At 38.6% G+C, this 121,896-nt stretch overlaps 9 protein-coding genes across 9 annotated transcripts in view; 1 reads left to right on the forward strand and 8 right to left on the reverse strand.

Annotated features, from left to right (window-relative positions):
• Positions 1 to 7,035, reverse strand: part of ufd1l (ubiquitin recognition factor in ER associated degradation 1) — an 8,791-nt gene extending 1,756 nt beyond the window's left edge. Inside the window, exons 1-10 of the mRNA XM_079251258.1 lie at positions 6,897 to 7,035; positions 6,547 to 6,679; positions 5,896 to 5,928; positions 5,687 to 5,808; positions 5,340 to 5,470; positions 5,178 to 5,250; positions 5,033 to 5,101; positions 4,877 to 4,945; positions 4,752 to 4,802; positions 4,558 to 4,646 (exon numbers count right to left, since the gene is read on the reverse strand). Coding sequence (XP_079107384.1) covers positions 4,558 to 4,646; positions 4,752 to 4,802; positions 4,877 to 4,945; positions 5,033 to 5,101; positions 5,178 to 5,250; positions 5,340 to 5,470; positions 5,687 to 5,808; positions 5,896 to 5,928; positions 6,547 to 6,679; positions 6,897 to 6,899 — 773 coding nt within the window. The 5' untranslated portion in view covers positions 6,900 to 7,035. The remainder of the gene's footprint in view (positions 1 to 4,557; positions 4,647 to 4,751; positions 4,803 to 4,876; positions 4,946 to 5,032; positions 5,102 to 5,177; positions 5,251 to 5,339; positions 5,471 to 5,686; positions 5,809 to 5,895; positions 5,929 to 6,546; positions 6,680 to 6,896) is intronic.
• A 717-nt stretch (positions 7,036 to 7,752) lies between these two features.
• On the reverse strand, positions 7,753 to 16,882 carry dhx37 (DEAH (Asp-Glu-Ala-His) box polypeptide 37). The gene is given in 27 exon segments (XM_079251535.1): positions 7,753 to 8,065; positions 8,187 to 8,284; positions 8,724 to 8,797; positions 8,987 to 9,081; positions 9,164 to 9,301; positions 9,507 to 9,621; positions 9,710 to 9,882; positions 9,982 to 10,098; positions 10,270 to 10,394; positions 10,612 to 10,800; positions 10,909 to 11,015; positions 11,094 to 11,205; positions 11,291 to 11,523; positions 11,721 to 11,795; positions 11,870 to 12,019; positions 12,533 to 12,603; positions 12,685 to 12,783; positions 12,971 to 13,187; positions 13,300 to 13,413; positions 13,626 to 13,722; positions 13,835 to 13,927; positions 14,031 to 14,179; positions 14,266 to 14,626; positions 15,161 to 15,273; positions 16,229 to 16,401; positions 16,488 to 16,603; positions 16,852 to 16,882. Coding segments are annotated over 26 exon segments (3,468 nt in total). The 5' UTR covers positions 16,591 to 16,603; positions 16,852 to 16,882; the 3' UTR covers positions 7,753 to 7,988.
• Positions 16,883 to 17,671: 789 nt separating this feature from the next.
• gp1bb (glycoprotein Ib platelet subunit beta) lies at positions 17,672 to 21,265 on the reverse strand. The gene is made up of 2 exons (XM_079250906.1): positions 21,222 to 21,265; positions 17,672 to 18,699 (listed from the first exon to the last, which is right to left on the reverse strand). The coding sequence occupies exon 2, from the start codon at positions 18,684 to 18,686 to the stop codon at positions 18,066 to 18,068; it is 621 nt and encodes a 206-aa protein (XP_079107032.1). The 5' UTR covers positions 18,687 to 18,699; positions 21,222 to 21,265; the 3' UTR covers positions 17,672 to 18,065.
• Positions 21,266 to 23,149: 1,884 nt separating this feature from the next.
• septin5a (septin 5a) lies at positions 23,150 to 30,249 on the reverse strand (the record flags this gene model as incomplete). The annotated part of the gene is made up of 11 exons (XM_079250700.1): positions 23,150 to 23,212; positions 24,255 to 24,357; positions 24,499 to 24,634; positions 24,720 to 24,816; positions 26,349 to 26,450; positions 26,544 to 26,661; positions 26,799 to 26,933; positions 27,051 to 27,174; positions 27,463 to 27,549; positions 27,727 to 27,817; positions 30,175 to 30,249. 11 exons carry the CDS (start codon positions 30,247 to 30,249, stop codon positions 23,150 to 23,152), a joined length of 1,131 nt encoding a protein of 376 aa, XP_079106826.1.
• A 15,417-nt stretch (positions 30,250 to 45,666) lies between these two features.
• LOC306764861 (septin-2) lies at positions 45,667 to 68,751 on the reverse strand. Its single transcript, XM_079252149.1, has 12 exons — positions 68,647 to 68,751; positions 63,509 to 63,564; positions 63,159 to 63,258; positions 62,994 to 63,080; positions 62,475 to 62,598; positions 61,448 to 61,582; positions 60,939 to 61,056; positions 50,576 to 50,677; positions 50,246 to 50,391; positions 49,992 to 50,075; positions 49,851 to 49,908; positions 45,667 to 46,870 (listed from the first exon to the last, which is right to left on the reverse strand). Exons 2-12 carry the CDS (start codon positions 63,533 to 63,535, stop codon positions 46,805 to 46,807), a joined length of 1,047 nt encoding a protein of 348 aa, XP_079108275.1. The 5' UTR covers positions 63,536 to 63,564; positions 68,647 to 68,751; the 3' UTR covers positions 45,667 to 46,804.
• Positions 68,752 to 70,810: 2,059 nt separating this feature from the next.
• Positions 70,811 to 71,458, forward strand: cldn5a (claudin 5a; the record flags this gene model as incomplete). The annotated part of the gene is made up of 1 exon (XM_079251361.1): positions 70,811 to 71,458. One exon carries the CDS (start codon positions 70,811 to 70,813, stop codon positions 71,456 to 71,458), a length of 648 nt encoding a protein of 215 aa, XP_079107487.1.
• Positions 71,459 to 85,901: 14,443 nt separating this feature from the next.
• On the reverse strand, positions 85,902 to 90,884 carry cdc45 (CDC45 cell division cycle 45 homolog; the record flags this gene model as incomplete). Its single annotated transcript, XM_079250949.1, has 18 exons — positions 85,902 to 85,966; positions 86,327 to 86,403; positions 86,660 to 86,778; positions 86,879 to 86,962; positions 87,051 to 87,189; positions 87,329 to 87,490; positions 87,571 to 87,669; positions 87,788 to 87,919; positions 88,031 to 88,150; positions 88,234 to 88,284; positions 88,395 to 88,456; positions 88,597 to 88,645; positions 88,737 to 88,795; positions 88,974 to 89,114; positions 89,318 to 89,455; positions 89,575 to 89,667; positions 90,626 to 90,685; positions 90,834 to 90,884. 18 exons carry the CDS (start codon positions 90,882 to 90,884, stop codon positions 85,902 to 85,904), a joined length of 1,701 nt encoding a protein of 566 aa, XP_079107075.1.
• A 2,909-nt stretch (positions 90,885 to 93,793) lies between these two features.
• plpp5 (phospholipid phosphatase 5) lies at positions 93,794 to 98,225 on the reverse strand. The gene is made up of 8 exons (XM_079251513.1): positions 98,159 to 98,225; positions 96,314 to 96,448; positions 96,099 to 96,207; positions 95,690 to 95,780; positions 95,498 to 95,561; positions 95,274 to 95,398; positions 94,868 to 95,038; positions 93,794 to 94,465 (listed from the first exon to the last, which is right to left on the reverse strand). The coding sequence occupies exons 2-8, from the start codon at positions 96,382 to 96,384 to the stop codon at positions 94,296 to 94,298; spliced, it is 801 nt and encodes a 266-aa protein (XP_079107639.1). The 5' UTR covers positions 96,385 to 96,448; positions 98,159 to 98,225; the 3' UTR covers positions 93,794 to 94,295.
• Positions 98,226 to 103,631: 5,406 nt separating this feature from the next.
• Positions 103,632 to 121,336, reverse strand: nsd3 (nuclear receptor binding SET domain protein 3; the record flags this gene model as incomplete). The annotated part of the gene is made up of 24 exons (XM_079251933.1): positions 103,632 to 103,897; positions 105,528 to 105,732; positions 105,828 to 105,934; positions 106,031 to 106,172; positions 106,316 to 106,432; positions 107,762 to 107,884; positions 107,969 to 108,115; positions 108,198 to 108,310; positions 108,420 to 108,622; positions 110,109 to 110,265; positions 112,954 to 113,100; positions 113,696 to 113,875; positions 115,655 to 115,855; positions 115,942 to 116,068; positions 116,165 to 116,290; positions 116,512 to 116,642; positions 116,738 to 116,783; positions 117,184 to 117,284; positions 117,386 to 117,551; positions 117,630 to 118,259; positions 118,472 to 118,626; positions 118,737 to 118,899; positions 118,980 to 119,228; positions 120,530 to 121,336. The coding sequence occupies 24 exons, from the start codon at positions 121,334 to 121,336 to the stop codon at positions 103,632 to 103,634; spliced, it is 4,809 nt and encodes a 1,602-aa protein (XP_079108059.1).
• Positions 121,337 to 121,896: the final 560 nt, after the last annotated feature.

A 121,896-nucleotide genomic window follows, 5' to 3' on the forward strand; every position in this document is an offset into this window, starting at 1 on the left:
ATGAAAGAATATTAAACAGCTGCCTCTATAAGCTGCTCATTTGGTATATATGTATTTTTGTTTTCAAATTGACTTAAACCAAGATAACGTGTGTCAAAAGAACAAGGTCTCAACACCAGCAATTGCTACGTGGTGGACAACTTGCTTTGGGATTTTCTGTCATGTTATATTAACCAGTAGTAAATCAAAGGAGAGGAGAAAGTAGTATATGCTTCAAAAATTGATTTATCACAATCACAAATGATTAAATGTCAAATGATTCTTTTACAACACTGTAAACAACCTCTCTGGGAATGCAACTCAGCTTTTCCAACAAATTGTGTCTTTTTTTTTTTCTTTTTTTTTTTTAAGTTTAGGTGACTCCATGGTGATGTTGCAGTGTTTAATATAGAAACTAAACATAATTAAAAAATATTATAAAACTCAGTCAAATTTTACAAGTAAAACTCATCAAGATAAATATTTGGTGACATACAAATATGAAAAAAAACAAGGCACAAATGGCAAAATATTGTGATGAAAATACAATTTTTGACAGTTTCAAGCAAATGTTTTATGCAATGTGACAAGAAATCATCTTTCCTTTTGTGCAAAATGACACCAAATGACTGCTATATAAAATTCTTATACTTGTGATTACCATCCATCCATCCATCTTCTATATATATATATATATATATATATATATATATATATATATATATATATATATATATATATATATATATAGATATATATATATATAGATAGATAGATAGATAGATATATATATATCCATCCATCCATCCATCCATCCATCTTCTGCCGCTTATCCGGGGTCGGGTCGCGGGGGCAGCAGCCTAAGCAGGGAAGCCCAGACTTCCCTCTCCCCAGCCACATTTGCCAACTCTGCGGGGGGGATCCCGAGGATATCCCAGGCCAGCTGAGAGATATAATCCCTCCAGCGTGTCCTGGGTCTTCCCCGGGGTCTCCTCCCAGAGGGACGTGCCTGGAACACCTCACCAGGGAGGCGTCCAGGAGGCATCCTGACCAGATGCCCGAGCCACCTCAACTGGTTCCTCTCGATGCGGAGGAGCAGCGGCTCTACTCTGAGCCCCTCCCGGATGACCGAGCTCCTCACCCTATCTCTAAGGGTGAGCCCGGCCACCCTGCGGAGGAAACCCATTTCAGCCGCCTGTATACGAGATCTCATTCTTTCGGTCACGACCCACAGCTCATGACCATAGGTGAGGGTACGAACGTAGATCGACTGGTAAATCGAGAGCTTCGCCTTCTGGCTCAGCTCCTTCTTCACCACGACAGACCGGCGCAGAGCCCGCATTACTGCAGACGCCGCACCGATCCGTCTGTCGATCTCGCGCTCCATCCTTCCCTCACTCGTGAACAAGACCCCGAGATATTTAAACTCCTCCACTTGAGGCAGGACCTCACTCCCGGACCGGAGAGGGCAATCCACCCTATTCCGGCTGAGGACCATGGTCTCAGATTTGGAGGTGGTGATTCTCATCCCAGCCGCTTCACACTCGGCCGCGAATCGCTCAAGCGAGAGCTGGAGATCACGACCAGATGAAGCCAACAGGACCACGTCATCCGCAAAAAGCAGGGACCCAATCCTGAGGCCACCAAGTCGGATCCCCTCAACCCCTCGGCTGCGCCCAGAAATTCTGTCCATATAAGTTATGAACAGAATCGGTGATAAAGGGCAGCCTTGGCGGAGTCCAACCCTCACCGGAAACGAATCCGACTTACTACCGGCAATGCGGACCAAGCTCTGACACCTGTCGTACAGGGACCGGACAGCCCTTACAAGGGGGTCCGGTATCCCATACTCCCAGAGTACCCCCCACAGGAGCCCCCGGGGGACACGGCCGAATGCCTTCTCCAGGTCCACAAAACACATGTAGACTGGTTGGGCAAACTCCCATGCCCCCTCCAGGACCCCAAAGAGGGTATAGAGCTGGTCCACTGTTCCGCGACCAGGACAAAAACCACACTGCTCCTCTTCAATCCGGGATTCAACTATCCGGCGGACCCTCCTCTCCAGGACCCCTGAATAGACCTTACCAGGGAGGCTGAGGAGTGTGATTCCCCTGTTATTGGAACACACCCTCCGGTCCCCCTTCTTAAAAAGGGGGACCACCACCCCAGTCTGCCAATCCAGCGGTACTGCCCCTGATGTCCACGCGATGCTGCAGAGGCGTGTCAGCCAAGACAGCCCCACAGCATCCAGAGCCTTAAGGAACTCCAGGCGGATCTCATCCACCCCCGGGGCCTTGCCGCCAAGGAGCTTTTTGACCACCTCAGCGACTTCAGCCCCAGAGATAGGAGAGTCCACCCCTGAGTCCGCCAGCTCTGCTTCCTCATCGGAAGACGTGTTGGTAGGATTGAGGAGGTCTTCGAAGTATTCCTTCCACCGACCCACTACATCCCGAGTTGAGGTCAGCAGCTCCCCATCTCCACTGTACACAGTATTGATGGAGCACTGCTTCCCCCTCCTGAGCCGCCGGATGGTGGACCAGAATCTCCTCGAAGCCGTCCGGAAGTCTTTCTCCATGGCCTCGCCGAACTCCTCCCATGCCCGAGTTTTTGCCTCGGCAACAGTCGAAGCCGCATGCCGCTTAGCCCGCCGGTACCCATCAGCGGCCTCCAGAGTCCCACAGGCCAAGAAGGCCCGTTAGGACTCCTTCTTCAGCTTGACGGCATCCCTCACTGCTGGTGTCCACCAACGAGTCCTGGGATTACCACCACGACAGGCACCAACGACCTTACAGCCACAGCTCCGGCCGGCCGCCTCAGCAATAGAGGCACGGAACACAGCCCATTCGGACTCAATGTCCCCCACCTCACTCGGGACATGGTTGAAGCTCTGCTGAAGGTGGGAGTTGAAGCTTGCTCTGACGGGGGACTCAGCCAGACGTTCCCAGCAGACCCTCACAACACGTTTGGGTCTGCCAGCTCTGACCGGCTTCCTCCCCCACCATCTGAGCCAACTCACCACCAGGTGGTGATCAGTTGACAGCTCCGCCCCCCTCTTCACCCGAGTGTCCAAGGCATGTGGCCGCAGGTCCGACGATACGACTACAAAATCGATCATCGAACTGCGGCCCAGGGAATCCTGATGCCAGGTGCACATATGGACACTCTTATGTTGGAACATGGTGTTCGTTATGGACAATACATGACGAGCACAGAAGTCCAATAACAAAACACCATTTGGGTTCAGAGGGGGGGACCATGCCTCCCAATCACTCCCCTCCAGGTCTCACTGTCATTGCCCACGTGAGCATTCAAGTCCCCCAGCAGAACAATGGAGTCCCCAGAAGGAGCACCCTCCAGCACTCCCTCCAAGGACTCCAGAAAGGGTGGGTACTCTGAACTGCTGTTCGGTGCATAAGCACAGACAACAGTCAGGACCTGTCCCCCCACCCGGAGGCGGAGGGAAACTACCCTTTCATCCACCGGGGTAAACCCCAATGTGCAGGCACCAAGCTGGGGGCTGATGAGAATGCCCACACCTGCTCGGCGCCTCCCACCATGAGCAACTCCAGAGTGGAAGAAAGTCCAGCCCCTTTCGAGGGTACTGGTTCCAGAGCCCAAGCCATGCGTCGAGGTGAGTCCAACTATATCTAGCTGGAACCGCTCAACCTCGCGCACAAGCTCAGGCTCCTTCCCCACCAGAGAGGTGACGTTCCACATCCCTAGAGCCAGCTTCCGGGGATCGGACCGCCAGGGTCCCCGCCCCTTGCTGCCGCCCAGCTCACACTGCACCCGACCCCTACGGCTCCTCCCGCAGATGGTGAGCCCACGGGAGGTGGGGCCCATGTAACCCTTTCGGGCTGAGCCCGACCGGGCCCCATGGGCGAAGGCCCAGCCACCAGACGCTCGCGCTCGTACCCCACCTCCAGGCCTGGCTCCAGAGGGGGGTCCCGGTAACCCGCGTCCGGGCAAGGGAACATTCATGCCCAGGTTGGTCGTCATCGTAGAGGTCGATGAGCCGTGCTTGGTCTGGTCCCTCCCCTAGACACCTGTTTGCCATGGGTGACCCTACCAGAGGCATAAAGCCCCCGACAACATAGCTGCTAGGATCTTCGGGACGCACAAACCCCTCCACCACGATAAGGTGACGGCTCAGGGAGGGGTACTTGTGACTACATCTTGATAATATTTTTGACATGCTAACCAATCCTCAACAAAGTGAGAGAAACCTGTCCAGAACAATTATTCACTGTCACATTACATGTCTCAAGTCAGCTCCCCTCCACCCAGAGTACTGAACTATGACAGATTTAGTTCTTGTTGAGGAATCCTGTCTATGTTGGAGTAAACTATAAATGGTATCATTTGTAAATTGCATGAGCCACAACATCTCCAGTGTGGCTCCAGACATAAATCTGGGTTTCATGCCTTCCTTCCTGCCATGTATCTTATCTCACCATTTCCTGTTGATTAAAAGGCACAAAATTCCTCTTAAAAAAGATCTTTTTAAAAAGTAGGCTTCAGCTGATGCAGGGTTGTCATGTTTTAAAAGATAAGACAGTTAATGTCTGCATGTGTCACCTTTTAATGTCACTTGGGTCAAGCGGAGCAGGGCTTGGCTCAATCCCTTTAGTTTTACCGTCCAATCGATTGCCAGAGCCAGTAAAAGCCTGCAGATATGTAACACATTTTTAAAGGCACATTATTTCTTATTACAAGTGTGACCAGGAATCAAAGACACTGACTGTTTGAATTTGATAGCAGTAAATACTCACTCTGAATCCTGTGTCCATGTCAGCATAACTGGCTGGGTCTCCCTCTTCCTCCTGCCAAGAAATGAGTTTAATCACATTTTTCTTAGACAGAAAATATGCACATACATTGAAGGTTTGGTCCTTACTGTTGGTTCTTCCTGGTGCTGAGGTCGTCGCTCAGGCTCTTTGTAACCCAGAGGAGCATCAAAATCCACCTGAGCCACAGATTCACAGCATATAAATAAATGAATAAATGCAAGAGAACGATATACCTTTGTATTAAATAATAATGAAGGTCTTACATTCATATCGCACTCAATGATGGACACTGCTTTATCTGGCTTTGTCTCCATTACTCGCAGCTCATAAATCTAAAGCAAACATGGATTTCATGAACAACAGTCAATAGTAATGAAAAACAAATGCTTTTTAAATTAACTTACTTACCTTTTCATTATAGTTGATAGCAATGACATCCCCAGTTGTAAGACAAGCAAAGTTTCTCAGTGCATTCTCCAATCTGTAATTGGGAATAGCTCGGTTAATCACAACCACTAAACACCAAATGACCAAAATTTATCAGAAAGTTTCTCAGACAATATTTCTTACACTGCCTTGGGATTCGTAATGTCCAAGAAGTCAGGACTCTGAGGCTGGAACTTTGAGTAGGTGGCCACCATTAGGTTGACACTTTCCACCTGGACTAGACCACCTTCCTCAAGCAGGAGATTTTGCATCATCTGCAGCAAACGCAATTAACCAGATATTAGTTCTTACCTGACCATTTAGTTAATAGCTGTAAATATCACTTAATCAGCAGAGAATAATTCACACAATAATTCATACAATGAAAAAAAATGGTAATGTATGTGGTTCGATCACAGGTACATTTTAAAAAGCTTTTCTATAAACTATTTTTTTCTTCTATCATGTTTCTTTAAACTACTGTTTCTTACCCAGTGTGGCAGATAACAGATTCCTTCATCAGCTACAAACTCAAGAACACCACAGTGTGTCATTCTGTCAGAGTTCTTGTTGGTCAGCTTGAACAGCATTGGGTAGGTAATATTAAGTCTGCCTGCACAGATGAAATGATCAAACGGTCACAAAAGCAGAAAATGGAACCTCTACAAGGAAGAAAAACCTCATTTTTTCATGCACTTACTGAGCTGGTCGAGAGCTGACGGTGGCATTATTACTGGGGGAAAAAAAAGGAAAAAAAAGTTAAGCCAAACACAAGCTATTATTCCTGACACTCTGTTATTATAAATGTAATTTGAAACCAATGTGATAGAGATAAAAGTGTCATAAACAAAGGAAGGTGTTTTGTAAAAGGGACAATTAAATATGAATGAACGTGTTATGCTTGGTGATTTTGTGTGTGTGTGTGTGTGTTTGTTAATTTGTGCTCCTTTGATTTTACTGAATAAAACATTCATTTCACAGCCCAGGATAACCAATTTCGTCTCTTTTGCCTGACCAACATTTCCAAATCCACCATAATAATGTTAGTTTACAACCATGTGTGGCAAGGAAATGGTCAATATTATTATTTGAGATGACAGAACACAATAATAACCAAATACTTATTAAATCATTACTGCCCTTTACGGGCTCAAACTAGATAAGAGAAAGGAGAAAAAATGCCAATTAAGTTTAGTTCAACTGATAATTTCATTTTACTTCAAATATTAAAACACATAGAAAAATACACTTTAATAATGACGGAACAGATCATGAAATATTTGTTACTAAACTTTTCGTATATTATGACTGTATAAAAGTGTAAGATGTGATTTCTTCCATCGGTTCTTACTTTTTCCTCCTTTTTCCACATCAGAGCGGTCGTTGGGTCCCGCCAGCATGGACACCGAGTAGCAGCGGTACTGAGTGGAGAAGCGGTTCTGAAAGCCCCGGGCTATCGGGTGATCAAATACATGAAAGGAAAACTGTAAAGGAAAAAAAAAAATTAATAATAAAATCTGAAAGCTGGTTTGGTGGTTTCTGTGGATTAGAAAAACCCACGTCGGACTTTAACTCCATCATGACAGAGCAGCTTTCTGATCGGTGTTGTTATTAGCCGATGGTTAGCTTAGCAGGTAAAACCACGATTAATATATAAACACATTAGTCGTCAGCGGTAAAGAAGAGCAGAGAGTCACTTACCATACTGCCAGCTAAAGTTCTGGCTGTACAAAAAGAGCAGAGTTAAAGTGTACGGGTCTGTTTTCTTCTATTTGTTCTTTGCGCATCCACTGTTGTCTTCCTTCTTCTCCCGGAAGTGTACAAGCTGACGGGCGGAAATGACATCATAACCGACTCTAGCCAATCACAGCACACTTTCATAGTAACGCTTCGGCTTCATCAGGGTACCCTTTTTTTTTTTACACGACACTGGTCATTTTGTTGAAGCACTCTGTGCTTCACTATAGCCTTTTATTGATCTGTGTTAATTAATTTCAAACATGTTATGAATTTAGCTTTGAAGGAAAACACCTAGAGCTGCTCTTCATGATGTTAGTAACAATAAAAATAGAAAATAGCCTACATCAGAGTATCCTTAGGTTACTGACATTTTTTTAGTTCAACATTTTTGTAATCATGTAATAAAGTTATTTAGAAAGGTATTAGCTAAAGCACACTTATTTTGCCAACTCTAGTTACATAAATTGAACGTCAGAACAGTAACAATGCACATATTGTCAGAAGGACAATTTGTTTTTCTTGTTTGTTTTTTTTAAACAGATAAAAAAAGATATTATCACAAAATCTTGAACCAACAATTAAAGAAGCATTGAAAGTTTTTCACCCATTTAGAAAATCATCTGCATCTCCATCTGAAAGCTGACATTACTCTGCTGGGATCAAATTCTGTACATTCATGTTTAAAATGGTTTTTCTGCCTTTTAACCTTTGACAATCAGCTGTCAGAAAGCATAATTTACTCTTACAACAGCCTCACTCAGAGCATCACTTTTTATAAGTCTTATGAAGACCACATCAGATACACATTGACAGCAGTAAACAGATAAAAAGTCATTACAGAGTACTAGTTGAAATATTTTTTCTTGAAAAAAAGTCATAGATACAATGTATATGATACAAAATTGAAGAAAGCCTGTGTGGTTGTTTTGTAGTTTAAAAAACACACACAACAAACTCGGTGGGAGCCCTTTGTAGGATGATGTGGGGTCTGCTGATGTCAGTGTCTCAATTCAGAAGTTTGCCTTGTTGCTTCTGTTGTTCTGATCCAGGCCTCTATGTAGGAGGCCAGATTTTGGCAACTTCCTGGTGCATGGCCTCAGGTAACCACTGGCAGTATGCAGACAGCAAAACTGTTTTGTTTTTTTTTTTTAAAAAAAAAAAAAAAAAACAACACCACAAAATTGCAAATTTTAGACAAGATGAAAACTTTGAAATTTGACAAGAGACAAAGTGATGAAATCAAAACCTCACATTTATCTTCTGCCTTCCAGACAGAGAGGAGCGCCTCCCTGCTGTCAACTTTCTTTGACACAAGTGGTCCCAGTAAAGCCTCCGTCCTTGGCTGCAACCTAAAAGAGCAAAGATAAAAGGATAAGAAAAAAAAGCCCTCTTTAACCAGCTAAAACTAGGCGACGGTTTTACTTTAGAAGCTTATAAAAGTAACCAGCAGGCTTTTTCACAACCTGAGAGTCATTTATAAATGCGGGTACAAACGGATTTGTGAACAGTCTTGAGCAGAATCGACAAATGTTGGCTTGTTACATTAAAAATGCACAACATTAATAAAACATAGTTGCAAACACAACTTTTCGATTAAATTAAAGATTAAAACTGTGCCTCAGTAATCAGTATCGGGTAACAAGAACAGCGCATAGCAAAACATGAAAATACAGGAAAATAAAAACAATTGTGCTCATGTGCTTACACTACTGCTTCTGCATTGATGAAACTAATTTGGTGGAAAATTGTACAGAAGGGAAAACAGTTTGTATGAGAGCATCGACTTACTTTGCCCATGTTTTCATCATGACGGAGGCGTTTGAGAGAAGATGGCCGCTGTGTTTCTTTAGTTTGGGACAAACCTGTTAACCACACAGAAAATTTTATTCACAAGAGTATTTTTTACCAAATTTGATTAACTGTTATGAAAATATAATAAATGAATGTGCAAAATATTATTTTATATGAACCACTACAAATAAACAAAGGCTCAATATTTACAGAAACTAACAATTGCAGATATATGAGGTTTTCAAATCTTGCTGGAGTACCTGTCCCTCGAGAAAAAACTTGGCAAACAGCTTGTAACGCTCCAAGCCTTCAGGATAGTCCATCTCCACTGCAGGCAGCTGCCACCCAACACGGACTTAAGGAGGAGAGATGCAGCTTTTACTTAAACGCACACAGAGATGTCCGACAGCTCCAGTGCTCCACTGTTGAGTACTTACAGAAGGTGCTTGAGCATTTACATCTGATGGTACCAGTGGAGGAGCAGAACCAAGGGGATGGCGACTCCAGTGGAGGACCAAAGTGACAGTACTGAGGCAGCAGCTGCGGGATCCACTCTACTTCTACTGCTGAAATGCCTGGCAGGAAGGAACAGGAAGACACATTTAACCAGATGAAACTACCAGCCTGCAAATCTGTTTCCATGATGGCAGAAACAGCTGCCTGAAATCTGGTATAGTAAAAAAACTACTAACAGAATTATCCTTAATAATAAATTCATGTCTACAGTGGAAAAAAGCTGAGAGAGTTCTTGTTGGCTCTTCTTTAACCAGGCTAATTTACCTCTCATGTACATCTTGGATGTCTCCATGATCTCCTGGTAGATGACAAAATTTGGCAGCGTTTTGAACAGTGCAGAGTTAGGATGAATAAATACGGGCTCATCCATGAGAGGGGTCTGTGAACGGACAGATAACAGTAAGTTAAGGGACATAATAGAGAAGTTTTTCTCTGATAACATATTCAAAACCCTTTCGGTAATTTACCTTGTATCCATTCTTCCATTTCGGGTCCAATAAATCTTCTGCCTGGACACGCCTCGCGAGATGATCTCCCAGTCCGGCCAGAACAATCTGCCGCAAGCAAACCACCTGGTGTTCTGTGGGTGGAGTCATCTTGGGATCCACAAATATTCCCACCTCTGGACACACTGCATTTACTGGGAAGAATGGACACTGGGATTTTCTGTTCAGTTTCTGACAAATGCTTATGACATATTTGTGTTTGGGTGTGTGTGTGTGTGTGTGTCTGTATATACCTGCATTGGTAAGCTGACCCCTGAGTTTTCTGATTTCCACCATGGCTTTATACCTCAGCCCATTGTCTTCGCAAAACTTGGAAGTGCAGCCAGCAAATTCACAAGCACCAACAGCACCTTCAGTCACACAAACACACAACTGGTAAACCTCTATATATTTACTACGGACCATGTTTAAATTTTTTGCCTTGGGATTTAGCTTTAAATTAAAATCATGGAGAAGGTCTGGAAAAGGTCACAGTACAACCAGACAGACTTTTAACCAATATGCTGCTACAATGAGCTTACCCAGCATGACCATGAGGTCTCCCAGTTGGAGTGAGGCTCCTTGCCCGGCCCACAACCTCCTCATCTGTGTCAGCCGAGCCCGGCGCTGGGTCAGCTTAGAGTTTTCATCTTCACTACATGCAGGTCTGAGGAAAATTGATAATATGTAACAGCTACTATATCATCATATGAGTGCAAAGTATCAGTTACTATAAAATTATATATATTATATATTCATCTCTCTATCTCTATAGATAGCTAGATATAAATATAAAAAATACACTTTGAGCCACACCTGGAAGTTCCAGTCTTTCTTCTATAGCGAACAAATTAAACATGAACAACTGAGGAAAATAAGCCCACCTGTCAAAGTCCTCAAAAATCTCCCGTACTGTCATGGCCGCTACCACAGCGATGACATATGGCAGGCAGTCTTGCTGCTTTCCAAGTGCTAACATTTTTGCGTATCGTGGCGCCACAGGAAACGATGCCATCGCTCTGCCCAGGGGAGTGATGGGACAGCTCAACCTTGCTTGCTGCAACTCTTTTACTCTTATGAAGGAAAAGGAAAAAGTTGTACTAATGGACATGAAATAATTTGAACACCCCAAGTCGATCAAAGACCTTAGTAAAACCTGAAGAAAATCAAGAAACAGCTACCCTCCAGAGCGAGGTGGCTCTTCCAGAGCTCCCAATGAGATCAGTAACTCCTCTGCTGCAACAAGAGCCTCAGCAGAAGGAGGTGTGGGAAAAGGAAAATTGACCACCTGCAACAAAACAAATGACAAGAATGTTTTCAGGATTTTAATTTAATATAACATTTTCAGACATAAATGTATGCTGACCTTGTCTATATTGAGATCTTTCATCTGTAAAACCAAGTCCTCAACAGGTCTGCGGGTGATTTCTGCCTCTGAGAACTGACTGAAGTCTCCAAACACAGCAGAGGAGTATAACCTGCAGAAATACCACAGAGACAAGTAAGAACAACTTCAGAAACAGGAGAAAACCACCATGTTGGTAGTGTAGTAATAGCTCTGACCTGTAGCAGTGTCCCGCCTCTGTTCGTCCTGCTCTACCTGCCCTCTGATTGGCTGAGGCCTGTGACGTCCATGTGACTTTGAAGGACGATACTCCTGTCACTCGGTCGTAGAAACGTTTCTTAACTCGACCGCAGTCAACCACATATTTGATGCCCGGAATCGTCAAAGATGTCTCTGCTACATTGGTTGCTACAACACAAAGACGAGTACCAGGTGGAGGAGGCCTGAACACCTGCAGCCATAAAACAAAATCAGTCTTTCATCTGCCACTTCTGTAACCTTTTTACCAGTTATTAGTGCAGTGGAAGTGAAGATGTGTGAAGTGCAGCACGGCATACATCTTTAATCTTTCATACTATCTATCCTACTTTTCTTGTAATGGATTAATTTCTTAAAATCAGCTTGATGAACACAGGACAATAATCGTACCTTAGCCTGCTGTTCAGGGGCCAACAGAGAGTAAAGTGGGAGAACGTAGAGAGGAATTGACGGATCTGCTTTCTCCTCTATAGAAACACAACATGAAGCAGAATTTACTGAAGCGCTCATCTGAAATGAGTCTATCTCGATATAAAACAATAATTTAACTTTCCTGTCTCAGCGGGATCATCTCCAAGGTCGAGATCTGAGTCGCCATCCTCTTCATCACCAATCCCTGCCTCCCTGTCCTCATCCCCCTCATCCACTGGGAGGGCAGAATAGTTATCCAAGTCGATTCGGGGAAGAGACTAGAGTCAGAGGTGAAACAGTTCAAATATAAGCACAAGACATATCTCTAAAGGACAACAGATTATGTCCAAAGACACCGTGAAAGACCCTCTTTGCCCCTATGATCTGATCATACAGAAACCTAGACAGGAATGTCATTACAGTGTGTAGGAACCTGTGTGATGTGGGACACACATGCCAAGATTGAGAGTACAGCGGGGATTTTGGCAAGCTAGCCTGCCGCATCTTTAAGTGTGCATGGATACCAAGGATAAAGGAAACCTTTTTTAAAGAAAAAAGAAGACTTAAATGGCTGAAATCTAAGCATAAGCTGAAATATATAAACAGATTAAACCGTTTGGTGACTGTAATAAATGTATCATATTATTGCTAAGAGTAAATGCGTTGTTAAACCTGACTTCAGTTCTTCTCTAAAGCAAGTTCCACTGAATGCATTTCAACATGAAATGGTGTTTTGATAAGGAAGTTCTCAGCTGCATCCGACAGGCCAGTGTAGCAGCATATGCACTTACTACAGTCTTCTTCCGTTTGGCCTTCTTAAATTTTCTCAGAGCTTCGGAAGTGTCTGCATCCTCCTCTTCACCTGTGCGTGAAAACAAGTCAAAATATAATAACATGTTTTCCTGCGCAGAAATGCCACAGTGCAAAGGGTCTGATCACGTACCAGTGGCTGTGTTACTCTTCCTGAAAGGAAACGCTTTTCTAAGTCTTCTACAGAGACTGTGGACTTCAGCTTGGCCAGTCAAAAACACCAGGATACCACCTGAAGGACAGAATCGTGGTCTCAGGGTGTCCTGCTGATTTACTGCAAAGTTCTCTGAATCCATGCTCAGTTCACATTTAAGAGAAAAAAAACTACTAATTAATTTCTGTACTTTTTAATATCCAAATTATTTCAAACATTTTAGATATAAAAAGTTCAACAATCTACAGACTAAACTATGAAGTACCAGGAGGCAGCATCCGATGGATTTTGCATGTCTTGTGAAAGGCCTCTCCGGTGTAATCCTCCAGTGGGGTGCGTTTGTTAAAGTGGATGGTGACTGGGAACTGACGAGCATCCACCCTGATGACAGGCGGAGGCGCCCGAAAGAGCTTCTTGTTGTCAGTGAAGTCCTCGACTCGCAAAGTAGCTGACATGATCAGCAGCTTCATGGGCATGTCTTTCTGCGGAGCGATGAGGGGAAAACAAATGTAAAACAGCTGGTTAGTGAAAGAGAAAAATGACTGAACATAAAACATTGTAAGTAACGAATATCAAACATGCCAGTTCACCCACCTTGTTTCTGAGCGGGACGATGCGGGACAATAATCCAATGAGGATGTCTGTGTAGACGCTCCTTTCATGTGCTTCATCTATAATTATCACGCTGTATTTCCGAAGCAGAAAATCCTGTGACAAAGAAGAGAAACAGTGAAAAACTGGAAAATATTTAAGAAACAGCTAAACCAGTATGGTAGGACCAATAGGAGTCTTAGAAATTGGGGTCTCAGACAAACAGTTAATCTGTTTTTCAGGACTCATTGAAGAGAACAGATCATTTTTCCAGTATCTACATTCAGAAATATCAGCGCTTTTTGTTGTCATTGCAAGTAGGAGCAAACCTTCTGAATTTCCTTCAGCAGAACACCATCTGTCATGAACTTGATCTTTGTGTCACTCGTTACGTTTCCTTCAAAACGAATTTGGTACGACACCACCCTGAGCACAGGAACACAGACGTGTACTGGTCAGAAAGCCCATTAACCCTTCATAACTGGCATGGCTGAATGTTGGATATTTTGGCTTTGAACAGGAGGAAAGTTTTTCATACTGTTTAGGCAGATTCATCTCTTTGGCCACTCTGTGAGACATGCTGACAGCAGCTACTCTCCTCGGCTCTGTGATACCAATAATCCCACTGCCACTGGAAGACAAGGAAATAAGCCAGAGAAGATAATATATAACATATCTCTGGAAAAATGTCCAGTATAACATGTAAGAACAGCATATTAAAGTGGAGAAGCTACCTGGCGTAGCCAGCTTCATAGAGAAACTGCGGCACTTGTGTGGTCTTCCCGCTCCCCGTCTCTCCACAGATGACAACACAGGGATTTTCTCTCACTGCTTCCATGATGACCTGCTCCTCTGCCAGCACAGGCAGCTTCAGACGAGCCTCCTAAGGCAACAAAATGAAACATATTTAAAGTTTACTCACAAAATACACCTCTCTCACTCAAACATGTTTAGGGTCCAGACGTGCACCTGAACTTCTGGAGACCGGTCAACAGGAATGAATACAGCCGGCTCTGAAGGCTTCTTGTTCTGGATTTTTGCCTGATCAGAAATGTTTTCAGTTTGCCGAGCATCTTCCTGCTCCGGCTTTACTTCCTGTTCAGGTTTTGTATCTTGAAATGTAGCTTCCTTAGATTCACACATCTCTGTGACGTTATTCACTTCATCTTCCTCCTCTTCCTCCGCAGATGATGTGTCCAAGTCACTGCTGTCCTCTGCTTTTTGTTCTTCTTCCTCTTCCTCCTCATCCTTCCATTTTCTCTTCCTGTTTGCACCACTGACACTGCTGATTTTTGGACCAGACTCTCCATCTTTTACTTGATCCGGTAACCTGGATAAACAAAACAACAGTTTTAACACTTAAAAATTGACCATTTCTATCACATTCGGTTTGACTGAAATGTCAATTCACCCAAACTGGTTTTAAATTTAAGCTGCTTTTCCATCATAAAGCTAAAAATCAGACGACGGGTTGTCTGTATTTATACAACAGCATTCAAAGAAAGATTATTTTGTTGTTTTAAAGCATTATTTCTCCTTGATTCAAACTGCAAAAATGCTGAATTTCAAAGAACACAAGCGAAGTTAACCTGTTATTTGGGATGCTGAATGCAAGATGAGCGAGACGGATAAAAATATAATACTGCAAAAAACTTAGAAATGTTCCATTCTACAGACTCAGATCCAGCATTAAAAAAACAATCAAGTACTAACACTGAAGACAGACTTCTTGTTGGATTCAATTATTTTTCTGTATTTTAATTCATACCGCTGCAGTAAATGGAAATGCATCTAGTTCCACCAAAAGTTTCTAGTTGTTGGGCAAAGTGCTGACATGCCTTAATGTAATGAGTTTTGCACTTACCGTTTATTCTGGTAAAGCTTATCTCCTATTCCCAGTTTTGATGTTGTGTACAGGAGCTTCAGTTCTGATTCTGGAAGCTGCACCTGAGCCAGTTTTGTTAGGATGTCTGCTCTCTGGATAAAAAAAACACGGAAACATGTAAGCCAAAGCAGAAATTAAATCACATTTCAAATTATGTTAAATCAAATGGTAGAGCAAAGATGAAAGTACTACTATGTGAAAATATTAAGCCTTTTAATACTGATATCAAAACTGTTATTATTTATGTTTATAAATATATATAGTGAGTCACTATAGTAATTATATATATAAATTATGATTAGTATAACTAGTAATTAGTACCAGCATTAGTAATATAATTATTACTGCTGTCAGTTATTGTCATCACTCTAATGTCTGCAACAACATTCTGAAAATGCTATAAAAACGTTAAAAAATGTCATTTTTACCACCCTTTATTCATTTGTAAATGTAAGCAAAGTTAAACACAGGCAGCCAGACTGATGTGTTTAAATAGATCTAAACTAGACAAAAAGTTTTATTTACATCAACAGGCTGTTTAATGAACATGTAATAAAAATAGACTAACCACACTGTCACAGACATCTCTTTTGATTTGACTGTAATTTGCACAAAAAATTATATGCAAGCCAACATTCAGCTTTAACACAGCTAGAAAGCAAGATGCTTATTTCATTAGTGTTTAACTATTAAGTCCAGATTTGTTAAAGGGAAATCATCTGACTCCATCTCTGCTTTATAAATCTCACTATTACATTTTTATCATGACAAACACTCAATTAAAGTATATTCTGATTTGTTTTTTACTATTTTGTACTACTCTTATGTATCTCATTTTGACAAATGATGAATATGAAAAGCATGTTTTTAGTTCACGAATTAGCACAGGAATAATTTTAAACTACCAGATAATAACAAACCAATCAAAAGAGTTCTACATACATACTGAACTCGGATTAATAACCTAATTCCAATGATGTTGACGAAACACCTTCCTTCTCATAGCTGCACTCATTTGTCTAAATCTTTTCCCTGAAATGGTCTCACCTGAGCTTTCTTCTCCTTACGCTCCAGAACCTTCTGCAGCTCCTTCCTCTGTTTCTTTGTAAGGGGCTTTTTGGTGGAAATAGGCTTTTGTGATGAGTTATTCTTCTTTTTGGCTTTACTGGCTGGGAGAACCAAGGCGTTGCTGTCGTCTACACCTTTCAATCTGACCCCATCTGATGCCAATTACGACAGAGAAGTCAATAAACTGTTCAGAAGCTAACAATAAATAAAGTGTAAATAAGCAACACTTCAGTCCCACCTTGCAATTCCACAACAACTTGTGTTTTCTCTTCATCTGCTGGTTGTTGGGGATCACTTTGCTGTCTTCCTTTCCAGTTGTGCTTCTTCCTTAGTTTTCCCATTTTATATTAAAACCTGAATAAACAACAGTGATATGCACACAAACCTTGTAATGATCAATGATTTATCAGTCAGACCACGAGAAAGCTGTCAGCAGCTCAACAACGAGAAGCTAACTGGCTAACTTGATTATAGTGCGACAAAAATGTAATTTAAACTATTAATATAATGTTTACAGCACAACACACTAACATTTTATCAGAATGTTTTAAACAATAATTAGATATGTTAGGACTTCATTAAAAATCTAATTCTGTACAAACCTCACGTGTAAACATATATGTGCCCATTAGTTGAAACAGTCGTAGTGGAAACATTGAATCCGTAGAAATGTTCCGCTGCAGGACGGAAAGAAAGAAAGAAAGAATGAAAGAAAGAAAGAAACCTGACGAATATCTTCGTTATTTAGCATTTTCAAAATAGTTTACTTTTTATTTATCATTATTTGAAAAAATAAAGATTATATTCATTCATCATTGGTATTACAGAGTATTCTGTTATTAGTACATTTGGTGTACTAATAACAGTTTTTTTTTTTTGTTTTTTTTTTTATCTATTTCATTTGACTTTTAAGAAATGGCAAATAAATCCTTTTTTATATTTTAATTTCAACGAATGTATTAATTAAGTTTATTATGAAAGTATTTATATTCATATATAAAGAAAAAAAAATTACACAGTGCAAATAGATTAAACATGACATTTCGTATTTATTGTGTGTTGAAATAAATATGTGTGACTGAACCAGATTAAAATGTATATATAATAAGTAGAAATAAAATTAATAATTAAAAAAAAAAAAAAAAGCACAAGTCATGGGGGATTATTGAGCAAATGTGTTCAACAAATAGAGGTTCATCATTTCAAAAACACATAAATCTGCTTCTGATTTTCAACCACGGAACATTTCAAAACATTTATTTATTCATGTTCACCATACATCATGACAGAAAACTGGAATTTCTTCTAGGTATTATTGCACAAATTGTGTCATACAAATACAAAAATTTGTTGTTGTGAAGTACAAAGATTTTATTGTTCACAAAGGTAAATTAGTTATGTACTAAATAAATGAGATACAGTAAAAATAAATCTTAACAAATTGCTTAGTAGATTTTTTGGTCACACTGTTTATTAGTCAAACTTATAGAGTCTTTTTAAATAAACAAAAGCAATAACATTATTCAGGCTATTTTTCAGACCATATTGATTATATTTCATATCTATATAGCTGTTTGTTGTTATACAGAAGTTTGTGTGCTGCAAATAAATTAAAAAAACATATAAGTTGTAAAGTTGAACCTGTCAGAGCAGCTTCACTGTCCAAAATGTCCCATATAGAATTGGATTTTAATCTAATCATGAATATCATTCATTTAATTTAAATTTAGTTTCTCCATCCAATAATTCGAGTTATATCCACGGTGGGTGACATTTTCTCTCCAGTGTGCAGCTCTTTAAACACAGCAGCTCCATCTCAGATGCTGCTGTCCTTTAAGCGCTCATATTCGTTCTCCCTGTGAACTTCTCCAACTGCGAAGCTTTCCTCTGTGGTTCGTCTTGCTTCCTTGGACATCTTCTCAAACCTCTTCAGAAAAATGATGAGAGCCACCAGCAGTGCTGCCTGCACCACCACAAACACAAACAGACTCACCAGCGAGGCCAAGGCCAAGTTACAGTACCAGTACTGGCAGGACTCCAGCACCTCCTCTTCGGTTAAATACACGACCAACCGCCCCCTCAGGCTGGGAGGGGAACTGCAGTTGACCCCTATATGAGATGTAAGACTGGCTGGCTGACGCCTCAGCCAAGCACGCAGGTAAAGGACGCCGCAGTCACACACCCAGGGGTTACCATGAAGCGAGACAGAGCGGAGGGAGGTCAGGTCATCCAGAAGCCCATTAGGGAGGGTGGTCAGCAGGTTGTTGTGGAGACGAAGCTCAGTTGTTCCCAAAGGGAAACTGGTAGGCAAAAATTGGGGGGTGAGTGACCGGCCACTGCAATCCACTTGACTGCCATGACAGTAGCAGAGGTGAGGGCATGCTGATGAACTTTGACCTTCAAATATCAGCAGCAGACAAAGGAGCAAACGCCCCATCGTGGCTGTCAAACTGCAGAGAGGAGAGAAGACAGTAGAGCTGTGAACACATCTCTCTCCGGATTGTGTTTACAATTTATTTAAAGGCCAAAATAATTCAGCTGCAAATGACAGGAATGCAAAATCTTATCCACATAAATATCCAAATTAAGAGTCCATTTCGGGCTCACCTTCACATCAGCACATTTTGCATTTGGGTAAGACTAGACCAGGTTCACATATTCCATTGTTCAATAAATTATCCTTTCACTGCTTCAGCATCACCTTCTACCTGAGACACTTGATGAACTCCTTTTTCTTTAAAGGTTGTAGTGTATAAATAAAGTAAATCAATGAAAATAAATATATGTTTTCTATTGATAACTGATCACTTTACAAAACTACTTGTTTTTATTGTCTTAGAAGGAGCCATTTATTTAGTGTGGGTTCACATATCTGGAAGTTTTCATATTTGTGCCGCTATTTTTACTAAGGTGCCTCTGTATGGACAAACAACTCTGTGTGAAGTGAGAATCCTCTGAGCTTTAACAGAACTTGCTTTGTTTTATGGGTGCCAGAGCCTGTTTGGGATAGGTAACATCTTAATATGCACATAGAAAACAACGGTACATATGTACATCATTATGAAGTGTAGTTCGGTCAATGCTGCACCAATGTTTTTGTCTGGAGGAATTTTGGCCACTGACAGCCACCGTCCCCTTACAGCTATGTCCATGTTTCACTTTAGATGCAAGCAGTTCTTACACACAGAACCTTTAAAAACATTTCACACCTAAACTGAATGCATTGTCGCAGTTAGAAATTTTTTATTAATTTTTTATTCTTCTATTTGTTCTGAGCACAGTAACACAAATATTTCCATGTATGACAGCAACTGACAATGCAGTTTTGTACAATGTATAAAAAAAGCTTAATGCTTTGAAAAAAAGGAGTAGGGAGAAGGAAACATGTTAAACCCCACCCCTTGTCTCCCAGTAACTCAAAATGATGAAGGGTATTTAGTTATCACTCATGTTTCCTCAAACCAGGACAAAGAGGTCTGGGACAGATCAGACTAAAGTCATTCAACAGTTTTGACATTATTTATTTACCCATTTATTTACTTTATTAAGCACATACCAACAAGATAAGAAACGACAATACCACAAACCACGATGGACTCCATGGTTATTGTGACCATACCACATGTTTAAAGAGCAGTTTAAATCTGTAAATATTTGGGGACTGTCTGCTCCTAAGTTTCTCTCCACATACAGAAACACTAAAAACGCTTGTGAGTGGTTTAAAATTTAGGTAATATAAAATATCAAAACCCTCTCAAATTATGAGAATTCCTCTGAATTATAAACATTTTATCTAGAGTACAATTTATCAATGCTTTGAACAAAATTACTGATGGATAATACGTCATAAGATCATTGATCATTTAAAATTTTGATTGAATAAACAGTATGGTGGGTTCTAAAAAGCCAACTTTCTGATTAACCCTAAAACGTAGGCTGCGTAACCATTCAAAATCAGTGTAGTATGGCTGAAAATTCCCCAACCTTAGTGTTTTAGGGAAGTGTTATTCAACCACCGTGCCGTGGCACACTAGTGTGCCGTGAGAGATAATCAGGTGTGCCCTGAGAAGTTAGTCAATTTACCCTAATTGCTCTAAAAAGTAGCTCTGTGTTTATTCAAACATACCCCAGTGAAAGATAATGAAATTCCTTCTTCTTGTGTATCTGATTTCTATTCAAGAGGCTTTGACAGGATGGACATTATATTATTAATGTGGGCTTTTAAAAAGAAAAAAACAAAAAATAAAACAACATTTTGGTTTGTGATGTGCCTTGTGATTTTTTCTTAGTGAAAAATGTGTGCTTTGCCTCAAAAAAGGTTGAAAAACACTGTTCTAGGGTTAATCCTAGTTTCTGTAGTATGACTAACAGATTAATGGCACATTGGTAACTATGTCACCATAAATATATTGTAAAGTGAGTAATGATGAGCACGTTGATACAGAAAACATTTTCATCTCCCAGTTTTACTGAAATACATTTAAATACTGATAAATTACAAAAAAAACAATAATCAAATTAATCCTGTAAACTGTTTGGACATTAAATATTTACAAAATAAAACTAATTGCCATTCAGCAGAAGTCTTTTACAGCTATCTCCCTGCTTAGAAATGTTATATCTGAGGATTAATGACTTAGTTCTGTTCTTGGGCTTCATTTGCTGGTGCACACGTCCAGATGTTGACCTTTTCTAATAATTAAAAAAGCAGTTTGTAAAATCACAACACCTATTTTAAAATAATCAAATTATTTGTCAAAAACAATATGATTATTTCATTAAATGCAAATTCTTTTAAACATACAACTCTGGATGTGATTAACATTGTGCAAAATTATTGCAAGAAAATTCAAAATAATTCAGTCACAAAAAATTTGTGCATTGATGGAAGGATTTTAAAGCAAAGGTCATATTTATTGCCACATTTTTACTTCAAGAATGTTATGTCAGAAATATCTGAGGATGCATTTACCTTCAGCTCTGAGGGTCCTCTGGAGATGGCTGCGCTTCTTACTGTTGCTCTCAGAGAAGAGTGCGCCTTATGGCCAGCTGGCACTCACTGATAAAGACTCCCTGTCAAATTATGAGCTCACACACGTCAGTGCTCATGTACACACAGTACACCCACATCAAAAAGTATCTCAGTAACTCCTTATTTAATTGCTACACTGACTCACTATCTTAAGGAGAAGAGCAGATAAACTGAACCTGCAGAAATGTGAAATTTGACTTATCCCCATTAATATGAATTTCATTTAACATATAATGGCATCATTATTGCCAGGTCACAGTGAACAATTTCATCATCATTTCATCATAGCAGTGGCTTTACCAGAATGTAAAATATAAGATTTATTGAGTCTGAAATCGATTTAATACCAAGTGATATTGTTTTTAAATACAAGATCCTGGTATGTGCAATTTAAAAAATCCATTTTTATTTTGTTTTATAAGTAATTAAATATATTTCACTCATAACATTACTGTATCTTTAATTTTTGAATGCATTGTATGTGATGCTTTGAGAAAAATATCTACATTGAAGTAATATCTGCTTTCATATTCCTAGCCGGGCTGAAAGGAAGGACATGCGGTAAACAGTGCAGAGGAGGAATGGCTGCAGGAGATAAATACGAATCAGCAGACTATGTCCCTGCAGCAGCTGCCGCTCCGAGCTCTGCTGCTCAGACTCTGATACGTGGAAGTGACAGAGGATATTTCTCTCTGATGTGCTCACTGACATGTTCAGAGAAATGACGCTGAGGTCGACTGACAAGAAACAATAGTTTATTTTCGCACCTTTGCAAATGGGACACAGACTGAGCTCATTGCCTCCAGGCAAAAATATGTACAGGTCATCAGCATCAGCAGTGTCTACACACACACACACACACACACACACACACACACACACACACACACACACACACACACACACACACACACACACACACACACACACACACACACACACACTCCAACAAACACACTCTCAAGCAATCTTAATACACGTAAGTTACACAACTTCAATGGCATAACTCACAGAAAGAATTTTAAAACAAAAAGATTTTCATTTCATCAAAATATGTTTTAAAATTTCATTTCTGATTTACCATACTGTAGCGGTAATAATGCAAACTACACGCCATGTTGCATTTAATACAAGCACAGGAACTAGGCTAGAAAGCAGTAAAAATAGGCCCAGAGCAGATATGAGTAATGCTGGCACATGCACCCTATACTGCACAAACCGTTTTAAGTCAGAGGCTCACAGTAAGCCACTGAAGATAAGTGCATCTTGAGCTCAGCTGGTTCATTAAAATAAAGCTGGAAATGGTGTTTTGATTGAGCTTATGAGAAAAATGTTAAATGTTCACAAACAAATTAAAATGCATTTTAACTAAAAAAAAAAAAAAGTTCTTATGTTAACTTTATAAGAGGGAAAAGGAGTTTAATGGACGGATACCTGGTATTCAAAGTAAATCTCATGAAATACACTCACACACTCAAACACACAACCACATAATAAAAAAACAGCCATGTTAAAATGTAATCATCACAAACAACCAATATTTCCTTACAAAATATCTCACAGCAAACACCCCAACATTATATCCAAAAGGTTTAGCAATGCGTTATAAATTAGATACACTGAGTACTCATTTAAATTAGGCCTTTATATTATTTATGTTAGGACCACAGCAAGAGGCTCAACATGGGCAAACAGATATTTTTAGAGGAGAAGACCTTGCAGGCAGAAAGACAACAAGACACCAAACTGAAGAAAAATGTAGAGCCAGAGTTGCCACCAACACATGAAATTCAAGCCTGAAGGTCTCGCTGCTGTTTGGAGGAAAAAACAGCAGGCAGCGCTGCAGCACAGCTTTGCTCTGGTAGATGTCACTGGTCTTTGTCATGCATCTGCTGCTGCATCTTGTTCAGCATCTCCTGCATCCTCTTCAGCTGCAGAAAGAACGGAAGGTGGATTAAACTCTCCATGTTAATACATCCTGAATGAGTGACAATTTGCAGAAAGTTACAAGTGTGCACCAGATTAAATTGTACTTATTACATGATGCTTAAAGGTGGAGTATGTAAGATTTTCAATATTTTCAAAATAAATTAACTAAAAAAATAACTACAATCATAATTAGATAGTTTTTTTTAAACATGTAGGTTCCAGTCTGTTCATATTTGATGTGTTATTAAGTTACAAGTTTAATTAATGACAAAGACCCTTCTTAAATGTTTGCCTACCAGTAAAAAAAAAAGGTCCTTTCTGTTATTCGTCATTAATTAAACTTGTAATTTAATAACACATCAAATATGAACAGACTGGGACCAACACATTAAAAAAAATCTAATTATGATTGTAGTTATTTTATTAGTTAATTTATTTTGAAAATATTGAAAATCTTACATACTCCACCTTTAAAGTAGCATGAGCATAATGTAAAAACTTCATGTACTGAAAGTTTGTGTATGTACTTATTGTATATCAAATTGTATTTTTTGAGTAATATAAAATTGCATTGTGATGTTACCACTTTTCTCAGAACACAGTCCATAGACTCCTCTCTGATACATTAACAATAATACTATGCACTGAATTTTACTTCACTGTTTACTTGGTTAGCCTGCTGCTCATTATTATTATTTATACTATTTAATATCCAATTCCACTAGTGTTAAGGTATAAGACCTGTACAAACCATCTGTAATTATGTTCATAGCTTCTGCCAACACTGGATGTATATTTAAAGCCTATACCCATCTGTATTTAATGCTCATAGTACTCAAATCAGTATACTGTGACAATCACTTTATGCCACAGATGTAAAATACTTGTACATACTGCAGATAATATATACTTTGCACTTGTTGCTTATTGCACTCTGGTTAGATGCCAACTGCGTTTCGTTGCATTGTACTTGTACATGTGTAATGACAATAAAGTTGAATCTAATCTAATCTAATCTAATCTGAATACAAAGTTGCATCACACCTCTTCATCTTTCATTTTGATCAGCTTCTCAGTCTCCACGTCTGGAGTGGAAAGTGGCAGGATGGGGATGGGACTCTCCATACGGTTGTCCTGAGCCAGTTTACTGAGAGTTGGAGACGAAAGTGAGGAAGGTGAGGCATGAAATGAACACCTGAAAGCTGTAAGCATCAGCTACTAACATGTTTGTACCACATTCCTATTCTCATGCTTTCACTTTTCACCAGACTCTTTCATGCACACGCACCTGGTCATCTCTTGTATGCACTGCGCTCTATAGTTTTCATAGTGAACGTCACAGGTTACGTCTTTGAGGTCGTGCATGTGTGAACGGATCAGCATGTTCCTTAGTTTCACAAAGTCACAGTGCGACTGGTTTTCCACTAAGCACAGAGATAAATTAGTGAATAATCAAGCCACAGCATGCATCAGGTTGGTGACAGGTGAAGAGATGATATATGAACATACCTTCAACAATCCCCCAGGGGTACAGTCTTCCTCTCACTCTCTGTCCTCGTGCCTCCACCACCGTGTTACTGCCGATCACGGCAAACGGAGTGCACTCCTGCACACAGAAGTTGTTATTCTAAACTGTATCTGTGCGAAGATGAATGCAGATGACGCTGCACATTCACAAACATTCATGAAAGACCACTGACTTCTTTGTACTGACTTTTGCTAATAGTAACATTTCTGCTTCAATCTAACAACTCTGAGCTCCACTTAAAGCATTTATTAATGTTCATAAGAGAGTTCTCTAAAACTATTTAGGTTTTTATCTGTACAAAAGGGAAATCGATCCACTTCCAAACAAAATTGGTCTTTGGACAAAGTTTTAATAATTGTCACTAAATCTGTCAGCATAAAAAAGGGCGGATTTTTATAACTCTGCAGTCTATTATATCCAGTTTGGTGGGTTTTGGCAGTATGATGTAAAAGTTTTGTTGTCACTTTTCTGACATGTGACATGTTTAAAAAAGTTTGGAGATTATAATTTGCTTAAACTTTGACTGAGATTTAAAAAAAAACAAACAAACATAAAAGCTATGAGCCGTTTGCACCAGGACTCAAACAAAAAGCACCACTGTGTGACTCAGTAAAGTCTGTAGATTATGCAGAACAGCTTATGTGATTAGACATTTTTCTGGAAAAACCAAACACCATTAACTTGCACTGTACTGTAACAAGACTTAGAGGCAGAAATCCTCATATTTTTCTCCATAAAACAGAACCTGTGTGCATGTGGGAATAATTTTTATTCATTCCATTCAACCTTTATCTTATCAGGACAATGAAAAGCTGAGAATCTACAGCAATTTCTCCAACAGTGTCCTGGCCAGAAGCTCAGATCAGCAGAAAAAATGGAACTATAAGCATACATAATTTTCCCAAAGCAATATACACACACCGGTGTCACATACCCAAACAGGATTTTAGATATTATTGGTTTAAGAAACTAAAATCAAATTATTTATTAATCAGTCAACACAGGCCAAAAAGGGGCAGAAGGATCAATCATAACATTTGCAACAAGAAATATCTTCTTCCAACATGTTTATACTTAGCTTGAATTAAACTATCTGACTCGTTTTCACACAACAGCAATTTTCTCTGGAGCCTTTATCAGTAAAAGAGGTGACCGCTTTCTAAAATCATGTGATAAGCCTGTGATAAATAAACATTGTAATTATTTTAATCAGTTGGGGGCATTTATCCATGTTACATAATTGGTAAAACAAGCCAGACCTGTGTATTTATCGACTGATCAGTATATTATCCAAACATGGTTTTGTCTTTGAAGCCAAACCAAATTGAGGCTGATTGAATCTCAGGACTTTTTATGCAGTTTGCATGTTCTGTTGGCACATGTGGCTTCTCTCCACAGTCCAGAGACATGCAAGCGTGCTTAAACTCTGACTCTAAACTGACATAAGTGTGACCGATTGTCACATTTGGCCCAGTAGTGGACTGGTGACCTATACTGGGTGTTTCCCACCTCTCACCTGATATTATCTGGGATAGGCTCCAGCCCTCCATGACCCTGCTTTGGATTAAAACAATGCAGAAAATGCTTGGGTTCTGACTGCCCTGACTTACCTTCAGCTCTTTGTCAAGTTGTTTAAACTCCTCATCCTCATCAGAGTCACATTCAGGGAACTGGTAAACTTTAATCCCAAATTTGTCTATTTCGTCTCGTATCTGAAAACAGCAACACATGCACACGTGAAGTCAGGTCAGAGTTCAGTCATCCTCCAGCAAAGCCATCTGCAGAGCTACAGGTCTTCAACTCACTCTGTCTTTAAGCTTTTTTATCTCGTTGGGTGTGAGGCAGTCTGCTTTTGCGATGAGAGGAATTATGTTCACTTTTTCATGCAGAGCCTTCATGAATTCTACATCGACTGGACGCAGCCTGCATAGAGAAACAGTGAAAGAGGAGAGGGACACTGATGTAAGTACCTGAAAAACTTCTGTTATGATGCATCATTGTCCAGGTCACAGGCTTGGAACTATTTTTTGGTGTGTTTGTATGCATGTATGAGTCATTACCCATGGCCAAAGGGAGGTATGAAGTACAGGCAGCAGTGGACTCTGTTGTCCTGGATGTTCTTTCTGTTCAGCCCACTCTCGTCCCTGAAGTACTGCTCGAACTGCTGATCGATGTAATCTGTGATTGGCTTCCAGCTAGAGGACAGACAAACACACACACATCAGACCTGCAGCTTCTCAAAGTAAGTAAAAAAATCCAACGAATAGTCGGAATGAGGCTTACGTCAGACCAGGAAGTATTACAACGCTCACCATTCGTTGTTGTTCACAGCGTCTCCAAACCCCGGCGTGTCCACGATGGTGAGTTTAAGCTTCACCCCTTTCTCCTCGATATCTACAGTGTGCTTGATTATCTCCACAGTTTGATTAATGCGCTCTGCAAAGCATCAACATAAAGAGGATGAAGGACAGAGACTGACATGGAGAAAATGAGCTGAAAGGGGTCATGAAAAGAATGAATGACATTGAAAGAATGATTCACTTTAATGAATGATTGATGTTTGGTTTGTACAAGCAGGACTACATGACACTTCTGAAATACAGCTTTAGTTTGCAGAGAAACATGTTGTAAAGTTCTTATGGGGAAACCATGGGGAAATGGCATATGTTTCAGTTCATCCAAAAAGCTCAAATATTCCCAGATAAAGATAATAAATAGACTCACCCTCAGCATTTAGTAACTTCCTGTCTTTGTAGAGGTCTGTGAGGAACAAGCTGTTAACCAGAGTGGACTTTCCCATGCCAGACTCCCCTGCACACGACATATGGCAGATATGAGTGCATTTCTACAAACATAGCATTTAGGAAGACTGATGTAGCTCTATAATAAATCCTTTAAGTTGGTGTTAATTAAACTCCATTAAAAATATAACTGAAATGATTATATTCCCAATTATTCCAGTAGTTCCACCTTAAACATGAAACTGACCTGCAACCATCAGCGTGAAATCGAAGCCCTTCTTCACAGACTTCCTGTGGACCTGGTTGGGCAGAGTTGCAAAGCCAACATACTGTTTCTCCTGAAACAGAGAAAAAAAGATGTACACGATGAGGGTAAAAGTGGAGTTTTTTTTTGTTTTTTTTAAAAATAAAATATGACCATTGCGATAATAATTTCTCTGTAGGCTCCAAAGATCCATTAATCAAACTGTTTGCAGGAAGAAAAACACTGAGTATCTGCTTTAATAACAAAGTGACAGCTTAACTCATCACTTATCAGAAAAGGAGCAACATTACCCAGTTACAGTTTAGAATATAAAGTGCTTATATTTGGGTTTTCAGTAAACATGCTGGGTGTCAGGAAGTTGCTACAGGAACTTACCACTTTTATTTGGCATTTTAGTTGATGGAGTTTAACTAATAAAAAAACAAAACGTTTTCAGTCAAGTTATTCACATGAATTGATATTAATTACAGCCCTAACTTACTGACTTGAGAGACTACCTGATTGGTTGTTTGAGTGAAAGTGAAAATGTAAATATGATCCATCTGTGCAGGGACTCCCTTACAGCGCTGGTATTATTCACCCATTTGCTCCAACCTGAAATATTTAGTTTGCTATCATGGAAAAGTCAGCAGTGGAAGATCATAAAGCTCATTTAACACCATGTTTCCCTTGAGATAAATATTTGACCATTTACTGCTAGTGAGTCCATGATTACATTTAGCTACAGATTCTGATTAATAAGGCAAAGAAGAGCAAAGATTTATTTCAGTTTGAGGGAAGGTTTTATTGTAATAATGATACAGTATAATAAATCTAGTGTCATTATAGTGATACACACTTTTAAAGATCACCAGTCCAGTTTTTTATGAATGAAACCCTACCTACTTTTTGGTTTAAATACACTCATGCTGTTTTGCATTTTCTTTTCTTGTCTCACATGCAAACAAGTCCTTTTTTTAAACATATTTTTTCACTTTCAATGATTAAACTGACTTGAATTTTGTAAAACCTAAACCCTGATATATATATGATAGAGACCTTTTAGGATATTTGCTTGTTAAACATTTAAACAGGCTTTTTGCCATGTTTAACTTAAACACACATTATTTCAATGCAGCGGAAATGGAAACTCATCGTACCTACAAAAGCAGGTTTGCAGTTATTCATAAAGGAAATTCTTGCCATTATGCTAAGAGCTGTAGTGAAAGAAAACAAAACTTCCTCTGGTTTTTGTCATTATTTGACATCTTGACAGATTCACCTGACAGCTCATAAATGCAGACAACTATGGACTGATGTGTGCCACTTATGCGTCATCAGTGTGTGTCTTAGCACAGAGGAATGTCTCATGTTTTAAGCAAATTGTGTTGCTTTCTTTTCACAGTTCTGGCAACATCTTTTGTAGTTCTTTGGTTCTTTTAAACATTTTAATCAATTTACAACTGAAGTGCGCTTTGGTAAATGTACAGGAACTGGCATATAAGTTGCATCAAGCTTTACAGAGTTAAAATCCTACAAATGCTAACATAATCTAATTTAAATTCATATATATCTAATTTTAGGTGCTGGAAAGTTTAAGTAAAGTTCAGTGTCCCAATAGAATTAAATCTAACAAGGTTAAAGCCCCTGAATAACGGATGATTTTTAATGTGAAGACTAAATTGATCCGACAGTGTCTGAAGCAATAAAATGACCACAACAGACAGAAAATCTACAACTGCATGGAAAAACACGTGCACAGCATTCCTCTCAGAGCAGCTGAGAATAACCAGCGCCTCAGACTTTCCACTAAATCTCTCACAGACACACAAAGAACACCACAAGATACCAGTCTCTCACTGTGTGGGACAGTGGCCTTCGCTGCTGCAGCATCTGGCAGAACGTCATCTTTACAGTACTACAGGCTGACATGCAGATATAAACACACACTTCAGGCCTGCAGAGAGCATTCACACACAAACAGAAGCTACATTCAAGAGACTTGAAAAGCTCCTTTTTACTCTGCACACACACCAGCCAAAACACACAGTCAGTGTCCTCGTATGCTGTCATAACTTGTCACAGGCATTTCCGACAGTCTCCTCGGGTGACGATCACATCTATAAACACGCATTTAGGCAACAAAAGGAAAAAAAAAATCAAGGGCAAAAGAGCCAGAAGTGAGAGGCAAACTGCTGATTAAGCTGGAGATAAATCAGTCTCAGCAGTAAATCTGACACTATGTGGATGTACTGCCAGCAGAAACTGAGTTACAACACTTTCACTGAAATGCAAAAACAGCAGAAAGATGTTGCAGGTGTGAGGATTCCTGCTTTAATCACGCTGAGCTTTCTGCCATTATTTCTCTCTCTCCGTATCATTTTCTGACACTTCTACATTTTCATTTTTGCCAGGTTTCACATATTTCTTCCCATTCATCCAACTCTTTACCTTCTGTCTGGCCGTTCTCACTCGCGGACAAAGAAGCCGTTCCACCAGTTTTTCTTGCAGCATGATGGCATCCATCCTAAAACCACTCCAACACTGATGGACCAAAATAGCCACGGGTCTCGGAGAGTTGAAAAAAAAAAAAAAGCAACAAAAAAAAAACAAAAAAAAACCCCAGCCCAGCAGGGAACAGGAAAAGCGTATGTGAAGGCTCAAGACCTCAATAAACTTGCCACTCTTTTCCTGTTGACTCTCTATAAATCTGTTCCTCCTACTATCCCTCTCCTTCTTCTTTTGTTTTCCCAGACCTGTTTCTTTGTTTAATTTTTTCTTTCCTCTACCCTGCAGCCTTCTGACTCTCCTTGTTCAGACAGGTATGGAGGAATTCTCACAGCAAAAGAGACGAGAGGAGAGAGGGAGAAAAAAAAAAGAGAGGTGGCAATTTGAGGGAGGAAACAAGGGAGGGATGGAAGAAGCGAAGGTCTAAAAGAAACTCATTCATTCAACTTGTATTCCCTCCCCCAGCTCAGACGGTTGAAAAATAAATCCCGGCACTCAGAGAAATGACCAATAGCTCACGGTAAAAGAAAGTTTCAAAGCTTTGCCTTGTTGCCCTCAGAGCTGAAGATATGAAACATAAAAGGACTTGCTTCAACTTGACATTAACAAAAGCTTCAGTTCAAACAACAATAACCACAGAAAAATGCTACACATGCAGACAGCTACGGTGAGGTCATCAGATCAGTTCATTCCCTTGCCTGTCAGTACACCTAATGAGTGCTTTCTGCCTGTTTGTGCATGCAGTGACCTGTGAGACAGTATCTATCGTAGTTTTATTTTCAGACAAATTACTGAAAAAGTTATTCCTACCCTTATTAATTTTTTTTTTCATTGGGGTGAAAAATGCTGTTAAATTTTAAATGAACTTGAGGAGCTTGAGGGGAGAAATGTCTCTCAGATGTAACTGCGGTTGACTCACAGACACCTGAATGGTGAGAAAGTGGCTTCTAGGGGACACTACTTTTGTTTAAAAGGTCACCAACTAATAAGGCTAAAAGCCAGTGGGAAAATCCTTAACTTTGCACTGCATTGCGTAACTATTTTTCGTGTCAATCTCGGTTTGAGAGCTTAAAGCTGAGACTGTGAGTATCACGGTTGAGCGCCAACATTGTAGAGAACAGCAAGCATGAGCAAACATGTACATGTAACAGGATCGGCTACAACAACAGAACAAGAAGAGCTCAAACTAAAACACACAAAACTTTCTGTGAAGGATGTCCTAATGGCACCACATTCCATATGAACAAAGAGCTGATTGCTGCCATAGGAATGCTCTAGATATCATTGACATATTAAAGGTGCACTATGTTAGATGTAGTAGATGTAGTAAAATCTAACAGCTGACTGCACACTTCCTTCATCTCCTTTTCACAGTGCCTTAAATATGACCAAAGGTTCATAAAACTATATTTTCCAGAAATTGATTTATTTTAATAAATGTGTTTGTTCTTGATCACTGAAAGTACAAACATATAATTGCATATTATACATTTCTGACAACAATCCTAAATCGGGGGTTACCACCTTCATCCAGGTTTTAGCGTTTCCCTGATACAACACACTTGATTCAAATGAAAAGATTCTCCAACAACTTGTTGTCATCTTCTGCACCTGCCTGTAGATGAGCCAATAATTTGGGTCAGGTGTGTTTCAGCGGGGAAATGCTAAAACCTGCAGGATGGTAGCCCTCCAGGACCAGAGCTGGTGATCCTTCCCCTAAATACTTACTGGAATTTTAAATACTTTAGAACAAAAGCAACAATCTTAAGAATAAGCCCTGTTAAAGCTATGGTTCTTAACCTTTTCACCGTTTTAAATCCTCCAGAACCGCCAGGGTCCCGTTTATCACCCCCATATTTATAAATATTGTTCAGGACATAATATTCATGTTTTTACAGCATAAATGTTCACATCACTATTAAATGCATCTGCCTGTTGTTACAGACAACTTATCACATGGCATGTGATATCTAAACAAACAAAAAACAAACAATTATTAGATTCTTAAAAAAAAAAAAAAAAAAAAAATCTCTTTTCCATGGCTTGAATAGTTGGTGTAGAAATCAGCCACGTGCCGACTCCTCAGGGCACCGAGAGGAGTGTGTTTGTAGAGGTGCCTGAGGTACATTTCATGGCAGAGGTTGAATTAGATTCGTTCCAGATGTAACAGCAGTGTGTGTGTGAGATGGGTGTGGCTGACTCACACATGTGGGCGGCAGAACTGAAACCTTCTCTGAAATAAAAGAAGTTGGGTTTCTTTCCTCCAGCATACACACCCAGTGGTGATGCCACGTGCAGGAAGTGATAGACTCACCCCACGCCACGGGAGGGAGACAGAGGACTCAGCACAGAGAGAAAAATGTTAATGTTTGACCCATAGACTGTTGGCGCAGCTTACAGAGGGGAAAAAAAAAATCCTGAGATGACTACTGATGCAAAAGTCACAGAGTGGAGTGTTTGAGAAAAATCAAAGGTAAGATGTTAAATGAAAAAGTTGGATCATGGTAGAGAGAAATGACTGGAGTGTGATGGGAGTGTCAGTGTGAATAAAAGCAGGAGCAGATGTCTTGAAATGCTCCAACAATAGACCCCCTGGCTAAACCCCCCCCACTGTTAGTCTTTCACACTGGCCAGCTGTCCCTTTTTCACATTCACACATGCACACACGGGTGCACGCACGCACGCACGCACACACGCACACACACACACACACACACACACACACACACACACAAACAAAATATAATCTTTCACTCACACTCATGTTGTTACAATCAAAATCCAGCAACTTATTCACAAGTTTCTCTCATTATTTAGTAAAGTAAAAATGTTTTCCTGTAACTTTTATTCACCTGCTTATGGAAGACTCTCAGGTAACATTTCATCACTTTTACATCTTACTGCAGGATTATTTAGCCAACGAGTGACATTTAATATGTTTTTATTGTTCAAAAATACTATTTGATCTATTTGTTCATTGGTATCTCTTTGCACACTGCAGTTACTTTCTGTCTTTTTATTAAACTGCTTGGATTGTGGTGAAGCAGTTGGGAGTCTGAGCTAATTATTAAACTAAAGTTTCATGGAGGCAGTGATGAAGAACAGCTACAAGGTTGAGTTTGGAAATATTTTGGTTTTCTTTGGGTTTTTTCTTCTTTTGCTGAAGGATCCAGAGTAGATAAATGAAGATGTTTCTCTTTTTTTCCAATCAAAATTTCTCACTTCAGACATCCTGACATCATCATGACTGAAAAGAAACTGTGTGAGAAATGCAAGTCTCTGCTTCCCACTGGTTGGCTACTGGACCAGGATTTGGTTCTAAATAACAGTACCAATCTACTTTATAAACCTCTAAAACTGAGATTTAAAAATAGTCCTCTACTGCAAGTAAAACAGTAATCTTTAGCACAGCAGGGAAGGTCCTAAAAAATAGAATTTTGGTTTAAATCCATCTTAATCTGAATGATCCAATAAAGGTGCATAAAATCCCACAATGTTTCCATGTATGACTTTTCTATCCTTACTATAGTACAGGTCTTTGCTTTTGGAATAATGACAGTTCATCAATAAGAAATTGAATCAAATTGGTTGTTGTGTCCGGTCCTGTAGCACACAAACTCTGTCCTCTTGCTTTATAAATGAAATCCTCCCCTCCTGGCCTCATTTAAACTTCTAAACCAATCTCTGGTGTCATTTTCATTCATAAAAATAATCTTTAAAAGGCCAGTCCTGCCAGCTACCACTTTCAAAGTGAGGGGATTAGTTTTAGAGATTGTTATTAATACACTCCATACAGCATTAAGAGAAAATGCTCGGACAATATGTTTCCTCCCTATTTGACTCATGTGATCTACCTTTAAATAAGAAAAAACACATTGATTTATAAAGTTTAAACCTTATAAATGAACTGTTTTTTTTTAATCATTATTAGTTTTCTTTGCTTTACTTCAATTTTATTTTTTCCCTCCTTTTAATCATATTTGTTTCTAAACTTTTAAAATTTCATCTCATGAAAAGTACAGTGGGCCTACCAGTCAAAAGTTTGGACACACCTTTCCAGTGAATCCAATGGAAAAGTGTGTCCAAACTTTTGACTGGTAGTGTATAATTTCCTGTAAACTGAAGCTGCAGATCCTCAAAGAGACGTGTGCCAGAGAGGATTTGTTTTTTTTTAATAAGATATAAGAAAAATGGTCTCTGTCTTAAGACTTTAGCATTACTTTCTTTTGGGTACAAATCTACGTATATGCAGCATCTGGAACTTGGATAAAGAGTTGTGTAAAGAGATGTGCACCATGTTCAATTCCTTATTCAATCTTAGATTTTATTTTACATGACAAGACTCTTAATAGATTCAGAGCCTGATTGTGTTCATTTGTCAGTTTATTGGACGGTCCTCCAGCGGCAGAGATCCAGAGATCCATCACTTAATCAGCAGGCGGCTCCCAGCTTCTTCCTCTCAGTCACACAACGTTTTGACCTTACAGGAAGTGACTCTTAAAGTGACACAGCAGCTAATTTTACCACCAGACTGCCCACACAAACAGATGGTGCCTTGCAACCATCACTCCCCACTGATGATTTTGAAAGAAAGAACGGTCGACTAAAGTGATGAAAGATTACAACACAGGAACACAGTTTGTCTGAAAGAGACATTTAACCCTTTAGAGCCCAGCCGACATGTTTGATGCAGGCAGTTTCTGAGACATTTTACATAAGTTTTTAGTAAAACCTTTGCTCAAAATCCAGTTGCACACAATATTATGCCTGCCTTTTGCCCCCTTTTAGATACTGGGAAGCAGGAGATTACACTGTCAAAAGTTTGACATATTACATGGTTATAAACGGTAAATATACCTAAAAATGTTTGTTTATTTTTATTTATTTATTTATTTACATTTGAAGGGACTAATAAACACCTTGTATTAAAAAATGTTGACATTTCTTCATAAAGAGTTAACATGTTAAATTAACGCTTAACATCATACTTGTGATGCAGATTTTTGCCACCAGACTGATTCAGCTTGAGCAAAACAACAAGTGTTAGCAGTGAAGTGTTTACTAAATGTAAGTATCATATATCAACTTTTATATGACCCAACCGTAACCACTGTTGTTAGTCCAGTTAAATAATTGACTAAAAATAGGTCAAGAAGTAGTAGTTCAAGTGGTATATGGTTATATTTGGGGTAATATGAAACAACAGTCAGATATGAAAGAGCATCCAGCTGGCATTTAACCCAGCAGTGGTCCTACTGTAAACTGATCCTGTTGTAAAACACAACATAAACAATGACAAAACAACTCATGAAAGTATTACTTCATGAACTTTTTCAACAAGGACAAACATTTAATGCAAATTCAGACACAAGGTTTGTCTTGCGACATCAACAACTAAACATTTTGTCACTGACTTGAAGTCAACAGCTGTGCCAGCAACCCTAAAGGTGAGTCAGCATGCTGACACAGCACAAAAAGAAAACAGTGTGATTAAAACATACCACAGGGGATCATTTTTGTGTGTGCAACAAATTATGTGGCAGTTCATCCGTCCATCCATTCATCCATCCATCCATCCATCCATCCATCCATCTATCCATCCTCTTACTGCTTGTTCTAATTAAAGGTCGCAGGGAAGTTGGCGTCTGTCCCAGTAATCATTGGGCGAAAGGCATGACACACCCTGGACAGGTTGCCAGTCCACATCAGGGGGCAGTTACTCAGATAGTTATAATTTATTGTAAGAAGGACATAAGCCTTGAGACATCTGGCTATTGAGTGCCGTTTAAAAGTGTTGAATCCACATTCAGAAAGCATGACTGTTGTAGCTGTGGGTTTTTAATAATTTCAGATAAAGATCGGCTTCACGTTGGAATTAGCACCTGTGTGTACATGTTGATTTTCACTGATTATATTTAGATTATCAGATTTTCATTTCAGAAAAAAAACCATCTACTGAATGTCATTTCATTTTATGAGGGCAGACAAATCTCAGATAAAAAAAAAGGGAAGATTTATCTGATTTCCCCCCCTTTTATCAAGCAGTAATCAGGACAGATGGAGGTTTATTCTCTGTCTCAGTGTTGGGTTGTCAAAAGTAACAAACTAGCTCTATTATCTCAGAGTCTTGGTAATCAGGATTCAGCGTAATGCTATCCCTCAACATGCCTGTCCTCTGGGAGGCAGAGGTATACTGGAGCAGTAAGATGTAGCCTTCAGAGCACAGAGGATAAACTGCTCCAACAAACATCTTAAAAGCTTTCAATTAGCTGGCTTTAGTGTGTCCATGTTTTAAAGTAAATGCTTGAATGTGCTACATTTTGTGTGAAACTGACATTAAAAGTCAAAAGAAGCAACAACAACAAAAAAAAGGTTGTCCTAAAGGGCAGGAGCATGACTTAAAGTTTTGTATTCAGTCTCTCAGAATGTGTAAAACAAGCAGTCAGCTAAGTCACTGTAAAAACCACACTGTGAATAGTGAGTTTGTCTTGAGCCTAAAGCAGCCAGACGGACCGTGATGTAGCCTGCGAAGAGCAGTGACCTTTACTGGTTACACCTCCCAACCTCCCAGCTGACACTTTCACACCATTAGCCCTGAATGCTTCCTCTAGATTGCTCCTTGCCAGCTGCATGGTGGGCCGGTAAGTGAGGCAAAGAGGGAGTTAAGTGTAGGTGAGACAGAGAGAAAAACAACATGAAGAAAAGCTCTTCTCTTATGTTTTGTCTCAATAGAGATGCAAATGTCTGCATGCACTTCGCTCTTAAATATGCTAATCTGAAAGCATGTAATTGCTCAAGCACCAATGAAATTGCTTCAGTGAAGGACACTTGGCTATTGTTGCAAAACTTCAACATCTGCCTGTTTAAATACAAATTATGCTTGCGTGAGCTTGGCCATAACCTTATATGGTTAAAAGGATTAGTACAGAAAGGTTTACAATTGCCTAAATTTATATAGAACATTAAGACGCTTCTACACACCTTTTTGTCAAGAAAACCTTAAAAAAAACAAGATGGAGTAGTCTGAATGTATTTCCGCTCTCTCTTCCATAGAGAAACAATGATAACTGATATTGCTCCAATGCACACTAAGGATTAATATGATGTGATTAATTAAGACATCAGATATTATCAAACTGCATCTAACAAATTCATTATTTATCAATATTTAGATCAAATCTTCTTAAGTGATTTTCCAGTGTAAAATGTGTATTCATAACCTGCTCTAGAAGTAATAAATAAAATGGGATAAGGGAAGTAAATCAACAGATCACTGGTTTTAATCTTTTCCTGGTTTAGCCAACAAACAATGTTAATCTAAAATCTGACAGATGACTCTAAAGCCATCTTGACATGGTTCTTTGAGTGCTGAAGAGTTTTCAAGTCAATATATGCAGATGCTTGCTGAGGAATTTTCCACCACATCCATTTTCTGAGGATCTAAAAACATATTTTACATTCAACATGTCCACTTTTAACTAGTTCAGATCTGAGGTGTTTTTTAAAAAACAGTCGTCTATATGATGGGAGGATTGTCTAAAAATAGGAAACTTCAATCAAAAGTGCTTCCTTTCTAATTGACTCCACATAGAATCATCTGTCTTCCTCTAAACCAGGGGTGCCCAAAGTGGGGTCCGTGGGCCAAGACTGGCCCACAGGGGAGAACATGACTCCAATGTGTATATGTGTATAGGTGTATGTATGTGTGCATATATAATTGGGGTTTGTATGTGTACTTATTTATAAGTACATGTATGTAGGTCGTTCTCTCTCATTATTTCTTTCTCTTTTTCTCTATTTTTTCTCTACAGGATGTTTTTTTTCCTCTTCTTTTCAATTCTCTTTCTGTCCTTCTTCGGTTCGGTCCAGCAGTACAAACTTTGTAATACAAACAATTATGCAAAACAAATAGAAAAATAAAATAAGAATCCAGTATATTAAGGGGAGAATTAGATATTATATATTATAGGTGTAATGCTCCCCTTGGCAAAGTAAATTTGCTCAGCAGAATACAGCATCCAGATAATCATTGTGTTTGCCTGAATGCTGGACAAGACAAAAAAAAAAAAAAAAAATTGGCCCACCAGCACTTTGTTTTCAGCCCGGTCGTTGTTGTTTATATTAATAACCTACAGAGCTTATACCTTCAGTGTCATGAACCTCAATAAGTCCAGACTCAGAGGGACCCCGACTGACTCACATCTCAACGATAAAGTCGCCTTGTCAGTGAGCCAGGTGCAACCTCACATGGAGAAACTGGTAATGTCCAAAGATCAGCTTCATGTGTCCCACTAAGTATCAGCACCATACCTTGTTCAACATGCAGTTATTTGTTGTGGACGTGTTGCACTTGGTTGTAGTTTCATGACTCCAATTATTGTTTCTTGGCCCTCCAGCTATGGCTTTATTGTTCTATTGCCATATTGTTTTTATGTAACTTTTTTTTGCCCTGATAGAAAAGATTACTATCTTAGCTATTGAACAATAATTAAAATAACTTTACTCATTTACTTGTATTTCATACTTGAAGCTGCAGTGTTTGGCTCACTGGCTCATTTTCAGTTTGGCCCTTGGAGGCAAAAAGTCATTTTGGGCATCCCTGTCCTAAACCCATCTTCTGCATCATATCTTCTGATTAACTTCATCTCCTGTTTTGTTCCGTCCATAAATCTCTTCTTTTCTCCTCCTCTGGGTGTCTTGTGTGGCACTTCCATCCCTTTCTGTGCAAACCCAAACCATCTTACATGGCCTCTCTGAATTTGTCTCTGAAGCACTGAACATGTGCTGTCCCACTGATGTACTCATTTTTCATCTTATCCATCCTTGTCACTCCCAAAATGTCCTTGACAAATTACCCTCTGCTATGTGCAGTTCTGCATCCCATGCAGTTCTTCAGGACCACTGCTCCTAAAGAATAACCCACTGGTCTCACCTTTGTCTTGTACATATTCCCTTCATTCTTGCTGATATTCTTCTATCCCACATCACACCTGATACTTTTCTTTACCAGTTCCAGCCTGCTTTTACACATCTGTTCTCCTCTTTTATACACACTTTTACAAATAACAACCATTAAATGTTTTCAATTCTAAGTCTTTATTGCCAGCACTGAATTCACCCTTACCTCTATCACTACTAAAAAAAAAAAATGTAGCTGTTATGTTTTAATAACATTGATGCATCAAATCTGCTCTAAACTGATGTAGCTGAGCCAGGCAGGTTATGTTTAAACTGAAACAATTCTGTAAATTAGAAAAATTAATATGCTAATTGCTAAAGAGCAATTAAATGAGAGGGGATCTTAAGTTCAAATTGTTTAATTTATTGCTGTTTCCAGGCTCAAGATTTAATTGTCGAGCACAGTTCAGCAATTTCATAATATCAACCTCGTGCTCCAGCGGGAACTAAATCAACTCGATATGTAACCCTTTCATCTGGATTTCAATAATAAAAAATGTGTTGCTGTTTGTTACACCAACAACGCTTATAAAATAATCTTAACTGCCCTTATTTGTTTGTCCTCATTGGATTATGGCTTTAATTCTTAATCCTTATTTCCATGCCATTTATAATCCTAAATGTATCCTGGTTGACCAAAAGATGAAAAGATTTTTTTTTGTCAAAGACCTGCTATGTGGGTCAAGCTAGTTTCACTTTACGAAAGCTTTTTGGAACAAAACGCCCAGCCTGAGATAAGTGCTAAAACACAAGAGAAGAAAACGACGTAAGCAAAGAGGAGTTTCAGGTACAACACTATAAACACACTCTACTGGATCACTGGCATTGCATGCATGTTTGCAGAATGACAAAATGAAACTATACTTCGTATAGCTCGGACCCTAAATATGTTCACAGAAACACACAGCTGGGCATGAACTCACAGAATACTTAAACAAAGTAGTACAGCGGAGAAAATGCTCCCAAAAAAAAAACCCAAAAAAAACCCCACATAGACATAAATGCTCTGAAAGGGTCCATTACTAAGACTAACAAATAAATAGAGTTGAAAATATTCAGTGTTTTAATTCTTCAAACTATTCACTCCACAATTCATTCATTCAGTATAAGCCACATCTTTGCTGTCAGTTAGTCAGTCACTGCAAACTTCAAACGTTTCAAAGAGCCATAAAATGTCAAGCACCTGTAGAGAGTTATGCAAATTACTGTAAAAGATTTAAATTTGCTGCAGCAGCACAGCCATAAAGATTCAGATAGTGGAATATTTGGTTAGCATGACAAAGCTTAAGTAAAGAATGTGGATAAACTGACAGAAACTGTTTAACGTCAGAAAATGTGGAAATAAATGATTTTCCAGCTTTAAAACTGCTTCAATCAATTGTTTGACATTTTGTGTGAATATTGCCTTTTAACCTTCTGGCTAAATTAGATAAGAAGATCAATAAAACTCTCACATTTGTCCACTAAATACAAGGCTTTGGGTAACAGCTAGCTTGCTTAGCTTGGTAAAAACTTGGAAATCAGGGAAAAGATAACTGAGTCTGTTTGTAACAGCTACATGCAGCACTTTTAAAGCTGCTAAACCCACAGAAAAACTGAAACAGCAACATTTGTGTTATGTTTGGGTGGCGTCTCGGTAAATTCAGGCTGTTTTCCTCTGTTTCCAGTCTTCATTTTCAGCTAAACTAACTGTCTCAGAGAGAAGAAATTTAAAACTTCTCACATCAGTCGCTCACAGCAGGAGTTGCACAGAGAGCTACAGAGGGCTTAAATCCTGTTTAATACGCCACCCAACCCCCCAGGACAAGCCTGTCCCTGCTCTACAGCTGGTCCTCACTGAGATCCCATCTGTGGCAGCAAGTGTGTTTTTCTTTCATTCAAAGACAGAAAGAGGAAGCAGGAGGAGAGCGAAGAGCTGAGACGGTCTTAAGTGAAGTAATACAGATGTGAGGGCACAGGTGCATCTGAGTCAACATATGCTCCCTGGTAAGACAGTCATGTGATGTTACAGGACATTACAGACAGACATGACAAAACAGTCTAGTAATGAAGTAACATCAAAACTAATGTATTAAGTTTCTTATTTTCAAATGTTGTTTTATAGAATCTGGATAATGTGCAGAAAGAAGCAGACCTTCTCTGCCATTCACACATGCACTCCACAGTGGGTGATTCTCTGCTGCAGATGCTTTTTCACAGCTGGAAATACCCATGAGGGGCTTGTTCAATGTGTGTTTATTTTACAGCAGGTTGTCTGCAATGGATATTCAAGTAATTTATATATGGACATATCTGCAACATCAACAACACTGGAAAGAAACGTAAAGAGCAGAGGTGTATAAAGCAGAAGAAGAAAGTAGAAGTCCAGTCCAATCATACTTTATACACTTTTGTTAAAGGGTAAGAAGGACCCATCAGCAGCATGCACATGTGTTAATCTGTGCACTCACTGATCTTATCAGCTTCTTCCAAAATAAACAGTGAAATAACCACTGCAACAAGTCCAAAGTAAATGTTGGATATATTTGTATTTTTATATACAGACCCTCCAGAAACTGAAACAGGAATGTACCTGTGGAAATGGCTTATAATTCAAAACAATTCAACTTTATTTGTGTTGCCCCACTTCACAACAATGTCGTCTCAGGGTACTTTATAGACACATCAATTCAATAACTAATAGACAAGCCAATAGGAAACAACTGATTGCATTTGACTTTGATCCAATCCCCCATCCTGAGCATGCATGAGGCGACAGTGGGAAGGAAAACTCCATTTTAACAGGAAGGTAAAACCTCCAGCAAAACCCAGCCCATAATTATAATAAAAGTTTGAATGTAGTTAAGTCAAAATAAAACTACAATCTAGATATCAGAGGTGAGCAGAATACAAGAAAAACACAGGTATCTTCACGGAAAACCTGGAAACAACCTGGAAACCAAAGACCGTGTCCCATTAATGGCAGGTAACTTTAACATTAATGTCACTGATGAACTTTCTGTCTCTTCAGTGTCTGAGCCTGACTTTCATTATTTGTTACATTATTCTTATATTGATGCGAGGCATCTTCTTGTGGATCTTGTGGAAAACTTGGTTGGCTTGTCTGCTGTCATTAAACACCTAATTTGAAGTCAAAAGTACTTCGAAACAAGGACATTTCAGCCTTTTAGTGAGAAAATATTCATAATTAATGTTCACCTGTGGAGATTGTTGAAACAGTGAAAAAGGTGACAAATCTTGCTCATATAAAGGCTTATGTTTTGTAGCATGGACCATTTAGATGCATATGATATGCTCTTTGCACATCACTATCAGTGCCATATCTTGCAAGTGATAAAACCACAACTGGAAATGGATCTTTCTGTTTCTAATCTTTAATGGAGAAACGTTCAGCTAATATCCACCCACACACAGAATGATCACCACACTGAATTATAGGCAGGTCAGATGGCGTTGCCACTCCCTCGTATCAGAGAATGTTGAAAATAGATTAAAAAGAGACTGTTTCCTGGCAACACGGTATGACAGCCAAGGAAATTCTGGTTGTATTTAGGACGTGAGGATGGAAGATCTGGAAAGGAGAAGAAAGAAAGGAGGGGGAGTCGTCTGAAAAGACCAATCCAGGACCGATCAGTCAGAATTCTTTGAGTGGTTATGAACCAGCATTACTGCAGGTCAAATATACTGATTCTAATTTCCCTTTGCTAGCTCGATCCTCCTCCTCCTCCTCTTCCTCCTCCTCCTCCTCCTCCTCCTCTGCAGCTCGGATCTTTCAGAATATGAGGTATTTTTCTGCAAGTGTCAAACAGGGTCAGATCCAGCAGAATGTGTAGGAGTGACAACCACCAGCAAAACTCACAAGGTGTAAAAACTCTGTAGTAATCCAAATACTACACACAAGTGAATCATGTTGGAAAGGGCGATTATTTTGATGATAATTTCATTCACTAAATTATTACCATGATAAATGCCCAAACTGGGGTGGGATTATCAATTCTGCTATAAAAAAAGAAGCTTAATAGTGAAGAAACTAAGGAAAAAATGTCAATTTTAATGACTACAATCTCTAAACTCCCTAACATTTAAAATTGTGATTTATTCTGTCCAAAGCATTTGCATCACTGGAAAGTAGTATATTTACTCAAGTACTGAACTTAAGTGTAGTTTTAAGGTGTTTTGTACCATGTGTGCTTCTCCTGCACTGCATTTCACATGCAAATGTGATCATTTGTCCTCATTTAACATAAAAGTTTTTAAAACGTTTAAGTAACATCTTTAAACCTTTCTGATTTCTGACATCTAAGAAATAAGAATGTGCAGCCTGATTTACATCTCAATTGTCTGAGGATTGTTAGAAATATTTACATTGTTTCATTGTTTGAATGATAAAGATAATAATAATAATAATAATAAAAAAAAAACGTTGAAACAAACCTGGATATGCATATTTTTCTACTGCTACGGTGGTATTTTTACTTAATAGACTGAGCTCGTTTGCAGGCACTTTTACTCTATGCCAACACATCTTTTTTTTTTTATTTTCGCATATATCACATTAGGCTTGAAAAACGAAAAAGATTCCCTCAGGCCCGATTGGGACACACATACACAGTCTTATGGATTATTTGGAATACTGTGAATTATATGTGGATTACGATTTTGACCACAAAACATCAGCATTTGTGGTTTGTTATTTTCTATATGAGAAAAATGCATAAAAAATTATAACAAAAAACACTTTTCTACAGCATGAGTGCCTTTGTTTGCAATGTCTTTAAAAAAAACCAACTTAAATATTATTTATATCCAAGTACTTAATTTATCATCATCCATTTCCATTATCTTAGTATCTACTGCAATAAAAAAGGGTTTATTTCATTCTTTCACTTATCATAAATATTTTTATAGGCCTGTAAACAAATGCACACAACAGCATTATATATTAATTGAAAATCATTTAAGGGACTGTACAGAACATGGTCACTTATTCAGTTTTGTAAAAACCATCTCTGCAGAAGATCTGCAGCATTTAATGCTGATATTTTCCTGTGCTGAAAGCATTGTGCATCTGCACTGTCATTGCAGTAAATGTGCGTATAGTAATAGCACACTATAGTACACTGATTATTCTATCTTTTTGTTCCCTAAACATCCAGACATTTTGCTATTGCACGTTAGTATTTCTCAGGATTATTGCGTCATCCAAGCACACCCACTTCATGCAAATAGCCGTGCACTGTCATTACTTTATACACCAGCCTATATGCTGAGGACGAGGGGGGGAGGATGACTTGGGGTCACCAGAGACCCGACCTCCCCTGCAGGCTCTCGCGTGGCAGCTGTGTTTCAGATGAACAATGGACAGGACAGGTTTACTAAAAATATCAAGCAGCAGCTACTGTAATCAGGAAAATGGCTGATTGAACGTTTTGCGAAGGTAAATCCATCTGTCGACTATGACGGCAAAGAGGAGGAGCGGATGGAAGGATGCTGCGCTGGGTACCATGTTGGCAGCTTGCCTCTTGTGGCGTCGGCCTGCTCCACATATACGTCTAAAAATGAAATAACCCCCCCCCCCCCCCCTCCACACACACACTCTCTCTCTCTCTCTCTCTCTCTCCACGTCAGTCTGTGATGGCATGGCTGTCCATTTCCCATCGCGCCTTTATAAATATAGCTGAAGTTTGAAAAGGCGCACGTCGAAAAGAGACGAAAAAATGCCAAGATGTGAGATTTGAAATATTTCTCATGCTTCTGCGACCGACACGTGAGAGCATCCAGCAACAACAGATATATTAATGTCAACCAGATATATCAATGCATCAAATTAAACAAATTAAATGGTGTTTCCTACCTCCACGCTGTCCTCTATTGGACATCACAGGATGGATGGATGGATGGAGAGGAGGCGGGGCGCAGGTGCAGGGATGCAGCGCGACGCCCAGAGACACAAACATAAAGCAGTTACCGCAACGATCTTCCAGAAGAGGTGGGAGTTCAAATCCAGAAAGCACGCTCACCTGTTTTTACTGGGATTCGGCTTTTGTACCTGATGTTGGTCGTCATGATTGGCCGCTCTCCTCTCTCGATTTCACTGAAGCGACGGCTAAGCCTGCCTCGCCTCCAAAACCCGGACAGACAGCAGGAGGGCGGGCTGAGCTGTCAGATGAAAACTCCTCCTCTTCTTCCTCCTCACAGGCTCAGTCTCTAGCAGATGACTCTGCAGGATGCGAACCAGCAACCTCTCTGACATCAGTTTGCCATCTCAGAAACAACTTATGTGGATTATAATGAAAATTAGAATTGCATTAATGTTTGGGAGGATTTTGAAAAAAATATTTTGATTTGTAAATAATTTAGATATTTTAAGAAGCAATAATGGCAGCTGCATTAATGGATCACTAAATCAGAGAGGAAGAAAGAAGGGAAGAGAAAAAAACAAGAAAAATCACACCCAAGATAAACTTTTGTTTTCTTAAATTTTATTACAGAGAAATACAAAAGATGCTGACACTAAATAAGTAATTACTGACACGTTTTCAAAGAAATAATAAATTGTTAACTCAAGCTAAAGACCCCCCCAAAAAAAACCAAGTAAAAAAAAAACATTGATGTACATCAGTGACAGCACCATTCAGCAGCGGTGCTGGAGAAAAGTTAGGCTGTTTAGTCTGCTGTTTGCAGAAAGCTGGAGGGAGTTTAGATGTACTACAGTTAAACAGTATAGTATGTGATATTTTAAATGGAGATGCACAAATACAGAATAATAAAAAAAAAGCTGCATATGTAGTGTACAAACAAAAAACAAAAAACAAATAGGACATAGGTAAATACAGACAAATAACTTTATAAGTCTTCAGTCTGTTTGGCACAGATGGCTCTAGATAAATGCAAAGGCATGATCGCATCCTAAAGTTTGCCCGTTTCAGCATAAATGAGTGACATTAGTTGTTAACTGTAAACACATAGAAGTTGAACAGAAATCTGAATGTTTTCCTCATATTTACCAGTTTACATGTGTTTCACACTGAAGCAATCAGGCACTTAGGAACTGAAGCCACTCAATTAAATTACTCATACCCTGATAGAAAGCATGAAAAGGTTTTTTGTTTTTTAGAAAAAACTTTGTCTTTACAATATTCTTACTCAATCATAACCCGACAGAAATGAATGGAAACTGGTGTTTGCTGAAGCTGGAATAAAACTCATAAGTCACACATGTATTTTTGTAAACTCTATGAAACATTAAGGCAAAGCTGCTTTGTACCGTAGTCACTGGACAATGATCAAGACTAAAGACTAAATAAAAGATAAATGACACTGATCATTTTAATTGAAACATTTCCTATATTAAATTTTGTCCTGAATGACTGAACAGTTAGTTTCTGTGTGGATTGTGAGAGGAGCACTGACAGGAACCTGAAGAGAAGTAAAAACCTGTGTAGCTCCAGACAAGTGATGGATGGACTTTTGCACTGAAGACAAGGAGGTGGTGGAGCTCCTGCTGGGACTGCAGGGTGATGGTAGAAAGGATTAGCCAACCAGGTGTGTGTACTGTGTATACATAGGTGTTCCTCGATTAAGATCACCGTGCTTCCATTTGGCTTGAAGCCTGTCACTCATCTGATTTCATCTTCATCTGTGCTTGCATCTGAGCGATCATCTCCTGCATGCGCCTCAACTACAAAGAAGAACGAGGACAGGACTTACTGAGAGGTTTCAGGTTTATGACTGAAAAAAATGGCAATGTGTTCAGAAAAAAAGATGCATTAAATCACCAAGCATTTGTACAAAAAGCTGAAAAATAATCATCATTATGCAGTTTTTAGGTTGTCTTTAGTAACCACAATAAATCTTTTTAGAAAAATATTTGTAAAAACTGAATTTTATGAACTCAAACCTAAAAATTATTAAAGCTGTATTTAGTTTACAGAACTGAACACACTGACTGGCAGAGGCCCAAAAACAAGATGACAATAAACAAAGCTACTACTATAGGAAGCAAGCTGCAAGAATAAATTTCATTAAGCTTTATTAGGCAATCAATTAAAAAAGGTCCTTGTGTGGTTAGTCATTCAAATAAAAAGTAAATCAATATTTTATTCAGCTGTGATGGCAAGAGACAGATATTTAAATATGAATGAAGTAATTAGTTTATGTCAAACAACTGATTAATGCTGGCTGAAAGTAAAAAAAAAATGCAAATAAGACTGGCAAGTAAAAATACTTTAATCCTGATACAAAAGCCTTCACTGTTATGATTTAATGCATTTAAAGGTCTCAGTTTTACTTTGATCGTCTCAACATTTTCAACGTTTATCGCCATCTTGTGGCTGAAAATGTAAAAAAATCATGTAGGATATTTTTTTTTAACACGTTTCCATCCTGGGTTCACCATGTTCCAGTAAACTGAACAATCAGGTTGTTTTGAGAAAACTAAACATCTCTCCTTGTTTCTGGAAGCCTAATCATGGTTCAAAGAGAACGGTAATGAGCTTACAGTAAGTGACCATGTAAATAAATATCAGGGGCAATCCCAACTCCCCCCCTTTGTCGCTTCCTTTCCATTTCAGTGTTTTTCTTCTTCTTTTAGGGGTGAGGGGGTTAAGCTACTCTGGCTATCCAGACTTGCAACTAACCACTAACTTGATCAGAACTTCCTTGAAGAGAGTTTCTTTGTAAATGGGATCATCCTGCTTCAGTGAAGGACATAAACTAACAAAATGCTAAATAGATAGATGGGGTGAAAGGGAATAGGTGGGACTTGGACCTGTACTTTATTTAGGATTGTAGATTTTATTCACTTACATAATGATAAGAAATAATTTACTTTTTGTTCAGCGTCCTCTGCAGATAAATGTAGGCTTTTCTTTTTTCAATGATCTGGCGAACCCCTGAAATTATCTTGGGAACGCCCCAGTTGGGGAATTTTAAACTAGATATTTTTGTGTAAAAAAAAAAAAAAAAAAAAAAATTCAAATAAATAAAACTAATCCATTATAACATTGTTTGTCATTTGTATTGATTTTATTGATCTTTTTACTTGTCTTCTTGGGAATTATAGCAACAGAATGATGGTCTGGCTGTTGTGTTGTTTTTTCTAACTGAAACTAAGAAAATGTCTTGCAAAAAAAGTTTTGTACAGGACGCAAAATTAAATAGAATCGGCCTGAATATTTTCTCAGTTCTTTCTAGTTTATAGACGAATGAAGTTACCTGGGAAATTAACATATTTTGTTACTTAAGTGGAATGATTATGAATCAAAAACCTGTTTGAATCGAGAATCAATTCGGATTAAAATTGTCACCCAAAAAAATCAAATTTCCTATTTCCACAAAAATCGGAATTGAATTGAATTGTGAGTTGTTATATTCACATCCCTCACAATTAGTCAACCTGACTTTCTGCACAGTAAGCAGAGGATTTGCATCACTTCTTCACTTACATGCATCTTTCCAGGAACAGAAAAAACCAAACATATCTCTTTCCAAGAACGTTTCAGGAATATCTCTAATAAACAATGACTTATCAGTTCCTGTGTTACTAGGGAGTAACAATAACTGTTGAAGTATTTCTTCCCAACCAAACTCTGACATCATGTAAATAAATGAGTGCCTAACACACCCTCCCATACACTTGTGGGCTCAGTGTTATTGAGGTCATTCCCACCATAAAACCTTTGCAGGACATCCATGCAGGAAGTGATGGCATATCCTGCCAGGGCACATTGTTTACAAACAGCTTGCGATTAAACCCCACCTGCTCTTTATGGCGTACAGAAACACACACAGGCTGATTAAGAGCAATCAGGAAACAGGTTATAGCCTGATGACATGCAGGCTCCATGGCACAATACCCCCTCTTTAAAAATATGGTCACACACACACTCTGATTCTAAAGGCCTTAACACACCTACTCCAAATATTTCGTCCGAATAATTCATATGGTAACATTTTTGTATTGACATTCACATCAGTGATGAAATTTTGTCCAGCGATTTTATGAGTTAATTTTTCAAACTGAGGTCGATTTATCTTAATATTTGCATCTGACACATATGTAACCGACCAATTGAAGGAATGCTGACTGGTAGACCGGTTGTGAGCTATGCAGGTTTCACTTCTGCTGTCATTTCATTCAGACTTTGTATCATCATGGCCGACTGTCTTATTTCTTTTCTGCTCCTTAAAGCAAGGAGCCAGCTGCTAAAGCAGATCCTCGAAGTGTGCTACGGACATCCTAGAGTATGTCCTGAAGAATCCGTGGTCCAGCTTCATTTACTGGATTAAACAATGAAAGTTCTCCTCTTTTTTCTCTAATAGGATGTAGCCAGAGCTCTCTTTTTGTCTTTTCTTTTTCAGCATCATAACACCTTTGTCATGGCTTTATGTTGAATTCATCTTGTGAGTTTAAGAATTTTCATTATTTATTCACACTTTCACATCGCACTTGGTGTGAATAGACAAAAACCTGATAATTCATCTCTGAATTATTTGCAGTTTTGTGTTGCTTCTATTGGTTCAGGTATGTAAAGGCTTTGGGAAGAACGACCTAAAGTCTCCAGTGAAAGACGGCAGATAAGACTTTAAATGTTAAGCTGTCTGCTTCTTGCCAAATGTTTGAAAAGACCAAGAACATACAGTTTCAGCAATTTTCTTACCTCCAACTCTTTCTGTAGCAGAATCTGGTCCTTATCCACCACATCCTCATCCACAGCTCTGCAAGAGAAACATACATACTGTAAAAACTGGCAAAAAAAAAAAAAAAAAAACTCCTCTCGTTACATGAAGCAGCATCTCACCTGCCCGCCCTCTTCAGCCTTTCAGAGCGGAAGTTCTCATAATGCAGATCCTGAGTTACCTCCTGGAGGTCTTGCATGTGGGTCCTGAAACAAGCAGGAATATTTTCAGCACCTCACACACTAGAGGGCAGTAAAGCTCCAATTTAGATTCTTTTCTTGGGAGTCTTCCTCAACCGACTTGACAAAGTAAAAGTTGTGTTTTCAAGACTTCTCCTGAAAATCCACTTAAGGGTTTAACTACTAAGGAGACTCACACAAGCATGGTGCGTAATTTGAGGAAGTCATTGTGCTCTGGATTTTCAACTTCTACTACTCCCCAGGGGTAAAGGCGGCCTCGGATCTTCTTCCCCTTCACCTCAATCAGCTGATTGGAGCCAATCACAGCAAAGGGAATGCTTGCCTGGGAAATTAAGTGAAAAAAAAAAAAGAAATGAGGGGATGACCAGGGAAACAAAGCAAAAAGTAAGAAAGGTGAAAAAAAAAATATTAGAATGGAGAGGAAGTAAAGAGGAATGACAAACAGATGGTGTATATCAGTAAATCAACAAAGTGAAATGACAAGACATCAGCTCCAGTCTTCTCACCTTCAGAACTCTGGTCTGCTCCTTGAACTCCTCATCCTCGTCAGAGTCAGCATCAGGTAGCTGGTAAATTTTGATCCCATGCTCAGCAATCTCATCCAGGACCTGAGAAATGAGAATCAGAGAAACATGCAATAAGTTTAAGATGTTGTAACCTTAAGAATCAAATTGAATGATCGCACACTTACAGAGCACAGGCAAGTCATAGAAAGTAAAGCTGACCTTCATGATACAGTAAGTCACGACCAATAAGGACATTTTTCTGTCTAAATAAAAAAAAAAACGACTTTCATGCTTTATTGGTCCACTAGGTGAACAACAGATCCTTCCTAGTATGTTCAGTACTAATTAAACATTAATCTGTTAATTTACTTTGTACTTATCTTAATATGATGTAAATCTGAGATCAATACGTCTCACAAATGCAGCAGTTCATTTACAAAAAGCACAACCGTTCACCATAACCTAAATAAACCCATAAAACGGATGCCTTGACTGAGAACAGTGTATATATTATATTGGGTAAATGACAGCTTTTGCTGTGATGTATGACCAGAAAAAAAAACGAAAGCTCAACACAGTTAATAGGGGGGTGTGATTAAGTACCTGTTGTTGCACTGAGACGTTTAATTAAAATCCCCCCATGAAGGAAAAGTTGGGAAGGCGTAAAGTGTCAGCAGGTGAAAACTATGTGTGCATTTGAGTCCGAAACAACCCCCTTTATTTCTTCTGTGACCGGTGAAGAAACAATTGAAACAAAGGAGCTTTCTTCTCAGCTACCTCCGAGACAGATGTCAGTATTTATTATTCTTAACATCAAAGCTGCATTTTTCTTTTGTTTTCCCAAGAGCAGAATTTTTTTCATGCACAATGTGTCCTTATGCAATGCAGCCAAAAATGTCAAGTGTTGTTTTTGGGGTCTTTCATGTACTGTAGCATATAATGGGACAGTAATGAGTCAGCCAGGAGTGTAGGAAGTGAGCACAGGTTTTCCTACAGAGCACAGCTCCTGTCTGAGTCCTTGTTTTGGCTGTCGCTTGTTTTCTCAGTGAGCCCAGTACACAGTGTGTGTGAGAGATAGTGTGTGTGTGTGTGGTGAGTTAGACATTGTTGTGGGGCAGATCTAAAAACAAACAGGCTTTGCCGGACTCCGAGGAGAACGTGACACCAGACCCGAGCCTTCTTTTCCCTTTGCGCGGCTCAAACACAAACGAATGTACAGAAGCCTCCAAAATGGAGGCTGAATAAACATAAAACTGGTCGTGTAGCGCGTGAAGAATTTTGGGAAACTAAACACAGTGGGAAAATAAACACATGTAAAACAATTACAGGAAAAAATGCAAAAGAAAAAAACCCCCCAAAAAAAACAACAACCAATCCAGTCACACACAAGCAGATAAGATAGAGAAATTAAGAGGAAATATGTAATAAAACTAAAACTCAAACTGAAATTCTGTAAGAAACCAGTGGCAAAAACAGCCAACACACGTTGAAAGCAAAACTACAAAAAAACTATCCTGAAATTTCATTAGGTCATCGCACAAACAAGTCCGTTGTCTGTCATCATCTGATTCCAGACCCTGTTAATCCAAAATGGCTGTTTACCTGAATTATTCTGTTCTGTAACATGTGCTTAGTACGACCCGACACCTATAATCAAGACCTCTAAAGGATCATGAAATGTCAAAATCACCGCCTGCTGCAAATCCCTGTTGTCTCCTGCTGATTTACTCGACACAGTAGGCTTCAATTCCTAATGTTATACCAGACTCTCTTCAACAGTGTTGTATATTTTAGTTGGCAAAAAGATGTTGGCAGCAGAAGCCATTTTGATTTTATTACCATCCTGTTGGGTTATAATACACCGCTCACTCCCACCCCCATCTACTATATTATGGTTAGCTGTGCAGGTGCAGTCAGTGTTGTTATGGTAATGGATCAACAACAACTCCCAACAAGACTCCACTTAACGTTTCTGGCACACGTCACAAAATATGAGGAATTGTTTATGGAGTTTATCATGGTGAACAGTTATACTAAGTGTGAGTGTGGGGTCTGCTGCTGGTCAGTCAGAAAAGGGCTTAGAAATGACAAAGGTGGCCAATGAATAATACCAAACATGCATTTCCACAGAAAAGTCAGGCTGACTCTATCCTAGGAATAGGAGTATTAATCATACTGCAGTGGCTCTGTGTGAACCAAATTTGGAATATTGCAGGTCTATACATAGACATAATTACATATCTTGCTGTGGGAAATGTGGCTATGCATTTTTTTTTTAAGTGCACAGCTGGTTGAACCAAAACCTCCAATCACAAAGAAACAAGGTGCAAACCCATCATTAAAGGGATCAACATTTTTACCATGTCAAGCTGCCATGAGAACAATATTTTCACAATTTTCTTTTTCACAAGCAAACCCACATTAATATGAACGACTAAAAACATTCGCTAAAATTATTCTTATTGTTCAATGATGACCAGAATGGGAAAGAGGGGGAACAAATCTGTCAAAGGTGCAAAGAAACAAAATGATAAAAACACAGTCACAATAATACTTGTATGCCTCTTGAGGACAAAGCTGAGCTTTCCTTCTCTCTGGGCTGGCATGGTGTCCGCATCCTTCAAACAAAACTATAAGAGAACAATTCTTGGAAGTAGAAACATGTACCAGAGAGTTCCTAGAAAAAAAAAATCAACAATGCAAACAAGAGAAGGAAAAAATAAAACTAAACAAAATAAAACAATATAAGGTTATCTTAAGACTAATCAACTCTTACCGAAAGAAGCAACAGTCAGGAATTTTGTGGAACTGAAACAGCAATGCTTTTAAGTAATGTTTATGTAACCGTGCGGCAGACTGCCCACAGGAGTGAAACAGCTATTAAATAGCGTATCTAACCAGTTTACAGATGGGTTTTTTAAGCCTGATTTTTTGTAGTCAATGCTTAAATCCTTTAAAAAAAAAAAAAAAAAGCTTTTCATTTAATTCCTATTCAAATGAAGAGTACCAGTTTGTTGAAATCGATATGAGCATTAAACTGAGTGAAAAGTGAAGTTTTAAAGCACAGAGAAACTCTGTGATGATGGACCAACTGGTGGGACACTTGTTATGAGGTTAAGAGACTGGGGCCCTGTTTTTCCAAGGCTGAAGAATTTATTAAAGGAAATCCTGGTCATGGTGATTGCTCTGTGTTCTTAATGAGATTTCACAAGAACCAAACAGCTGCTTTCTTTGTACCTTGTAAATCCATTCATTTGCTTCAATGCAAGATCTGTGCACCTCAGAGGAAGAAAAAAAAGCAATGAAAGAGAAATGTAACCAGAGGTCACCTGCAAGCATTTCACAATGAAATAAAAGTTTGAGCTGTACTACTTTACACTAAATGGATGTTAACTGAACATATAGGGGTAAAAGTTTGTTCCATCTCCTCATGAAAGATGTATAAATTACCCACAGATGGCTTTCTGTAATATTCTGCAACAGAGATCCCTGATTTAACAGCATACACCGGTCACTAAACACAGGTCTGGCAGTACGTTTATAGAGAGGCACACCAGCAACGGGTTCATTTAGTAGAAATTAAGCTGTTGGTGTTTATTTAATGAACACATAAAAGCATTGTCCTTCTGTTTCTGCTCTGTAGCCTATTCTAAAACAATTTCCTGCATCAGATCATTGCTTTTGACAACGTTTGATCTAAATGAATAAGAGAAATTACAAGTTTTTTTTAAACCAGTTTAGAGTTTTTTGTGTGTTGACATGACTTGATCTGATAAACACCACAGGTGAAATGTGGATGATCTTTAGATGGAGGCAAAAATCCTTCTTCAGTTCACTGCTATAATGCCTTATATAACCACTACTATGGACTTGGTATGTTAACATGAACTAATGATACTTTGTTCTAAGAATACTGCCACTCTGAGGATTTCAGTTTTATATTTATTTATACCGTCAGGTCTCGTGTAAATAGTAAGTATAACATGATCACTATGGTTTACTTCATCACTTTCAGTTATATGTCTGAATGAAGCTGTATGGAACAATATTGTGAAAGTGATCGGTGTTGGAAAGGCCTAAAGGATAGGCCAACACCTATTAAATAAGTTGCACAGGTACAGCAACATGCTTGGAAATAAACCTTGATTACCTCCTGATTGTTTTCATAAAAAGCTAAATGAAATCAAGCTGAAATTTTATTTTACATAAATCACTGAGAAACTAAATGACAACATTGTCTTAATTACTGTGCAGATTTAAGTCTTTAACTACAAAAGGAAAGCCATGAATTCTTAATTCACTCTTAAAATGCTCAAAAGCAAATCTTCCAACAAAAATAAACAGTATACTTGCATGAAGATAAGAGTTCTGCACCGAAGTAATCAATCATTTAGAAAATAAAACACATAAGAAGCTAAAAGAGAAGCTCGACTCTTGCTACTCTCCTTTAGTTTCCAAATTTTAAGACGCAAGAAAAAATCCTTCGCTCTTGCCAGGAAACGCCTTTCAATTAACCAAATCTCCCCTGTCTGCAGGGAGCTGAACGGGGGTGAAGGAGCCCCAACAATACCTGATCTCAGGGGGATGGGGGGGGGAGATTTAGACCTCATACCAGGCTCTGTAGCCTACTGCTGCCTCACTTTGTATCCTGGCATAATCCGGTGTCAGAAAGGAAGAAAAGAGTTTGCATGTTACATACGTGCAGCTCCAGGAGTTCAATGAGTCATCAAAGAGCAGATTGGAAAGAGACGTAAAAAAATGAACACTTGTATGCAGTAAGGCACAGTAACACATTCTGGACAATACATATTTAACTTGTACACGTTAAAAGAGACAGAGCCATAACAGCTGGACATGCTGGCAACAGAAAGTAGGGAAAAGTCTTATAACCATGGTTACACACAAGCATCATACAATGCACACACTCTCTCACTCCTGTTCCTGAAGTTAAGTATTTGTACAGTTAAGACCACCCAGCTCTCCTCTGATCAAAGAGCATGGGGGAAATACAATCGAACTATTCATGTAATCTTGTATTTAAGTGAGATTTAGAGGGGGACAGTGTCGGTTAAGGATTTCAGTCACACATCGGGTTTAGTGACTTGGTCTCACCATTAAACAAAACAGCTATGTCTGACTCATTAGTAGCAGTCAGGTTGCGCTTTCTTCTTCTGACAACAAAGGATTGTGTGTAACAGAGTTGTTAACTCCACGAGGGAAAGTAGATATTTATTGTTTCAAAATCAGTAGAGATGTAGAGCATGCTGGCACAATGACTACAGGAGGGCAGAAAAATAAATATATCCGCGTGTTTGAAACACTGGCAGGAAAAGGGCCAAGCACCAGACCAAGGACTGACATAGGAGCAACTAAGAATGAAGTCATTACCACTCAACCTTTACACACGACTCTTCAGTTCACTACTACAGTGGAGCTGAACATTACTTACATACGTAGCTTATGCATTTTGTATGGCCTGATTCCCCCCCCATTCTGTTTAAAGAGAGCTCTGGATGTTTGAGTTTATTCTCTGTGTACAAACAGCTTCATTTCTGTTCAGGGTGCTACAAATAAACAATTGTATAGAAGAAGTTAACCAGTGATTATTTGCCCAAAAGGAAGCAGATTTTACACAGTGGGAATTTACTAAAGCAGCTCAGGGAGGCAGCAAAAAGTCAGATGATGAAAGAAAAATTGTGACACAGGGAGGTGAGGGGCAAAAATATGGTGAGAGGTAAATATTATATAGTAATAGAAGTTAAAAGAAAAAAAAGCTAAATAGCAGCCTGAGGCCTGTAGTTTTGTATAAGAACTGACATCTGTATCGTTAACTGCAAATTAATAATGATGAAATAATGAAAACGAATATGCTAGCTCGAGATTTAGAAGGTTTTTTAATAAGGATGTTCAATATTTGCTCTTTTTTTTAAACCAATATCAGACATACAAATTTTGTCCAACTCTTAATTCCTTATACTGATATAAACTTATACTGATATGATAGGAGCGAGTTGTACCAAACAAACTAGAATGTCTGGAAGACTATACATGACATCTCTTATATTTTGTCCTTTTGAGATAATTTCTAATTTTGCATATCAATGGCGATAATATCAGTAAGCCGATATTATTGGATGTCTCTATTATCCAACAGTGCATACAATCGTTTGAGAAGAAAACAATTATGTAAACCATAGATTAATTTGACCATTTTAAGCTTCTTGGATTCTAAATTAAATAATTTATCCTAAAAAAGTGTTTCATATTTTTGCCCCCAAATAAGAGAAAAAAAAAAAAAAAAAAAAAAAAAAAAAAAAAAAAAAAGCAACATCTACATGAATTGATTATATAATAAAGAGATTAAAAAAAGACAAACAACAAGCACATATCCAAGTACAAACAGGGACCATTAGTTTGGTTTTTAATCAGAATTCCAGTCCAAACTGGCTGTGTACTGGCCTCCATGTTCAAACAGAAAATAATCAGTAAAGTATTTTGAAACTAAAGCCTCATACAGGATATGACTGTAGGGTCCCAGACTGAGAGGATCAGCCCCTCAATATACCCTCCTCAGGGCAAGTTATGAGTCAGAGACCACAGTAACCTTAGTGAGGGAAATTGGTATTAGGGCATAAAAAAGAAAATAAAAAGACCACAAAAGGTAGACGGAACAAGAAAAAGGCTGCTGAGCAAGGCTCTGCCAGGAAAGGAAGGACTGGATAAGAGGGAAGCAGAACTAAGGGGATGAGAGGCAAATGATGGGAGGTTTGGTCACTGTGTTCTTTGAGCCTGATTGTGCAGGGCTGCAGGTTGTGTCGCTTCTATGGAACAGTCTTGACACATTGCAGGAAACCTATATTGTTCTATACAAGCTGTTTCCCCCTAATAATAACAGAAAGGACTGGAAAACCATTGAGGAAAGGAAGGGGGCAAATTACTATGAGACAAATGGTTTCAAATGGTGAGAAAGTGCCCTGCAAAAAACAAGCTAATAAATTGTGAGGGTGAAACACTCGGGCTCATCAATCATCCTCCGGCACTCGGCTTTCTGGCAGGATTTTGGCTGCCAGTGGACCTCAAAGGAGGGCTTGGAGCCTTGCTTTAACGTACAGGATTGTATGGCAAGAATCAGGCACGTATACCTAAGAGCCACTTAAAACTAATCTGATCAAAACAAAAAAATACTCAAGCCAGTTCCCCTGAGAGACACTTCATTGAGATAAATGTGTTTTTGTGATGCTTCAAAATTTACAGGCTGTTTCCATGTATGACAGGAAGTAGATTACTGTGACAAATCAGTAAAAGAAATTAGACTACAAAATAATTCATTCTGACAATCTGAAGCTGTCCGATTTTTCTGAATGCACCAGAAGACTGACTTCAATTATTCATGTTTATTTGGAAGAATACATGTTAAATCTAAACATAAAATCAATTAGCTGCGGGTTTAGCAGCATTCCAGAGCACAGAGCTGCTGTATTCAATCTACAGACTGATAGCTTGAATTTTATTTTATCATCTTATTTTCTACTTTTCTGGTTAAAAAAATGTCATTGTGTTAACTTTCAGGTACAGCAAGTGCCTGCAATATTAAAAGACACACATCTCCAGATATACTTTCTGGCCTTTTATCAAATCCACTTTCAACAGAAACTAATAAAAACATACAGATCAACCAAATGTTCTTCCATCAGTAGCAGACCTGATGGTTGCTAGGTCATCAGGTCTTACTGTCCAAAGACTGAAATAGTTACACTGACAAAACAATTTCAAGACTCAAGTCATAACGGGACTATCTGGTGAATCTTAAATATACAGCAAAAAAATGTCTGCACACAAGCATCCGTGTATTTATTTATACAAAACAGATAAAGATAAAAGTCATTCTCAGATTCAATGAGTGTGTTTTCTAGATCTCTCCTGCCAACTGTAGAATTGGAAACGTCTTTGGGGAATACTTAGTGGAGCATGTGAACAAACTGTTATACACACAATGTTGTGGACCGTTAGGCTGAAATAATCAGTGAGCTACACTTCGATTACTTCCCCGCTGTGCTGCCACTGGTTACAGGGTTTAGGCCCAATGTACAAAAACATGGAAAAAATAAGGCAAAGTCATAGTGAAACTTAAGACGGCTGACCTGCTGAAAGCTGACATTAGACTTCAGAAAGTTGTCATGGGGATTGTCTGTTAGCTTGTGGTGGGATTTAGTGTTAGCAGGAAACATGATATTATTCATGTTAAGTGCTAAACACTTAGAAAGTTCAAGGAAGGTCATAATATAAAACAGAGCTACAAGGTCCCTCTAGGATAATACAAAGGGGGATTTTTCCTTTTTAATGTTTGCAATGGTCAACATGCACAAATATTATTAGTAAGTTTATATATTTCCACACTGGGACAGATGTCAAATACTGTTATCTTGGAGAAACAGGATGAAAAGCATGTATCCTGAATGACCAAACAGTATTACACCAAGATGTTGCATCAGGAATTGGAAGCAAGTGGGTTGTGGTGGCTTAGAATAAAACTGAGCGGCTGCTGGAGAGAACAGAGAAGAGTTGGACTCTTGTCAGCCAACCAGCCTAACGCCTGCCAGACCACCGGCTCCGAGACCTGAATGAAAAGCAGGTGGGAGGTCTGGTCATGAGGGATGGTATGGAGACAGGCTGATTTCCAATTAAGAAAGTGTTAAGTAGCCTAAGATGGAAAAGTTGTCTTTGACTATTGCTCATTGAAACAGCTAAAACTGTAACCGGTGTCATTTTATTCATCACTGGTCTGAAAACTAGTTCACCGTTTTGTCTGAAGAATGTGACAAAATGCTCTAATAATGCATGAAACAGTTTCTCAGAGTCTGGAGTCAAACATATTTCATGTACAATGGCATCTATTATGATATAAAACAGAGCAGGCAACGTTTATATTTTTTTTTTTAAAGACAAAGCATCAATGTCTACAATACCAGAATCGCTCATTGTATGTTATGTAATATTCTAATTTAAATCATTCTAAATCTTAATTACAAATATTTTCATAGTGAAGAAATAAGACAGACTAGAAAAAGAGAAAAAAAGAAAAAGACTAATTACTCAACTTCATCACTGAGAACAAACAAGTACCTACATAACCACGAAATATAAAAGCTGCTAGTTTCAGAAAAAAATACAAATCATGATTATTTGTTTGACTTTTCTTTCAAACAGTGTTACTTTAACCTGTAATATATATACAAACTTGAATGATTGGAATGTTTCTGGAACAGAGTCATCTGCTCAGGGGTGAAACCCTGACTTGCAAGTTATTTTGACTGAGCAGGTACTCTGTTCTTAGTCCCTGCAGACTGCAGTCTCCACCAGGGAATGTCTACAGGCAGACAGGAGAATTTCAAGACCCAGGTGGCATAATCACATTCTCCAGGAGACTTGAACAGACGCCACAAGGGCACCAAGCCAAGCCCACCTCCTCCAGCCTTGAGAAAGGGAGGCAAACCTTGTTACAATAAGGCGTTTACTTCCTCTTAATTGATCTTGATGACCGGTGTTTCTTTCAATAATCTCACTTATTACTGAACTAAACCTCACAGAAGAAAAAGCAAACAGATGAGGAATAGGGATGGATTTAAAGTGGATTTAAAGATAAAAATAAATTAAATGTTTCATTGCCCAAGCCTTTAAGAGTCAAAAGAAAGACAAGGGGTGTCACAGAAGAAGGAAATCCTACTTACTAACTTTACATGTGAGAGGTTATCATCTAAACACACTGCTGTGAAGTGGGTGTGATGTGAGGTGCTAGTCTTTCCTTTTCCTTCTGGACAGCAGGAAGCAGAGAAGCGTGCAAGCAGACAGGCAGACACTTGGGTTAGATCCAACAGGAAGTATCTGGGATGGGTAAGAAGTACATGAGATGTACTTCACCTATATTATATATACACAATTTTCTTTTAAAATGTTTATCCCTCCTACTGTTTTCTCGCTTCTGTTACCACTTCCTGCCTTTTTAACAATCTGGCAGTGTCACCAAAAGCACAAAAGGCCAAACACCACTGTAATAAAAGAGGGAAGCTCATGCAAGCCGTCTCATACAATCACATGGATACCTGACACAGAAGGACGCCAAAAAGAATGGACACAAGATTTTCCTTTTTTACATGAAGATTAAAATGTTATGGATAAACCATACATCTTGTGTTAAAATAAAAACCAGTACAAGATTCACAAGACAAACTGAAACATGTGACATGAAATGTTTGAACAATTTGCTTTCCAGAAGTCAAATGTAGGGAGAAGGTCATTATATGCACTCCGCTTAAATAAGAGTAGATCCCTGTTTATCAAAGTTGTGTTAGTGTATTAAACTTACCCTTCTCTTCAGACGGTCCCTCTCTCTCAGAGTCAGTGTGTCCGCCTTTGCGATGACAGGAACTATGTTGACTTTGCTGTGGATGGCCTTCATAAACTCCACATCTAGAGGTTTTAGACTGAGTGCACATGTGGAGAGATGCAGGGGTTAGGACAAGACAAACATAAGTAGAAGACAGCAGACACAATAAAGCAAATGACTTGTAAAATTAAGAAAAAATGAAAAAACAAACAAAAAGCAAAGAAAACAAACATTAAAAACATGAAAGCATTTCACAACTTGGTGCTGCAAGACGCCACTGGGAGTTAAAGCAGAAGTCCAAATTATGCAGGGAACTGTAGGTCTAGCCAGAGCCTGAATCAGCTAAATGGCTGTGTCCCCATATTTCTACCTCTGCATTAATGACAATAATCATGTTGGAAAAGTAGAAAACTGACTTCTAACTTAAAAACAATGTCATTCAATCGTTAATACTTGTACAACAATGTTTTTTGTTTTTTTTTCCTTACCCGTGTCCAAAAGGAGAAATAAAATAAAAGCAGCAGTGCACCCTGTTGTCCACTATGTGTCTTCGGTTCAGGCCACTTTCATCATGGAGGTATCGTTCAAACTGATTGTCAATGTACTGGATGATGGTCTTGAAGCTGATTGAAGCAGAATAAGTGGTATAGTCTTCAGACACAGGTAATCAATTTGAACTGTTTCAGAAAAGGTGACGATATTTGTGATGTGAGGTGGTGGGCCCTTTGGCTGACAAGAATGCTCAGACTAAACACAGATGAAATATGAGCAACTGCTACAACTCCAGCGCAGCCTCACTAAGCCTCTAGTTTTACAGTGGACATTATCATAAAATAATATTCTACTTTTTTTTTTTAGAATGTATTGGTCAAAAATATCTGCATTAGTATTCATAAACAGTTTCCAAAGTTGAATGTAATCTATTTGTCAGAAAGTACAATATAAAATTCATATTTTAAATGAAAATGGTCTAATTCTGCCCAATCTTTCACAGAGAAAATAAGCTGTACAAACATACTTCCATGTGAAAGACATTTATATTTTTTCTGGAACCTTGAAACAACATTTTAAATATTTTAATCTTAAATGAACTTATGGACATTCAGTTGAAGAGTCTGTAATGTACTATAATGTGCGAGCGGTCCAACAGCCAACCTGAATTCTTTGTTTTTTCAGAGAAAGAGGAATGAAATTGCTCTTATTTTAGCTGCTATTTTACTTTCTTCAAACTACTGTAAACAACGTGAAGCTCCATGACAGTAAAACCATGGATATGCCAGGACAATAAACAGAAAATGGATTGACAGATTTGAATGCCATCCTCATGCTACTAGAAACAAGCAAAGAAACTAAAAAAAAAAAAAAAAAAAACTTTGGGAGAACAAAGTAATGGTAGAAAGTATGGATTTAGGATAAAACCTAAGGAACTGGAGCGGCAGCATGAAAGGGAAGGATTAGAGAATGGAAAGCAGACATGTCTCAAGTAGATATCACTTTTCAACAACACAAACACACCAGTCCTGGCTGTTGATGGCGTCGCCATATCCTGGGGTGTCGACTACAGTGAGACGAAGCTTCACCCCTCTCTCCTCAATTTCTACAGTGGATGCTTCAATTTGCACTGTTCTTTCAATTTTCTCTGAGGAGGAGAAAAAAGAAAAGAAAAACATTCAGCACAAGCAGATTCATAATAATATCTAAAATTCCTGTCGAAGTAAAGCGACTTGGCACAAAAGCCACTGAGATAGGCTCTGACAAGTTGTACACATCTTAAACACAAAATTCTGAGCTGTGCCATACAGATGGCCAAACGTATTTGCAATCTAAACAAACTGAGTTGTGCTTTGAATAATTGTTTTCAAGCCAGAATAAGTACTAGTCTTAAGTCAAGTCATAAGAAAGGCAGGGTCATGTTTGGAGACTGCGGCATTCCCAGCATTCCTCTTAAAATAATGCTCTGCTGGAGACCTTCAGCAGACATTTCTTCATTATTACAGTGTGCATGTGTGTATGCATGTGTACGAGTGTGTGTACCTGCAGCACCAGGGATATAGCGTTCAGGGTAGAGATCAGTGAGAAACAAGCTGTTTATAAGAGTTGATTTTCCCAAACCAGACTCCCCTGACAAAGAAAAGACAAAATAAATTTTCTCCAAAGAAGATATCTACTCTACATTAAAAGACAGCAGCGATTACTCACCTACAACCATTAGGGTGAATTCAAACCCCTTTTTCACTGACTTTCGATGTACTTGGTTGGGAAGGTTTGCAAACCCGACGTAACCTGCTGCATCTGGGAACTGAAGGCCATAAAAAGCAAACAAACGCTTCAGTGTTTGGAATAGAAAATCACAAGGTTTAAACTGGCAAGAAAAATGTGTAGTCCATCATATTTAAAAGGGATGATATTATGATTTTCTACATTTTACTATTTGATCTTTTCACCCCATAAATCTGCAATGAATATCCTGCCAACATTTGTACTTATACAGCATATCCTCCCTGATGATTTAGCAAATTATGTGTCGATGAGATTTTGATGTTACTCACCTTTCCTTTTTCTCCAGACTGCGACATGGCTATCCTTTACGGGACGTCTGATACTCCTGCAGGTGGAAAATTTATGCAAAATTTAATGGAATTGAGATTTTACAAATATATTAGTTAGTTAGATAAGATAGATAGATAAGATAAAATAGATAAGATAGATATGATAGATAAGATAAATGAATGCACTATAAAATTTTTGTCATTTTTATTGTTTTCCTTTTTTTTTTAATTAATCTTTTTACTTGTCTTCTTGGGCATGATAGCAGCAGAATGATTATCTGGCTACTGCGTTGTTTTTTCCTCATTGAAATGAAGAAAAATTCTGAGCAAAAGAAAAGTTTTATACTTTTTTTTTGGGGGGGGTTTTTAATTTACAAAAATCAGCAATATTGGAGAATTGTGAGAATCGCTATTTAAATAAAATCGGCACCCAAAAAATGGGAATCGAATCGGGACAAAAGTGTATCATCATACCCCAAATATATAGATAGATAGAGAGAGAACAAGTTTGTATGTAAGATGAAAAAACTGTCTTTTTGTCTTTATGTTTCAGTAGTACTACTGCCAAAGAAAGTATCTGCTAAATAACTGCTGTAAACTCAAAAAATGTCTGCATAGTCAGATCTGATGTCCACTCAGGGCGGTTTGACAGCACCACCACAACATAATTCCCAAAGGCATTCAAAGTGTTATAGTTTTGTGGGGCCACATGTTTTTGCCCCACTGTATTACCCTTTACAGACGACAGAGCGACAAAACCATTTGATAAATTAGTAACGTGATGACTGAACAGGAAGAACTGGCTCCATTTCATCACCAACAAACTACCCATTGACAGCTGGAGTGTGATAAGAATTAGATAGGAGCAGGCTGCCAAACAGAGATGCCCCATGATGATATAACAACAAGAGGAAAGAGGTGGCATGGGCACCATCATTACCATCAAGATAAATCTTTTGGGTACTATGAACATATGTTCAAAAATGGCTGGAATTGCTGGATGAACCTTTGAGTGAAGTAGTGAGCTGACCAACTGCCTTCCCAGTGTTATTGCAGACAATAACTGGTTACAGGCCTAAAAACACACCAAATACGATAATTGTGTTTTCATAGTTAATGGACTTCTAAGATAATACAGCAGCCCACACAAATGCATTCATATGCATCTAGCACATACACATATCCAAAGTGTTATTTCTCTTTATACTCTGTGGGAACCAACATTAGTCCAACAGTAGATTAATTAAACTGTTCCAATAACGCAGTTGTAATCTCACAAAGACAACACTACAGGACAGACAGGGGGAGGCACACTTCAATAATGCTCTCTTAATAATGGCCATTTAATTGGCCAAACTGCTGAGCTGCTTAAACACTCATATGCCATCAATGGGCCAAACTTGAGGGTGATTAAATGTTTGGACCAAAAAAAACACCACCTTAGAAAAGCCAAGGTTCTTGGCATGTGATGCCAGTTTACAGTTGATTTATTAGCTGGAGTTGTGCCATGAAGGGGAGGTTGAGTTAAAACTATTTAACCTTCTGACAAGCTGTGTGAAGAATCTGCACACCGGCTCCTCTTGGATTAAGTATTTTATAGAGTTACTAGAAACAGATACTATATTTGCACAATACGGACACTTGATGAGGTTGGTGGCATAACAACAAAGCTGGCAAGAGATCACAGATAAAGACCTCAAAGCTACTCAACATAATGAAGCAATGTTTGAGTCATGTAAGCAGCCTCTGGGGACCAAAGCTAGTGGTTGTGGGCAGGAGTACTGTAATAAAGACATGATACTGGCTTTAAGCTGTGGATTTGGAATAATATGACCCCTGAAGAGAAGATCCTTCTGTGTGTAAGAGATGGGGGTAGAAGATAAGTGGAATGACAAAGTCTTTCAGGTATGAACAAACCAAAGGCTTGTTTGTAACAGAGTTTGACAAAAACAGGAAATTGCTTAATAAATGAATGAACAAACAAATAGAGCATACATACAGTAGATGCAGCATATTATCTTAAGTATTTTTATTTTATCAAGAATAATATGTGTTGAATTTCCTGAATGCCTTGTCAGGTTGCATAAAGAAAAAAAATATTCCTTTCATACATTTGTCATGTAAAGTATTTTCGCAGTAAGTACATTTGTACTAATGTAATCAACATAACACGTCACACTGTCACATCCTTGTTACATCTTATATTCCTTTTTTTCTTGATTAATTTACATCTCTTTGGCATTTAACTCTATATTCATGCTTTGGACAGACCTTTTATTTAAATATAAAATGTACCTTTTTAGACTAATATTTTATGACCTGCAAGTACTTTTTATATTAGATTTGCCTTGTGCGCTGCTTTTATTTATTTTTATTTTATTTTTTTTTAAAGCATCAGTTCATTCAATTTGATTCAGTTCAGATTTAATGTAGCCACTTCAAAACAATGTCATCTCAGTGCAAATAAATAGAATAGTTAATGAAAATCAACAAGACTGCATCAAATTTTGAATTCGACCCAATCCTCCATCACGAGTGTGCACAAGGCGATAGTGGGTAGGGACAGGGGACGGCACCACCCCAAGACAAATTCCCCAATTCATTTACAAATTTATGAAAATAAGAGGGAAAAGATGAATTTGCTTTAAAGCATCATGATAAGAATTATTGTTATTTCACTTTTTTTTAAACTCCAATAAAACTCTCATTAATCCTTCTTTTGGTCAAGGTAGTTAGCAAGTAATAATACTGTGACTACGCCATTGTTGTTTCAACTGCAGTATAATCAGCATCAGTCAAACAACTGCATTTATAATCCAGATCTTCAAAGTGAAAGTGCTTGGTTTTATTCACTAACTCTAGACTGTTAAGAGACAGAAAATAAGCACACACTTATTAGTCTTGTATGGACATTTAGCTAACTGCCTTATCTCCATCCAGTATGACTGACTGGCAACATTGCCATATTATTTTTCAACCACAGTTTAAAATTATTCTCACTAAATTGTAATTTAGCAGTTTTTTTCAGTTTCTAGTTTTGTTTAGAGACTGATGTGAATTTTTCCTTTTCTTTAATGGGAGGGTACCAATACACTTGAACACCACTGGATCGGTTATCTAGTTTGTGGTTGGGTAGTTAAACAACAGTGTATTAAAATGAACTTGCTAATTGCCCAAAACAAAACATTCAGCTATATCATTATATAGTCAATAAGGAAACAGTCTTTTGCTCCAGTATCTCTCACATTACATTTGCACATATTTAATGCATCATTTGTGCCTTCTCGTGAGGGAAGTTTCCAACAAATCTGGACGATATAATCCGGTTAAATTCAACCATAGAACATACTGTAGGAATTCATTTAAAAATAAAAAAAGATCAATGACAAATGTGAGGTGTAAAACTTTCAGTCATCAGAGTTTCAGTAGTAATGATGATATATTACTATTTTAAATACCAACAATGATCACTTTTCTTGTGATAAAAAAAAGGAAAAATAGCTGCTTTTCAAATTAAGTTTTCTGAAAAATGTTATCTTTTATTTTAAAGTTAGTTTTCCACACACAAGTCATTCTGCTGTAGAGTATCATCATTCAAACCTGAGACACAACAGTGCAGGTTCACACCATGTCATCGTGAAAGAAGTTTCATTCACACCACAGCACAAAACGAGAGGAAACATCACCTTGTAGCCTATAGTTTCGGACAGATGTATCCCCTGGTGCTCCTGTGTTGGGCAGTGTTTGTGAGATAAGGTCAGAGGAAGGGGAAAGGTCATGGAGCGGTGAAGGAGTTGGATCGGAGTCCTGAAATGTCCTCTGACACAAAGAGAGGCTGTTTCTCTGATATCAAATCAATCTCTGTCCAGCGGGGTAGAAAGCTAAATTGTTTGCTGTAGTAAAGGCCAGCTGCCAAGCTGAGATTACAGCTTGTACGGTCTGTCATCGCATAATGCTCACCACTCAGTACAAGCGGAAGAGGAATATGCATGTTTTCACTGAGCTGAACACATAAGCAAAGATGGATGATTACTCCTCAATGGTGGCTCCCAGCCACATCTTAGACACAGGACAAATGTGTTATCGTTTCCTACAGTTATTGTAAAGTTGTCTGAAAGCAAAATTTACTATTTGTGCAAATTTAAAGTACAATCAAGTGAAACGACAAACAGATTTTAGAAAGCAGTTTTATGTTTATAGGTTACAAAAATGAGGTTTGCAAGAAATTTGTGAAAGTCAACACTGGGAAGAGACTATTATTGAAAACATTACACGAGTTCTGATTTGGAAAATACATATATGGTATAGGCTAATGCTCAAGGCTAGATTATCCAATTGACATTATGGGCACAGGCCCAGGGGCCCACGTCCACTTGGGGCCCATGTGAGCTTCACGTAGGGAAAATACCAGTTTGGACATATAACATAATGTACATAAAAGCCAGAGTTACACCACAGTGTCTAGTGTATTGCTGTTGGTACTGTTGGCTGAGAGATGTTAGAAATGTTGTTTCACAGTGTATCATTAACAATGTTGCGGTGGGCAAGGGGCCCCTGGAACACTCTGGGCCCAGGGGCCTGTGCACTTTTAATCCGGCCCTGCTACTGCTTACAATAAGTCCCTCCAGGAATTAAATAAAAGCAAAGAAAAAAGATATTTACTGGTGACAAATGTTATAAAAGCTAAAGAAAAGGAAGTGTGTATTTGGACAGGTGTGTCAAATAATTAGAGTGTATATGAAATGCTTTATTTACTGGTTAGGAAGTTTGAAACGTGTGAGGGCCTCTCAGTGATAGTTGATGTCCACCACACCCAGTATGTCTGTCAGGCACTCACTGTGTTTACCAAACGACATCTGATACAGGGTCACTCATATTTTTACAGACAGTTTAGAGAAATAAACAAAAAAACGTGACATCATTTCCGAGTTAAAACGTCTTCAACCCGATCTTGAAAGCAAAATCAGGGCAAAAACCTAGTTAAGGTCCCATGCCAAACTTTAGCATGCAACAGTTGTCACCACGGCTGGTGTCATGTTTCCAGCTCGGCTTTAATGGAGTCTTGTGTGTCCGCTTTGCTACGACTGAACTAAACAATTTATATTAAAATAGCGTTAAACGGCCGACTTGTGTCTTACCTGTGCGTGACTTTGAGAAATAGTTAATCAACCGGAGCCTTTTGCCTGTTGCTTCTGTCCCAGCCCAGGAAGAGAAACCCGGAAACTTCTTCCTCAAGCCCGCCCTCGCTCCCTAAGCTTTTCCTAACTATTGTGCGGCGTCACTGACGCCATTACGGCTCAGCGCCCAGGACGGCTGAACTGCAAAAATAGCCTACTCGTCAGATCCAATATGGCTACTTCAGTATCACAGTCTCTTCTAAAAGCTGACATGTAACGGGTCCGACATTTAGAAAGATGTTATTTAGTTTTTAAAAAAAAGTATTTTATTACAATTGCTTTTCAATAAACAAACATAAAAATATAGATATATTATATCCTCTATATCATAAGTGATATGCCATTGTTGATCCCCCATATATATATATATATATATATATATATATATATATATATATATATATAAATATATATATATATATATATATATATATATATATATATATATATATATATATATGGGGGGATCAACAATATATATATATATATATATATATATATATATATATATATATATATATATATATATATATATATATATATATATATATATATATATATATATATATATATATATTTATATATATATATATATGTATGTATATATATATATATATATATATATATATATATATATATATATATATATGTATATATGCATGTATATGTATGTATATATATATATATATATATATATATATATATATATATATATATATATATATATATATATATATATATATATATATATATATATATATATATATATCAACAATGGCATATCACTTATGATATAGAGGATATAATATATATATATATATATATATATATATATATATATATATATATATATATATATATATATATATATATGTTCTCTTATCTAAATCAGTAAATCCCGTAAGCTGTAAACTAGTCCTAAAAATAGCAATATCTCTCAATTAGACTACATGTATTCACAGTAATTGAAGTTACTAATTTAGACTGCTAATGTTTTTCAGTTCATGTTTTTTGTTCACCTATTTCACAGCACTCATAAGTAGGTTAACACCCAATTGTCCTATACACAATCAAAGTAAGCCTACTGATGGAGCATTTATTAACACAATATTATTGGACAGCAGACGCATTTGGGGGATCTGGGCTAGTTATTATCACACATGGCTCATGATACATGAGGCAAATGTTGCAAGACCAGGCATCCTTCAAAGGCCCTGGTGCGGTAGGTTAAATCAATTATATACAAAACAAATAAAAACAACATGAAAATAAAAACAACATGAAAACTTTTATTAATTAAATAGTAAGCCTTCAAGTATTAGAATACATTTTATTTTTAGTTTGAAATAAAAAACAGTTTTGCAGAATAAAAGAAGACATAGGAACAAATTTATCATTTTTTTTTAATAGCCCATCTCTTGGAGTAGTCTAACCATTTCAGAAAGGAAGAAATAGTCAAAAATAATAATGAGAATATGTGATGGTTGTAAGCTTCTTTCAATTTCAGGGTTTGCTAATGTAATTCAAATTGATACGTTTTATTATATCCTTTCGTCCCAGACAGTCATCCACACAGCGGAATGGGTGTGAAATGGCTTTGCCATTTATTGTATAGGCTTCAGACAATTAGCCTCCATGTCTGAAAAATCAATACCAAGCTTCCTGATCCCCATGACCACTATTTCTCAGCTGCTCCATAACCCTAAAGAACTCCCCGTCTCCCCCTTCCCGTAAAAACTCTTCACCCCCACTATTCTTTGTCCACAACTGTTCAAACTCACAAAGCGCTCTGGACCGCTTCATTCAGTTGCACAACTTCCCTGCATTTTCATTGGTCCCTTGAGGATGCGGCGACAGCGGATTGGAGGAAACTTTCTCCTGGAGTCCACACACCCCCATCTCGCAGATATCCGTGCTTCGGTGCTACTGGTATTCCAGTTGTTTTCACATCCCCATACTAACAAAGAGACTCCAGGCTGCTGTCTTACTTCTCAGTGAGTGATGCGCAACTAACGACTGACGCTACAGCACATCAAAGTGTGGGGGAACAAGCTCTGACTTTTGGACTAATAAGAGGAAAGATTGAACCATTTCAGATAGATTAGAATAAACTTTGAGAACGAAAATGGTGTCGGCTGGGCTGGAGATCTTGGGACTTTCGATGTGCGTAATCGGCTCGCTCCTGGTGATGGTAGCGTGCGGGCTTCCAATGTGGAAGGTGACGGCTTTCATTGAAGCCAACATTGTTGTGGCTCAAACGATGTGGGACGGGTTATGGATGTCGTGTGTGGTCCAGAGCACTGGTCAAATGCAGTGCAAGGTGCACGACTCCGTCCTCGCTCTCACCCACGATCTACAGGCGGCCAGAGCGCTCACTATCATCTCCTCCGTGATGGGTGTGCTGGGTCTCATGGTTGTGATTGCTGGGGCACAGTGCACCAACTGCATCCGTACTGAGTACATCAAAGCTCGAGTGGTGAACGCCGGTGGGATAATCTATATCATCAGTGGCCTGTTTGTGTTGGTGCCCCTTTGCTGGATGGCCAACAACATCATATCGGACTTCTACAATCCAAACGTGCCCGCAGCTCAGAAGAGAGAGATCGGCGCTGCACTCTACATCGGCTGGGCGGCCACAGCTTTGCTGCTGATCGGAGGAACTCTGCTGTGCTGCTCCTGTCCCTCCAGTGGAAACTCTGGATACTCGGTAAAATATGCACCGACCAAGAGATCCACGCAAAACGGGGACTATGACAAGAGGAATTATGTGTAGCTGGTTCACAGCAGCCGTGGTGCGTAAAAGTGACCTGCAGCTTTTTGAAAAACTGTTTTTTTACGAACCTTGTTTTTGCACCTGCAACTTTTTTTTTTTTTTTTTTTTTTTTTTTTTTTTAAATGTTTTTATTTGTTCGTTTTTAGAAATTGAACATTGAAATCAGACGAAGAACCTTTACTGTTTTTACACTGGTCCTGCAAAATATCCCATGGCCACATATTTACACATTATTTTATTGTGTCTACAGGAGATTAAAAAGACTATCAACCACAAGAGGTAGCTCACAATTTTATTTTTTTTAAAGGAGTATATTTGTTAGTACCTGCTTTTGTAAATCATCGAAATTTGTAGTATTTTGAATGATTTGCTGTTTTTAACACAATGTTTTGTTTTCTTTACTTGAGGAAAGTCTTGCCTCCGAAAGTAGGCTACGCTTTTGTTTTCGTCGACGTGCATTGTCAGCACAAAGTTGTACAGTTGGCCTGAGAAATAGCTGCACTCCCACACATTCAAAGACCAAAAAGCGATAGGAGGAGTGAAAAATGCAATATATTAAATCCTTAACACGTCTTAGACAATTTTCTTTTCTGAAGCTCAGAAGGGTGAATGAAGTTTGCTGTCCACTTTTGGATATTTAGATACAAAGCAGCCTGAGACACAGGCTTCATAACCATGTACAGTCCGTTATTCGCCTGCACTGAGCACCTGTTGAGTTGTATTTTTTTTTCATTCTTGTCCGTACAGAAAGTATCTTGTCTTTCCATCAATTCCAGGAATAAACTTTTTCTGTTGCTTTGTTGACGTTTGATGCAATGATTCATTATTCATATGATGATGCAATATTGTTTCATTTTAAAAAGATTAAACTGAATATATTGTCTCAAACATTAAATTGTGTCCTTAAAATAAAAAGACCGACAACTTTGAACGTCTGCAGAGATAGCAGTGTGCGTAAAACGTGCCGTTCCCACCATGAATTCATAAACCAACCCCCACGGCGGGAGAAAGTATTTTGGTTATCCATAGAAATCCAGATGACAATGCCCATTCATCTAGAGCGGGCTCTGCTGTTCAACTCACAATACTCCCCCGCCCCCCACACCCTCATTTCAGACCACCCCCTTCCCTTCCTCCTCATCCGCAGTCAGTGAAAAGCCTTCAAACTAACGGTGAAGCTGCAGTGCTGGGATGGTCCCGTAAACCTCATCTCTCTCCACCAGGATGAGATATGCACTCCACGACCAATGATTACACAGTTTGCCTAATGGCCCCACAGTTGCTGAGTTGGATGATATGCAGAAATGTAGGTCACAGAGTTACAGGACTGTTGAACTTGTGGCAACAGCAGGAAAACAGAGAAGTTTGAGTTTGAGTTGCAGCTCCCTGATTTGAAACTGTGACTGGATTACAAGAGCTTAACCATACTTGTTTTGCCTGGTGACTTAAGAACCTTAGCAGGTCATATGCCTTCTTAAACATTCAAAATAGAAAGTCTGCATACAGTCAGCATAGTTTCGGGAAAAGTGGACTCCACAGGGGGAATTTTATTTGTAATGAGGCTAAAGACCTATACCTGCTGTAGTGGTTTTCCAAACCTTTCAATCAGAGGCGAAATGTTTTGTTTAGGAACTATCACACACAGGGCTGGATTTAGAAAGTTCAGCATTCATTTAGAAATAATACTACTTATCAGTGGATTTGTTTGGAGACATAAGGACGCTGATGGGGTTTGCAGTTGAAACTAAGGCGGATCTGAGGAGAAAAATAAACATTTTCTTCCAACAATTTTAACTTTAACTGTGAAACCAACTTTTGAAATTCCATCAGAAACACTGGAGAGAGACACAAATAATAATAAATCAAATGAAAAAGAAACTAATTAAAAAAGTTTTCAAAAACATGTATTTCTGGTTATTTAGATATCCTTTTTTCTAAACTGAATCTAATTTGGGATTAAGAAAATAAAAGACAAATGTTGCCATTGTAAAAGTGAATTATCCAACTGTGAATAATTTTACATGGGATTTTGTTCAGGTAAGAGGAAGAACTCTCTATCTGGATGGGTTTTCAAGGCATTTCCTTCAAGGTGCAGTGTGATCTGCCACAGTGAGATGTTTTTATGGGATTCTTAGTTCAAGCCGTCTGGCCACAAAACATAGAGTGACGAAGTACACAAGTGTGTATGCCTATGCACGTGAGAGTGGGGTAAAAGAAGGTGGGGGGCACATTTAAAAAAAAAAAAAAGGGCCCTCAATTCAGTGAGAAGAGAGGCAAATAGGGCCAGCAACATCACTCAATGGGCACTTACCATGGTAACCAGAACCTGCAGTTGCCTGGCTACGGGAGCCTATAATGTGGTGGTATGGATGAGCCTAATAAAAGGCCTGACCGGCAGACATTCCAATAAACATGGACACACACACTCACACTAACATGTGCAGACTCTGTGCGCATCAGTCTAGAGGGCGAAGGAAGGCTTTACTGAAAGCTCATAATGGTCACTGCAAACAGCTGTGACAGCAAAACACATTTGCTTCATTGTGTCATTTTAATAGGCAAATGTTGTTGAAACATAACACATAAACAAATAATATTTGAAGAGATTTGTTGATATCATAACACTGTCTCGCAGTAACAAATGACATTACTCACAGAGAATGACTAAGCCTTACAGCTAAACTTGACCTCTTTCAGCCTGACGGAGCGACAGGTCATACGGCGAAGGTCATGTTGTGCATCATCAGAGAGAGACATGCATGGTTTTTTTTTGGTTTTTTTTGTGGAAGGGGCTGGAAAGCTGCTGCCATTACATGAACTATGAACTCTGAGGCTGGTCTTAAATCAAGTTACTTCCTTGTGCAGTCAAGGCCTCATCAAATGGTAAGAACTCCCCCACACACAGGGGTCACAACTGTTGACCCTGCAATCCTCACTCCAACCAACAATTCACACAGCCAGTTTATGGAAAGTCTGAAAATTTAACATACGGAGACCCTCTAAGACTGTATATCACAAAGTAGCCAAAGCAGTGCATGAGAGTCCTGGAACAAATGAAACTTAATTAATGTTTCCATTGGTTGACTCAGACTTACACCAGCAGGTGCATACAGTCTGCAGACTTCCCAGCTGGATGGAGCTTACTCACAGATAGTAAAGCCAAGAGTCAGCAGGTGGTTAAACGTGGAGGACAAATGTGGCTTTGTGTACCAGAGTTAAAGACCCCATGAGCCATTTGTTCAAGAAACAAAGAGGGAGCTAGCGTGGTTAAAGATTAGAGGGGAAGAAAAGAAAAGAAGAGGGGGAAAAAAAAGAAAAACAAGTTTTATTCTATTGCATTTCTACAAAGTTTACAGCTTTGGTGACACATGAGTTTTTGTCAGAAACCTGTAGCACGACCAGGCTTCCTGTGCAGGGGACAACGGAACAGGAAGCAGGAAGGAACTTGGAGGGAGTGGAGAGGAAGAGGAGGAGAGTGGAGTGTGTGTTTCTCTGCTTGATCCCTCACAAAGCTACAGTAAACAGAAAGACAGGTGCGTGCAAATGCATATCTCGTTAATGTTCAGTTTCTCATGTACTTAGTCTCATTTATAATTCATTTATTGAGATGAAAGTATTACAAAACAAACAAACAAAAAAACCCCCAAAAAACACAAGTTCCTCCTTTGTGGGGGGATAAATTTGATCAATTCTGGAGGTTAGTGAACTAAAAGAAAAGTAGCTGAGTGTGAAGCGGCTGGGATGGGAATCAGCACCTCCAAATCTGAGACTATGGTCCTCAGCCGGAATAGGGTGGATTGCCCTCTCCGGGTCGGGGGTCAGGTCCTGCCTCAAGTGGAGGAGTTTAAATATCTCGGGGTCTTGTTCATGAGTGAGGGAAGGATGGAGCGTGAGATTGACAGACGGATCGGTGCAGCGTCTGCAGTAATGCAGACTCTGCGCCGGTCTGTCGTGGTGAAGAAGGAGCTGAGCCAGAAGGTGAAGCTCTCAATTTACCAGCTGATCTAGGTTCCTACCCTCACCTATGGTCATGAGCTGTGGGTCGTGACCGAAAGAAGGAGATCTCGTATACAGGCGGCTGAAATGGGTTTCCTCCGCAGGGTGGCTGGGCTCTACCTTAGAGATAGGGTGAGGAGCTCGGTCATCAGGGAGGGGCTCAGAGTAGAGCCGCTGCTCCTACGCATCGAGAGGAACCAGTTGAGGTGGCTCGGGCATCTGGTCAGGATGCCTCCTGGACGCCTCCCTGGTGAGGTGTTCCAGGCACGTCCCTCTGGGAGGAGACCCCGGGGAAGACCCAGGACATGCTGGAGGGATTACATCTCTCGGCTGGCTTGGAAACGCCTTGGAATCCCTCCCGCAGAGTTGGCAAATGTGGCTGGGGAGAGGGAAGTCTGGGCTTCCCTGCTTAGGCTGCTGCCCCCGCGACCCGACTCCGGATAAGCAACAGAAGATGGATGGATGGATGGATGGATGGATGGATGGAAAAGGAAAGTTAAAAAAAAAAAAGCATCTTAAAATTGCACATTTGTAAACATGTTCAGGACCCATGTTTATGAGTAAACACGTTCAGGATAAATACCCATGTATTCTCAGAGATCCTTTTGTTTTAATGGGAATGAGAAATGACAACAAACAATATGTTAAATATTAAATGCTACTTGCAGAAATAAATGATGGATTCTTCCAAGTTCATCACACCACAATTGCATTACAATTTTTTTCATAATCACCAAAACTTGTTTTACACATACTTTATATCTGAAAGTAATTAATGGGGAATATGTAGTAAAGATGTTAAAAACAAAGAGTTAACAGTTTTGATTTAATGACATCACTTTCAATCAATCTGTACAATTAGACTGTAATGATGAAATATGAGAAAATGTAAAATGCTTAGACTTCACGTTATCAAATATTTTACCATCATTGAAATGAAAAAATATAAAACATTTCTAACTGTAACAGGCACACTGAAGCATTTTGAACATATGTCAAGATGATTTTACACAAAATCTTGATCGATAATTTCAATATTCATATTTACATCCGGATTTATTATTTCATGCACAAGGATGAAAAAATATGAAATTCTGTTTCCTGTTCTGCAGCTTCAGGTGAATGACATGTAAGACAGAACACAATGTTTTTTTTTTAGAGTTTAAACCTTATGCTAAATGGACAAATACAACAAACCAAACATGGAGACTAATTTCTGCAGACTATTTTTAGTTTCATCCTTTCTACTGTCGTCTTGTGCATGAAGGATTAGATCGAGTCAAGATTCGATGCAAGCTGTTGGTTTTCTTAAGCCATGCTATTTATTATCATTTGACTCAAATTAATGTGTCTGTAAAGTGTCCTGAGAGGAAATTGTTGTGAAGTGGCACTATGCAAATAAAGCTGAATTCATTTTATTTGAATTTTATTTGTCAGAATAATCTTTTCAGTGTAACTGCAGGTAATTTTCTGTCCAAAAGCCATTTTTAGCTTACCTCTTCCCCAATATTAAAGCAAAGTGTTGGAAGGAGTCACCGCAGAATGTTGTTAGTTGTTTATGTCAGAGTGCACAACACATTGAGGATCATGTGTGAAGGTGTAATGGCATTTTTCACCTTGTCACGATATAGAGATATAAAAGGTGAATACATGTCCCAACAGATTTCCACATTTTGCAAGGAAAAGACTAACAAACATCATTATAATGCAACATAATATTCATATTTACAATAACTTTATCAAGTATTTATTTATCTTAACTTTTCAAAAGGACACAATACTTACTACTGTGTGCGTGTAATTTGAACAACATTTTACTGCCACATATGACGTGTTATCTTTAGAAAGTGATAAACAGACTACACAGGGAGGGTTTCAGCTCAGAAATTTGAGAGAGGAGAATTTGAACCAGGGAGTCTCAGCTCCTTTCATGTCTGTCTGAGTGAGATCATGTGCCCTTACTGTATATCATCAGAGGGAGGCCATTTTACATACCTGAACACATAGAAGCTTGTAGCAACGTGCACACACTCATACATAAGTTGAGAGCAAAAAAAAAAAATTGGTGAGACATGAAAGCCCTTGACTGAGATAAAGAAGAGTCCTTGAAGTAAGAGGAATGTCTGTAGAGGTTCTTGGGGGCATGGTTAGCTACATGTGTATAATGTAAGTTTCTCTTCAGCCATAATGAGAAAAGAAACAACAACAAAGCTCACCAAAGATGTAATAATCAGGCAGAGCTGAATCCAGCGTGGTTCTCCAGGGGTGATTTGGATTCATATATTAACATAGGATACAGCAATCAGGGGCCAATAAAACAGTCTGTTTAAATCAGGATCATGATTTAGATGTGCACTAAGACCATTATGTTCACAGTGATAATAACTTGCAAAGAAACCTTTTCGCAGGACTGTTGGATGACAAAATAATAAAAATAAAAAAGTGCCAAATGCAGAACAAGGCAAACTTATATCAGAGTGTTTTTTCCTTTGCCTTCACTCGTGAGGGCTTCACTTTGTCTTTGTGCAGGAGACCAGAGTGTATTTTCAAGAATGAAGATTGTTCTGCTTGTTATCCATTAAAGGAAGTCCTGCGTGACTGAGCTCCCCACCACAGAGGCCGGCAGAAAAGCCACCCTCATCACACCCGACTGCAGACTGGGTGTTTCTGCCTGCCCTTAATCAGTTCTTCTTCCCTAAAGCATCCCAGTGTGCAATCCCTAACATAATGGGAATGTCACGCCTACTGGATATGTCTCTACAGTGGTTTCAGAAAAAAAACAGGCATGCTGCAAAGAAGAAAGGATTTACAGATGAATGTACCTTATTAAGTGTCTTTATGGAAGGAATATTGCTAAATAAGACCAGACCAATTCAAGTTAAGTCCATGCCATTTTTCTACTGACACTGTGCTATAAGATGAGGAATATGTTACCATAACGTCATAAAGAGGGCCTCTCTTTGTGCTTCTGTGGTGCGTATTCCTAAATGAGATTGTCTGAAATAGAAAGGTCTGTTTAATGCAGTGCCAGTAGCTTATTTTTGCTCCATATCAAATTGCTGTAATCTGGAAATAAATAAAGGATACATGCACATAATTAAGTCATTGCTTGCATGATTGTGACAAGAAATGTTGGAAGATATATGAAGCATCAGACGGTGAGCTATTTTTAAAAAGCTCACCGTCTGATGATAAAAATGATAAAGCACATTAAATTCTATCAACAAACTACTGTCATGTAAAGTTAGACTAAATTAAATAAGGCCCAACTTCAAAAATTTTTAAAAAGTATCTCTAATATATAAGTTGACTCCAATATAATATGTCATGATGAAATTTATAAAAATATCCCCTCAGGCACTGCTTATTGTTGCTTGAAAGCACTTTAAGGAAGCAACACATCCAGCTGTGAGAAAACTGGAGAGGTTAAAGGTGGCAAAGGTTAGAGATCACAGAGGGCATGAGTGGACGAACAAACTCAGAAAATGAAGGTTAGAAGAGCTGATGAGAGGCTGTGTGACTGTTCATATATTGTGGACGTGAATGTTTTAGTGTATATGGAAGATATCATCCTCGCAGAGCGTGATTCATAGACAGGTGGCGAGTAGAAAGAGTCAGCTGTAGATGTTTGTAACAGGCCGTCCAGTAGGACTAATCCTATCTGGAATCTGGGGTTTTTAGAGACATAGAGGGAGGTGGTAAACAGTTGCCACAGGTTTACAGGGATATTGAGCTATTAAAAAGTCATTTTAAGTTTATTTCAAGAGAGGACAGTGTTACAAAACTAATCAAAACCTCGGAAAGCCTAAAGATAAAAGTTCTTTTTCAAGCAAGTCAGAGTATAAAATGGCTAAAACAACCATGTAGTGATAAATCATTATCTACTAATATTATTGCACAAGGACAAATTTTGAGCTAGTCTTGATTATTATAATGAATACAAGAAATCTTTACAGAACATAGGACATCTATACAAAAATAACTTGATCAATAAATATATGGACCAAACCAGGATGCCAGCTGATATCCACTTTCCATACTGGTAAGTATAAGTAAGTATAATATCTGAATACAAAAATGTCCAAGTCATGGTATCAAAGAAAAAAATAACAGTATTTATTTTTTTAAAAATGTTTGCAAAAATAGGGTGGTATAATAGTTAATATTACTATTCCATTAAAAATGTTTATTATGCCTTAAATAAGTTTACAACAGTAAACAAAGCAAAACAAAAAAGAAATAACAATAGATAAAATAGAAGTCCATAATTAATACTCCTTTTGAGTGATTTTATGTTTGTTTTAAATGTTATCAGTGATCGTTCCTTAGTAATTTCATTATTGTTCCAAAATCATTTTTTGTTTCTGCAACAACAAAACAACATCATTTCCATTCTGTATTTCATGCTGATCCATAAAATGAACTTCATGGATTCTATGACACATAATCCTTTTAAACCATATTTTCTTTCCATCACCTAAAGCAACTCCTAGATCCTTTGTGGTACTTTTTGACCATTTAAACTGGACATGAATTGTTTTAAGTCTACTAAATATTTGTCTTTACGTGCTTCCATGTTTAATGTTGAATTGATTGTTTGGTGTTTTGGTTGGCTCATTGTCTGACAGCAGCACTGATCGCAATTCTTATTACTTTTTCTAAATGATGGACATTGGGTCTGTGTTTGTTTTATAGATGTTATCCCAAACTTCCTCACATCAGGTCATGTATGGGAGTATAAAGGAGCACCACAAGGTAAATAATGAAGTAAATTGAGGAGGGTTTCGACTCTGTGTGACACTGTAGTTGACCTTAAAACCTTTAACTTAATATAACCTGTATGTGATCATTGGTTTAATTAGTTAGTTGTCTATTACTTTCCCATTGTCATAAAAGGAAAAGTTGTGTTGTTATTGGAATCTACTGTAAATATTGTATAGGTTATAATTTCTCTAAATGTCATATATTTCATCATAGAAGTTAGAAAACACTGTAACAGCCCCCTCCCCATCGCCCACATTACTGCACCGCTAACGTGTCCCACCCTGCTGAGGCAACACTACTGTTTGAGTGAAGCTTTCAAAAAAGCTGTTTCACAGAACTACACACTGTCTGAGTGATCCTCCTTTACAGAGATGTTTCCTCAGTGTGTCTGGTGTGTGTGTCTGTGTGTGTTGGATTTGGTGTATGCCACATTCCTCAGATGCAGGGAGGCGTTAAGGGCAGTGGCCCCACTTCACTAGAGGTGCAAGAGGGGGATGGAGAGCAAAGTGATTGATGGCTGAGGGGAGATGGCCAAAGGATGAGCTGAACAGGTGGATATCAGTTTGAGGCTGCCGCTGCTGATCGCTGACCAGGTGAGAGTCTAAATAATAACACAGTCAAAGATCAGACTCATATGTTTTCCTGAGTAATTCCAGAAAAACACTTTAAAACTTGGCTTATTTTCTCGGCTCTTCAACATTCAGCTTCAGAATGAAGAACTGGACAACCTTGAGATTAAGAAACTGTGTTCAAAATCAATGAAATTTGCATCTAGTCCACACTGCTGCACATTCTTTTGATCCTGTGTGGCTAGTTGGCCACTAAGATGACATGAATCTGCCTTCTGACATGTGTATGACTACGACAGCATCATGGCATGTCAATTGACACACATTTCAATGGGTTTAAGACAAAAAAAAAGTCTAAAAATTAAATTAACACAGACACATGCAGCTCATTTTTGTAATCTTCACAAGGTTTAGATACACTAGGGGTATACAAGTTTGGTCCTAGAGAGCCACCATACTGTAGGTTTTAGATGTTCCCCTGTCACAACACACCTGATAGAAATGAATGAGTCACCGAGCAGAACTGGATGAGCCGCAGCTGCAAAAGCTGATAAGTTTTTAATTTGAATCAGATGTGTCAAACATCTAAAACCTGCAGCACTGTAGTTCTCTAGGGTCAATCTAGCCACCCCCTAGTTAGATCATTGTGCTTTTAAAACTTCTCTTCCACTTTGCTGTCCAACAACTTAACACATCTTGATTCTGATGCTATTTGGGCTTCTGAAAGTGTAATCTCTTTAAAGGTGATCAGTAATGTAAATTAGACAGTTGCATGTGAACAAGGGTAACAACTTTACCTGTAAGGCAAGGCAAGTTTTTTTTAATTTTTTTTTATAGCACATTTCATGTACAAAACAATTCAAAGTGCTTTACATAAAACATGAAAAAAACAACCTAGGTTGAAAGTATCAACCTAGTAAAAAGCAGTAAAAATCACAATAACATCATAAATTGAATTTAAAATAATCAAAAGTGAAATAAGTTCAAAGTTATCGTTCAGATTTCAAGCACAGGCACATGAGAAAAGAAATGTTTTTAATTTGGATTCAGAAATGTCTGCATTTGGTTAAGTTTTATCTCCATTGGCAGTTTGTTCCATTTGTTTGCAGCGTAACAGCTAAATGCTGCTTCTCCATGTTTAGTCTGGACTCTGGTCTGGACTAGTTGACCTGAGTCTTTGGATCTAAGAGCTCTGCTTGTTTTATATACTCTGAACATATCACAGATGCATTCTGGTCCGAAAGCATTCTGGGATTTGTAAACAATCAGCAGGGTTTTAAAATCTATCTTGTGACTGACTGGAAACCAGTGCAAAGATTTTAAAACTGGTGTAATGTGTTCAGATCTCTTAGTCCTAGTTAAAGCTCTTGCAGCAGCATCTGGATGAGCTGCAGATGTAAAATGAGCTTTTTAGAAAGCTCTGTTAAAGGAGCATGACAGTAATTCAGTCAACTCGAGATGAATGTATCGATGAGGCTAAAACTTTGATTGTGTTTCTGATGGTGAAAAGCTTCCTGGTGACAGCATTGATGTGGCCTCTGAAACTCAGATCTGAGTCTATGAAAACTCAGGGGTTACAGACTGTTAAAAACTTGGTTTTAAAAGCCAGATTCTCCAGGTGTTTACTAATGATCTTTTTCATTGCTACCGAAAAGAATAATCTCAGCGTTGTTTTCATTTAATTGCAGAAATTCCTCTCATCCAGATGTTTATTTCCTCCAAGCACTGACACAGTAAGTCCATTTGATAGCAGTCATCTGGTGACAAAGACACATAAAGTTGTGTATCCTCTGCATAACTGTGATATTTGATGTTGAAGTTCTGTAATTTTTTACCCAAAGGGAGCATATACAAGTTGAACAGAAGGGGTCCATGGACTGACCCCTGAGGTACTCCACAAGTTTCGAGCTCTTGCTCAGATTTATGACTACCAATCATAATGAAATAAGTCTGGCCTTCTAAAAAGGACCTGAACTGATTAAGGGCCACTGCAGAAAGTCCAACCCAGTTTTCCAGCCTATGCAACAGGATTCTGTGATCAAACGCTGCTCCAGCAGAACCAAGACTGATACTTGACCAGAATGATACTTGAACCTAATGTCATTTAAGACTTCAGTGCTTTAGTACGGTTGGAGGCCTGATTGAAATTTATATTTCCATTTTCTTTTAAAGTAAAGTCAGTAAGGACAGTAAGCACAGGTGTCGTCACAGCAGGGGAACTGCACTGGAAAGCTAAAAGGATCTGGTCGGATGATACTGTATTTGCAGATTAGGCCTTTAAAAGTGTTGAAAGTGCATTTATTTGTCAATTTATGACAATAAAGTGTCCAAAGCTAATCTGCACTGCTTTCTCATCAGCCCTTTGACGCACTTCCCCTGGATAACATTGCTCTTCTATACCTGTAAGTTCCGCTATGGATGTAAAGTTTTCTGAGGGTTAAGTGACAATGGCACACACACCCACCTCACAATAACACTGTATGCATTAACATCCCCTTGAAGAAACGCAGAGCAAATCATGATACATTTGAGAACAGACTTTCCTGCAAAACCACCCAAACACCCTCACCCCGAAGGTCATGGTGTCACATCCTGATCCAAGCGTGATAACGATCTTTACTCCGTAGAGAGCAGCTCCGGCATCTCCTTTGCAGTTGGGACGCTAGCAACTCGCCACCAGAAAACCTGACCAACATTCTGAGATGTGGGCCAAGTTTGCAACATTAACCTTTCCCTCACATCAGTAGGCTGCGATCAGGAGAAGATGTTAAATTCATTAAATTTAAGTCACAAAATATCTAATAAATTCATTAAAACAGGAAGAAAAAGATATTTTATACATGATCAAACAAGTTTAAGCAGAATGGATGATTTTAACCTTCTTATGCAGCCAACTCTGTTTAACAGATGAAAAAGTTCTACAAATGTTTCCTCAAAATATCAGAAGTATATTGATTTTTCAAGTCCGTATTTACAATTATAAATGCAGCTAGACTTGGGCAATAAACATTAAAAGAGAAATTCTGTTTTTTCAGTAATTTCTTTTCCCTTTGTCCATATGCTGTATATGTTTTGAAATGATTATTAGCACGGTAGTGCAGGTTATCCTGGCTTATGTAAGGACTATAAAGAAGCATTTCTTTTTAGATTTTACAGCTATATTTATAGGATTATTTACATTTCAGAAGTCTTTTCATGATTCATTTCTTCAGGTTCCTATGAAATCTAATTGGCTAAATGTTAGGATGTAATCAGTCTTGCATTTCATTATAGAGTCATATGTACATTATTTGACCCAATGCTACCACAACTGCTGATGATAAAAGCAATAATGTTGATAATTTCCCGAAAATTTGTTTTTGAATGTTCATAACTACATTTACACTCAAGTAAGATTTGTCACTCAAGCTAATTTTGTAACCAAGGAACTGCTTTCTTCAATTTTAAAATTTTGTTAGGTGGCCTGTGTGTGATCAGGCACTGGAGCTGACCAATCAGAGCAGACAGCTTTTTGGAAAAGGGCTCAGTCTCCCTACCTTCTGCTTTTACAGGAAATCTGTACATATGCAGAGGTGACTAACACTGCAAGTCATTGTGATTTGTGCACAAAGTGGACATAAAAAACTCTACTGTGCTTCCTCTCTGCTTCAGCTGTTGTTCTCTGTACCAGGACAAACCCAGCTGCATATCACTCCAGGTTCCTACTGGTCCTCTTTTCTTTTATTATTCAGGTAGATTTCTACCTGCAGTATAGGAGCATTAGAAGTACAATGAACTTGACTTGTACATTAATGTTAAGGACAGTTTAAAACAAATATGACAAAAGTTTTTAGCCAAATTGTCAAATTCTGCTAAAGATTAGTTACAAAATCATACAATACCTGGTACACATGGCCAAATTTCAGTAAAGATCCTAGATTTGTAAAGACATTATTTCAGTTAAGAAATCATGTGGCTGCACTACTTCTCATTCATTTACAGCAGTTTTTTTTTTAATCTTTATTTTTAATTCAGTGTAATTTCATCTATGAACGCTAGACTGCTGTAATACATTACATTAGTCATTTTTTGAAGGATCTTAATGCAAACAGAAGATTAGAAAAGGAAGAATATAAAAAGAATGTTTAAGAAAGAGGGGGTGCTGAGCATCTAAAACTTATTATTCCATGTAATACTTAGATGGCATATTTATCCAATAGCATTTGATAATTTTAAGACTCCAAAAACTAATTTATTCTAAAATTAGTTCTGCCAGTGTAGCTCATTGTACATGATTTTAACATTTTTACAGCATAAATGATTTTTACTTTGCACATGTAGTGGTTTAATATCTATCTATCTATATATCTATATATATATATATATAGATAGATAGATATACATATTTTAAAGGAAGCAATTCATGTATGAATGCCATGTGTGCACATACAAGTGTATGTGTAGATACACATGCCTCGGTCTAATTTTACAATCTTTCATACTCCATTTTAAGTTGGTTTGCCTTTAAATGTTTAAATATCATATTTGGCTAAGGAAACAAAGATATCTAATTAAATTAATTAATATTTTCAAAATATTACTTGCACAACATGCCACTATAGAAACATGTCCTTGGTCCCTTGACATGAAAGTGACCTGGAAATGAAAAGAAAATCAGTCGGTTTTGTATTTAGGCCTGCTTGTACAAAAAAAAAAAAAAAAAAAGTTAAACCAGAACTTAAAGTGGAATGACGGATTTCTCATTTCATGACAAATAATCACAAATACTACTAGTACCAATTATATTACCAGGACAATCAAGAGATGGTGTCATTTAAAGAGATTTATTAAAAATGCTTAAAATGTAATTTGACTTGAACTAAACACACATATACAGGATTAAAACAAGAGGGGATTTTAAAACAACAAATAGTTCAAAACATTTACAAAGGACTGTACAATATACACAAAACTCATAAAAATACTTTAAAATAAAAAAAATGACCAAAAGACTTTGTACTGGCGGCAACTCACTGATCTAACCAACATTTAACGTGCATTTGTGAGCAGGACTGTTTTAGACTATTGATGGCCTCTGAAATTCAAAACTTGCAGGTATTTGGCTGCTGACGTTCTCATGAAAGGAGAGTAATGAGTGCATCCAGAAACTTGCTTCTGTCCTCTGTCTTCAGTTCGATTACTGCATAAAGAAACACGCACAGATTCATATTAGAAGCGTGCTGAAAACAAACGTCAATCGTCCAGACACATTTTCAATGGAGGCAGTTTTTGGAAAGTGACCGAAATGATATCCAAATGAAGGGATTAGAAGATATGTTCTAGTAAGAAATTAGTACTAATAATTTAATAAAATTGCAGATTAAACAAGCGTTTAGAATAAAACCAATAATGAGTCACATCTGCTTGTTCTGCAACTTATGTTTCATTAGTTTCAACAATGGAACAGTTAAGTAAAAAGTAAATATTTTGCTCCCACCTAGTGTCCATAGAGGAGTGTGACAGTTTGTGTTAAAGCGGAGAAAATGAAAATGTCCCTTACTGGAAGTGTCAAAGTGGTCATGAAGCGTTCTGGAGCTGGTGCTCTCTGCAGCTTTCTCAAATGCTCGACCAAAGAAACTTTAGGAACAGAGAAAAATCAGAAAGTTACTGCAGAAATACCGGCATAAATGAAAAAAATAGGAAAGGGAAAATTAGCTGGCAGACTGTAGGTATTGATTTAATAGCATGGTGGTACAGATGGCATCCCATAAAACATACAGGCAACTGCTTGCTGACTCATTACTGAGGTTTCTTCTTAAATAAGTTTTTTTTCAAATAATTTCTTCAGTAAAACATGAAGTATAAATAACTGCTTTTTATAATAATAACTTACTTCTTCTTATCGGACGTCTCAGACTCTGGCGGGATTCCCACAACAATGACAGTTCCCTTCTCCACATCCTTAGGAGCAGCCATGATGAGAGGAAGCAGTTTGCAGCGTTTATTCCTTGTCTAAACAACCAAAACAGAGTAAAGGAAAGAAGGGTTTCAGTAACTGGACGCTCTGGGAAGCTGGCCTCTTTTCGCTGTCTGATTGAGTTGTGATTGTTACCGAATGGACAAAAGCTTTCAGAAGGTACTTGCAGAGCAGAGTCAAGGCCATAGGCTTTGAAAAGAGCTTCACATCAGGTGTTCCCTAAAAATACAAAGAGCAGGGAGGTTTTATTGAAGCAGGACTTTCTGGCGAAACTGACAAACGTGATCAGGCATGCGCACTCTCGTACCTCCATGAGGTAGCAGTAAAGGAAGGGGCCCTGTGACAGGATGAGGTTGGTACAGATGCAGCTGGCTACAGTCTGCTGGATGGCAATCAGCTTCTTTTTAGCTATGTCAATGCCTACATGTAGACGATCAAGGCTGCTCCTTCACAAAGACAGAAATAATATATTTAGTTAAAGTCTGATTAAACTTCTCAGATAAAAAGGGAAAACCTGAATAACATTTCAGTGGAAATGTGAGAGAACTAAGATTTTTCTACATAAACCAAGCTTCTCCTAGATACCTTGAAAGAGAATCAAGAGCCTTGATGAAGTTGTCAGTATCACTCTCATCTTTCTCGGTGCTCTCCAGCAAGGCAGCAACAGCATGTACCATGTCGCTGGCCAGGAAACGGTTCTTAAAGCCAAAATGAACACCAAATGTCTGAATGCGGATGTCCTTCATGCTGATGAAGAGAAAAAAAAAGTCTAAACATTAAAAGAAAACTGAACAGCAGCACATGTCTTTTCAAATCTATACTCATACCCGTATTTATTGGAAGACTCTTCAATGACATCCCTCAGGTTCTCTTTGATTGACATATCCATGGAGTTAAACTTCTGTCGAACTTGTTTCAGAGGAAGCCTGTAACACACATTTAGAAAACAGACTTTCTAAACAATATGCCGGTTTAAGAGGCTTATCATTAAAGAAAAACAAACTATCATGAAGTAAAAGAAGGTTAAAGACGAAAGGCGGGTACCCCATATCAGCCAAGAACTCCTGAAGTTTCTTTTGGCCATTTAAGGTCCAAAGCTTGAAGCTGCAGGAGGTGTAGCAGGAATTACAGATGCTTTCATACAGAGACCAGTGCTGGTAAAGAGTTAGACGCAAGCTATAGCACCAGGTTAAGGAAAAACAAAAACTAGCTGATCCTATGATGGTACAGCTTCGCAAAACAAGCAAGGATGATACTATCTAATAAAATCAGACGTATTAAGGATACTCGTATTCAAAGGAGATCCTCATACAGTCGATGGACAGAGAGTTCTCCTCATCCTCATTTCGGTGGTTATGTCGGGAAACATGTCGCTGCATTGTGGCGACGTCTGTTACATACTTCATACTAATAAACAGGAAAAACAAAGTAAGTCAGAGACCAACTTAATACAAAGAATTTGTTTCTGAAAATATGGAGGATATTCTTACTGTGTGATTTTATCATGAACCCACTGGTCTGTCAGCCCTATGATGGCCCACCTATAAAACAAAACCGTCTACATTCAACATTTTACGCAATGCAATACATCAATCCTTTATGCTTTTTTTAAAATCAATTTAAAAGCCAAGCGAAACATAAAATAGCTCACCACAGCATGTCCTTGGTGTCTTTAGTCAAAACCCAGGCAAGCTCAAAAAGCATCATTGCAGCCTGAGAGACAAAAAAAATAATAAACAAATAAAACAGCTGTGGAGATAAACAGTTATGCATGTAAACTTTAAGTTTATTTTCAATCCTCATGTGGGTTTTAAGACCTCCGAACAATTAAAGTGTTCAAATGGTACACTTACAGAAGTTCCATGGTATTCATATTGCTCATAGTCAAATAAGATTTCCCTCCTGCAAATGTGTGAAAATTTAGTGTAAACGTTGACAATGTATTTTGAATTAAAATAAAGAAAATACCAGTAAATAAGAGAAAACACTTCACCTTCGTGCCTCCCACTCCCTCCTCGCTCGTTGCTGTTCAATTCTCCTCTCAACTGCTCCCTGCATGATTACAAGAAAACAAGCATTACAATCAGTCTACCCCCCCCCCGATTAATTCATCCTCTAAAGCCACTTTATCTTGTTTAAGGTTGCCATGGTACTGGCACTTTTCCCAACTCTTACTGCAGGCTCAAAAGCCTGATGGTTTATTTCTTTTGGATCTACCAATTTAACTTACTTCATCATATCGCCTCCGTTTACCAGACGGTTCTGAACCTTCATCACTCTCATTTCCAGAATCCTCCCCCTCCTCATCTCGAAAGATATCATCATATGACGGCACGCCCAGGTCATCATCTTGTTTTATCAGCAGTTTGATCTGTAAGAAGTTGGCAGTCAAGTATTGTAAAGTTGGACAGTTTGCAGCTAATAAGACTGAACCTTTTAGTATCTAAGGCAAACTATTTTACAATTGATTTAAGATACATAAAGAAATGCAAATAAATGTCCAAAGTGTTTTCCAAAGATGTATTCTTTACACAATAATCTAAACTTTGATCTCAATAGGTCAATGTGCATCACCTGAGTGTCATTGTAAACATTGACCACATCAACCGGCCGATGAGTGTCACAGATGAAAAAGATGGAGTCATCATCTGGCTGCAGCATCTCAAGGAGGTCAACATTTGCCCCACAGTTGATGAGAACAAAATATCTAAACTAAAACACAACCAATTTAATATATATTTATAGTTTAGTGTGAGGAAAACTCAAAATATCTTAATTGTTGAGACTACCACATAAATCCACATGTAGGCTCAAACCTGATTTAATCATACCTGCTCTTTGTGTTCAAGGAAAGCAGTGCCAAGGTCCTGCCAGCCTGTAACTGGTACAAGTGTGTACTGGATCTGGTCACAGTGAAACAGTGCCTATAAAAGACAAAAACCAATAATTTTATTTTGTCAATTAACATTCAAAAGATTACAAATCATTGTGCCACCGAACAGAAAGTCTTTGAGAAGGTTTTGTATAACAAACCAGACAATAATTCATATTTATTAAGAGTATTTATATTATGATATATAAGCTAAATATTTACATGTAAAATCTGACATCACAATAAATCTATTAAAAAGCACATTCTATTGCACCACCATGATATAAAAGGAGCAGAAAGAACAACTTATAATAGTGGGAATATCTGATGATAAAAAAAAAAAAAAATTAAAAAAAAAAAAGCACACATTAATGGTATGTTAGCCAATTATTTGACAATCAACACTTATATTGGAGAAAAAATAAATGATATATCACACTCTTTTACAATGGATATAATAGCCATCATTCTTTATATTCATAAACCCTAAATATTCTACTTTTATTCATTCTTTTAAATTTAAATTTGTTTGCACACATCTTTAAGTCTTTCTGAAACGGATTCCATAATTTGACATCTAATTTTAAAAATAAAAACTTGAGTTCGTATGCAAGGTCGGATTATCCAGTGGGCATTATGGGAAAACACCAGCAGTTTGGACATAAAACAAAATGTATATAAAAGCCAGATAGTTACACCACAGTATTCAGTGTATTGCTTTTGGTACCACTGGCTGAGAGACGTTAGAAATGTCGTTTCACAGTGTATCATTCACAATTTTCACAATGTTGCAGTGGGGAAGGGGGGCCCCTGGAACACTTTGGGCCCAGGGGCCTGTGCACTTTTAATCCGGCCCTGTTAGTATGTAATTCCAGTTATCTTTACTGCTAGCATGCAACAACTATAAAGTTTTAAGCATTATGAATACTCTCGGGGTGCTTTCTAACCAGCTTCAAACAACAGCTTAACCTGTACAAATGAGTTAACACACAGTTAGCAAACTAACTTACCTGCAGTATCTTACAGGCGCAAAGAGCATCGATGTCCGCTGCAACCAGGAGGGCGACTCTCTGGATGCAAAGAAACATTAAATTATCATGTAAAAGAAATGCTTTGCGTCTTAAAATGACAGTTGACTGTCATTCCGCTAAGCTTTGACGCGCTTTTAGTTAGCTAGCTAACAATCCTAATGTCAACAGTTAGCCAATAAAGACTTACCTGGTTGGCTAAAACTTCATAAAAATCCTTTCTTATGTCCGTGATAAACATTTTCAAGTTTCAGATATAAAACGTTAAAGAGGTCAGGCAAATAAAGCAACCCTTATGTGGCTCAGACAGGTATTTATTTTCGTTCCTATCGGGTTACAAAGGTTTACAATTAAGCTGCCCCGTTGTGTCCCTGTTGGTATTGTGGCGCCAAATCCGTACGTCACTGTCAGCCAATCACTTAGGACGTTCCTGTACGTCATACGTTGTTTTCGACGCCCACTGAGTTCAGAAAACAAAACGATGAATGAAGTATCAGTACTTCTAATTAATGTTTAAGTATATACATAATGAAAACTTCAGTAGAAAAATTAGTTATTAGACGATTGAATTGTCCCCAAACGCCTATCAGTATTTAGTGAAGATTTTAGAAATACTGAGTAGCAAATACTTTGTATTGGAGGATTACCCTAAAACACAGTCAAGTGTCATAAAGAGTTTAATTAAAAGCATCACAACAATCAGGATACTGTGTCAGCATGAGTATCAACAATAAGATCATGACATGTAAGCAAACAAGCAAGTTTTTATACCAACGGATTATAATTCCTCTTGATTTTAACAGTTCAATGTTATCATCAACCTTATCTAGTACATATCCCCTGAAAAATTAGAGGCTAAATTAAAGAAATAAAAAAATTAACATATTTTAACATATTTTTGTTTCTTTTTCTTTGTTTCTTTTTAGATGTGAAACATGCAGGATTTTAGGAGTCTGATGAAGAAAACCTAAATGTTCTCAAGTATGAATTCCAATTTAATGTTCATCACATTTGCAAAAAGGAAAAGAGACTAAATTCAAGTAAACTCCAAAATTTCCTAAAATTAAATTAAAATATACATAATTTCAATATACATGAGACTGACCAAATAGATTAAATTTGTCTGTGAGGACTTAAAGTTTCCTTCTGTAGTCCCGCTAATAATGTAACCGTTTACACTCTTCACACAGAAACATTCACATTTGGGGAAAAAAAGGAAACCTTAAGAAAAAGCAATCAAGTTTAGAGTTTGAGGTAAAGAAAGGCTGCATGCCATAAGTAACACTGTGTAGTATCTTAACAAGTCTACTTTGTATATGTGAATAAAAAAAAAAAGAAGAGATAGAGAGCATACACTGTGACATGCAGTATATACTTCATTAACTGAGAACTGTAATGTAGTAAAGAAAGGCACAAATTCTACTTTTATGTTCTGCCACGTTTGGACTGAAACCACTGTGATCCTGATGTTTTCAGCTTGGCTTAAAGCTACGAGAAGAGCTTTAACCTGTAAAACATTGGCTGGTTTCACACACAAATAGTAACATGAGGTTCAACACGGAAAAACAGGACAAGTAACATAAAAATTAGAAGGAAAGAATTGCTTCAAACACAAATAAAAAAAACAATTCAGAATGATCATAGAGTAGAAAACCTCAGTACAGATATATCACAAACAGTGACATTCACTATTTTAAGTGAGTTTAACTAATCAAAGCATGGAAAACCTGACCAGCAGGAGAACTGGAAAGCTAGCACCATCACCTGAAGAAGTTAAACTCCAACCTCAGTTGGGTTCAACAGAAAGACCCAACTCCACTGTCACTCTGACCATGTCTGACCTCGTCTTTTAACTTATGGTAAACAGTCAGATTTAAGATACGGGGGCTATAAGGAGTTGACTGAGGAGTTGGTGTGCAGTTACAAAAAACAAACCAAGCACAAGCCTGAGACCACCGATTCAGAGAAACAGTTGCCTCATAGTTGTTTTACAGTCATCCGAACTTATATAAATATGACAAACTAAAGCAGAAATGAGAGTACAACTTTAAATACAGCAGGCACTGATAAGAGTGTGAGAAGCATAGAGTGACACTGCTACATCTGGATATTATACTAGGTTTAGGGCACATGTAACCTTTTCCAGAAACAAATAAGCAGAACCTGCAAATGGAAACTTTCAGAATTTGGAAGACAGAAAGAGTTAAAGCAATCCTAACAGAAGCAGCTGTAAACAAATCATGCTGATGGACCTGATTTCTGATTAACCTGACTACAAATGAAAGGGCTTGAAATGTGCAACACCGTACTCAAAAAAATAAAAAATGCAGAGTTTAAAAACCTGGAAAGATTTGTTTTTATTTAATAAATCCCACAATCAAATATCAAAACAAAGCCTCTTTGTAGCTGAAGCTTTATATGTTTCATTTCTGTGTGCCAGAGTTTAATTGTTGTCCAAAAGCTGCTAAAGTACTAAATTTATATTAATTGTGTCTGAAAATAGTCTCAGTGAATACAACAGTTGGAGACACAACAAAAACTACTGTTCAAGTAAACTATTAAGTATTTTAAATTAAACTGCTGTATCTTTAATATTTTTCATTAACAAAATGTTTTTTCCCCAGGAAAGGTGTTTTCACAATCTATATAAATACTGATATACAATAATCTGCACACTAGCAAAGGGTTTTACTTCATACAACCCATCCATTCCAGAAGTAAGCATCCCACTAACAAAACTCTAACTAAACCAGTTTTTCTCTGACAAATTAAATGCAGGGTGAAGAGGAAATCTGAGCTCAAAGGTCAACTTAACTTTCAATCTTTTTAATCCCTGTCTTTTAGTAAACAAAGGCTCCAATGTTATCCTAAATGTACTTTAATCACATGGTAACAAGTTGTTGATATCATTCATATCATTTAGTTGACACGACCAGCAGTGAAGGACATTGGCAACTTTGACACAGCTTGTTGTGTCCTCCTGCTTGTTTGTTGTCATTTCAGCCATGTCGTCAGATGTGGGAGAAAATTCTAAATTTTTACGAGACAGACTATTAAGCTTCAATCTTTCTAACCATAAAAATGCTCCCATAATATCAAGAATGAGCATAGATTCAAAGAAATTAAATACAGGACTCATATCTTCCCTTAAAGCCTCAACTCTACTTATTTTCAATTTTACAAAACAACCACAAAATAGAAACCAAAAAAACGAACTCAAAACAGCTGAGCCACAGACTGAGGGGCAGTGGACTGTTAGTGCAGTGCTTGTGCAGGTAATCCACTCAGCTGCTATGAGGGGTTAAAGTTCTGTTATCTATAGGCACAAAACAGTGTGTACAGAGCTGGGCCACATAACATAAACAATGTCAGGATAACTAAAAGAAAAAGCAAACTGATAAATAAATCCAGTCATTTAAGACCTCTTTTTTTTGGATTTGGAAACACAGTTGTCCCCCAGGTTGGACTTGTGATGTGCTAATGCATTCATTTAGAATTTAAAAAGAAATGCCCACAATGTTGTAACAATAGTTAATGATGAATATAAACATCAATCTGCCCTCCTTTACTAAGGATGTAACAACCAGAATCACAGGGAACTCTGTGACCCTAAATGACTCCAGTTTAAGAGTATAAAGCAGTTACAGCTTCTCTACAAGGGCAGGATGTAGTTGGAGTTGGCCAGCTTGCGCTCCTGTGCAGTGGGAACAATTTCTCTGTGTCGCAGGGGTCTGTGGCAGTCCGAGTCCTGAAGAGGAGGAAAGTGCTGCCTGTAGCAGAGCCAGGCGAAGGCAAAACCAAGCAGAGAACCCACCAAGACATCTACAGGAGAGACAAAGAGGATATTACACACAAGTTTAAAGCTGCCGTATTAAATCTATAGCTGGTTGACTTTCATCTCTTCCTGCTTTTGCTGATGTTTAACAAGTGTGAACAGTCAAAACAGTTTTCTTTTCAGCACACAAGAGAAGTTGTTCAAAAACAAATGGTATTTAAATAGACGTGAAGTTAAATTATTCGTAAAAATGTTTAGCATTCATTGTTTAATAAAAAAAATCTATTAATTTAATTTGGTTTAATGTGACTTGGACACATTTGGGATGCATGCTTCTGCATTCATGCGAGCAAATTCATCAACTTTTCCCTAATACGATGTAACGGTCAGACTGAGCGAAGTACATTCCACATAGAGCAACTTTATAGCTAAACAGTGTCAACCCTGACCTTGCCAATGGTGTTTGTAGTCGCAGGTTCGAGAGAGGGCAATGACAGTCGCCATGAGTAAAGGGGTGAGGAAGGCACACAGCCGCCATGCTCTGCCTTGGCCTGCTGTACTAAAGCAGCGCAACTTCCCTGCAATGTACAGCGCTGTAAAGCCCAAACCTGCAAAGGCAACTGAAGCAAAGTTTTAAAAAAAAAAAAAAAAAAGTGATTAAAACCAGAGGAAGTCAGAAAAAATAAACAAGGGAGTAAAAAAAAGCTGGGTTACAGTAACACTAGGAAGCGCTTACTCTTATGAAATGAGACCCTGAATGTGAAAAGACACTTAGATCTATTTTGAGATCTTTGCCCTTCTGCTTTACTTTGTGCATTTATTTGCACAGAAAGGTTGACCATGATGGCCTCTTACAGGAAGAATGTCCACTGGGAAAGCTCTTTCTTCCCTCTATGACAGCATCTGGGTCACCGCTGCAGCGCAACTCCAAGTTCATCTGACCGTCTGGGAAACAGCGGTAGAAGAAGTCTGGTCGTGGCCTGAGGGAAGAGGCAGCAGCAGAGATGCATATAAGAAGGCTAAGTAAGGCTTTTTAAGGCTGTATTGCGACCGAAAGTTCTGAAAAGATGCATCGTTACCTTCCGACAACAAGTTTAATGACGTTGGTGAAAACTCCATTGAGGACTAAAGTCAGAGTCACGGCTGGGAAGTAACAGGGGAGGGAAACAGAACTGAGTGTTAAACAAAAACACAGCAACTCAATAAACATAAATATGATGTTTTAAAATGAAGATTAAACATCCGAAACTTGTTTTTCTTTGTTTATTTACCCAAAGATGCTTCTTTCAGATCCCCGCGCTCCGATTTATTCAAAAGTGTAAAAACCAGGATTACAATCAGTGGTGTGAGAACAGCTACACTCTGATACAGAAAGGAAAAGACCAGTAAAACCAGCGGTTCATTTTAAGAAATATATGAAAATTTGTTCATAGATTACACATTAGATTCCTATGATAAAACAACACTGACCATAGACAACTAAAGAAGTTAAATCTGACACAGAAGAACCAAAAATAACAGCTTTTTTTCCCCTTCAGTCCTACAAACGGATTCTTCTTTATGCATCAGACATTTGAATGTTTTAGGTTGGAAGGCAGCTGACATCAACATGTAAAATTACAAGGCATCTACACACAGATGAGCCACCTTCACCAATTATTTACACGCACATATACTTACAAACATAAGGGAAGTTGGTACGTGGTCGCTTTCCACGCGATGGAATTTATACAGCCACATCTCCTCTGCCTGGATCTCACGGTAGAAAGGAGGAAGCTGCTCTGTCACACTAAAAGGAAGACAAACACATTACCTGCATCTTTGATGAAGGGCCCATAAAGTTATCCTGTAAACCATCAACAAATATGGAAAAAAAAAAAAAACACACAACTTACAAGAACACCAACAGCAGCGCCAACCGGACAGAAATTTCTGACAGGAACCCACGCAGCAGCCTTCTCTTCATCTTGTTTCTTGGAGTGGACTTCAGCCAACAGAAAACATCTTCACTCCACCTTCTTTTGACTTGACTGCAGATTTAAAAGAAAAAATTATTCTAGTCGTGTTGTCAGGTGGCTGATTATGCAACAATTATTCCTTCTTTGATAGATACCAAGACCTTAAGGAGAAACTGATGGCTTCCATAAATAAATATTTGCTCAAAACAAAATGCAGCAACACAGACTACAATAAAAAATGTCCGTAGTTTTGTGGCTTCTGTTTCTCTATCGGTTAGATTTGATCTAGTGCTTGTTTTGCTGAGCATCAATGGATATTAAAGTCACAGATCTGGTTATGAAACCAAACTTAAAACAATCTATATGTTTTGCTAAATGCTCATTTAATTATCAATCATTGTGCTAAATGAAATTGATTATCAAAGAGTGAAAAACACCAGAGAATCAGTGTGCCAACCAGAAATTATAGCAGGTCTAAATCACTTTTTGGCAAAATGAAAACTGTGGACACAAGCTACACAACTATATGTTTTCCCCCCCATCACATCTTTTGCATCCATTTTGCATTTGTCATTATTTACAGACTTATTGTTGAGGAAAACTGCAGAACCACAGAAGTGCCCAACCCTCAGGTGTGCTCACATACTTTCAGAAGTAAATGGAGTCTCCAAAAATAAACCCTGCGTAACGAATGTCCCATTAAAGCTTTGTGTATTTATCAGCAGAACACACTCATTCTGTAAAAAAAAGTGACAAATTGATGCAATGACTACCATTTAATACAGCAAGCTACAAAGTTCCTGCCAAAGCTTTTACAGTCATGACTGAAGGCATCCTAAGGAGTGTCTCTCAACAATATATGGAAGTAAAACAAAACACAAACAGAAAAGAGAAACAAAGCCAAGTCAACTCTAATATATTCTACCATGTAAAGGAGCAGTTTCACAGCAGAACATGGACTTTAAAGAGGCTTATCAAGAAAGACACAAAATGAAAGATAAGTTACATAAGACTTTAGATTTGATAAAAGTCAAGTTCTAAATCTTTCTCCTCTCAACCACTAATGCTTGTCATATCTCCCAGTGATGACTGGGTATGAACCCAGAGATGCTGACACAGCCGCCTGACACAGAAAGAGTCCTGTTCTGACCAGAACCAGGACAAAGACTCATTCAAATGACTTTACTTTAATCTGACTACAGTTGTGTCAATGATGTTCTTTGCCAGATAATGCATTCAACACACTGAACTCCAAGAAGTTCAAATTTCTTTTTCATAATAGTGATAATGTATAGAAATGAATTTCAAATGAATGTGAAGTTTAAAATAAAAGGAAACACATTATCATCATGAAATGTAACTTTGTAGTTTTAATGGTATCAAAGAGGACCAAAAAACATAAATTTGATGTTCTTTGTTATATAATGTACCCCAACAAATTTCACTGTCAGCACATATCAGAATAAATACTGTCAGTGATTAACTGTCTCGTCTAAAACCCAGATAAAGGCCAACATGCTGCACTTGTGCTCCCCACTTCCAGGTGAGACGGGCTTCGGTTTATCTGAATATATCAACATGTAGTTTAGCTTTTAAAAGAAAATAAGAAAAAGGAACAAAAGACAGAAAAAGCCTCGCATGTCACTATACACAGGATAGGAGAAACACAAGCTGTCATGAAACAGTTCTGCTGAGAGCTAAGCTAGCTAGCAACATCTGTCAAACAAAACATCTGGGCTATTTCCGCGATGTCAAACCGAGAATATAAAGTCGGTTACCAACCTAAAACAGGACTAAATTAATTTCCTCATCCTCAGATAAGGCATTTTCCATCAGCAGGACTTGGGCCTCCACAAACCCTCCTTCTAAGGAGAGACTGGAAGTCGTGAATTTAAGCACTTGAGAGAAAGAGGGATGCCGCCGCGAAGGAGGTGCGCTGCGCGTGAAGGTAACTTAACATCCGACATTTCCGGTTGGGATTTTCACATAAAAGTGCACAACGTCGATCTTTTTTTTTTTTTTTTTTCTTCCAATGAAACATAATACTGAAATATAATATTACAATATAGTGTCTATCTATCTATCTATCTATCTATATATATATATATATATATATATATATATATATACAATTTGTTTTTTTACTTATTAGATTTATGCTTTTATTATGTCGACCCTGTAAATAAACGTTTTTGGTATAGTATATAGTATATTACATTTACTTGGTTAAATATGGATGTAGCAAAAATATTTTTGGATCAATGAAAACAGTTTTAGATCAATGCATTGATATGTACTGTATGAATGAAAATAACTTGGGGCTGTATCTTGTATAATAAATTCCTGGATATATTGTGTATATGCATGTATTATGATTGAAAATTAAGATTTAAATTTCTTATCACATAGATGAAGGACTGGATGAGCTTTAGCTTCCTCCTACTCCCCTTCGGACATGTAGTAAAATTGTGAATGATAAGTCCATGCAGTGTGATGTAGTCCATTAACGTTTGCTTAGCATATCAATATGTTGGCTTATCATTGATTTCATGATTGTTTTATCATCTTGAATTTAATTTAAAAAATGATCATCTATATGTTCATTACCTAACTAAAAATGTATACTTTTAACTTTGGATTTCTCTAAACCGGAAATAGTTGTGTAAAGGATTTTATCTGCCTTGACATGAAAATGCAAGAAGCCACGTCATGTTAAAGATAGCCATCTAGAGGTTAAAAAGGAATTTGCAAGGATTTGATTTATATTCACCCAATTAAAATAGTCAGAAATGAAACTAATTGAAACTATCTCAAAGGGATTCATTTAATAAATGGTTACCTTTTCATTATGAGTAAAACATCACAGAAAACTCCATCAGATGGTTAAGAAGCCACATAATGAATGTTTCAATGAGACAGAGTACAGCTTTATTAAAGTCAAACTTCAGGCATGTCTGAACTCTTCAAACTCAACTTTAGAATGAAAAATTTCCAAATAAAAAGACAATCATGTACAAAAAGAGTGTCATCTCAACAGTCACACACATTTAGAAGCGTAATTGTACAGGCAAAAAGAGCACGCCACAGTAACATGAGTCTATGCAAGTTCAATGCAAAGTATTTACAAGTTCCTCAACAATTATGTAGTATGCAGTAACACAGGTTGAACAGTAATAAACATGGCATTTTGTGTTCATCCACGTTTTAATTGAAGCAACACCAAGAGAGATAGATATGACCCCAGTTAGAGTTACTGTGAGCAATTTTACTACAAGTAAAGAGATGAGTGCTTATGCAGGTGAATTTATTCATTTATTCCAACACTATTTGACAGCATGTTAAGTAAAAACTTAATGACAGTCGGCAAAATTGCACATAAAAAAACAAAAGACGTCACAGTGAACTGAAACATGCGCTTTAAAACATACAAAGGGGGTGGTCCATCCTAAATTTAAGCAAAAAAATTAACCTCTGGTGTATGTAAGGGTCACTTAAATGAGAACAAACATGCTGTCTCAAAGAAAAAAAAAGACAAAATAAAATGTGGGCAACAACAAAAACATACACCATCACACTTTTGGTGAACGCAGGGACACTGAAATTAGTAATACTGCTGCTGTGTCAGCACAGCAGGGGGGAGACGACAAATTGGCACAGAAAAAAAGAAAAGAAAAAAAAAAGAGCGTGATCATGCGATCCACAGGTGCAAAGAAAAATAAAGGCTGCTCGGTTTATGCAGAATCTCTGTGCAATACGATAGAAAAAGAAAAGTAAGAAAAGTAAAAAGAAAATGTTGGCATTCATTTGTTGGAAGCATGCAAGTCAGCAATTCAGATCAACAACATTCACAACAAAAATGAGGGAAAAAGGCTCAAGAAAAGTCACCAAAAGACCTGAACAAACATTTTCTGAAGCAATAAGAGTCAGGGTTGCCTGTAATCTAGTTATCACGAGGATGAGTTAAAAAAAAGAAAAAAAAGAAAATAATGACATCAATAAATAAAAATAACTCAAATTCAAGTTCATATGGAGTCTGTTCTGAGAATGCAAATAAAAGTGCCTTTGTAATGCACCACGTTAAATTCTATGGAAAGAGGGGAAAAAGGAAAACAAAAAGTGCTAGACCGGAAAAAAAAAAAGCAAGTTTAGTCTTTCATGGGTCCATAAAAAATTAATTTCCACCAAGTTCCCTGAAAAAAGAAAGAAGCTGCTGAATGCAGATGATTAGGATGCTTCAAATGCCTTTTTCTGTCTCTTTCTTCGTGATTTATATCAAAACCCTCTTCACTCAAACTATCCATTTGCTTTACGGTGACTCTCACTTAACAGACACCAAGAGAATGTTATTCCGTCTGCCCAAATAACTTCTGGCGTACGACCCCAAATGCAAAACCAGAAGTTAAAAATGGATAAACAGGCTTTACTTCTCAATAAGGTTAAAAAAAAAAAAGAAACATTTGCACTTAATTTCAAACAACTAAAGACAGTTGAAGAATTTTAGCACAAAAAAGTAAGCATTAGCAGCTTCTTTACATTTTTCTCTTTTAGCTTTCACTCCTCAATTTACACTCAGCTGCCAGTTTATCAGGTAAGAGAGTCTAAAACTACAGCAGCCAGACAAAAGTCCAGCAATGAATCCTTCGTTGCTCAGTTCCTCCTGTCAAAGTGGGTCTTTATTAAGCTTCATGATCAATGTGCAACTCATAGTTCTGACTGAATTTTCTAGTATTCTCTGATTTATTTCACTTTCATCCAAATAACGAGGAATTTAAAAAAAATCTAAAGCATTAGAATTTAGTGTACAGCTTAAGAGCTCTGAAACTGCTGTGAAAAAATGTGAACTTTAAAGATTTCTTGATTGCAGGACTTTTGCCCCCCCCCCCAACTTAACATTAAACGGGCGACTGAGTGTTTACACACTGGATTGAAAGACACTTAAAGCAAAACGAAAAGATGAGGAATCAATGGCATCGATTTACCCTGTGGCTCGAATTTTGACAGCAACAAACTAAGAAAAAAGAAAAATTAAATCTCTATCACGGGAAAAACAAAGAAATCAAACTGATCACATAACCACTGGAGAATCAAAAGCAAAAGACTGGGGTGTGACTACAGAAAAGCTTCCACCTGTGATAATCACTCGTATCCTGGTTAAATCTGCACAAAACCTGCTCTGAAACAAAAGAAAAATTTACTTTCCAATACTGAACTGCTTCACACTGCTTTAAACACCAATTACAGTGAGTCACGACACAGGCCGATGAGCAGCTGCTGTTACCAAATGTGGAATCATCACACCAAATGTAAGAAAATGACTAAATACAGGCATATTATGTAAAACTCCCCATTTTTTTCTCCTTTTTTTCTTTTTTTTTTTAACAGTTTATTTCGCTTGCACCTTGGTGAGGAGGGAGACTAAATTACTGCACTGGTGTTTGAAAAAGAAATCAGTATAAAATGTGGTGCAATAAATACAAAAAATTTTAGATTTGACAGATGAGCGATTAAAAACACTGTACAGAAGTTTGTGTTTGTACATTATACTGGACTGGACAGTTGTTAGTTACACCATTATGTCTTCATATAAAGCCCAGCCTTGAGGATTTTCTCCTGCAGGTGGAAACAGACAAAGCGCCCCCTAGAGGGCACTAAGGACTACGTTGTACGGTGCTGGGGCAGCAGTCATTTCTACTTGTGGACAAAAAAATAAACAAAAACACAAAACAAATTACACCATTTTCCTCAAGGCCAAAAGAAAAGAAAAGACCCAGCATTTACCACATTTCTGACTGAAATGCAAAAAAAGACAGTTTAAATTCCAATGTTACTACAAGAAGAGGTATCCGTTTTCAAACACTTGTCATATGTTCTTTGAGTATACATTTCTGTATATTTGCCCTAGCTAAATCGTGTAGAGCTGAGTGAAAGTGCTATTCAGAGAAGTTTGGCAAAACGAAAACATAAACCCTCCAAAAAAAACAAAAAAAACAAAAAAACCCAAATATAACCATCACAGTATACAAGTGACATGAAATTACTGAAATGGTCTGCATCTGGGCAGTACGTACTACAACCAAACGAAAAGAACCAAACGTAAGGCTTGTCAACAATACTTTAAGACAGCACCAGTGATCACTAGCTGGGCTCCTCCCTCTACTAAACAAATAACAGGAACTACTTGGAGGACATGTGGGAACGCAACTCAAAAAAAAAAAAAAAAAAAAAAAGAAATTGACAAGAATCCGTCTCGTTACAAAAGCTTTTCCTTCTTTTAGGAGCAACAAGAGAGACGAGGCTCTGCCCCTCCTGATCTTTAAGTACTTACAATATTGTGAGCCAATTATGTACACAATGGCGAGTGAGACTGGTAATATGAAATCACAAGTACTTCGTAATGTCATACCATTACACTATATACCATTATATTTTCACCTTAATATGACTATTTTCACAAGGAAGTCAGTGTAATGTTCAACACCTAAACAAACAAACGTAATACACCACTCACCGGGATGACGGGAGAGAATCTGTCTGTAAACATTAACAAACATAGATACTGTATATAATTATATTCATCTATACCCATAAGTATATTAAAACCATGTTAAAGAAGGTTGGAATGTAGTGTGGTCCTGAAAAAAAAAAATTGCACAAAATCAGTCATTTCCTGGTTCCTTTTCTACAACAGGAGTTAAGTAGGATGACCGAACTTTTCACAGGCGATGAAGAAAAGCTGGCTGCTCTTCATCATTTATGTGTGAGATGCTGACCACAGTTTACAGCAGGTAAACATGGAGAGGACTTTTCCTGGTTGTCCTCTTCCTCTCGCTACCACTCACTCCGCCTCATCCGCCGAGTTCTTCAAAGTGCCGAAACTTACGATGTGACAACACTTATGGATTCCACAGCTGTAAAAAAAAAAAAAAAAACAAGTATACAGAAAAAAAAAACAAAACAAAAGAAATGTGATGGTGGTCTAGAAGCTTCGATGGGTGCAGGCTACAGAGTGGGAGAGGTGGTGCTTTATGGCAAGAGAGGAGAAAACGCCACGCAACTCTGCCTCGCCACCTCCTCTGTCACTTCCGTCACTCTGCTTTCGGCGCAAAACAGCACTCAAGTGTTCATCAGAATGTTGCGGCTCTGAATAGTGGCCATCATATTGGGCAGAAAGCACTGTATTCCCTCTCTGGAGTGCACTGCTGCAGGTCAGAGCACACTCCAGAGTGGGGAATGAGGTATTGTGAGAGTTGTGGCATCACTCTGTGGTCGGCTGGCCCGCCTCCAGCTCCTCTTTCACTCTGACGGGGCTCAGACTGGAGTGGCATGGCTGGGTGGTGCTGGAGCTGGAGCCAAGTGGACTAAGCGGGTTGTGGCTGGAGCAGCAAGGGCGGTTGTCCATAGAGGAAGCTGTGAGCGCCCCCGCTTCGTGGTCCCTGCAGAACGAGCGGGGACAAAAGTCACAGAGAGATGAGGCCGGGGCTCCGCAAACGCTGCAGTCGTGCCATGGACATTCCCAGCGCCCTGTAAACAGAGACAGGAGTCATTATGGAGGCAATCGGTGTTCAAAGTAACGGTTATATAGTAGAGATGACAAGATATTTTAACAAACTGGGGTCCCAGAATAATTTCAGAGGGTAGCCAGGTCATTGTAAAACAATACATACAGTTCATTGATCAAATGAATTTGGGATTTTTATGAAGGATTTCAAAACTAAGCATGTTAATGTAAAGAAACTCCCAACAGGAGCACCGTGCCAAAATTCAGTCTGTTCAAAACTGACAGTGTAGACTGTCGGCTCTACGTTTGCTTTGCTGCACATTGCAGAGGTGATGACTACATGAAGTTCTATGATTTGATCATCATTCTAAACTAATGTTTATATTCATCTGGAAAGAGTTTTTTGAAAAATGTTTTCATTCATGCTGCATATACCATCAACGTTGACCCTTCACCAATAACACGTATAGTTATAATTACACATCCTGACAAATCTGACAAGTGCTGCCTTTACTATGACTCCAGTAGTTTTAATATAAGACGTTGCAGAAATATTCTCATTTTACACACAGAGCTCAAAAGGCCAAATGTTTTCTATTTATTCTGCCACGGTGGAGCTCATGTGTTGTTTGGCAGTGTTCGTTTGTCTGTTAGAAATATAACCCAAAAAGTTATGTATTGATTTTCATGAGATTTTTAGGAAATCTCAGAAATTGAATGAGGAACAAAAGATTTGAATTTGTGGATGATCTGGATCACTGACTGGATCCAGAAATTTTTTAAAAAGATTCTTTACTATGGCGATAAATATGGATAATTTTGTCTTTAGAGCTTCTCACTCAAAAATAATGCCAAAGATTTGCAAAAAACAAAAAACAAAAAAACAAAGGCTTTTGGAGAAGTTTATTCTTCTGGTTTTTAATCTGGAATCAAAAGTTGAAATTTTAACTGATGATGAAATTTGCATTAGAGGGGAAATCTGTGAATCTGTATCTGTACTCTTCGGTCAGAATAACAAAGTTTTTTAAATTATTTTTTGTCAACTCTTCTACTGTGGTGTATCTACAGATATTAACAGTGTGTATGGAGGGAGGGAGGTGGGGATCCTTGTCTGTCTCTGTTACAGAGAAAACCCCACTGAAGCAAATGGTGATAAGGTCCAGCCACCTGATTAGCGAGTCACAGTCTTATCAGGCCTCCCAGGACACTAAAGAAGAACAGAGGGATGTTTTATCAGTCTTATCCTCTACGGGGTGAACTATCGCTTCTTCCAGAAGATGGAAGTTCTTAGAACAAAATTGGAGAACAAACCTGATGAAAACGGCTTTGTTCTTGTTGGATTCACATTGCTGTGACATTTGTACTTTGTTTTAATCTATTAAATCTATTCATCATTGCGACTTTTAAATTCTACAGTTTTATCCAGGTTTTAATCCCAGATATTGCTTTTATTTTCAAGGGTGTTTTTATTATTTATAATGAATTTTTTTATTATTCATGCCGGAAGACAGAGAGTTTTGTTTCGTCTCGTCAATCGATCAAGTACCCGTCTGCCAGGTCCGATGTGTTTTGGGTTACAGAATATAAAATAATCTTTGTTTCTGCAACACAAATCCGCCCACGAATGCTTCAGAAGTAACCTTAAACCTTTACCGTATGGTGGTTTGGTGAGGTTGAGACATAGCAGGTGATACGCTTTCGGACATTCCTTCCTGTCACACATGACCAGTTCTCCTCCTTCTCCACAGCAGAAACAGAACAACTCGTGTGCGTGTTTGCCCTCCGGCTTCAGCTTCCGCTTCTTCTGCTTCAGCTTGGCGTTTCTGGCCTTCTCCTCTTTCTCCATCACAACAGCACTCTGGAGAAAACAATCACAAAGAAACTGTTTCAAACACAGCTCTCATGTCGCGACTGTAATGCTTGATTTGTGGTAATGAAGGTCAATTTCCGCACTGTCGGCTGCACCCCAAGAAATCCAGAGCAGTTGTCGGACCCACAATGACAGGACATTCTCCTGTTGCCCACACAGTGCAAGTTGTAATTGAATGTCAGCTCTGTGCCTGTAGAAGAATAAAAAAAGTATTTAGTATTAAAGTTTTAATGGATTTAGCTCCCTCTGTCAGCATGTAATGTCTACTAGTTGCCAGTAAACTCACCAGCCTCAATATCACACAGAGCAAAGAGTCCGATGCGAACGTCCCCGTTCACCGTCCACTTCTGAGTCTCACAGTTTGGGCTGCAGCTGTGGTTCATAAAACGCGCTGAGTTTCCTTTTGGGCCCGCATCTATCACACGATCCTGACGGGAAGCACAGGTGTCGAGGTCAAAGATGCTCTTCTGTAAACCATGCTTCAGGATTTACAGGTTGTGTACTTTCCATAAACATGTCAGGGTTTTAATGTTACTGGTACAGACCAGACCATCAACTTTTTGGAGTTTACCTTAGTGAGTGTGAGCATGTAGAAGTTGGTCACGTGATTTTCATGAGCGCGTTTGATTCGTTGCTGGCACTCCTCTGAGTCTATTACTTCTCCAACATACTCAGTCACAAAGTCACCCTGGAGAAATAAAGCAAACATAACATTTGCAGATATGGAGCCACCACACAGAGGTCCATCATCCACAGTGACTAATGAGCAATGGAATAAGTGTTATAAACACATGAATAAGACATAAGCATTTGAGAGTTGCTGGCCCTGTGATGGTTTGGCAGCCTGCCCACCCCGCCTTGCATCTGATGATTATTGAGATGAGCCCCCCCCTGACCCTTAATTGGACTAAGTGGCATATAAAAAAATAAAAAAAAGATGAATGACCATATGAGGTTCTGATTATTATATATTCTGTATTTGTCTGGTTGAGGATGGCCATGGAAATCATGGAAAACCTTTGTGCAGTTACGTTTATGGAAGTAGCTTGTTTTATTAGCAGCCAGGAGTCAGAGGTGTGTAAGCCTCCCACAGCAAGCAGACTTTAATCATCACTTGTCTAATACAAAAAAAAAAAAAAAACCTAACTAAAAGATAAAAGACTAAAATATTTGTCCAAACATATACTTTGATTTGTACTGTTCACAATAAAATACAGAGAAGAAAATTCTGACCATTCGCTGTGGAAAGATGCGCTGGTTCGACTCGTCAGTTTTTTAAGAGTTTGCAGACACTGAACTGAATAAACACATTAAAGACTGAGCTAATGGTTTAGACAATCACACCAAGCTCTCAATCAGAAAACTAGTGGCCTAACTGTTCAGGCTTCAACACGGACATGCATCTTCACTGGATTACAGAATTAACAGAACTTGGACTGTGTGGAGGGAAACTGAGATGATTTAGAAACTTGTTATTTTCTTTAGCGCTAAGACAACACACTGCAGCACCACTGATATGGCAACACCAGTTCAGAATGAGATTTATTGTTTGGTGGTTGAAACTCCAACGCAACGTTCCCCTGGACTGTGCTGACTAACAGGAGTCATTGTGGATTAATTCTTTGAAACCTGCAGTGCAGCACAGTGCAATGAAAGGCTACACACCTCAGTGAACCAAAGTTTCAGGTGGAGCTACAGTATGACTTATTTTACAGATTTTGTGCAGATACACAGTGACAGTTGAGTCTCAACACAAACACTTGCCTCATATTTCACTTGCTGGTCCTGAACAAGAGGACAAGCTCATTTTGTTTATATTTTGAGGTCTTTTCATATTAATTTGACTGCTTTAATCATTTGTGTTTGACCAAGATGTTTATTATACATATTTCTATTATACAAACAAACTCAGAACTCAGATTTTCTTTTATGTTACTTCAGGTCAAAGACAAAGCTTCCCAGGATTGAACATCAGTTGACATTTTGCGTGACTGTGGACATCAGACTCAATACACACCTTCCTGAGTGCTTGGTTTGTCTTGAGGCCCCAGCCACGCCCCTCTGTCTTCATCACTTCAGTTTCTGCATATAACCGTTTGGAAAAACACTGATTCTCACAGTTGTCTCCTGCAGGACACACCTAACAGCAGAAACAGCAACATAAGTTAAGTTGAGCAATTTTATCACTTTATTCTAAAAAGAAAACAAGAGCACGAAGGCAGACCTGTGGGTGACACTCGTACTGCAGCATGCGGTTGAGACAATGGGAATCGAAGCTGCAAGGATGCTCATCTGTTGGTCTGCAGTTGCATCGTGGGATTTCTGACAGGTCGGCCACATGCATCTGCACTTTACCCACTGGCTTGTTGGACTGTTAGAAGAAAAGAAAACCAAAATAATTCAAAGAACATTATATTGTATTTAAACTAAATTTGTCCTCACTATATCATTACCTTGATGACTTTATAGGGCGGAGGTTTGCGAGAGTTGCGTTCCTGCTCTAGAGCCTCCCTGCTCTCCCTTTGCGCCTTGAGCTCCTGAAACCGCCGAGCTGCTTCTTCCAGTGCTGAAATATCAATAATATCTCCTCGAAAACATTTCCTCTAGAACTTGTAAGAAATAACCCACAACAGATTACTGTTGAGGTGAAATGAAACTTAGTGGGCAGCCGTTACCTTTCTTGAAAGTTTTGTTGATGTTGATCTGACCCGTTACAAAGTTCTTGTCATTCTCTACGTAGGGGAAGACCCGGCCCTGGTTGATCCAGTAGTAGTCATGGGAACCAAAGAAAAAAACAGGAAAGTCCCCGATATCATGGCGAAGACTCTGAATGTTTGCTGGCACAGAGCGAGGGTTGCAGATCTCCGCTGGCCACCACCTAACAGGGAGTGAGATACGATGTAATAAGAAAGAAAAGAGTACAGTAATAAACTAATCATGTCGGGCAATGTTTTCCAGCACATGTGGCTTCTTATTCTTTCCTCTAAAGAACCATATAGAAGAAAATCATTTAATTTTTTTTTTTAATACAAGTTTTGATCAGGAGATATTTGTGCCTGATGAATTAAAATGCTGCTTTTGGGATTATGAACAATTTTCTGTGCGAAACAACCAGATTTTAATCAAGCATTGTGCCGGGGGATGATAAATTATTGCATGACTCACAGTTTAGCTGTTTTCCCTTTAATGAGGAGAGGGGTTTGATAAAGCGGTTTTGGAACAAACAGATATGCTTGCTTCGAAGGTGCCATTTCAAGCTGATGCAGATAGAATACAAGGGGTAATATAGCTGCATTATCTGTTCATTGTTAAAGGCCCACCTCTGGATTTGATAGTTTTCTATCAAAGAAGCATTAACATGTTAGTTAATGCATCTATGACAAACAGTTCTAGTTAGATGTTTGGACTCATTTGTGCATTATTCTGAATGAGTAGGTGTTAAAACATTGGACTGCTACTTTTGATTAACTGAAGTCAGATGAGTTGCACCTGATTTTTATGTTAACAGATCCCAAAAAGACTTCTGCAAGGACACGCCTGTGCATTATTATGAAAACTCCTCCTTTCTTCTCCAGCTGCAATACAGGGATTCAAATAGTCCTCAAAATGTTGTGCCTGCGATTGATTTCGGGCCCAATGGAACAGAGGAGCCAGACCAAAGACGGGAAGGCATATGAGGATCCATGATTGCTTTTAACTATATTTATGTTACTTGTACAGCAGCCTAGCATCCAGCATTAAAAACCTGCCAAGTTTTACTTGTAGCGTCAATTCCATTATTTACTGGACTTAGTATTGGATAGCTAGGTGAACTGTGTGTTCTCATATGCAGCACATGTGGAAAAAGTACGAAAGATTTCAGGGTTATGCCGCATGTTTGACAACTGGAATGCTGCCACGCTCTGCTCAGCATGTCCGCATTACTTTCATCACCAGCAAGCTTTTGTCTGAGGTGAAGCAAAACTTTAAAAAAAAAACAAACAATAAAATGTTGATACTTTGACTCTTTTTTTTTTTATGTCAGTTAATGGCATGAAAAGATCAGAGTTAACAATATGTTACAGATGTAGCATGATGATGCTGCAAGGCACAAGCTTCCATTGCCTGCAGCAGGTGTACAGCATAATGCAAACCACTGCGACATAAAAAAACTACAGTGCTCATGTTCATTATAACGAACATGCCAGCAAGTATAACAGTGTAATAGCATTGTCTACACAAAATGAGTCTTTTTAAGTGATAAATTTAGTTTATTTTGATCTTTTAATTAGAAATATCAGAAAAGTTTCTATTCAAAAGTAACCATACCACAAAGTGATAGAAGCATAACCCTCAGCAGTCTATGATCGATGTACTCTTCCTACCTGTAGTTGCCCAGTTTGACCCAGACAATTTGTTTGTAGTGAGGCTTCTTCCCTGCCCTGCAATCGTTGCAGGACCACGCGCCCTCGGGCATCTCCATCTCCAGACACTCCGGATGGAAGGAAGCTGGGCATGAGTCGCAGCACAGCAACTTGCCTCCTACATTTGTATGGATGTAAACATGTGTGTATGTGTGTGTGCATGCGTTGTGGGACGTGAGTATGCAAAGAGAGGAGGAGTGCATGATTAGGTGATGCATCTTATTACCTGGACAAACTCTGAATCTCATTTGCAGACAAGCCTAAGAAACATACAAACCCTACAAATATTAAATGAGACTTTTTCCACATCTAAAGGTAATGTGTGAGGTAAATAACGCATCTGAAGCTAGCAGCGTACCATGTGGTCATTAATCTGAATAGTAGAATAAATGCTGGGAGTTTTTTTGCTTGACTAAGTGCTCCTTTAACAGCAGCACTGCATAAAAAAAAACAGGACAATGGTTTAAAACTTCTGCAAGTGGTTCTTAAGTCGGTTACAGTTTCCACTGCAGCAGTAAACAGCATGTCTGGCAATCAGATTCAGAGCACTGTACCAAGACCAGTTTACGGGAAATACATGCGGCAGCACTGTAAAAGTCAGCCAGCAAGTTAGAAATGAATCAGGGTTGCGCTCAAATAACACAGTATTGGCAATAAGCAGGCATGCAGTTCTGCCGGTGAAGCTCCATCACATATCACACTCTGCACAGACCAGCTTGCATGGAATTATGTTGCTTTTCCAGGTATCCGTTTTCATGAAATAGAATACTGATATCAAAACTAAAGAGAAAGTTCACCACTTTTATCCTGGGAACTCATCGTTGCTTAAATCTTATCCTAATTGGATTTACGTTCCATCCAAGGCAGGTCAGAAGCTCAAGAAAGCAACGGAACCAAAAACATCTGAGAATTTCAGTCAAAAGTAAAATAAAACAAAAAGCAAACAAACAAAAACATTTTGATTGCAGTCAGCATAAAGGAGACAAGGCTGGACAAGGCCTTTCAAATCATAAACAAGCCCAGAGTGCTGAAGCAGAGAAGCCGTGCACCTCCAGCAGGGAGAAGATCCACAAACCACAAGCTAAGCTAACACAGAGCATCGTACAGAGCTACTGCGAGTTGATGACAAATCACATTTTCGCAAAGAATTCTCTTGATATCATTTTCTTGTTTACGCTTTTTTTTTTTGCAAAGATGCAGCATATATACGTTTACCCAGACTGACTGGTTACGCAAAACCATCCTAAGAGTGGACCTAATGCAAGAACCGCTCCCATCAACAGAATGGGGACATGAGTGAAAACTCATCTTCACCAAAGTGAGAAGTCAGGATCAGTCTTATGTCATGTTCATGTAAGTTTTTGATTTATTTACATAATGTAGTTTAGGTAACTGAAATAAATATTAATATTTAAATAACAACAGATAACTACAAATGACTGATTTATTCATGAAGAATAATTAGAAGAAATCCAGTGCGGTCTGCACAGTCATCTGTTAATTAAGACCCAATTTGAGCTACTTTGCTTTACTGGGATAATTTACACCATCTCTAATCTCATGTAACACATTTAGACATATAGTACTGTGCAGAAATTAAATACACTTCAGATGTTTGTCTATCATGCAGGTATCTCAGCAGTCCAGTTAATTTTTTATTACAAGACAACCTGCGGAAACATACAGCAGGAATAATAAAAAAAATATCTTCAGGCCTGATCTCAAAGTTAGTCTGGCAATAAATGAAAAGACAGGAAAAGCAGAAGGAGGATAAATTTGCAGATTTGTGGCAGTTCTCCTTGAAGTTTCAAACAAACTACATGACACAATGCAAAAGAGTAAAGGAAACAAGGGTTGATCTAATCCGATATACTTCATAAATACTTTTTTTTTTTTTTTTTTTTTTAAGTGCATCATTACTTAAGAGCTTTTATTTCTGCACAGGACTGCAGAGTGTGATAAAATAATTTTGAACTGAGGTTCACTGTCAATCCTACACCACTCTTAGCAACAAGAGTGATGAGGGTTAGACAGTATAAGCACCTGTTGTCATTTCAAACAGGTCCTCCATATTGGTCACTTGTCACCTGCTGAAAGAGCAGCAAAGGTTACAAGTTCCCAAAAAAAAAGCAAAGAAAGTAAAAAGGACTTTATCTACAACATTCCTGCTGGCAACTACATCTACATTTTTCAGATGGTTTCTGCTCCTCGGAAGCTGCTGCTGTTCCTTTAGACTACAAGATCTGTTTATGACCCTATCTTTAAACAAAGCTCTCGTGACAGAGATTATGCAAGGAGCAGGTGGCATTCATTACACTGACAGAAGCAACGTGTCTTTTTTAGCTTGTCAGAGCAGGAAAAGCAGAGATGCTACTAATAATATTACCAATGACCCTGCTCTGTTTAAGCATCATATTTGGTCATTACAGTTAGATAAAGAGCAAACAGGCATAACACCAGGACCCCTCAGCTTGTTGCCATTTACATCTGTACTTATCCAGCTGTGATGTGTTACGTGTAATTTATGTTGCTACTTCCCATAAGCTGCTTAAAAAGCAAGGTGTGGGAAGAGGATCCCAAAAGGATTCTTGCACGAGGTCCACTCTTCGCTTGAACTTGGCTGAAGTTACTTTGCGCCACTCTGCATTAAATTAACTGCATGTTTAAATCAGTTAATTAACTTTGCACAGCAAGGCTTTGAAATGAAAGATGTGTGCAAAAAGGGGAACTAAATCAGAATGGGAGCAGGCACAACACAAAGACAAACTAGAGGGACAAAGGAGAAAGAGAAAAACTGTTCAATTACCTTTCCCAACATTCTTTTTGGTAGCTGACGAAGGAGAGGGAATCATAGGTAATTTCAACTCAGCACGATTTGACTCAGTCAGAAGGTAGTGGGACTTATAGGCATATGAACTTAATATGGTGTCAGTAAGGTCTTGCACTAACAGCCCTACACAAGACACACAGGAAGAGACGGGGGTGAGCCGCAGTCAAACTCGAAATTAGCCAAATTTCACAAAAAGAGAAACATATATGCACAGGCTCATACACGCACACAGTTGTAACAGAAAAGAGTCAAACAAAACGTTCGTCCCTACATAAAAAAGGCCAAACAATACACTCAACTTATCGTTAAGTGTCAGATCTAAACTCGCTAAAAGTGCTAAAAAAAAACAAAAAAAAAACAACTACAAAAACAAAAACAAATAAAACTTCACCCTCATCAGCTGTCATTGAAAATGTACTTCTACGTGGTGTGCAGTGTAACAGCCCGAGTCATTCCTAGTGTTGTGATGGGAAACAAACATCTCACATCACTGCTATTCATGAACAACACCACCAAACACAAAACATGTACAGTATCTAAACTCAGTATGTTGGGACATCAAATTTCCCCCATGACATGTAAAATGAGCTGCGACTGCTTTAAAAAAAACAAAACAAAACAAAACAAAAAAAAAACGGAGGGGAGAAATCGACGAAATAGAGGCTGAATTGTCGGAGCGGGGAGGGGTGTTGTCATGTGTACAGCTGTGAAATCTTACCTCTGGCGCATAGAAAGCACCATCCCACGTTGATGGGGGACGTGACGAGGCCGTTTCTTTTGACGCTGCCGTGGTTGCTGCAGATCATGATGTGATGGGTGAGGATGACGCTGCCTGCCGCCATGCAGCTGTCGCCGGTGTGATAGGCCAATGGACAACGGATGCATCGAATCAAACGACCTGGAGGTGAAGCAGAAGAGAAGTGTGTTTTTTCTTTCACACTCAAATGTTGACTTTACATCAAGTGGGAAGTTCAGACATATTGATTCATGCAGCAGCTATTAATTTCCTTCCACTTGAGTTTATATAACGGTGTAGATCAGATTCCTTAACGGGCTCAAGAGGAAATCAAAGAAGAACCACTTGATCATTTTTTACTCCTGCTGGAGTTCAGAGACTTAACTGATGTCTGATCTGCACAAACATTAGTAAAATAGACAATAATGTACCATTTTGAGCAACAAATATTTATTTAAATGAAACTGAACTTAAAAGTTTTGGTTATGCAACAAAAGAAAAACACTTATTACGAGCTCCAAACTGTCCAAGATCTGAATCAGAATCAGGTTTACCACATAAGTTTACACGTATAAGGAATTTGGTGTGCTGCATGGGTGCAAACAAGAGCCGAGCAAAAAGGTGGATATTCAATAATTTGGTCCATATATATATATATATATATATATATATATATATATATATACACATACATACACACACAGTTTCTGTTCCATAAAACAATGAAGCAGACCCACTGGGACTGAACTGAAAGCATACATCTTTGTTTAACGCCTGACCAAGGTGTGCTCTGATTAACCAAACAAATGACAGCCATTCCTGTCTTATATTGTTGATCCACTGTGTTGCAAAAACATTATTTTTAATCATTTTTTATCCAGTCAGTACTTGTTTCATTACATAATTACTACCTTCTGAAAACTGCTATGATTTCTGCGGTGTTTGTTTATTTTTTACCTTTGCAACCCACTTTTAGGGTAACCCTGGTCCTCTTCCACAGGAAGAACAGTTTATATTTACAATAGCGTGAAAGCTCACTAAGCCTTTAGTGTGGACCAAAGAAGAAAACTGGTTTGCTTGAAACCTGTGGGTCCCAGTTCACTTGCAAAGCAAATGGACCATCAGTGGAACCAAAGAGAGGTAGTGACATTACATTTGAACACCAAAGTAAAAAGAAAAACCCCCAGACTGAATAAATTTGGTTTTGCTTCATTGTTAATGATCTGTTTTTACTCCAAACAGCAAGGCAAGTTTTTCTGATGGTCAGTGGTTGTTTCAGGGAAAAGTCGCCTCAAGTGAGAAGTTGTAACTGTAATGTTGTCCAGGCAGTTCAGTGAGAGAGGTTCAGTCCTTGAGAGCCACCTTTCTTCAGGTTTTAGATATCTACCTGCTATAATACACCTAATTCAGATTAAAGGGATCCAACATCCAATCAAGTTCTGTTCAGTGATTCCTTCATTGGAATCTGCTGAAACAAAGAAACATCTAAAACTTGCCGGACTGCAGCTCGCGATGGAAGAACTTGCCCAACACTGACTTGATTAAAGCGCAGTGTAAAAGCAGACCCAACCAAATGAACATGGGACATTTCTTGACTTTTCCTGCCCTATTGATCAGACTGTTCTGGTGTGAATGTGTCCTTAGTTTATTACAAAACATCTAAATGCCAACTCGAGTTAGATCGATTGTTAAAATGCAGAAAGATCTAAAGACAGTAAAAGTGTAGATAATTCCAGATGAATCCACTAGGACCACATTAAACCCTTTTAGTTTGAGGTGGAACTGTTTTTTTTCCAAACAAAATTGTGTCACCAGACATTCACAATACATCAATACTTAAAAAAGAAAGAAAATGGGAGTTCGCTGTTGCACCTATTTTCTTTTTGTTTCATCACAGCCATCACTGCAAACTGGCTTATGGTGAAAATGAGCTTGTTGTACCTTTACTGGCTCGTTGGAGGTCTCTCTCCAGGCAGCAGGTTGAGCAGCTGTGCTGGGGGCAGCAGAAGCCTCCACCAGGACTGTTGGTGGTGCCTGGGAGTTTCCGGACACAGTCCTCGTGGTAGTAACACCCACATCCAGACACGGAGCAGCGAGCGACTTCCCGACCCGCAGACTTGCAGCTAAAACAAGGATGATTGCCTAAAAACAGAAAAGCCAAAAAGTCTGTCATGGTGAGGAATAATAAAACTCCGCTCAGGAGACGGTGGAGATGCTGGTTTTCTTACCATTTCTACATTCCAAGCAGGTGTATCTGCCTTCAGGTGGGGAAGACAAACCAAGACACTCCAGGTGAAATTGTCTGCTGCAGTCTCCCTCACACACCACTAAACCCTCTCCATACACCTCACAGATCTAGAAAACAGTGAAATGAAGCTCCATCATCATGAAACTCAACCTGGGTTTCAACAACAACAACAACAATGGAAATGAATGATGAGGAGCTCTGACCTGGCACACGGTGTCTCTCTTGCCGGTGCTGCTGTCCTGGCGGGACAAGCCGGAGTCCACCGACTGAGTATCTGAAGCATCTGCATCAGCTGCTGCTGGGCTGTCCAGACTCTTCCCAAATAAACCCTGAAGCACAGATGAACGAAAGTATTCAGCTTTTGCTGCATTGATGTCAAATTTGACAAAAGAGATGGTGACTTGAAACAACTTTCAGAGTTTTAAAGTTAGAAAAAAAAGTCATTTACAGTGTTAAAATGTTAAACCTCAACATATTTTTGTGTGCAGGAGGAACTCGTGTGTGTGTGTGTGTGTGTGTGTATGTGCTGGGGTTTGTCCCTGAAGCTTACCTGTGGGTCACTGAGGCCTCTAGAGTCAGAATCAGAGGTGTCTCTGTACTGTGACGACGCCATCTCCACATCTGTTGACGCTCTGCTTCGTTTCTTTAGGGGTTTACACGCATCTGAGATCTCACTGGCTCCTAAAACGTCACATAGATTTTATGGGTTTGGTTAATCATAGAGTAACACCATCAAGAGTTTAAGATTAGAAGTGAAAGAAGAAACCCCCCCTCACCTTTCTGTGAGCCAGTCCTCAGCATGGTCTCTGGAGCCATTTCCGCCTATGAGGAGGTTAAATGCATGAGTTAATGTTATTAAAGTGGTCTTTTCGATTTGTGTGATAGCACCTGGTGCTCCGTAGGAGAAACGATTATGGCACAGCTTTCCAGCTGTTAATCCTTTTTTTTTTTGTAATTATTTCAAGTCCATTAGCAGCAATTTAGGATCTGATAAACCCTCCAAGAACTGGAGCTGTTACTCAAACTGGGGTTTCCAATGCTCTATTTTATTTCTTATTTCGGCTTCCTTCCTCTAGCCTTCTACCACTGTTAGATGGTGTAGAGGAATAAAAAAAAAGGGAAGGAAATGCATGAAAGAGGGGTATGAAATCCTTCCATGCACATTTTACTAAGCAGAGCTATTTTTGGTCTTAACTGCAGGTTAGCTGAGGATGAGTGATACCTGTTCCTTTTTGGTTTTCTTCTTAGGAACGGGATCGTTGCCTCTCTCTGACTCAGACTTGCTCCTGACCGAGCGCCGCTGCAGCTTCCTCTCCTGAGAACCTGAAAACATCAAAAATATGGACTTGAACTTCACACAGACTGCAGAACCGTTCCACAAGGAAATATTCAGCAAATCCACTGTTTACTGTTTGTTTACTCACCTTGCGGACTACTGTGTTGTGATCCAGGGGAAGAGGCCTGCTGATTTCCTCCCTCGTCACTCCTCCGGCTGGCAGGGGAGCTCCTCCTCTCATCACCTTCTTCCTCCCCTTCGTCCCCATCCTCCTCCTCTTCAGGACTGGGCTCAGGTTTAGCTCTGCTATCCTGCTGAAAGCAACATTTGGAAATTACCTCACAGAATGTGTCATGTCTTTATTCTTCCCATGCGCACAGAGTTACACTAACCTCAGGTGAGCAGTATCCGAGGTCGGGCTGCCTTGCCTCTCTTTCCACTCTCTCCTCTTTCTCCTCTTGTTTTTCTTTCTTTGGGGACGGAGCGTTTTTCCTCGGTAGGATAGGCCAGTCACACTTGGTGATCTCCACATTCAGCCTCTTCATGGTGATGGAGAGAGGCAGCAGCTTTCTGGCAGCGGCTGTTTTCCAGGCTCTGACTGGAGGCGGCGAATCCTGCCGTACCTGCTCATCGCAGACAGCGTTCTGTTTCGGTGACACCGTCTGACGCGGGTCCCCTTTCTGGTTCTTCTCTTCGCTTGAGGTCTGGGAGTTTGTGTTGTCATCGGTGTTTGAAATGCTGCACTGTCGCCGTGGCAGCTGCCTGCGCTGCGGCTGCTCTTTGTCTGGCGACTTCACGGGTCCGTCCTCCTTCTTACTGACTGATCCGCTGGACCGCCGGTTTCGTTTCTCAGTTCTGATGTTGGGTTTCTTGCTTGGGGGGCCTTCGTTGGGGTCTGGGTCAACGTAAATGAAAGTGTAGTTGTCAATCCGCTCCTGGCGTGTCATAAGGAAGGCGTCCTCAGCGTGGCCCACGCCCACCTCCCACTGAGTACGCTCCCGCTGAGGAATAGGCTTCAGGAGCTGAAGAAAAACAAACAGAAAAATTATTTTTGATGGCTTAAACATTACACATTGGATTATTTAAAACAAGTACGGTAAATGCAAGCTTTCTAATAATTTAAGGAGAAAACACACAAATCTCCCATTTTTAAGTCCTAAAATCCATTAATGTGTGTATTCTGTTGTTAAACGACTGTCTGGCGTTTCAGAATAACTGATACATATGTACATACTTTGTGCCTCTCAACCTGGTTTGTGGTTTTGCGCAGCGTCTCTGCCTGAAGCTCGTCAAACTGTTGCTTCCCCTGATACATGACTATCCTCTTCTCGTGGATCCACGCCCGCTCTGCAACACTGCCGAAGAACTGGACATGATATTCTCTGTGACCTGGGCAACAGCAGAGAAACAAACACAACTTGTCACATTTAGATCCAGAAACAGCTGAAAGGAAGAAGGAAACAGGCTGATAAAGAGGAAAGTTGTAAAATGGGCTTTACCTCTGGTGTTGATCCGAGTGTGTACCTTCATCTGGGGGTCAGAGGAGACCATGCAGGGCCACCAGGGGTAGGTGCCCACCTTGGACCACACCAAGTCTCCAATAACAAACTCCTTACAGAAGCCTGTCTCTTGGATTACTGATGGATGATGAACTTTTGGAACCTAAATATAAAAGCAAACAAGGTCAAAATCTGCACGCAAGTATGGTTCACAACAAACTACAATGACTCGTGCACTCTTGCCTTTGGTGTCTTTGGTTCAGTTTTGATGACGGTTTTCTGAGGCTGCTCTGTCGGGGCTGGCGGCGTTTCTGTTGGCTGGGGCTGGATGTGGGTGTCCTCTGTCTGGCCCGCCGTCGTACCTGCCTGTGTCTGGCCTGAATCCACATTCTGTTCCCGAACCCGAAGCTGCAGCCTTGCACTCTTTTTCCTCTTCTCCTTCTTCCTCTCATGTCTGCGCTGCATCTGAGTGGTTTCGTCTTTTTGAGACTCCTTTTAAAGATTGGAAGAAAAAAAGGTTTTGTTTGTTTCTTTGGAATATGCTGATGATGCATCAGATCATTAAAAAAATCATTAGATGTGAACATTCTGCAATATTCATAGCAATCATACCATTGAATGTTGCAGCTACATACGCACTTGAATAAAAATCAAAGGATTTAAGTATAAAGTGTAATTTCTAAGTGGTCTGAAGCCAAAATGAAAATCAATTTAACATACAAACTCAAAAATAAATTTGGTTTTATGCATTAAAAGGCTATCTTTTTTTTAATATATATATATATATATATATATATATATAAATTAAACCATACAGTCTAAACAATTAACCCAGACAGCATGGTATTTTTATGTTTATAAATATATATATATATATATATATATATATATATTCATTGCACAATATTTAATTAAAACTGTCTGTTTCTATGCCTGGCGGAAAATAAGCTATAATAAACGCAACAATAAAACAAGGCTGATTAATAACCTTTCAGATGTCTGAGAAATTTTTCCTCCTCCTTTTTTTTTTTTTTTTTTTTTTAATAGTTTTGGGCAGAAATATTTGTGGAAAAAATGAAGAAGCCCAACCAAAAAAATCTGATGTAAATTAGATGATGGCACGGCTATCTGTTTTTGTGTAAAAAGCTGAGAGCATAAAAAAAAAAAACAATTTGCACTTCATTTTAATTTATCTGCAGACAGTAAAAACATGCATATATTTCATTTATATGGATGCCTTCCTGTAGGAAAAAACAAAAAACTGCATAATAAAAGCAAGGAGGCTGATGCTAAAATTATGGACGACTGCGAGAGATGATTGGAGTATGAGAGTGATCAGAAAATGTTTTAGTTCAGCAAAAAATAAAATAAATTTCACACTTAATACAGAAATAATTTGTGTCATTTGCTTGTAATTGCAAATAAATATACAATTATATTCATATTAACCAAATTTAGTCACCTGTTTAATAGTAAATGTTAAAGATATATAAATACATATGAATTTAAGAAGGTATTACATTAACAAATAAGATGTAAAATCCCCTGAACAATGAACATTTATGAGCTTTTTTTTTGGACTTATTGGATGGACAATGCATAACTAAAGAGGGAACAGAAGAAGAGATTTAAGACTTGAACCTAAGCAGCATGTTATGTGGAAGAAACAAAGAAGAGCATTTTCTGAGTGAAAAACTAAAAATGAAAAAAAAAGCTCATAGTGGTGTCTTCAGGCATTCATACAAATCGTCTACATCTCCATGTGTAGAAGCACGTGCACCTGCATGCATTACCTGCAGCTCCTGCAGCAGATCTCCACACAGTGCAGATTCAAACAACTCTTTTCCATTCTGATATGTTTTGATGATCTTCAGCTTGATTTCTGGGGAGCTGGTTTTCTTCAGGACCCCACCAGGGGTGTTGGACGGGGCATGAGTAGGTTGTGATGACGGGGTACTGTCCACAAGAGAGGGAGGAGGACTCGAGGAAGGCAAGTGTAATGGGGGAGGAGGTGGGAGATTGTGGGTCATGATGTGAGGCGTCTGGGGCAGGTGGTGCTGAGAGGGTAGCTGTGGTGGGGGGGGACTCTGTGGCTGTGTGTGACTCTGTATATGAGGTGGGTTTGAGTGGAAGGAGTGAGTATGATGTTGGTGATGGAGGTGATGATGGTGGAGGTGTGAATGATGTGTGGGCAGAGGGGGAGAAACAGGAGACAGAGGTCTCTCCTGGAGACCTGGACCTCTCAGGACCGTCCCCTCTCCCGGAAGGAGGCCGTGCTCTCCATAGCTACGAATTGCCCCATAACCGTTTGCTGAGCCGTTGGGGAACTGTGAGTACATGGAAAACTTGGGCTGCGGCTCGTACATGCCCAGACCCGGTGGGTAGCCATTCGGGACCTGCGGCATGTCCTCGGAGGCTGACGCCGAATAAGGAAACTCTGCATCCAAGGCAGCATCGTAGGAGGGACCACCATCCTCACCCGGGTCACTGCCGGTGTCGCAGGTGCCTTCCTGTCTGATGTTGGCTGAGTCAATGAGCTGAGGGGGTTGCTGAATTGTATTTCCCATGATCCCTTGCATGAAAGAGAAGGAGAAATCCATTGTTGGGCTCCTGCATCCTTAACTGTCTTTTTCTTTGACTGGACCTGTTGACAAAAACGTGTGACACACATTGTCACTTTAACAGCACACAAAGACCAGCGAGCACCTCACATCTATCCTTTAGAAGATAAAGAGATGACCATCTTAACAATGAAAAATATTAAACTCCCTGCTTCTGCAGCTTCTCCCAACATTGCCTATGAATTCAAGTCCCCATTAGATACTGTGTATGCTGTAGACTACACATGGCAGCGTCACAATATTTCACCCAGAGGTAAAGAAACCTACCAACTACTTGCTCTGGTCAGTGGCAATATCAAATAAGAAATTAAATATAATTTACTCATCCCTGAAGACAAATTATAATCTATCTCAAAGTGTTTAGGAACATTAGCTAGATCTTATTCTCAAACTTAAGACCTTGACAGCAAGAAAAAGAAAAGCAGATTCAATGCAACATGCAGACAAACAGCATCTCTCCAATCAAACTTTAACTGCTAATAAATTGAGCAGAATCAATGAGGTAATTTAATAAACTAAACTGTTGTTTCTCTAAAACA

This window comes from Telmatherina bonti (genome assembly GCF_933228915.1).
Source record: "Telmatherina bonti genome assembly, chromosome: 13".
Lineage (NCBI taxonomy): Eukaryota > Metazoa > Chordata > Actinopteri > Atheriniformes > Telmatherinidae > Telmatherina > Telmatherina bonti.

Excerpts from the sequence above, each read along its gene's own strand:
- plpp5 (XM_079251513.1), bottom strand. The coding sequence starts at position 96,384 with ATGAAGAGAAGGCTGCTGCGTGGGTTCCTGTCAGAAATTTCTGTCCGG. Across the intron at positions 96,208-96,313 it reads GCGCTGCTGTTGGTGTTCTT|TGTGACAGAGCAGCTTCCTC; the intron begins GTAAGTTGTGTG and ends TCTTCCTTTTAG. Across the intron at positions 95,562-95,689 it reads TCTGAAAGAAGCATCTTTGG|CCGTGACTCTGACTTTAGTC; the intron begins GTAAATAAACAA and ends GTTACTTCCCAG.
- gp1bb (XM_079250906.1), bottom strand. The coding sequence starts at position 18,686 with ATGGGGCGTTTGCTCCTTTGTCTGCTGCTGATATTTGAAGGTCAAAGT.
- LOC306764861 (XM_079252149.1), bottom strand. The coding sequence starts at position 63,535 with ATGTCGCAGTCTGGAGAAAAAGGAAAG. Across the intron at positions 61,583-62,474 it reads GCCATCAACAGCCAGGACTG|CTTCAAGACCATCATCCAGT; the intron begins GTGTGTTTGTGT and ends TGCTTCAATCAG. Across the intron at positions 50,678-60,938 it reads GGGACCGTCTGAAGAGAAGG|GTCCTGGATGAGATTGCTGA; the intron begins GTAAGTTTAATA and ends CTCATTTCTCAG.